Here is a 131,489-nt window from a genome sequence, read left to right as displayed (position 1 = left end):
GAAATATCACTCAATAATTCTATTGACGAAGCTACATTGGTTCAACCTCGACCAACTAGTGCCACATCAGCCCTAGAGCTTTTGCTTCAGTCATCTAAGTTTAAGGAAATGGTGGAAATGGCATCAATGACTTCCAATGTGTCAACAACGTTGGAGTCTGATCAGTTGTCACAATGTGCATTTCCTGATGACATTCAAACGTACTTTGAATATGAAAATTTCAATGATACCATGTTGGAAGACCTCAACTCCATTATGCCTACGTTCCATTATGACTTTGAAGGTGCTGAGGTTTTATAGCTCAATTCAAAAGAGAATTTGGAAATGTATGTTTTATTTATTATTTTTTTAATTTTTTCATTACGTTATTTATATAAAGACCGATACTCTTTATAAATTAGCTAATTAGGATTTAAGCTTTTAGAGGAAATAAGTTATTAATTTGACAAAAAACAAAGTTGAACCAATTGTATTGAATTTGACTGTATCATGAATATTAACCTTTACAATAGCTATATATATGATATTACCAAGATGAAAATTAACGAATTGTTGGAGAATTTAATTTCTAGTAGTATCAGAAAACGAACCACGCAGAAAACATAAATTAGTAAAAGAAATTTGTGCAAAAAAAATGAGAGAAAAATGAGAAATTTCTCTCTAAATTCATAACAAAAGAATAAGAGAATAATTTAATTTTGTTTAGTACGCCAATGCCTCTCTCAATGATGTGTAGAAAATGATGTCTCGACCCAAATCAATTAATTGGCAAGTAACCAAATTATATTGTTTTTTAGTGCAAGTTGGTCATTAGAGTTTTGTTGGTAGATTAGAGATATGATCCTTTCCTTCTCCTCACTCTCTTCTTCTCTCTCCTTCTACAAGTTGTTTTTATCTCTCTCAAAATTTTAGAGAGAAAAATCAAGAGAGAGAATAAAAAGATCAAGAGAGAGACAAAATCAAGAGATAGATAGACACATAATATGAAAGGAGGTAGGAGAGAGTGATTAGAAAGGAGAGGATCCAATTTAAATAGATTAGTCCCTCGAGTTTTGTTTGTTTAAGTTTTACAATATAATAAAACTTCCATTTTCTACACTAGAGCACAATTGAAACATCTCTCTACTTTGGACGCACAATTGAAACATCTCTCTACTTTGGACATTTACCATTTCACAACTACTTTAATCTAGGTTTTAGTCAAATTTGAAACACAAACAAATCGATGACATAACATCTACTCAACATAGTATATATTGAATTCGGATTAGGAGCTGTCACTATTGCACGCAGTCAACATCTTGGATGATCAAGTTCGGATAAAGTTCAAATTTTATGGAAGGCATTTTTTTAATATGGATTCTCGAGGTTGAAAATAGCACCGTTCGATCTTGATCGGATGGCTTTAAGCATGTTGCACAAATTGAATTCATATATTTTAGAGTGAAATTCTACCTTCAATTTTTTGTATTTTTAAATATAAGAGTATTGTACTCAAGTTACTTAAACAAATCGTTTTTAGTTAAATTTTAGTTATCTTAATGCCAAATTTTGTAATTAGTAGTGTTCATCCCCGAAAAATCAAAGAGTTAAAAATATTGGTCTTGTAACTAGAGGTTCAAGGTTCGAGCATCGTTAATGACATTTGAGAGAGATAAAAGGTTCGAGCATCAGTGACATTTGAGAGAGATAAAATATGTAAAAAAAAAAAATTGTAAATATTCTTTAAACTTTAAGGTCTTCATTGTTTTAAAATAGATCTTACTCTCACCCAAAAATGTTATCTCAAAAAAGGTTAAAACCACAAAATATGAGTATTATGGCCTTGTGGGTCATTGAGGTGCTTTAATTTCGCAGGCCACCTTTACACCTTACACTCTAGTTTTCTTCTCACATTACTTTCACCTTTATTTATGTGGTTATTTATGAGATAAAAGTTTCTCAACTAGAATCGTGTGATATGAGAGATTCCTGAAATGTATTCAAGCCCATCTTGGCTTAAGAGTTGTCCTACTTTTCTCTTTAGGGACTCCCTTTCAATTTCTTCACCCTTAGAAAAAGCCACTCCTTATTCAGCTTTTCTCATATCTGACTTTTCCTCATAAATTTTGTCTCTTGCTGTTCACTATCATCGTATCTTGATCTTATTTTACTATGAAGTTTCAATCCATAATTTTGATTTCAAGTGCATTCGTTACTTTGTCAAATTCCATCATGCTCATTCACTATCATATTCAACACCACGTTTCAAATATTTACAAAGGTTATAATTAAATATAATTTTTTTCTAAAAATATAACAGATTTTGAATTTTATCCCTTAAAAATAAAATGAAATGATTTCATCGTCACAAATTTATAAAGGCCAATCTATAATGTACAAGTAAGTTAAATTTTGTATATGCACAAAATAGTTTTTACCATTGGAATAATGTGAAATATGATAGATCTTATTGATCCAATAAGAGAAAACACACTCATACACAATGCAAAACTATTTTACTTGTACACATTTGACAATCATTTATTTGTATTAAACATCTTTAAAACAATGATGAATTTAACAAAATCATGATCCTATACTTCGTGTGATTTTGTTGAACTCTAAAGTTTAGTTTTTGCAAACTAATTCACACTATAATTTTATTAAACTCGTGGAAAATTCAAACATGCACCGCTATCCTAAAATATCAATAAAATATGGAAAATGTTAACGAGTGTTCTGAGGCACTCTTTAAGCACTTTAAATAGTATGTTTTAAATGAAAAGTTGTGTATTGAATGCATTGAAAATTGTAATAATTGACTTTTTAAAAGAATAATTACTATATTTAGGATGCTTAAAGAGTGTCCCGGGGACACTCGTTAACAAGACCCATAAAATATTTAATTACATTATTTATTTAAAAAAAAAACACGCAGCATAAGAAAATGTCACTTACCACAGCTCGTGGCACTACTTACTCAATCTCAGAAACAACAAACAAGTATTGTTTAAGAAAAGAAGAAAGATCAATAGATGCATTCACCATAGTACCTTTAAAACCTTTTGAGATTCCTTTGTCAAATAACAAATGCTGCAAATTGATACCACTATACACTCACATTTTCATATGAGGATATACAGTTATGAGTTAATCTCCTTGCAATGAAAGATCTCAAAGAATTAATATTAGAAGATCAAATAAAACATTCTTATAAGATCGGTGGAATAAGATGGAATGAAAGCCATTAATGTTATGTTTAGATTGGTGGAATAAGATGGAATGAAATGAAGCAGTAAGTAATTAGGATTCATTGTTGGGATTTAAAAAAATTGAAAGGAGTGGAATAGAACATAATTTAACTTATTTAAATAACTCCATACCATTCAATACTTGAAAGGAGTGGAAGTTATTGGAATTCGATTGGGAGGTCAAAATTTACCACTCCTATCGCGAAGCTAATCATTGTGTGTTGCCTTTGCTATGATGGTGATAATCATTGGCGACTCTTTGAGCCATGTCTTGCTCAAACCAGCCAATTGTTTTTTGTTTATGTAGCTGGAGATTCTACTCATCGATTAATTCCTTTTTTTTTTGGTTACAAAGATGAAGTCTTTTAACATTTTGTGAATTTCTAATCAAATAAACCTTACTAAGTTATAAATATGATAGCCAACCTAAAATGTGTGGAGTCGAGCTATGTTAAACCAAGTTTTTTAATAAATGAACTACTTTAATTTTTTCAACAATGCATAAAAATATGGTTAATTGAGTTAGTGTGAAATAACCAATTGTTTTGTTTTCATGATTGTAATTTGTAATTATGTGATTTTTTTTTTAACAAATCAAAATGAGATTTCAATATAACTACGATGATACATCCTGCACAAGGTGTGCAAAAGGAGTACCACAGCCAAATATTTATAGAGTCACAGTGTTGTTAGTGCAAAAGCACCAACAGAAACAGAAAACAAATTACAGCAAAATTCCCATACATAATAGCGGATGTCGCCACCAATCAGCATAGCTAAAACAAAAGGATGCCTGCTTTGCTTTAATCCAAAGGAACGAATTTAGTTTAACTTTTTCAATAAGAGTAACAGAAGTAGAGACCGTATTTTGGAACATACGGTTGTTCCTTTCCTTCCAAATTACCCAAACTGTAGCAAACCAAATTGTCCTGAAATATAAATGAGAAGCTCGAGGCATGCCCGCCATCAAAGTAAACTGCAAAAAAATGTTGTCGAAGATCAACGGGAGTAACGGAATAAATACCTAACCAGTTCCGAACTTTGGACCAAAGCTCATAGAAAGTATCGCATCTAAGAAACAAATGTGATGTTGTTTCGGAACTGTCACAACCAGCTACTCCACACATGATTTCATTAGCGATAAGAACACCCTGACGCGGTAAGTTATCTTTCGTCGGCAACCTGTTGCGAAGGAAACGCCAAACCAAGAGGGACACCTTTGACGGAATATGTATGTGCCATACGTCATCCACCAAAGACCTATCCACCATGTCGCCTGAATGAGTAACAAAACGATAGGCTTCCCGCACCGAGTAACCATGAATAGGGTCTAACAACCATCTCCACGAGTCACTGACATTATCCTGCAAAACAATGTTATTTTAAAGAATAGAGCACTCCCTCACACTCTCCTCCTCCCATGCTAACAGACGGCGTCTCCACACCCACGCCCCTCCACCTTCCATCCACCCTAAAGTCGACATCTCCTCCACCGAGCACTCCTTAAAAACCGCCAAACCAAATAATCGAAAGAACTTTAATTTCAAAGGCATTTCCCCCACCCAACAGTCGTACCAAAACAAAGTATTCCTCCCATTAACCACCACCATACGAATATTATCCTCAAACCACCTTCCCACACCTCCCCAGCCCCATCACGGACTCTACTGATCGTCCGCCACCACAACGAACCATGCCTATCCCCATCCTTTAACCGCCCCCCATCTCAACATACCGCACTTTCAGCACTCGATACACAACCCCTCCCTCTCACTCAATAGCCTCCAACACCATTTCCCCAATAAAGATATATTAAAAGCTCCCACCTTCCTAACCCTCAACCCACCATCCTCCTTAGGTACACAAATTGAGTCCCAATTTATCCATGCTATTTTCCTAGATTCCTCACCACCCCCCCAAAAAAATCTTTTAAAAAATGATTCTATAGAAGAAATTATACCTGCAGGGGCTTTGGAAATGTAAAGAAAGTAAACCGGAAGAGAGGACAGAACATACTTCAACAATACTAGTCGACCACCAAAAGAAAGAAATTTGTTATTCCAAGATGATATACGATCTTCTATGCGATCCAAAACAGGTTTCCAAAAAGACAATTTTCTCGAATCACCACCAATAGGCAAGCCCAAGTAGACAAAAAGAATGGTTCCTTTCCGACAATTCAACACCATAGCAGCCTCTTTCAACCACGATTTAGCCACATTGACGCCTGTTAACAAGCTTTTATGAAAGTTCACCTTCAACCCCGACACCTCCTCGAACAAAAGTAAGACCGCCCACATCGATCGTACATTCAACCATGTTTTTTCGCCAATAATAAGTGTGTCGTCCGCAAACTGCAAATGAGTTAGCCGCACCTCATTTGCGCACCCAACACCATAGCCAGTAAAAAGATGTGTGTCAACCACGACATTCATCAACACATTAAATCCCTCAACAGCCAGCAAAAAGAGAAACAACGACAAAGGATCCCCCTGACGAAGAACCCTCTCAATAGGAAACTCTTCCGTAGGACACCCATTCACAAGAACTGATGTCGTTGCCGTCCCAACACATTCATTTATCCACTTTCGCCAAATGGTTGGAAAGTTTATCTTAACCATCATCGCGTCAAGATATTTCAAATCCACAGAATCGCAAGCCTTTTCAAAATCAACTTTAAACAAAAGAAGTTCCTTTTTCAAACGTTTCGCTTCGTCGACAACTTCATTGGCTATAAGGATACCATCTAAAATTTGTAATTATGTGATTGTTTAATAAGTCCCTCAAATTCTTCGCAATTTCATAAAAATATCCATAAAAATATACAATCCTAACGAAGTTTACTCAAAAAAATATTCATAAAAAATTACAACTCAATTGATTGAACAATTTAAGGGTTTATTGATATATCACAAATTAACTAAAGAGTGAAATTTGAAAATTGCTCTTCTCTCAAAGAGTTTTGCTCATTTCCACTCCGGATTTTCATAAATAACTCTAACGTGAGTTAAGTCACGTTCAATATCAGCGTGAATTAACTCATGTTGAGTTCTAGTATGCTAACAAAACACCATTTAATGCTTCTGACCAAGCTATTAATGACCTGTAATATATACGCATTCATAATTGAGTCAAATTACATAAATTCAACGACTTAATTCACTCATAATATTCATCATAACATAATCACTCATAATTGATTCAAATTACACAAATTCGTCATTACATACACAATCCACAAAAGATTGAATTTCATTAAAAGTGTAACGTTACAGATTTTTTTCGAACATATTACACTATTACACGTCAATTTATATTACAATTCAATGAAGCAGACACAAAGATGTAAGATATTGTTTTCAACCATCAACCTAAACATATAATCTACATCACCATCATCATAATAACTTTTGGAAAATAAACGGTTTTCCAACTGTCTTCATCTTTATCCACCGCCAGATTCACGCAGGACACTTGTACAAATACATGAGATGTTCTTTGATTTTCACCAAGACGAACAAAATATCTGTTAAGTTGTGCCTTCAACTCATCCAACTTGGTGGTGGGGGTTAAAAAAAACCTCAATCGTCTTCTTGAAGGCAGAGTATATCGGACATGAGTTTCAACTTCAACGTGTGCATCTTGAGACATGTTTCACTTCACAAAAGTTTATGGAATAACAAGTATAAGAATAAAACCAATTGTAAGATAAAATAAATAGTTGAATAATTAGAGACATATTTTTATAAAATGTGAGCAATAATACTCCGGTCCTTTTTATAAGAAAAACCAAAAATTATCAAAACCAAGACAATCATTAGTTGTTGTAATTTTTTGAATGTTTATACAAATATACCCTCATAAAAATTTGTGAAGTATTAATTATACCCACTAATATTAAAAAGACAAACATTAAATGGGGGTTAGAAAAGTCTTTTTAACAATAAATGTACCTTAAAGTTGTGACTTTTTCTTATATATAGGACCAAAGTTTTTTTTGAAAATTTTCTTAAATAGGACCGGAGGGAGTAATAACGAATAAAATTGTCGTGGTTTTGTCCATCACGCAAAAATTGGCGCCAAAATTCAATTTTTGACCCCCTACGCAAGTTAAGTCACGTTGGCGTTCAGCGTGAGTTACCTCACGTTGGACACTCAACGTGAGTTAACTCACGCTACGTCTAGGGCACCAACATGACAAACACAACACAAAAACCAGCAAAATGTAAATAGTTAAGATGATGCATTATCATATTTTTTTTTACGTTTGATGAGCGTAGAAACTTGTTTTTTGATGTTTTCCAATGATTTGAGCTCAAGCTTTTTCACCAAATTTTCGCATTTTTGAGTGTTTTGGAGGCGAAGAGGAAAAGAAGTGTGTGTTTGAAGTGTGAAACTGTTAGTGTTAACCTAAAAACAGAAAATGAATGCAACATAAATTAACTCACGCCGACTTTTAACATAAGTTAACTCAAGTTCGATAGAACCGACGTGAGATAATTCACGTAGAAGTTATTTTAAAAAGTTTGGGGTGGAAATAAGCAAACCTGACAATGAATAAAACAATTTTCTTGCAATTTAGGCTAACTCAAAATACGAGTCTCTTGGATAGGCCCATTCGATAGGGCCAAAATTGATAGCTCTACAAACTAAAAGGCAAGAGATTAAGAAAAAACAAAAGAAATAAAAGAATAAAAAGGTACTCCATGAAGACAGGATTGGAATTATGTTGATTGACGAAGGCTAAGTGTGGAATGAAGAAAAGGACGACAGAGGTTGCTTGCGCAAATCTAGCTAATCTGGTCTTCCGGGGCTACCAAACCAATTAATAAGAGAAGAAAGAAAAAGAGATTAAAGCAGCATTGAAGTGTAGTATGTAGAAGCTTAACCCAACCCTAGCCAAATCCAAAGGTAGAAGAATTAAATAAACTCCCCAATGCCATACCCTAAACCGTACACACACAAAAAAGCATTCGCCAACCATTCATTTTTTCTCAATCTATTTTCTTCTTTACATTAAATTATTATTATTACTAGCTAGCAACCAAGACCACATTACATTACATTATAAACAACATTATGTTTGGACAGACAATCAAAGTGGGACAGCCATTATGCAGAGAGTTGCAGTAAGCTTCTTGAAAAAACAAACACCCTTTTCAATACATCCACATTTCTTGCCTTCTTCTCTTACGACAATTCTTCTTAGTTTCATTCATCCATTCAACTCCAATAGAAACAAACATGCACCCCCCTTCTTTTCTCATCTTTTCATTTTCACACCCTCCTTCACTTTAATACCATCAACTTGTGATGATGGTAGGGTACCGTTGGTTTTCTTCGAAGAAGTTGAAGCTTAAGCACCAGTACAAGATGGTCATGTCTTTGCCTGTGGCTGCAACAGCTTATGAGATCCAACAATGTTTCATATTTTACTGCAGATTTCTTCTATGGCAAATGGGTCTTCTTAGATTCTTCTTATGTCAAAGATGGGGTACTCAACTACCAAATGTTTACTTGGTCTTCTTCTTCATCTTCTTCTTATGTTGTTGTTTTGTTTTTTGATTATCATTATGATGTTGTTCTTGTTGGTGATATTGGCTACACGGCTCAATCTGTTAGCTTAGTGATACTGGAATTAATCAATCGTTGTTATTGTTAATTATTTATTATTTTTTGTTCAATTTATTTTCTTTGTTTGTTTGTTACCGTTGTTAATATGCAGTGAGTGATTATTGTTATAATTATTTTACTCAAAGTAGTGATTATTTTGATTATTTTATTTTATCAAGTAGTAGCATACTAGTAGATAGAGTTTCATCTTTAAAAGAATAAACGGCGAATTTAGGGTTCGAATTTTGGTTCCGCCCGGATGAAATAGTGATCATTATTGCGTTTGCTTGATGATTTTTGGATTTGGTGAAATTATTAGTATTTTAAATAATTATTCCATAATTCAGTGTGTTAAAAAAATTGTCAAAAAAATTAATTAATTAATATTGAAAAAATATAATATTATTTTAGTAAATACTTTTCACCTTTGTTCCTGGGGAGTCTTGAATTGAAGGCCAAATTTCTAGGGGGAAAAGAAAAGAAAAAGGGAAGAAGGAGACATTTCATTTTCTTTCTTGGTTGGAGAAGGGGCTTTGGGTTTCTACAATATTTTGCAGTAAATAGGGATGCACCTAATGGTGTAGGATTTGAGTCAGTAATGCTTTAAATTTGGAGGGTCCCTTTGAGGTACAGACTACACAGACACTTCAACATCCAAACACTGTTTTATTACCGTTTCATTTTTATTGTCAGCCTTTACATCTGTCTCCTTTACTCTATTTTATTGGGCAACGTGGGGCTTCGTCATCATATATTCATATTAGTAGTATAGTTAATTAATATCTAAAGGGCTTTAATGGAAACTCCCTTAATTATACTTCATCGGGTTCAGTTACTCTTCACTTTCAATTTTCAACTAAATCCATGGCTATAGTTTCATTTCATTCATTTAGGTCTATTTGGATGAGGGTTTTCAAAGGATTTTGGTGGAGAGTGTTTAAGTCTGTATTTTGAAATATAGTTAGGGTTTATCTATCATGTGCAAATTTGCACATGTTAAAAAGTTTTAAATAGAAATTTTGTATTGAAACTTGTACATTTAATATTAAATATAAAACTTTTGAATAAATAATTGTTGTTTTTCAAGAAAAAGTTACTACTCTTGGTTGTTTTAACATGTGCAATGTTGCACATGTTAGACAAACCCATATAGTTAATATTAAAAAAACAAAAATCAAAAAACATGATAATGATCATATAATATATCAATCATATTTAATTGATTTTAAAAAATGTTTTATAATCTTTGTAATTTATAATAGGGTTTTGCTTGAAGTCACCTATGAAGGTGTCTTTTAGTAAGCCACACATCAAGGTGTGATTTCCACTTTTTAGTTCTAACTTTGCTAAAAGACACCTTCATAAAAATTAGTTAGTGTCTTTTAGCAAATACTCATAGAATAACTTTGCTAAAAGACACCTTCATAAAAGGTGTCTTCTAGCAAAACCCTTTATAATATACATGTAATTTAAAAGATAAAACATACCTTGTTAATCTTGTCTTAGTAGTAGGTGCGGAAAATTGAATTGATTGAGAGTTTGGAAGATGAGAGCTTTGGAAAACAAGGGAAGAAGAGGCGTAGAGAATAGAGTTTTGAGATTCATTTGGTTTCTTCATAGGTGGCATTTAACACGGGAAAGGGTAAAACTTTCCCACCATGGGAAAGTCAATTTTAACCACTAGATCAAGTAAAGAACACTGTCTTATGGTAGACTCTCAACACTGAATTTTTTTCCACACCACCAACCATTCTCCCTCCTCCATGTCTCTCTCACCCACCACCACTACCAGCAACTCTCATGTCAACAAATTCGATTTGTGAAGCCACACACACAACTTCTAGTATTCACTTCAAACAGAACAAATAGATAATCCAAATGGTAGTGAAAACATGAAAAGAGAGACCTGTAACTTTATCCAAGCAAATAATTAAATGTCGAACTTGTTCTCTACCTTCTTTATCCTTAAGAACAACAATCATCTCCTTAAAAGTAAGATTATCAACAAAAGAACCCATAACCAAGCTCATATCAATAACCCCATCAACCTTCTCAGCAAGAGCACAAACCTTAATCGTAGCAATCACATGTTTTCCATATGAGAATAGGAACGAATGTTGCTTAATTCGTGGGAGGGGTTGTAGCTGTGAATGGGCTAATGGGCTTCTTCTTCTTTGAGTTTATTTTGTGGGATAGCAGTGGTGAGTAGAATAGGAACGAGGAAGAGTTGCTGGTAGTGGTGGTGTGGGTGAGAGAGACATGGAGGAGGGAGAATGGTCGGTGGTGTGGAAAAAAGTTCAATGTTGAGAGTCTACCATAAGACAGTGTTCTTCACTTGATCTAGTGGTTAAAATTGACTATCCCATGGTGGGAAAGTTTTACCCTTTCCCATGTTAAATGTCACCTTCTTGATAATACAAAGTCATCTCAACTTGGACACATAAAAAATGCATCGAAGTTGCATTTTAGAGGTCAATAAATTCTTCAAAACTTTATATCTATAATACCCACGAAATAAAAAACACATTAATCATAAACATTATCTTATCATTCTTTATATTACTCTCTCAAATAAGGTGGGAATTTTTTTTTGATCTTTTTCTCTCCCCCAAAACTCCCCCTTCCCTCCCCTTCAAACTCTCAAATCACTTATTTATTTTAAACAAATGATGAGGATCCTAACTCTATTTAATAAAGATTCAATATTCTCAGTCGAGTTATGCTATTTATCGCAAAGGAAAAGCTCGCAAAATCATCACGAAGCGTGTAACATAGTTAAAATGGTATTGCGGCAAAAAATGCAAAATTAGTGGAAATCAGAGGTAGCAATGATAATAGCCAATTGGTAACTGAAATATACATATCAATATATCATGGTGTACTCGTGATTTTCTTCCGTTGAACATAGCATTTTTTCCATCTCAATCACACCATTAATATTTTTATATTGTTATATTTTAACAAAGCTCATTTTTAAATATAATTTATTAAGTGGAGCCTGCGTTAATGTGAAGAGAGAGAAAATGTTTTCATAATCACGATTCTTTATAAGAACCTGAATTTTTCATTTAACAGTGGAGGTGTCTATTTAATTTAGTGTTAAATAGTATCAACCATTGTGAATGTTCTAACGGTTGTAAATATATATACTCTTTCATTGAATTTCTATGCATATATATTTTATTTTTTATTGCATAACATTCATTTTAAATTTGCTTGTTTAAGTTTAATAATATCTATTTTATATGAATTTATTTTAATTTCAGTTTCATTATCTATGTTGTATATTTGTAAGTTTAATTTTAGAAAATTGTTTTGTTAATATAAATTTGTACAAAAAATTATGAAATTAAAGTTTGTAGTTATTTTTAAGCTACTTTTATATTATATTATGTATACATTATTACAATGGTCGAATAAAAAAATTATATAAATTATAATTAGGGGTGTCACAAATGTATTATATAAATTATAATTAGGGGTGTCAAAATGTGTCGAGCATGTGAGGTCGACTCATTTAACCTACAATTTTAAGTGAATGAGTTGAAACACTCCTTTATTGTTGGAGAAACTTAAACTATCTTGAGATTATGTTGGATTTAATTCAACCTAGACTTTTTGCGGTTATTGTTGGAACACTACTTTATTTTTAAAAGGGTTTTTCTACCATGTTCAAATTTACACATGTTAAGAAGTTTAAAATAAAAATTCTGTATTGGAATTTGTACATTTAATATTAAATACTCTATAAAAATTTTGAATAAATAATTGTTGTTTTCCAAGAAAAAATTACCATTATTAGTTGTTTTAACATGTGCAATGTTGCACATGTTAGACAAACCGTTTTTAAAATATTGTTTTTAATTATTGAACGGAGAATAAACAATTTAGTCGATTATTTAATAGCTAATGTGAATAAATTCTGTGTTTTCTATGTCATTTTTTGTTGAAAATTCATGATGATTGATTAATAGTGTCATTATTTGTATGCGATGTGGACTACAATGTTTATTTTGACGGTGTATCATCCAAGTCATTGAGGGGAAGGGCGAGCATTTAAATTCAACAACGGTTGGCTCGCCTCGCCCCACTTTTGATGGGTTAATTGTAGGACTGACCAAAACGAGAAGTGCTGACAAGTTTTGCCACCCCTAATTAATACTCTAGTCTATGAATGATGACTATGAAAGTTGTTCATAATGTAAATCTATCTAATCTCCGCCAAATAAGCTCTTAGCATACTTTGGTCTTGAAATTTCTTTTAGTTTAAAATTTAATGATTATGGATAGGGTAGTTCCTACTTCGTCGTTGCTATGCTATTTCGGCGCTTAGTATGAATTTGTGCATTTTATAAGTATTGTCCAAATCAATGTTGTGGTCTTAAGTTGAAGGTGTGGGTAGGTGATGGTGGGTGAGGTGACATCCAACACCGCAAGTAGTGTATTATTGGGTTTCAAAATACTGAAACTGTCCCTCCAAAAGACCCTGTTTTGAGCACAATCACACAACATTATTTTTTGCTTGCATAGTGAAGTAACTGGGCAAGAAAAACAAAAAGACAAAGACAAAGACAAAGAAAGTTGAGCTACGAGTGACGAATGCCTCTTGGTTTATATGCAAGTGTCTTATCAATTGTGCTCCTCTATGCTCCTCTTTTCCCCCTTCCTTTTAATTTTAGTATGCATGTGAAAGTATAGATGTTCAGAGAACCATTAAAAGGTATAAAGGGAAAAAAAGAAGATCAAAGAAGGAAAGAATGTGATTCTTCCTCACGATGGAAGGATCCTATGAGTATTAGAATTGTGGGAGGTTTTAAGCTTATATGCACTCATTTTCGGAGAAAGTAGTATATATTGTTATGAGGAGAAAAAAGGAAAAATGATTAAATATATTATACCTTTAGTTATTAAGTTTATTATCTATATAAAGTTTGTTTGAGTGTAGTTTATGTTTTGCTCTTATATTGATATTGACCAACATTTTTGGAAAAATATATCAACTAAAATTGAACAAATTTAGGCTTAATTACACTTCTTTTTGTCTTCATTGTTTGAACTAAATGCAATTTTGATCCTCTAGATTATTTCTTTAGTAATGTTTATGTTTTGCTCTTATATTGATATTGACCAACATTTTTGGAAAAATATATCAACTAAAATTGAACAAATTTAGACTTAATTACACTTCTTTTAGTCTTTATTATTTGAACTAAATGCAATTTTGATCCTCTAGATTATTTCTTTAGTAATTTTAGTTCATCGATTTTTAAATTAATGAAATATGCTCCTACCGTAAACTTATTGCACATAAGTTCGTTAAATTTCATTTTATTAAAATATTTGGGGCTCGATGATGGATTTGGGATATATAATAAAAGTAAGAGTGAAAGAGTGAGAATTTTGTAAAATTAATTTGGATTTTTATTTTTAGTTAAATTTAACATCTTAATTGGTAAATTTGAAGTAAAAATAATGTTCAAAACAAGCTATCAAATCAAGTGAGGGTTTTAACTATATATATGAGAGTGAATCCCTCAAAAAACTATATGGAGTGAAGGAACACAGGTGAAACAATTAATTTAATTTTTTTTTTACAAAAGTGAAAGAATTAAAAACTCGAGGAACCAAAATCACTAAAAAAAAATAGAGACCAAAATAATAATAAAATAAAGTCTTAACACAATTCAGACTATTTATTGATAGGTTTGCTACAATAGACCCACTTCATTTTATGAAGGTCTAATTTAATAACCAACACCTTTTGAGTTGGAAAAAAAACTCAATTTTCACATTTTGAAAAAAATCAAAAGTCAAGGACAAAATTGTAATTACCGTTTAATGATTAATGTTTTCTTTATTTTTTTGACTGACTGTTTTCTTTATTGCTATTGTCTCTCTCTCTCTCTCTCTCGCCAACCTCTCTTTCTCATGGATGAGTTCTTCCATTTTCTTCAAATCAAGTGCAGCAAGTGGTTATGAAATCATCCAATTGCATTTTTTTATACGTCTCTCAATCTGATTTTCTTCAATTTAAGGAACACATGAATACTCACTACTACTTTTTATATTCATGATTTATAACATTCAAAACCAGTGTTATGATTAATCATCCATCTATTTCTAACTGTAACTTCATTAGACGACGGAGGTGTTCAGTTCAGCAGTTCTCGTTGGCCACAGAAGTTGGTAAATGCAGTGGTGAGGGAACCAAATCTCTTAATTAAAAAGTGTTGTTGTAATTGCGGGAACCCAAAAAAATTCATGAATCCAAAGGAAACTCAATCTAATAACCACATAATTGATGACAGCAGTTTAAGAAATAAGAAATTGGAAGAACAATGTTAAAAAGGAACTGGGGAAACATGAGAGAGAATGGAACAATAACCGAAAAAGAAAACCAAGAGAATGAGAAAATGGGACCCTTTAAAGATAATTTACTATTTTATCCATTAGATTTGATTGTTGCAGAAAAACAAAACGTTGGTTTTTTGAATATGTGTTGAGTGCTAAAATAGACCTTTACAAAAAAAAGTAGGTATATTGTAGCAAATCCCTTTATTGATATATATTGGTCTTCTTAATAGTGAAGCAATTTTTTTAAAAAGTCTTGAAACAAAATACGTTTTTAAATATATTAGCCCAAACTTTTCAAAAGGTCGTATCTGACTTAAGTTGAAAAATACAAAAATAAGAGACTTAAGTTTTTAAACAAGGTGGAGTTTAACATGGGAAAGGGTAATCTTTTCCCACCATGGGTCAATTGGGTTTTTACCATTTGATCAAAAGAAGACCACAATATAATCATGTTCCCTTAACACTATATTTTTTCCTAGTTTCTTCTTTCCCAACCACTATCTCTCCTTCATGTTTTTAAGATATATGTCCCCACGCCATTGCAACCCACCATCAGTCCACTGCCCAGAAATCAATTGAAGATAGATAAATAACTCCACATTAATTTCAATAAATAACTCATACTGAAATCTGGGCAAGATATTGACCGAAAATTTCATGCCATTAACTAACAACTCCATTCTTTCAAAAAAAAACTAACAACTCCATATCAATTTCAATAAAATATGAATTAATTTCTGTAAAAGAAAAATCATATATTAATTAATTTCAAATTATAGTTCAAACATCATGATTTTTGGAAGGGAAAATCTTGGCATGATATTGACCAAAAATTTCCTGAACGGGAATGGCAGTGGTATCACAAGATTGTTGATGAATAATTTAGTTTTAAGAAATTTGCAAAATTGACTTTCGATCAACTTGTTTTTTTGTTTTTGTTGAGGAAAAAGCTTTTCAACTTGTTAGATCTAGAACAACACCAATATAAAAAATTTGCATCTTTGAGTGAAATGTAGTTGTTATAAGTTTTATGACTTGGATATTTGAGTTTGATGATGATTAATGTTTACATTTATTTTTTTGGTTTTCAATTAGAAGCCATTGGTAAGTGACTAAATGATATTGTGATAGTGAGGTTGTTGGTGGTGGATGAGTTGCTGCAAGTGGTGGTGAGAGAGAGGAGAGAGAATGGTTGGGGAAGATGATGTGAAAAAAAATATAATGTTGAGAGAGCACAATAATATCATGGTCTTCTTTTGATCACATGGTAAAAACTCAATTGACCCATGGTGGGAAAGGATTACCCTTTCCCATGTTAAACTCCACCTTTAAACAAATCTACACACAGCCACGCGGTTGTAAGTTTGAACTCAAGTAAAATTGTTTAACTTAATAATATCGACATTATCATTCGAGATAGGTATTACAGATAAATTCATTTGATTTTTTATTTTTATTTTTATTTTTAAAGAAGACAAATTCTTGGAGATGCTCTAAAAATTTAATCAAACATTATTATTGTTTTTCTAATTTTGTATACTCCCTCCGATCATTATTATAAAAAACAATTTATTTTTTAGATTTATTGTGTAATTAATGTATTTAATCTATATTTTTAAACCAGATACATCATTCACTCTATAAACCTAAAAAGTTAACTCTTCTTTGAAATAAGGACCGGAGGGAGTATTATGGTTTACAAACTATTACATGACATTGCAAATGTAGATGACTTGAGCTCCAAGTAACAGGCTTTAGGGTTTTACTTAGACAATAAGCTACTGCCAGTCCATAGTATGTTATGGTGCTCTTGAAGATAGCAGTGTTTCAATTAATGCTTATGATGCAAGAAAGTCACAGGGGCGTGGTAAAGGTGGTAAACTAAAGATACTTTTTTTTTTCTTTTACTTTTGACAAATGATTTACGAAGCTTGGTCTTGATGAGTCCGACTAAACTAAAGTTCGGAAAGAAATGTGCAAGTAAACTTTACACCGTAGGCAAAAATGCACATTCTAATTTTATTCATCACTTATTATAAAGATACTTTTTTTTTTCTTTTTATAATTTGAGCATAAGGTGTACAAAGCCAACAGAAATAGAACAAACACCCAAACTCAAAGCGAACTAAGACATCCTAATGAGAAGTCCTCTAAAAAAACAAAAACATCCTAATGAGAAGCAAGATGAAATCCTAAATTTTGTGTATATTTAGAATCACGGTAAATTTGATGAAATCATTTTACCAACTCTTATATAAATCATGATGACACATGTAATTTCTTCAGCTTACCTTTAATCCAAACATCCAACTTGAAGGAGAAAAAGAAAATTTAAAGTAGATGGCTTTTCAAATTTAGTTATATCATGTGGAAGAAATTAAATAAGATGATTTTTTTTTTTTGTGACACGGTGAGATGATTTGTTATTACATGCGGACTAAAGCTTTTGTGAAACGAAGCACGAAATGGATTACTCATACTCTGTAGCTAGCTCAATACTTTAGCCTTTTTCTTTTTAATATGAAACTTACTTTAGGTTCTGTTTGGTGAAAATAGCGGATAGCTAATAGTTTATAGCTTATAGCTGATGACTGATAGCTGATAGCTTATAGCTGTTAGCTGATGACTGATGACTTATAGCTGATAAGCTAATTGAAGTGTTTGGTAAAATTAGCGGTTCAATTAACTGATTAGCGTAAAATGACATAAAAAGACATTCTTAATTTATAACAAAATTAGCATCCATTAGCATCCATTAATATTTAAGTATTTAAAATTTGCTAATTTAAATTGTTAATTTAATATATCTTTATTTTATATTTTAGTATTTATTTTCATTTCAGTATATTTTGTAAAAAAATAAATATAGTGATAAAATATAACAAAAAAGTAAATTATATAGACGTAAAAAATAACAATAAAACTATTTGTAAAAAAAAAAAACAATTAAACTAGACGTGAGTTTTTCTGAAAAAAAAATAAAACTAGATGAGAGCAAGTTTAATATAATGGGTACAGTCTATGTGCAAAGAATTTAACCGAACAAAAAAAAATTACGTCCTTCGAAAAAAATTAACGTAATTATATACAATTAAATGTCCTTAGAAAAATGTAAAATGAAATGTAATAGTAAAAACGAATATTTTTTTTTAAAAAAAAAAGATCTTTCATTTGTGAGCATTTAAAACATAGATATTTTATTTTAAACTATAGGGGTAGAATTGGTTTTTAGAGAAAATAGCAAGGGTAAAGATGGAAGAAAAAATGATAAGCTATAAGCTCAAACGCTACTTGAAATAGCTTCTGAAAAATAGCTTATAAGCTCATGAAATAAGCTATAAGCTCGTGGTAAAAGACCATTACCAAACAGAGTTTTTTTTTTGTCAAGCAAGCTTATAAGCTATAAATTATAAGTTATAAGCTCATTTAGTGGGCTTACCAAACAGACCCTAACCTTTTGTCTACATATACAGTAAAAAGAAATGATATTTGTACAACCATTTTGGTACAACTTTTGGACAACTTTCTCTCTCAAACTCACATTACATTCTTATTCTCTCTCTTACTTTTTCTCTCTCTATTGTTTTTGACCAATGAAAAGAGAGAATAACAATATTGTCCCAAAAGTTGTCTCAAAAGGGTTGTACAAATATCATTGCTCTATAGTAAAGTAGCATAGTATTTTTTTGGTTGAAATTTGCATAGTTTAATTGTAGAGTAATGATATTTTGACATCCATTTGATGACAATTTTGTTGACAAGCTTGTTTTTCTCACTTCTTATTGGTCAAAAACAATGGAGAGAGAAAAAGGAAGAGAGGGGATAACAACATCATGTGAGTATAAGAGAGAAAGTTGTCCAAAAATTATCAAAAAGTGGTTGTCAAAATATCATTTCTCTTAATCGTAAGCTGGAAACAATACATAAGGCAAGGTAGGGCCGGTTGCATGATCCCATCAATGACAAATTTAAACATTGTACTTTGTAGTTTGTACATTGTCTTCTCTTCATAACGAGCTCGTCAACTGTATTTCTTTTTGTTTCATTTTTTGGACCGGTAAAAACAAATATCTATGTTGTAATGTCTATCAAGTTTCAACTTTGCTGTCAGGTGAGCTCACGTGACTTTAAAGTAAATAAATTAAAGAAAAATCACCATGCTATAATTGGATTTGTGAGCTGTGGCAGAGTTTTCCTTTTTCTCCTTTTCTTCTCTCTGCTGAAAAGCAGTGGCAGTGTTCAAAGTTATTTAAATGTGTACCACCATTGTTTATATTAAATTAAATACTCCCTCCATCTCTAAATAATACTACATCCGTCCCGGTATAATTGACCTACTTTAGTTTTTCACACAGATTAAGAAAAGTGTATAAATAAAGGGGAAAGTGGAATATATTGTATTGGGAATGATAAAAGTAGTATTATTTAGTGTTATATTGTATTGGGAATGATGAAAGTTGTATTGAAAATTGAAATGGGTCAGTTATTTTGGGACACTTTTTTTTAGAAAATGGGTCAGTTATTCCGGGACGGAGGGAGTAGTCTCTAAATTAAAAAGAGGAGTTTGAGATGCAAACCGTGATGTAGGGTAGTTTATCTGTAGTGTAAATTATACCATTAAAGTTACTCCCTCCGTCCCGGTATATCTGAACCAGTTTGGTTTTTCACGTGTATTAAGAAAAATGTATAAATAAAGGGGAAAGTGGAATATATTAAATTGGGAATGATGAAAGTAGTATTAATTAGAGTTATATTGTATTGGAAATGATGAAAGTTGTATTGAAAATTGAAATGTCTTAGTTATTTTGAGACACTTTTTTTTAGTAAATGAGTCAGATATTCCGGGACGGAGAGAGTAGTAGATAACGATTTCCATTAGAAAATTTGCACAAAATCCGCATTAGGAGCTCATAAGCACGTTGTGGGAACTGGGAACACCGAAGTTCTCTTTTGATCAATGCGAATACAAACGATCCTTCAACTAACTATAACATTTTACGATAATATAAATATGATTTGCTATCACAATTGAACTGGAGCTTTTGTGAAACGAAGCACGAAATATATTATTAATATTGCGCAACTCCTTTACTTCCTTTTTCTTTTGGCTTAAATACATTTTGGTTCCCTTATTTTAAATATAATATATTTTTAGTCTCTTAATTTTCTAACTATTGCTGATTAGAAAATTAAAAAGTTATGATTATTGCAGACATTGGTGTTGGTTGGTGTTCATCAATAGTGCACATTTTTTTGGATAACAAGTGGATCAAAATATCAAACCAACCAGCTAAGTAAAAAGAGCTAACGTGGATAGACCATTGCCCGTATAAAATCAAAGAAAAACCTCATTTGCAAGCCAAATTTTCTAAAGCATCCACATAAAAGTTCTCTTCTACGTAAGATGTCCGATGTCTTGCTCTAGACTCCAACCTACCACAACTCCACCTTATCGGAAAGTGTATTAACGACTACTTCTAAATCAACGTGAAACTCGATCTTATAAAAACCAGGAGATTGAGCCAAATTCATAGGCTCGTCAAAGATCTGCCACATACGCCCTACACACCCTCAATCTCTTCGAAAAGCCACAAATCCACTCGACATTCTCCTCATGCGCTATGTTGAAATAGAAAAAGTGATTATCTACACATTGTCTTACTCATACTTTGCGGCATAAAACAAGTACTTCCTTTGTCTCTCTATTAAGTTACCCTCCCATTTTGCCCTCACATTAATTACTATTTTTCTTAATTACTTTTATTTCTCTCTTTTGTTTGTGATCGAGACTTAATTACGTACTCACATGAGAAGAATGAAATAAAAGAGCTTTTACGGTAAATTGACATATCATTAAACAGTTTCATTAAATGATAGTAATTCATTTACCTATTGGTTCAAAGAACAAGTGTACCATGATTTTTCCACATGTATGGTAGAATCAGGCATGAAATAATAATAAGTTCTAATAATTTCAAACAAGAGATTGAAAAGATCTATATATAGAGAGAAACTAGAAAGGAAAGATAGTCCAGTGTGCAGACCTTAATTTAACCAGGCTGGTCTTTTACAGCAAGCTGCAGGCTGCAGCCCGTATGAATGATGCACTTGCAATAATAGGCCACCCCACCCCCCTGTGCAGTATACTTACGTAGTACTACTCAATTTCTGTTGTGTTATGACTCAAAAATTGAAGATTTGGAAAAGTGAAGAAACGTGACACGATTTGGCAACCGTGTCACGATTTCTGAGGGTCGAATGCATGTTTGTCTTGGAGGCAAAACGTGACACGATTTTGGGAAAACGTGTCACGATTTTCGGCTTGCTGGGCACGTTTTCAGGATAAGGTTGGTCGTACCTTGGGTCGTACGTATCAATCGTGGCACGATTTGGACAGATCTGAAACACGTTTTAAGCATTCTTTGACCCATTTTGTTGGGGAAGCTTGGTGAATCTCATGGAAACCAAAGGAGGGAACTTTTAGGGTTTTAGATACTAAAGGTTGAGGGTCTTTGGGTGAGGTTCAAAGCTTCAAGATGTGAATCTTGGAGAACCAAAAGAGGGGGCTCTTGGGAAAAGGGTTGGTGCCTTTTGGGGAAGATTCATGGGGTTGGGAAACACATGAGTGAAGAGTCTTTTGTAAGCAACATGGGTGAGTCTTGTGAAACCAAAAGAGAAGATCCTTAGTGAAATCAAAGGTTAAGGGTTGGTTCTCTTTTGGGGGTTAGATTCTAGTGTTGGGAAACAATTGTAAACACCTTGGGAGAGTGAAAATTCATGAGTGTCTTGTTCATTGGTGAGATTGGGAAAATGGGTAGAAATTAGGGTTGTTCTTTGTGAGCTTGTTGAAGCTAATTTCTTGTAACCCATTTGTATCTCTTTGAAAGAACTCATTGATAGTGGATTGGAGAGATCAATCTCTCCCCCAGAGTAGGTCAAGTTGGACCGAACTGGGTGAACATTTCTTGGTGTTGTTATCTTTTTCTTTACTCTCTTTATCTTGTTTATTCCTTGGTTGGATTGTGGTTTTGCTATGCACTTGGTTTATAGTTGTTGCTTGTGGTTAATTTTGGTTGTTGGTTGCCATTGATACTTGCTCCACACATCATAGTTTGTATTGGTGTGAAATTTGAGTCCGGAATTCACAACAATTGGCGCCCACCGTGGGGCAAGGGGAGAAGTTTGTCAAGTGTGCACCATGGGTACCAAAGGTTACATCTTGGAGATGGAAGCAAGCATGGTTCAATGGAAGTGTATGGAAGCATTGAAGGTTGAGGTTTTGAAGCCGGTCATCCTAGCACAATCGAAGAAGGTAAAGTGTGAAGAGAGGAGGTCATGATGGTAGTGTCATGGCGGTGATGTGTGTGTTCTCAATGGGTAAGTTTAGCCTGGAGAGGCAGTGTGAAGAATACTCGCGATCAACCTTTGAGGTGGAGTGGCAAGGTGGAAGCATAGTGTGAGTACGCATTTGGAAGTTGAGGTAGAGAAAGCTCAACTTGAGGTGGAGTTGATGACACCGAGAATGGTACGACTATGGAGGCCTTGGGTGCTATGCTCTAGTTGTGAGCATGTGAATTCTTCAAGAGGACGGAAGGCATTCCGGGGTTTGAAGAATGTTTGGCATGGCTTGTGGAATTACCGGAAAAGGCCAATGGTAATTGGAGGCAAGTGAATCTTCGGGAGGACGGATTTGATCACTCCGGGGGCCGAAGAGGTTATGGTGTAGGCTTGTGGAACTACCTAAAAATCCTAGTGTAGTTGAATGCAAGGAACTTCAAGAGGGCGGAAGGCATTCCGAGGTTTGAAGAGGTAAAGGTGAAATCTTGTGGAACTACAAAGTGTAGTTGGATGCAAGGTGAAGAATCAGACTTGGAAGCTTGTGGAACTATCAAGGATGGTTGGATGCAAGTGGAGGTCGGTGTGTGGATCAAGGTTCAAGCGGGGATTTGGACTTGATTGGTGTTTTGTCTTGAGGAATAGTTCAAGGCATGGTTAAGGAGAATGGTGGTCGATGGTTAAAGTGGCATCATCATCATTTTAGAGTCAAGGTGGAGAATGTTGTGTTATGACTCAAAAATTGAAGATTTGGAAAAGTGAAGAAACGTGACACGATTTGGCAACCGTGTCACGATTTCTGAGGGTCGAATGCATGTTTGTCTTGGAGGCAAAACGTGACACGATTTTGGGAAAACGTGTCACGATTTTCGGCTTGCTGGGCACGTTTTCAGGATAAGGTTGGTCGTACCTTGGGTCGTACGTATCAATCGTGGCACGATTTGGACAGATCTGAAACACGTTTTAAGCATTCTTTGACCCATTTTGTTGGGGAAGCTTGGTGAATCTCATGGAAACCAAAGGAGGGAACTTTTAGGGTTTTAGATACTAAAGGTTGAGGGTCTTTGGGTGAGGTTCAAAGCTTCAAGATGTGAATCTTGGAGAACCAAAAGAGGGGGCTCTTGGGAAAAGGGTTGGTGCCTTTTGGGGAAGATTCATGGGGTTGGGAAACACATGAGTGAAGAGTCTTTTGTAAGCAACATGGGTGAGTCTTGTGAAACCAAAAGAGAAGATCCTTAGTGAAATCAAAGGTTAAGGGTTGGTTCTCTTTTGGGGGTTAGATTCTAGTGTTGGGAAACAATTGTAAACACCTTGGGAGAGTGAAAATTCATGAGTGTCTTGTTCATTGGTGAGATTGAGAAAATGGGTAGAAATTAGGGTTGTTCTTTGTGAGCTTGTTGAAGCTAATTTCTTGTAACCCATTTGTATCTCTTTGAAAGAACTCATTGATAGTGGATTGGAGAGATCAATCTCTCCCCCAGAGTAGGTCAAGTTGGACCGAACTGGGTGAACATTTCTTGGTGTTGTTATCTTTTTCTTTACTCTCTTTATCTTGTTTATTCCTTGGTTGGATTGTGGTTTTGCTATGCACTTGGTTTATAGTTGTTGCTTGTGGTTAATTTTGGTTGTTGGTTGCCATTGATACTTGCTCCACACATCATAGTTTGTATTGGTGTGAAATTTGAGTCCGGAATTCACAACAATTTCTTTTGACTAGAGTACATTATATCAAAATTAACAAAAGCGTTTCCATGAAATTAATGAGAAGTACCCCACCATAGATCTCCATATTTGGGAGTTTTGGCCTTTTAACACTCTGTGTCTAGACTTTAGACTGCAATACACAGAAGCTTAATTGGTAGGAGAGGAACCCACATGCAAGGTGCAATACAATCAAAAGACATGACTTCCTAATGATTTTTTTGCCATTTTCCCCTTCTTGGAGATGGAAAATGTTTTTTTTTTCTTTCAGGTTTCTAGTATTATAAATACAAATCCCATATATCAAAGGAAATAACATCATAAAAAATTCACAATAATATTACAATTACTCAGCATATTCTGGAGTTATATGAGATGAGTGGAATCCTCTCCATTTCTTAGAAATTAATGACACCGTTATGTAAGGAGGTTCCGATTCACCTTATATAAAATTGACTCACTATGTAATGCCTGATTTTTTTGTGAACCTTGTATTTTTAAAATGTGTTGTCAAAAAGTGTTTATCAAGCATTTTCTTAATCCTTATATTTTTGCATATGTGAGTTAAACCACGGGCACTTTATACATATACGTAGTATTTGGATAAACAATTGAACTCGTGAAATTCCTTAAAAAAAATATTTGAACTCGTCAAATTAAACGTTTGAATCAAATCAAATTAAATAGGTAACATATATTTATAAGAAAGAAAGGATGCACAATGCCAACAATCACTTATCACTAAAGATAGAGGATTCTTTTTCCACATAACTCCGTCCTAGGATTATTTTGGACTAAGGAAATAATATTTGTTTATGATGGAAATTAAGAACTACCACGTAGGTAGGAATAATGAAAATCGATATGTTTATCAGTGGTTGAGAGTTTGACACCATCAATTCCAAGTTTCGATCATTGACCTCCAGACTTCAAGTTTTGTTTTGGGATGAGAGTAAGAAAAAATAGATAAATAATTTTAAAAATATTGAGAGTGTTTCTATAGATAATGATAAAAAAAAAATTATGATAACATATTTTTACTCTAGAGAGTATTATAACAATATGCATTGGATTTGGCAAATTTTTCCTCGAATACATTTTTTGAATTCTTCAAATTAAAAAAAAATATCATGAAAAAAAAATAAACCCCGCAAGATTCTCTCTCCTAAAGTCTTTCATTCTTTCCGTTTTGTCTTTTTTTCTTGTCAAAATCCTCTCCTTTTAAACTCTCGAACATACCCTAAGGTTTGTTTGCTAGTTTGAAGGAAAAGGTAGGACTTTGGGAAAAAAGAATGAACATGTAGACGAAATAGAGTACTCGAGAAGAGAGAACTTCGAGGGTTTATTATTTTTTTCATGATGCAATCTCTTAGTTTGGGGGATGTCAAAAACTATTTTGGAGGAGGGTTTTGAAGGGTTTATAGAAATTCTTCAAATTCAATCTAAGTTGTTATAAAATTTTTAAATTTAAAAATATATTAATCATAAACATCAATTTATTCATTCGGTAACAAAAATACTCTTTCAAAAACATAAAAGATTCATCCATTCTTTTTCTAAATTTTCCACAATCCAAAGTCGTCTCATTCACTCCCTTCAATTGACCAACTTTCAACGATAAATATTTGAAATCTTTATTAAAAAAAATAAAAATTTGAAATGCTTTCACCCATAATAACAATTATTTGAACCAACTCTTGAGAGGACTTCTTTTTTTTGTCGTAACTCTTTGGAGAGCTAGTACCAAACAAAATAGACATGGGCTGAATATGCATTTAAGGCCCATAATTCAGTATATTCATTACAATGGCCCTATCAGTTGGTGAGCTCTTTATGCCCCCTCGTTGCTGTGAGGACCCCCCAGATTTATCCGAAAGACGAAGATATATTTCGATGATGTATTTTTTACTTTTTATGCTTATCGGAAGATATTTTCTAATGGTATATTTTGCCAATTTTTTGCAATACAGGTGTCACAAAGAGCAATCATATCCCGTTATATAGATCCAATGCGTAAAAGTACTCATTATCAGAGTATGTGAGATTATTAACTTACACTTGATAGTTGATACTAGGATGTCAATGGGTATACATGGGTACATGAAGTATGATATTTCTAAATCTCCTAATTGTGATATCATGTTTGTCTCAGATCTCATTCACCATGATATTCGATGTTGGAATGCTACTTTAATTAATGAAATTTTTCTCCCTTTTGAGGCTCAACAAATTCTTCAATTGCCAATTTCTTTCTCTCAATTGCAAGATGAATTTGTGTGGGGTGCTTCACGGTCAGCTATTTTTTCTGTGAAGAGTTCATACTATTTCTTAAAGGCAAGGCGTGAAGCAGTTGGCTCACGTAGCTCAATGCAGGATAATCACCAAGTGTGGAAAAAATTATGGAAGATAAAAAGTATTCCAAGACACATCCACTTTTCTTGGAGGATTCTACATGAAAAACTACCAGTAAAAAATGATCTTTTTAAAAAAGGAATAAGTAGTGATCCATTGTGTGTTTTTTGTGGGGAACATAATGAGACAATTTCACACCTCTTTATGGAGTGTCATTGGTCAAAGCAGATATGGTTTGCTTCCTCTTTAGGTATGCATGATTCCAGGTATGTTCCTTTTCATAAGTGGTTGGAGGAAAATATTATTGATGTCGATGAGGATATTATAGTCCATGTTTTGGCCTTGTGTTATGAGATATGGTGTGCTAGAAACAAGAAATGTTTTGAGGGGACTGATGTTGATGTGGCTGCCACTGTTCAAAAGGCACAAAGATCTATTGTGAATTTTAAGAGTGCTAGTACACTGTTGGTGGAGACACTAAGTGGAGGTCCAATTTTGCCAATATCTGATGTTCATTGGACACCTCCTTTTAGTGGTTTCTATAAGCTTAATGTTGATGCAGCAGGTTCGATAGAGGGTGATAAGTGGGGTATTGGTGCTGTGGTGAGAGATAATGAAGGTGTTGTCGTTGGTGCTAGTTGCTGGCAAGTCTTTTCATCACCAGATTCAGAGGTTGCAGAAGCTTTAGCTATGCGGAAGGGTTTGGAATTTGCAAAAGACATGTCTTTTTTGAATCTTATAGCATAATCAGATGCTTCTAATGTGGTTTTAGCGTTGAATGCTCACCAACAATCTCCAAACTATGTTGGATCAATTATTCAAGATTGTATTAGTTTTAAGGGTAGTTTTCGTAGTTTAAATTTTTCGCATGTTAGGCGTGAAGCCAACCAATGTGCTCATTATTTAACAAAATAGCTCTTAAGAATTTAGATTGCATATGGATTGAAGAAACTCCGCCTTGTATTTCTGCAGTCTCGGCATTTGATTTATTGTCAGACTTTCATTAATGAAATTGTCTTTAACGTCAAAAAAAATGTAGTATGATATCTGTCCCCACCCCGTTGGATAAATATAGCACACGTGCCCGTTCCCGTACCTCTGCAGGTATCTCTATACGGGTAATCCGTGGGTATTTATATACCCACGGATATTCGCATAGATTTTTTAATTATTTTTTTTGTACAAATAAAAATACTTTTTTAATTACCTACAAACTTCAACTTTTAAACAACCATGCATAATATATTTCATTCAAATTTCATAATCCATACTATAATCCAAACAAAATTAATTATTCTTACATAATCCCCATCCAAATTCAACAAACCACAATCCATACAAAATTCATGATTCTTACATAATCAATACAAATTCTTAAAGTAAAATAAAAGGATAAAAACATCCAAAATCCAAATAAACATCCAAGAAGCATTAAAACGTTCAAATAAATTTTTGAAAGGATCTTTGAGAGAAAGAACAGAGAAGAGCGTCGTACACATGAGTAAACTAGGTTTTTTAGAGACACCAAACTATAACACATACATGGATGTTTTAGTGATTTACTTAATTTATTAACGGGTATCATCAAATTCATATCCGTGTCCATAAAGTAACGGGTAGTTATATACCCGTTTATTATACCCGCAGGTATCCGTTTAGCTACCCGCTCATGTCCATGATGGATTTTATCCACGGATACACGCTGGCACAGTTTTTTTTCCACCCCTAGTTGATACATTAATATTGTCTCCATCAAATGTGAGACTTTCAACGTCATTAATCCAATATCACTACTGCTTCCCATGACTTCCGCCATTATTAAGACTGCCATTTTTAAGACTTCCGAAGAGCTTTAAAAGGTTGGGTGGATCATCACATTTGACTTTGTGCAACACATAAGTGACTTACACACCAAATTTTAACTCAAAACATGATTATGACATTGAGTATATGAGTGTTCTCACTTGTATATTATTGAACATTTACTCTTCTATCCAAAATGAGACTTGTAATTCACATTTGATACATCAACACCATCATATCATAAAACAATTTGAGTTTTATCATAATCATTTTAAAGTCACACATATGAACGATTGTGATTCGTTTATGGCGTAAAACTTTTTATAATTACAAAGTTAAACTAAAAAACTATAATGAATTGGGTTTTTTAGGTCAGTTGGGAAGAATTTTCATATTGTTCTGGACGACATGATCTTTATTTTTCTCTAATATGCAATGATATGACCTATTCATGCATTATAAGTATATACCTTTAAAATTGACATCCAGTTATTGGGATTAGACCGAGCACTACTAAGACAAATTGATGGTATATAATCAAAAGTGGGTAAACCACTTTGTAAGAAGTGGTGTTCTTTATGCTCTAATCAGTGATGTTGGGTTTATGTATGAGGAGGAAAGAATTCCACCACAAATGTAGAATCTAATTTTAATGCAACTGTGTTTCTTTTTTTGGTGAGCTAATGCTACGGTTGTGGAATCATAAAGGATATAAAATCCAAACCAATTATATATAATTGTTGCTGTTTTTGTGCAGTGAATGTAAAATCATGTTATCATTTAGAATAATGATACTATAAATGATATAACTTGTCGAGGAGGGGATGGGTCTCCCATTATTTCACCACTCCAGTTCATTCCACACCAGTCGTTCAAATAATACTGTGGTGGAATAATAAATTATTTGTGAAAGCTATATAATCTAAAATAAGCCAATAATCCTTTTAAAGAAAAAAACAATTACAGGCACGAAAACTTTCTCACCGGTAGTATTATGTTCTTCATCAAATCCAACGTTCCTATTATTTCCTTCCCTTCAAAATCAATTTTCTCGAAGAATCTTGCATTTGTGAAAAAAAGTTAATTAAATATGTTTTTATTTAAAAACCCATGGTTAGTTTAGTGGTGTAGTTTTGTGACCTCGAAATATGTGCTCTTCTTTAGGTCTCTCGTTCAAATCTTTCTAATGCTAACAATTTATATGTTGGGTCAGTTTATACAGAGTTTTGCTTTGACTTCAATTGAATCATCCGCTAATAGAGGATGAAATTAGTTCTCGGATCTCGGTGTTTAAATCATACATCGAATTTCATGAAAAAAGTGCCTTTAGTCTCTATAAAATCATGATATTTCAAATTTAGTTCACAAATAAATTTTATAATTCCTATTTAATTTTTTTATGACCTATTTAGAATTTTGCATAAATAGAATTTTGATCACAATATATGTTTGAGAATTTCTTTTCCCACCGTCATGACTGCTAGTTCGCCTTACAACATTTTGGATTAAGATTATAGAATTCATTGTGTTAAAACACATTAAAAACACCTTCTAACTAACACTCTAACCATTTTGGTTTGAAATCAGAAACCAGTAACTAGTAGGAGTCGAAGTTAAATGAAGTTAGGCCCATGAATAACTAGCCCAGCTCTTTACCGGCCCAGTACATGCATGCATTGATGCAATGCAAACTATACATGCAAAAAGCAATATGAAAGAAACATTTAGGGTGTGTTTGGTTTAGAAGAGAAATTGTGAAGAGAGAAATAGGTAAGAGAGAGTTTGTGAAGAGAGAAAAAGGTGAGAAATATAGTAGATTTAATGGGTTGTTTGATAGAAAAGAAAGAGATAAGAAATAGAGAAGAGAGAAGTGTAGCTTTTTTGTAAAAGTACAATATTGTCCCTATATTAAATAACATTTCTATCAACATAAATTTATTAGGTTGTTATAATAAATTTATTATTTTTAGTAATTGAATTATTTATCTTTTATAGTATGGTAACAAATTGATTAATGTAATTAATTTTTTTAAGGAATAATAAATGTAATTTTTATTTTAACAGATTAATTAATATATTTTAATTTTAATTAGTTAATCACTTAAATATTCAATTAAAAATCAAATATAATAAAATACTCCACCATTCACTACCCCCTCTCTTCTTGCTTTCCCAGCTTGGTAATTATTACTTCAACCGCTGCATTCATAAACTAATTTAGGCCAAGACCCATCATAAACAATAGACAAACTCATGAGTAAACGATACAAAAACCGCTGCATCAAATTCATTGAACATAATAACAACATCGGTAGCCATTTGTAATTCAACCATTATGTCGACAAGCTTACACATGAGTGGCCAAGGCATACACCTTTGAGAGCATACACAGTTGTTGTTGATGACAGGGGCAAAACTGGAAAATAACTCAAGTTGCACTGTATCCCTCCACTTTCTTCGCATAAGTGGGAAGATTGAGATTTTAGTGGGTCCCACCCAAAAGTTATCACTCTCTTCTATTTCTCTGCTAAACCAAACGAGAGAAGTGTGCCTTCTCTCTTCAACTTCTCTCTATTCAATTTCTCTCTTTCCTTTTTCACTTATACCAAACACAGTGTTAGTGTACCACCATAAGCCAGGGTGTTAAAGCTGAGAAAGGGGCATGGCATGTGTGTGGGTCGGGTCACCTTTTACTTTTCCCAATTCAAAGTACTTTGGTAGAGTCTTTTGAGTTTTGAACAAAAGAAAGAAAGAAAAATAAAAGCATATGGCATTGTGGTTTGTGGAATGAAGATAATTAAAGAATCAAATTCCAACACCAACGGCATGGAATGGAAGAAAGAAGAATAAACGCACTCCAATGAAGATTTTATGTCTGAAAGGAGAGGCGATTCCCACCTTGCCCTTTTCACACTATTCACTACGTACTGTTCCAAAAACATCAACAGAGACACCAACTTAGCAACCTCATATTCCAAACTAAATGCCTTCGGGTTAATTCCTTACTTACATTTTTTTCGTAGTGATCTCCTTACTTACTAATTAGCAGCACTTAGTGCATTTTTTTCTTCCTATTGGCATAAAGATTTGAGCCACATATGTATGGAAAAACGGAAAATCATGGATTCGAATCCAGACGTCATTTGTAGTGCCGTTTTAAACACTTTGGACGTTCAAATGTCTAATTTAGTCACGGTTGATCGTAATAAATATATAGGGTTCTAAAGTCTTTCTCCGCTATCAACTAACCTATACTTATATTTATTATTTTTTTTTTGAAAGAATATATATATATATATATATATATATATATGGGGCTGTTAACTTGCACCCACCTAAAAACACTAAGGTGCAAGTTAACAAGCTGCACCTACTTGTACTTTACTAAAACACCCTTTTGTCTCTATTAAACTTTATCAGGGCCGGCCCATAGGCCGTCGAGGCTGGGCTATGGCACTGGGCCTCAGTTTTTTTGGGGCCCAAGACAAATTTTTTTATTTGTAGGCCACTAAATTAATTGTTATATAGATGTTGAAAAGCGAAACTTTACAAACAGATCATGTTGTCTCAGTGGCGCGGCTGCTGGCTTATGTGTGCATGGTCTCTCTCTTCAAGTCCCACTGGAGTATGTTTTTTAATAAATTTTTATAGTGCCTTATTTAATTTTTTTTGGGGCCCAAAATTTAATTTTTTTTACATTCTTTAAAAGATTAAAACCGGGCCTACGATTTTGTTGAGACGGCCCTGAACTTTATTTTAATTAAAAGGACATTTTTGTAAATAGCATAAATAATATTTGTTTATAATAGAAAAACATGGGTGTTTTGGTAAATAACTGGTAGGTGCAAGTTAACAAGCTGCACCTACTTGTACTTTACTAAAACACCCCTTTGTCTTTATTAAACTTTATTTTAATTAAAAGGACATTTTTGTAAATAGCATAAATAATATTTGTTTATAATAGAAAAACATGGGTGTTTTGGTAAATAACTAATAGGTGCAGCTTGTTAACTTGCACCTTAGTGTTTTAAGGTGGGTGCAAGTTAGCAGCCCCATATATATATATATATATATATATATATATATATATATATATATATATATATATATATATATATATATATATATGGGATAGGATCAAATGACACCAAGGTGTCAAATTAAATTTGACACCAAATCCTAGCCATTAATACGGTTTTAATCTAACGGCTCCCATAAACTCATTAAGTGCTCACATGCTTGATCAAGTGACCCACCTTTTATTTTTAGAAATAATTTATTCTTTCTTCTTTTGGTTAATTCCTTTCCAAAAATTCTCTGATTCTATTTTTTTTTTAAGGATTCTACATGTTTATTCTTAGGGCTCTCTTGCACATGAGTTACCCCTATTTCATTACTCCAAAACCTAATTGCCTTTTTTTTTTGCTATACCACTATTTTATGCTTCACTTCCCAAGCTATTCGACATCACAACTTCCATCTTCTCTTTTCCTATACTAGTCGAAAACTTAATTTTGTGGCTGCTGTCCGAACTTAATTGTCGTTTTGCTCATCCTATAACAACCTCATTTCTTTAAGTTTATTTCTATTAACTATTTCTTCGAAGAGCCTTAAAGAAAATTGTTTTAGAGAAGGGCTAGGGATGCCGTAGGTCCGGTTAATATTGCAGTTAGAATTTAAGTTATTCCTACAATATGTATGCAGTTAGAATTTCATGCTTTCAAGCTAAAGATTAGACTTCATCGTGCTAATTATCACAACCATTAAAAGGGATTTTTGTTACTTATTATTATTAGGAAAACAAAAGTGAAAGATTTAATTAGTGAAACTGATATGGGATCAAACTAGAAGTCCCACATCGGTAAATAACGCTAGAAAGAGAGGAGCTTTAGTTATATAAATGAAGGATGTAGAGTGTAGCAAAATCGCGTGATTTAAGTTCTTTATGCAATGCTATGAGTAATTCGTAACGCAACATCTGTACCAACCGAAATCCACCAAATCCTACGGCGTAACCAAGTTTGGCCGAGACAAACCGTAGACAAAGATAATTAGGAACTCAATGGATCATTGGAGTCAAATGGCAATTGTTCACTTAAATCCACATATTTGACATAATCTTCTTTTTGCTGAGATACGATTCATTGATAACTCCAGACCGCTTTTGATTCTTCCAGGTTGAGAAACTTGAGCATTGTCCTTTTGTCTTCCTTTAGTTTGTGCCATTATCGGATCTCGAGTATTGAATTCAGCTTCTTCAGTTGTTGGATCGCACATGCTCTCATCTTCAAACGTTGTTTCTGAAACTCTAGTTTGTCTTTCAGAGTCCATCATTCTGGCCTTTTTGATGATCTTTTCAAGCTCTGGAGATATAAACTCATATATGTTCTCAGATATGTCTGCATAATATGCCCATAAATTCATAAAGTTGACAACCACATTTGGCAGCCCTTGTATCAAGGTCCACATAAACAGTATATGACTCTCGAGTATTATCACAATTAGTTACTTTATATGTATATTGAGACCCATTTTTCTCGATTTTGTCCTTGATGAAGTGGCTAACCTTTGCAAGCTCGTCCTGAAACTTCTTAAAGATGTTTCTAGTATAAATAGTTGCCGCTTGCTTTTCAATTTTTGATCTAACACTTAAGAGACGTGATCAATGTCGCGACTCAAAATCTTCTTTTTTTTCTTTCTCGTAGCGACTATCCACTCACTACAAGAAAAACATTGATTTGGGACGGAAATTTCCGTCGCACAGTAGTACAAATTTCCGTCCCAATTGAAATCTGGGACGGAATTTTGGAAAAAATACGTCTGTCGCAATACTTGCTGTCGCAATATTTCGGGACGGAATTTCATCTTCCGTCGCACGTTGGGGACGGAATCTGGGACGGATTGTAATTAATTATTTTACCCCAACTATTCAATTCCGTCCCAACATTGCGACAGAAATCTCAAATTCCGTCCCGATGTTTGTGACAAATTACTTGCATTCCGTCCCAGATTGGGTTAAAATATTTTTTTTTAAAAATTATTTGCTGGGATATATATATATATATATATATATATATATATAATTTTCAGTCACAAATAAATATGTGCGATAAATGTTATTTACAATATTCTTCTACGGTTTTAATATCTTTATATTATGCACATTAAATTGTGTCATAAAAATTTCAAAAGAATCATTCCAGAGTACAATTCAAATTGAAAACACCAATAGTTCCATCAAAAACATAAAATCTAACGAAATTTCAAAGTATTATCAATCATCCAATAGGATAACCTATAACTTGAAGGTCTACAAAATATAAAACCCAATTAATTCTTAAGTTTTAATAACTTCCTCGAGTCTTAGCAGTGCTGAAACACAAAAACCACGTACACCAGCAGTTGTTGATTTGCCTAAGAAATATCCAAGGTTTGATTTTGTACAAAAAAACACAAGGAAAAAATTAGTCTTAAACATGTGTACACCAAAGGCAATGTCAAGCTATCAAAACTCAAATGATTATAATGTATGTACCATTATACACAATCTTTAGAAGATGACAAATACTCTTCATTATTCGAGATCCATTGACGTAACACATGCCTTTTTTCTCTATCAAAGCAGATGATGCTTTCACCGTTAATGGCATAAAAATTGTTTAGTTAATGACATAAAATTAATTTCATAAAAAACTAAAGTCATTACCCTTAAGTTGGTCATTAGCTTCTTTCTCTCGATTTGAATGAGCTATTTCCTTTCTCTACTTCAACTCCTGTCGACAAAAGAACAACTAGAAAATTGAAAACCAAACTCACCCTGATGATATCATAGCCCTTTTTGAACTCTAATTTCAGCATTCATAGAAAACTTAAGTATAGTCCATTAACAAATTCGAAATAAAGTAAAACTAAAAAATAAGATGGATCTTACTTACTAATTTATTAACAATAACCACCAAACTAATGAAGTTACCTCTTGGGTTCCTAACACTATTTCAAGAGAGCTTTTTTAAACAAATTGAGAAATGAAAGTGATATTCAAAAACAGAATTTGTCAAAGATGTCTTAAAAGTTTATTTTTTAACAATATTATATTTTGGCATGTCTAATACTTTCAAAATTACCAATACGTATATATATGCTTTGTTTTGACAGGACATATCAGACGAAACAGTTAGAAAATTAAAAGAAGAAAATGCTATGCTCATTCAGATAGAGGTAACATTTTACTGAAGAAATTCAGGTGCTTTGTTTTAGAACCTACGCTTCAATGGTTTTGCAACTTATACTGCATATTGCTCCGCAGAACATATCAGAAAAGCCCATCCAGATATTGACAGAAGAAATTGACACACATTCGTAAAGAGGTAATATTTTATCTAACAAATATCTGTCTTTTGTTTTATCATGTCTCAATGTTTTTATAATACATACTCTGTGTCGGTACAAAGGTCCTGTCGCTAAAGATAATCAGAGAGCTGAACGAAGAAAATCATATGCACATTCAGAAAGAGGTAATATTTTATCTTTGAAATACCTATGACTTGCGTTTTGGCAGTAATGTTCCATCACTCGACAGGCTAAATCTGAAGAGACAGTCAGAAAATTGAATGAACAGACGGACATGCATGTGCAAAAGGAAATGATATATTTTTCATTTTATCAGTGACATTCTTCTTTTTCGTCCTTATAGTTTATAGCTTGCAACTTTCTTTCAACACATATATCTTTCCTCAGGTTGCATTAGAAGGAATATCAGAAAATTGAAGAAAGAACTTGATATGCATGTTAAGAACGAGGTAGTATTTTATATAAAATATACGTCCTTTCTTTTAGCCCTTATGTCTCATTTTTTTATAACATGTACATCCCTTCATTTCACAAATCATATTAGAAGATACAATTAGAAAATTGAATAAGGAAAATGATATTCAGTATTCACATGCAAATAAACTATGATTTTTCAAAATTTGTAAATATATTCTACCAATAAAATATTATTTTAAAGTGACTGTCTATCTCAATATGCTTGTTTCTCTCATGAAAAAACAGACCAGAGGTAATATGCAATGCCGCTTGATTATTCACATATTAGTGCCATTTGTGTTGTCTTTTTAAGACTTAAACTCTAAGTAATTGTTTCAACCAAATGAGCTCACAGGTCACCAATGCCACGACCTTGTATTCAACTATAGTAACACATGTAAAGAGAAGGGTTTACCTTGAGATGTGATGTAAGACAGTTGAAGAAGTGTGGACAACGACAACACTCGACGGCAAATCCCAAATGTACCAACTAAGAAATATCACAACAAGTAGTTATTAAATTCATATCACAACAATTAGTTATTAAATTCATATCACAACAAAACAAATTACTAAGAACTTAAGCTAACTATTATATTCTACAAATATTTGAAGCAACTATTAATACTCCTAAAAGTTCACAAACATGAGACAGTATAGACATTGGTTAGACACATGGGAAAAACACCTATTTTTACAAAGTTTAAGTTTGCCTAACAGTACCCTGGAAACAAATTTTATGCATACTAAACATAAACTTAACTCGCTAAATTTTGATTATAAACTATTTTTCAACTAAAAATTGGAAACAAATCATCATCATAATCAAAAGAACTAGATTAATTACACAAAATTGCAAATAGAAACTACCTTAAGCCTATAATTAACAGCAGGATGGCATTGGCATCACCAGACTCCTTATCATGTTCTCTTCTCACATACTTCTCATGATCAGAAAGCGCAACATTGAAATCAAAAGCTTCACTCCTCTCCGTTAACCCTAATCCAATAAACACATGCTTCCCTTGTCCATCTTCAATCTTAAGCAGAAAGTATCTCGATGAATCGACAACCAGTTCAACTGAACCCTCACACTGACAGGGAAAAACAAAACACGCAGCGAAGAGATCGCCGAAGTTGGGATCTTCTAACCGTATCTCACACCGGTCACGGCGGGACACAACGCGGAGACGGCCGGACCAGATCTTGTCTGATTGGAACCATTAGCCGCATTTGTAACCGCCGGAGGTTGTTCGTGGCGGGATCTTGTAGATCTTGTCCTATATATATGTTTTGGAAGAAAAGGAACTGAGCAACTGTAGAAAAGAAATGGGTCGAAAAGGATTTGAAGAACAACAAAGAGTGAAGAACTGTGGAGAAACGGAATGGGTTAAAATTATGGGTGAGAGCTTAAATGAAACTGGATAAAGGAACATAATCCTTCGATTGAACAAGGGTGGTAGAGATTTAGGTTTCAATTTGAGGGAAAGTGAGATTGAGGAATAAAATGGGGTTTCATGGTTTTGGAGTTGTGGGAACGAGACTGAAATTGGAAAAGTTTAATTGACAATATTTGCCCAAAAGCATTAATGTGAAGAGTACTTAAAAAAAAAAATCACTATAAAACCTGCGACCCTTATGTCTAACCGTCGTAGCAACTGTTGCAAAAGTGCAATCTGCAACTGTTCTAAGCTAAGGGTCGCAAGGTAATGTCGTAAAATGACAAATTTCTTGTAGTTTGGGACGGAAATAAAAATTCCGTCCCAATTTTGAGACAGAATTGCAATTCCGTCCCAAAACAATAAAGATATATTTAATAAAATATTTGTGCCATAATTGCGTCGCAAATTCCGTCCCAATTTAATTATTTTGGGACGGAATATATTTCCGTCCCGAAATTCCGTCTCAGTTTGATGTTTTTCTTGTAGTGACTGCTTTGTCAAACTTTACTACGAAATCTCGCAGTGTGGTTGAAGAATCAACAAAAGAATCAAAAAATGCATTTATACTCTCACTCCTTTGTGTTGTATTCATCCCAGCAAAAAAGGTCTTCATATTATAAATAGGAATCCATGACTCTCTAATTTCATACAAACCCTGGAGCCATTCATTTTTTTCCAAATCATATTTAACCATTATTTGGTGCCAATCTTCCTCAAAATCTTCAATGCATAATGATTCACGTATACACTTTTTCAGCTCACTCTTGAAATTTGAACTTTTATGGTATATGTGTGAAAGCTTCTCAGCAAACTTTTTTCTAATGTGCCACAAACATAAACGATGTCGAGTATTAGGAAATACCTTAGATATTGCTCCGCACATCGCCTTATCTTGATCTGTAATTATTGAAACAGGACTCTTTCCACCCATTGCCATTAGCCAAGTTTCAAACAACCATGTAAAAGACTTCTCTGTTTCATCTTGCAACAAAGCACAACCGAATAAAATGGACTGCTGATGATGATTCAATCCAGTAAATGGCGCAAATGGCATAAGATACTTGTTCTTCTTATATGTTGTATTAAATGTAACAACATCTCCAAAATAATTATAGGCCAACCTCGACCTTGCATCAACCCAAAAAAAATTAATCATTCTATCATGATTATCAACTTGTATTGCATAAAAGAAATTTGGGTTCTTTGCTTGTTTTTGCTTACAAAAGTTTAACACTGCTTGAGCATCTCCAACATCCAGATTTTTAGATCGGAGATCTCTAAGATGATTCCAACAATCTCTATCAGAGAAAGCCGAACCTTTGTAGCGACTTTTCCGGTAGGCAAGCCCTCTTGATCAAACTGTTCAACTAGATTCTTTGCTGCCCCACCCATTTTTTTATGGCACCTAGGATAGTTTATACTCTTGGGGCTAACCATTGCATGATTATGAGTATTGTTAAATGTAATGATAGTCCATTTGGGCCTCATTTTTGCTTTTGAAACTACAAGTGTTGCCTTACAATCAGTTCTTGATGTTGAACATCTTTTTTTTCCTTTTTACTGTGATTGTATTGCTTTCTTCTTTGTCATTACTATCAACATGTTGGCCAACATTAGAGCAAACAAATATGCACAAATTTGTCTTAGTTGAACGTGTACGAATTCCAAAACCTTCTTTTTTAGCAAATGATGTGTATAAATTTTTAACATCATCAAGAGAGTCAAATTCCATATCAATACAAGGATCAATATTTTGATGCTCATGAACATCTAAGTCATGCTCAGGGTTTCTTCTTTCTTGAGAATTTTGATTGCACTATATATTAAAATAAAAAACATCGTAAAGTCTTAAAAATTAAAATTCTATGAAATACATATGATTTTGTTAAGAGATATATAAAAGACATAAAGCAAATGTAATTGAAGAATTAATTCATAATACCTCTATGTCCTCCATGTTATGACTATCTTCTTCGGCATTTGATTTTGGACTTTCCATTGTTATGTGACTTTTCTTCTTAAAAAAAGTGGCATGGAAGTGGTGTAGGGGAAGATAGAGTCAACTGGTATAGGAAAAGAGGAGATCGAAGTTGTGATGGTGAATAGCTTGGGAAGTGAAGCATAAAATACTGGTAAAGAAAAAAAAATTAGGGCAATTAGGTTTTGGAGTGAAATAGGGGTAACTCATGTGCAAGAGAGCCCTAAGAATAAACATGTAGAATCCTTAAAAAAAAAAAATAGAATCAGAGAATTTTTGGAAAGGGATTAACCAAAAGAAGAAAGAATAAATTATTTATAAAAATAAAAGGTGGGTCACTTGATCAAGCATGTGAGTACTTAATGAGTTTATGGGAGCCGTTAGATTAAAACCGTATTAATGGCTAGGATTTGATGTCAAATTTAATTTGACACCTTGGTGTCATTATATATATATATATATATATATATATATATATATATATATATATATATATATATATATATATATATAGAGTAATGCTAGCATCAGGCGCTTTGACACTCTCTTTATGCACTCCCTCATTTAGTGGTCCACGTCATACTATTCTTTTAACTTCTGACTTGGTTACCGGTTCACCAAAATCAACACATTTAATTGTTTTTATTTTTTTTTAATGGATATCCCAAACGACAAGCATTTTCCCGCGCCTAAGAATTCCTCTTTCCTTATCTCACACATCGCTGTTTCAACTATCAGAAGCTCTGCCATTCAGCCTTTGTTTCATGCAGAAAGTCCCCAAAGGATAAACACCACCACTCTGTCACTTCTTGGTGTTTTTTTTCTCACAATTCCAACAAAAGAGTAAGAGTATTTCACTTTTTAAGGTATGCTTTTGTTCTCCTCATTGTCCATGCATGTGACTCCCCTGTTTGTTCAACATGAATTTGGTACTATCACTTTATCATTCTAAAATATTTTATTGAGTTTTTTATGTTTGTTCAACATGTATTGATAATTAGTTGTAACGATTTGAATACATATTTTAGGAATTAATGGAACCCATTGATGAAAATGAAGAACATGTTATAAATGAGACCGTCAATAATGAATCATATGTTGGCGATTTAGAGGCTAACAATGTTCAACAACCTTCTCTTGGAATGAAATTTGAGTCACAAGAAGATGCTTATTCTTTCTATGTTCAATATGCTAAAAGTGTCGGATTTGGTGTATCCATTAAAAGTAGTCGCCGTTCAAAAATTTCTAGAGAATTTATTGATGTGAAATATGCTTGCACACGATATGGGAAAAAGCGAGAGTCGACCGCACAAAATCCACGTCCTTGTTTGAAGGTGGAATGTGAGGCTGGCTTACATATTAAAAGAAGATGTGATGGAAAATGGGTGGTCCATGGCTTCATCAAAGATCACAATCATGAACTTTTCCCAACATATGCACATTATTTTCCTTGCCATAGAACCATCAATAAAGCTCAGCAGAATTGTATTGAAACTTTGCAACATGTTGGAGTGAGAACAAGCAAAATTTATGCCACAATGGCCAAACAACACGGAGGATATGAGAAAGTTGGTTGCTTGGAGAAAGATGTTAGAAATTATTTAGATAAGGACCGTCGTTTGAATTTAGAATCTGGAGATGCAAATGCAATGCTGGAGTATTTTATGCGTATGCAAGAAGAAAATTCGAGATTCTTTTATGCATTTGATTTGGATGATGATGGTCGTGTAAAAAATGTATTTTGGGTGGATGGAAAGGGTAGAGATGATTATCAAGTGTTTGGAGATGTGATTTCCTTTGATACTACATATATCACAAACAAATATAAAATGCCATTTGCTCCATTCATTGGTGTGAATAATCACTTCCAGTCAAGATTACTCGGTTGTGCATTACTAGCAAATGAGACCTCTGAGACTTTCAAATGGTTGATGAAAACATGGCTTAAGGCAATGGGTGGGAAACCTCCAAATGCAATGATAACTGACCAAGACAGATCAATGAAAGTGGCTATTGAAGAGGTATTTCCAAATACCCGACATCGTTTTTGTCTTTGGCATATACTTAGAAAGGTGCCTGAGAAGCTTGGTCATGTAATAAGAAATAATGAAGATTTCATGGGATATTTTGACGCATGCATATACAAGTCTCTGTCAATAGAACAGTTTGAAGTTAAATGGGCAGAAATGGTAGAGAAATTTCAACTATCAGACTTAGAGGATGGGTGGATTCAGTCTTTATATGAAGAACGTTAACATTGGGTTCCTGTTTACATGAAAGATACTTTTTTCGGTGGCATGTCAACAACTCAAAGATCAGAGAGCATCAACTCTTTTTTTGACAAATATGTAGGCAAGAAAACTACATTGAAAGAATTTGTTGAAAAATATGAAGTTGCTTTGGAAGATAGGGAAGAAGCAGAAATGCATGCTGATTTTAATACATGGCATAAACAACCAGTCCTTAAAACTCCATCACCTTTTGAGAAGCAAATGTCAATGATTTATACACATGAAGTATTCAAAAAGTTCCAAGTTGAAATTACAGGATTATCTGGATGTCATCTCAGGAAAAGGAACGAAGATAGTCAGCTCACCTCTTTTACAATATTCGACTTCGGAAATAGGGAAGAATTTGTTGTAGAGTGGGATGCATCGAAAGAGGAAATTTCTTGCATATGTCGTTTGTTTGAGTATAATGGGTATCTTTGTAGACATTCGTTGATGGCCCTCCAATATAGTGGTATCTTTGTTGTCCCATCACACTACATATTGAAAAGATGGACAAAGGATATCAGAAGTCGGCATCATAAAAGAAATATTAATGAAGATATTTGTTCGAAGAAGGAGAGATATGATCGTTTGTATCCGAAGGTCTCTCAATTGTTGGAGGAAGGATCATTAACTAATGAGAGTTATAACTTTGCATGTCATGCACTGGAAGAGGCCTTGAAACAATGTGCATTCCTTAACCGATCCTTAAAAAATAGCCCAGAAAATAGCAGGAAGAGCACTTTGCTTGACAAGAAACTACTTGATCCTCAAGTTTCGAAAACAAAAGGGGCACCGAAAAGAATAAAGAGCGGCATTGAAAGAGGTCGAAAGAGAACATCTGCTGGTAGCGTGAAAAAGGTTGGAATTTAATATTTTATCAAACTTTCTTAACATATTATTATTTAACATGATTTCTTATTGTTGTGATTTTTGTTATGTGATTATGTGAAAATGAAGGCTGCAATCGTTGAAAAAGAAGCAATGTCTGTCACTGATGAAGTTGTGGCTGCATCAACATCAATGGTATAAAAGTTCATATCATGTAGGTGACTTTATATATTTCATTTCTCAGGCAAATTATCTCCCATTTTCACATTTGGGTACTGATGAAGCAATGTTATGTGATTATGTAGGTGACTTTATCAACATCAGTGGCTGCACTTTGAGTACCCTGCTAATTATCTCCCATTTTCTGCTCATTTGTCAGCCAAAACAGTAGAGTTCAAGGAGTTGAAGAATCTTCAAGATATTTATTTTTAAATTTTTAGTTTTACTCAGCAGTACTCTCCTAAGTTTATATGAGCCTGTTTATGTTTCATTTAAGACTAAAAGATGTTTTCATTGGTTTAACTTTATAGTTTTGTTGTGTTAAAGGATTGGATCCTAAGTTACATTTGTTATCCTATTATGATTTATGAGTATTTTTGCTGTTCATATTTATCTCCTTAAAAATTAATTGAAAGCATGTTTATCCTCCTTTGAACTCTTGTTGGATTTTTTAATTCTGCTGTAGTAGATGATGGTCAATCAAAATATACTAGAGTGGCTCCAATTTTTGTTTCGTGAGGTATACTGTTATATGCATGTAATATGTGTATGTTAAGAGGTGAGAAAATAAAAAAAAAAGTGGTTGGTTTCAATTTTTTTTGGGTACTGATTGTGAGTGTGGAGAAGGAATGTTTTGTCTTACATGAGATGAGATGAAATAAAATGGTAGCTAAGTGTTTCATATTTTTCATCGAGAGAAGGTGGGAAAGAATTAAAATGATTCTTTTGTCTTTATATGAGGTGAGAGGTGGTGTTGAATTCTTCAACGGAAAAAAAAAACAAAAAAGATAAGTGAAATAAAATAAAAAATAAATGCAATTGAAGCAGTCAGCAACTCAACCGTTTCATCCGGTAGCAAGTAAAGGCATTGAAAAATAAGGTGACGTGGCGATTTGTACGGGAAAGTGTTGAAAAGCAATTGAGGAAGCGACTGATGCTATATATATATATATATATATATATATATATATATATATATATATATAAGCCACCCTTTGGTGGTGTCTTTTATCAAGTCACACCTTAAGGTGTGATTTTCACTTTTTAGTTATAACTTTGATAAAAGACACCTTCCTAAAAGTAAGTTGGTGTCTTTTCGCAAATGCTCATAGAGTAACTTGATAAAAGACACCTTCATAAAAGGTGTCTTCTATCATAACCCATATATATAATGTCATTTCTTTTTATCAGTATAATATAATATAATATAACATTTATTAAATTAGAACTCCCTCTATTGTCCTCTCACTCAATGGTCACTCATCACCCGAAACCAGAGATCTTAGGTTTGACGAGGATTAGATAACTAGATAAATCTTTTAATTTTTTGGAGTTACGCCTTTGCTTGCCATTTATACTTGAAATAAACTTAGCATTTAAATGTGATGGCTCTTGAAATGAGGTTTTCCAATGTATTGTTTTGGTGTTATGATTGACATATTGTCAGGTCCAACCTTGCTATTCTAATTCTAATTCTAATTAAAAACATTTGGAACATAAAAACTGCATCTAAAAGCAGATGTTTACACTCCTCCTCATTCTCACTTGCTAGATATAATAACCTGATCGATATCAGTTTAAACAAAACAAGAGAAAACAAATACTTGTGCATCAAAACTCAACTCATATTCATCTGTGAAGCCCCGATACTTCAAAATGGATGACGTATCGTATTCCTGCGTATTCTACACCGATACCTGCCCGATACTTTCCGGTACGTATCAAGAGAGTATCCGAAGATTAAATTTTAATTTTTTAAGTAATAATTATCTGATACTTCCCGATACGTATCAGGAGAGTATCTGATAATTATCATGCACCGATACCTGCCCCAATACTTCTCAATTAATGTTAACTAAAATAACTTAACTCTTGAGTATAGTGCTTCTTTTTTGGATCGATATAGTATAACGCTAACAATGTTCATTTTGGATATAGTATAGCACTGATGGTGCTCTTTTTGGAATATATTGTGTATGTAATTGACTAATCATCACTCTTTTTGGGATATTTATGTTGATATACTACGAGCCTATGACTGGTTTCTTTTGTTTGTTAATATATTTGCATATTAAAAAAATGGTTAAAATTATATTGTACATTTAATTATATAATTTTTTTATTAACGTATCCCAGCCGTATCGTATCTTGATTTTTGAAATTTTCCCGTATCAGTACAATATCGTATCCGTATCGTATCTCGTATCCAGGCTTCAGAGATATTCATCTTTGCTTGCTTTTATTGAATTGACACATACTAGACCACCATCTCAACTGTAAGAATGAAGAAATCATTAAACTTTTATTTTTGAGATATATATCGTTGGTAGCAGACTTACTATAAATGGAAAATCGTAACCCTAAGCAAAGTAAACAACTAAACTTTTTTTTTAGGGAGCAAACAACTAAACATTGTTTGTGTTAAAATGCATTAACATTTGGGTGGCAATGGCTTTTCATAAAGAAGATTTCATCATGATTCAGGACCCATATTTAGTTGAAATTGGGTTTTTGGGCCCTTTGTGGTGACGTCCCTAACTAATTTTTGTTTTGTATAGTTATTTATGCCCGATTAAGGCCAAATACCATTTTTTATCCTTTTAGTTTGACAGAATTCCGAAATTAGTTCTTTAAGTTTCGAAAGTTTCAATTAAGTCTTTTTAGTTCGACAAAATTCCCAAGTTAGTCCTATAAGTTTCAAATAGGTTCTTTTAGTTTGACTGAATTCTCAAGTTAGTCATTTAGGTTTCAAATTAAAAGGACCTATTTGAAACTTTTGAAACGGTGACAGTGAAATAGTTTATCAACTAAAAGGACATATTTGAAACTTTTCAAATTTAAAGGACTAACTTGAGAATTCTGTCAAACTAAAGGGACCTAATTGAAACTTTCGAAATTTAAAGGATTAACTTGAAAATTTTGTCAAACTAAAAGGACTAAACGTAATATTTAACCCCGATAAAAGTAGTATAATTTTGTGTAAAGAAAAGGTAGTTTAGTTTAATTTATCTTTCTCTTAATCACAACTATATGGGATTAGGCAAGGCAATGGGGCGGGGTGGGGACGGGTTTTACCTTCCCCGTCCCCATACCTGATTCGCATATACTTACCCGTTACCCTACTCATACCCAACGGGGATGAGAAATTGAACCTCATCCCCGTCCTCGACGGGTTCGAGTATTCCCGAACCATCCCCGTCCCCGCATTGAATAATTTTTTTTAATAAAAAATAGAAGTTTTTTTGCATCCCCAAGAGCAACGTTGTAATATATTATCAAACAATACACTCACTTTAACATTTGTTAGACGAAATGATTTTTTTGATCCTTTAAATATCAATGGTAGTTTTATTAACATGACAATTATCAAACAAAATAACATGACATATCAACATAAAATATTTTTTTACATTTGGGACGGGTTCGGGTATGGGTTCGGGGTGGGTACCTATATACCCGTTACCCGTCCCATACCCGTGTTTTGAAATCGGGGAAAATCCATACCCATACCCAAACCTAGTCAAAACTGAGAAAACCAGTCAAATTGGGTTTGGTTCGGACGGATAACCACAGGTATGGGTTTTGTTGCCATGCCTATAAGAGATAGTTTGATACACTCTGTCGTTATTATTTTGGAGGGGTACACTCTGCGATTATTTTTTTTTTTTGAAAGAAGTACACTCTGCGATTATGTTTAGTTTACATAGCAGATTTTTAATAACATGATAATTTATGAAAGTGGACAGATTTTCAGGCTATGAAAAATGAACGCGTACAAAATTTACACCAGTTTCAATTAGACGCATTTTTATATGTAAAAAATTATGGATTTTCTTCTGTGTGTGACAAACTTAGATCCATCTTCTAATAACCGTTGCATTTATAAAGAAAACGGTACAAATATAGACCTAGGGAATTTTTTTAGATAAATAAAATGACAATAAAATAAATGGAGAAGTTAGATTTGAACTAGATCACGAAATTAAATTTATTAATTTTGATATTTTATTAAATAAGTCGGGACTTGTGAACTAGGAAAAAGAAAGTTATTCGGTTGATATGATAAATAATGTGAAATAAAATATTGTGTGTACCAAAAACAAAGACAATAAAAAAAGGTTTTTTTACCCTCTCAAAAAGAATATTTGGACTAAAAACTCAAGTAGTAACAAATACCCCGATTAACTCAACAACACTTAGATAATAATAGATCTCTTTTAACTTAATTAAATGTCATGAGTACATATAACCTTTTGAATACATTAATGTTAATCTTTTGAGAGTGTGTTTTGATATTTACTGTGATCCTATTCGGGTATCGAGAAATTGGTTTTTACTTTTTAGGGTTATGCATGTAGAATGCTTTGTTTATGGGCAAAATAATGCACTACTTTATTTTTTATTTATCTCCCAATCAAATGTTTTTTTTACGAAAATGTTTTTAACAATATGTTTTTAACAATGATATGAAAAACATAAACAGAAAGATTTAAAAAATAAAATAATAAATAATTAAAGACAAAATAGAAAAATATACATTGATAATTTATTAATATTATAAAATGATATATATTTTTTGAAAAATTATAAAATAAAATGTAATACTCCCTCCGTTTCACAATACTTATCGCTTTTAGAGAATAATTTTTTTCATTTTATTTGTCACTTTCAAGTTTCAATCAATATTTATTATTGATTTGTCAATAATATCTTTATCTATTTATTGTAGAAAGAGAAATGATAAAATGAACTAATAAATGATTAAGGGTGTTATAGAAAAAACAAAAAAAAAATCATCAAAATTAACAATATTTATTTGATTTTTTGATATGTGTAAATTTCTCAAAAGCAACCGGTATTATGAAACGCAGCCAGTATTATGAAACGGAAAGAGTAATGAATAAACAAAATTTGATAGGATGATGTATAAATAGGAAAGGAGGAAGTCATGTAGTAGCAAAATAGTTTTGGAAAACAAAATAAAAAGGGTTAAATATGTTTTTGGTCCCTATAAATATACCAACTTTTTGTTCTAGTCCCTAAAAAATTTTGCATCTTCGCTTTTGGTCCCTCCTTTAAAGTAAACTCATATGTAGAATTCATATTTTTGAATAAAAATTTTCAGAAAAATTCATAATATTATAAGAATCTCTCCCAGAAAAATTTAGAATTTTTTAACAAAACATGAATTTAATATGAATTTTTATGGTTAAAAATTCATATTAAATTTATGTTTTGTTAAAAAATTCTAATTTTTTTGGGAAATATTTTTACAATATTCTACACATTTATGCACAATTTCATAAAAAATACTAAAATTAACTTAAAATAAGGGATTAAAAGTAGTGATTGAAAATTTTATAAGGACTAAAAATTGAAGAAAAATTTTAAAGAAACTAAAACGAAAAGTTGATATATTTATAAGGATCAAAAACATATTTAACCCAAATAAAAACAAGTAAAATGGGAGAAGAAGGAAGACCTCGTAAAAGGGAACTAAAGCAAAAGGTTGAATGATGAGGATGTGAAACGGAAAGATACGAAAAGAGGGGACCCAGCCACTAATGTTGGTTTAGTTTTGTCCATCGGACGGAACAATTGGCTGCGAGGAACAGGGAGGAAGTGAGGAGTCTATGTCAAATCAAACTGCCTTGCTTCCATCACCATCAATGTCTAATGCCTCTCTCCCCCACCTCAAACACAAATGCTTCAACACACTAATCATTATCATAACCAAATATTTCTTTCAAAAAAATAATAATTATAATTAAAATTTGACGTATTTAACACCGTATAAAGTATGTCTCCGTGAACATAGTTCAGTTGGCAGGGACATGTATTATTATATGCAGGAGCTGGGGTTTGAACCTCAGAGCAGACACCCCACTTATTCACCTTAAAAAAAAAAAAAGTGAATTTTAGCTACTTGACAAAAAAAAAAACACCATATAAAGTATAAACATACATTATTCACTAACTATAAGTACTTTTGGTAGCTCAAAGCCACCAAAGCCAAGCCTTTCTATTCTGGCTCTGCACTCGTGGACTAATCCATTAGAATGTGGTTGTTTTTTATTGGGATAATAGTCATTTTAATCTTTAAATATGTGTGAAGTAATCATAATAATTTTTTAATGTATTGAAATTTTAAAATATTTCGTAATTGTGTATAATGTTATTCAAAATAGTCTTTTATGTTAAAATATTTCGTTAATATTATTATATTAGTCTCTCAATATACTTATTTATTATCATATCAATCCTTATAAGTGTTTTCTCACTATCATATTAATCCTTATATAAAAATTGTTAATATCAGCATTGAAAAATTATTTTGATGTCAGAGATCATTTTGACTAACGAAGTGCATAATCAAATACTATTTTGTAATTTTGATACATTAAGGGGTTATTGTGACTACTCATTGCATATTCAAGGACTAAAATAACTATTATCCTATTTTTATTACTCAATTTTTTTAACAATTTTATTACTCAAGGTTAAACCAAAACAAATTTAGCTCGTTTGATAGCTTTATGCTATCAGGTTGTTAATCTATCAAAAGTTAATAAAAATAACAAAGGTTGAGTGTAATAAGATTAAAAATGAGTTTAAGTTTTTCTTTTTTATTGTTGTACAAAACGGCAGATTAAATCAGGATATAATAGTTTTGTCATATCATGTTTTCTTATGATGCACAATGTACATCAAACAGACTCTAAAGTATGAATATGCAGGTTATTTAACATTAATGAATCTCTAATGATTTTTTTTAGACACAATGTGAACTTTTTCTTCGGATTGAGTTTTTCCCATTACAAAGTAGTGAAGATTCAAATCTAATATTTTGTTTAAGACATACCATTTATCACACACACGAACAAAGTTGGGTATAGCATAGTAGTATGTTAGATTTTAATAAAACCATGGAAGAATTATGAAAGAATTTTATGTATTTACATCCGGAGTTGTCAACCGTGTAAATGATGCCTTGCAAGCATTTCGTATCAGGATCCCTAAGCATATACCTACGATATCTCTCATGACAACTTGATCAAAGTTACAGTAAATCAACATCAATATGGTTGATAATAGTGATCTCATACAAAGGAAGCATAAAAAAATAAAAAATAAGTAACACATACAATTATTTTATTAACAAATATCTCCAATCCTCCTTAAAAAAATAATCTCTCCAATCAAATTAACACATCTCAACGATCAACATATTTGATTTCTAATATATTTTCACAACATTACTAGCATTGAAAATGAAAAGTATTACTACCTCCGTCCTGGTATAATTGACCTACTTTGGTTTTTCACACAGATTAAGAAAAGCGTATAAATAAAGGGGAAAATGGAATATATTGTATTAGGAATGATAAAAGTAGTATTATTCAGTGTTATATTGTATTGGGAATGATGAAAGTTGTATTGAAAATTGAAATAGGTCAGTTATTTTGGGATACTTTTTTTTAGAAAATGGGTCAGTTATTCCGGGACGGAGGGAGTAAGTTAAAATGAAAAAGAAAATACAAATAGAATGAATTATAAATTAAAAGTTATTACTATTAATTACTACTACTAGTAAAAAAGAAAGAAAAAGAGAAATACTGTAGTAGAAAGCAAGGTAGTGTAGTAGTGCAGAGTAGAGTACTGTCCAATTGGAATTAGAAATCCCATGCGTGTTTGGTTTGTAAGAGTGAGTGAGTGATGGACGTTTTGATTCTTGGGGGGTAGTAGTATAGTACTAGTACTAGTAGGGGGCTTATTATTCACTCACATGTTCGCTCGCTCGCTCGCTCTCTCGCACCATCTTCGCTTGTAGTATTTGTTCTGCCTTCACCAGAGAGACACAGACACAGACACAGCACAGCAGTGTGAGTGAAAGGAAAGGGGTCGGTCATGTTATACTTCTCCTTTACCTTTACCGCACTTCTCTCGTTTTATTAACTCTCTTTTTCTTTCTCTTCCTTTTGCTTTTTAGTACTATACTCTTTTCTTTTCTTCTCATTTTCTCTCTGAATCAACTAACCCAACCCAACCCAACACAACCGTCGTTGTTCCATTATCATTATGCCTCTCAACTTCCTTCTTCTCCTTTTCTTCTTATCATTCCTCTCCCACCAACCCTTCTCTTCCGCTTCAGAGCCTCGCAACCCCGAAGGTACTTACCTTACTTTATTATTATTTTCATAAAACTTTAATTAATTAATTTCAAACTAATAATAATAATATATGGAGTATTATTAAATTGCAGTGGTTGCTTTGATGAGTATTAAAGAAGCACTAAATGATCCACACAATGTATTAAGCAACTGGGATGAATTCTCTGTTGACCCTTGTAGTTGGGCTATGATTACTTGTTCTTCTGATTCCTCCTTTGTTATTGGCCTGTAAGTCTAATCCCTTCCATTATTAATTATTACCTTTTCACTTTCACTCCTTTTTTTAATTAATATTTTTTTTTTATTTTATTTGCAGGGGAGCTCCTAGTCAATCTCTCTCTGGAACTTTATCTTCATCAATTGCTAATTTAACAAATCTTAAACAAGTGTTAGTCACATCTTCCTATTCCAATCTCGTTTGTCCTTTCCCAATTTTCACTTTTTTTTTATTAATGTTTCTTACAACGTTGTTCTTGTCGTTTTCTTTATTGTTGTTTTTTGAAATGTGTTTGGTTTGCTCTTCATTTTTTTGTTTGTAACTGTTGTTTTGGTATGAAACTGGTTAGGGACTATTTTTGAGTCTCTATCAACTCTCAGAATGTTTGTTTACTTCAAATAATTGCTACTATGAAACAAACAACCTTTGCAACATTTTTTTTTTTTTTTATGTGAAATTGTTGGAGTGTTTTCTGATTTGGGTTTGTTGGTTGAAATGTAGGTTACTGCAGAATAACAATATCTCAGGCAAAATACCACCGGAACTTGGAAACCTTCCAAAGCTTCAAACTTTAGATCTTTCAAATAACAGATTCTCTGGCTTCATTCCATCTTCACTCAATCAATTGAATAGTCTTCAGTATTTGTGAGTATTTACTGTTTCAATGTTTTGTTCTACCTCTTTTTGTGCATCAAATCTTCATAGATAATAGATAATAATATTACTATATGATTATTATATTATATTTATATTTATTTTGTTTTGTTTGCACGCAATGAGAGCAGGAGGCTGAACAACAATAGCTTGTCTGGACCCTTTCCTGTTTCACTGTCAAATATCACACAACTTGCTTTCTTGTGAGTATGGTTAAAACTATTTGTCAACATTTTTATCATGAAACTCAGATATGCTAATGCTAACTCTGTACATTCAGGGACTTGTCTTTTAACAATCTCACTGGACCGTTGCCCAAGTTTCCAGCTAGATCATTCAAGTATGCTTTCTTTCTCTTTCTTTCAAATGTGGACAAGATAGTGTTCCATTATTTTAAACTTATAATAATACTTCAGTGTTTCAGTTGTGCCTTTGTCTTGATTCTTCACTGTTACTTTTGTAGTATTGTGGGGAACCCATTAATTTGTGTAAGCACCTCTATTGAAGGCTGCTCTGGATCAGTGACCCTTATGCCTGTTCCTTTCTCTCAAGCTACATTACAAGGTATACCCTTCCACCTCCATTCCTCAACCTGGTTCCTTATCTTTTCTTCTTAAAAATTGTTTCTTAACCATGTTATATTTTCGTTTGCAGGTAAACACAAGTCCAAGAAACTAGCAATTGCTCTTGGGGTTAGCTTTAGTTGTGTTTCTCTATTAGTCCTGTTTTTGGGGCTCTTTTGGTATAGAAAGAAAAGACAGCATGGAGCCATCTTGTATATTGGTGGTATGTAGCACTGCAACAATGGTTCTCATTATAGATTATCTAGTTACAAAGTGGTAGTGTTAGAAATTAATTAGCATTTATGATGTTGGCATTGTTGCAGATTATAAAGAAGAGGCTGTTGTTAGCTTAGGAAATCTCAAACATTTTGGTTTCAGAGAGCTCCAACACGCAACAGATAGTTTCAGCTCCAAAAATATACTCGGTGCTGGAGGTTTTGGCAATGTTTATAGGGGGAAGCTTGGAGATGGCACGTTGGTGGCTGTGAAAAGGCTGAAAGATGTAAATGGTAGTGCTGGCGAGTTACAGTTCCAAACAGAATTGGAGATGATTAGCTTGGCAGTTCACCGCAATTTGCTTCGCTTAATTGGATATTGTGCTACTCCTAATGACAAAATTCTGGTTTACCCTTACATGTCTAATGGCAGTGTGGCCTCCAGGCTTAGAGGTAGTTAATCCATCTACTAGCTGCTGTTGAGCTTTCTCATAAAGCATTCAATCATATAATGTGATATAGTTTTTTACTGTTTAAAGATTAATCAGGGCTCTCGGACTTTCTAATTTTAAACATGCAGTCATTATTTGTAAGTAGCAATTGAATTCTTTGTGAACTCTTTTGGGAAATAATTTGACTAATCGCTAAGAATTCAAGTGAGAGGCTAGAAATGGTCTGAGTATTCCGATAATTATGGTAGTTGATTTGCTATTGTTTACTTGTCTCTGGCTACTGTAAAGAGAAGTGATAAAGCTAGTCAATTTTCTATTTTCTTAACTGTTTATTACAAGGCACCTTAATTAGCCATTGAATCTTAATACCTTCACTTTCCTGTTGTTTAATATCATGCATGTGATGTAATAGGAAAACTGGCTTTAGATTGAAACACGGTCATAATCAAGATTTATAAGTAGCAATTGAACTTCGATCTCTTTTGGGAAATAATTTGACTAATCGCTAAGAATTCAAGTGATGGGCTATAAATGGTCTGAGTATTCCGATAATTATGGTTGTTGATTTGCTATTATTTACTTGTCTCTGTGGCTACTGTAAAGAGAAGTGATAAAGCCAGTTGATTTTTACCTTCACTTTGAAACTTATTACCTTGACTTTCCTGATTTTTCATATCATGTCTGTGATGTAATAGGAAAACCCGCTTTAGATTGGAACACAAGAAAGAGGATAGCAATTGGAGCTGCTCGGGGCCTTCTGTATCTTCATGAGCAATGTGATCCAAAGATCATACACAGAGATGTAAAAGCTGCTAATGTGCTTCTGGATGATGATTATGAGGCTATCGTTGGTGATTTTGGCCTTGCAAAGCTCCTTGATCATGCTGATTCCCATGTCACCACTGCTGTACGTGGCACTGTTGGACACATTGCACCGGAGTACCTCTCGACTGGCCAATCATCTGAGAAAACTGATGTGTTTGGATTCGGAATTCTCTTATTAGAGCTTATAACTGGAATGACAGCCCTTGAGTTTGGGAAAACCTTGAATCAAAAGGGTGCTATGCTAGAGTGGGTAAGTCCATACTCTACAATTCAAACATTCTTGTGCATTTAATTCATTGATATTAAACACGATTCTTTGGTAATTAATCTAATATCTTAGCTATATGAATATATGATGTTTAACTCTTCATTAATAGTTTCTCGTGCTTAGCTTTTGCTTGATCTTTTCAATACGTATTGATCTACACTTGACACAGGGCTACGAATTCTTCTACCAAAATGTCTTAATATTATTGTATATTTGATGTTTGTGTGTATTGAATTAAAACGCTACACTATACTTCACTATAATACTATTATTGAAAAGTTGGAAAGGAAAATTATAGCCTAATGTGGTAGGTATGTTTTCTGATGTCAAATCTGAAGTGTACTTCTAGTAAAATACTCCTGACTTGCGATGCACTGCACTATAGGGACTTTTTTTTAATATGCATGTACTGTTATGGTAGGGTAATTTAAATTTAAATATGTAATATATGTAAATATAATGTGATATTATTAAGATACCCAAAAGAAAATATGACCGAGAACTGTGTAGTTGTTGACACTAGGCTGACACCTGCTCCCTGGTACATGTCCTTGAAATGAAATAGGTATCTGTATGTTAGGTAAAATAATTGTATATACCTCAGAGTGACTAGTGATAAATTTTTGTTGGTGTCCTCACAGGTTAAAAAAATACAGCAAGAAAAGAAGGTTGAAGTTTTGGTGGACAAGGAACTAGGGAGCAACTATGATAGAATAGAGGTTGGGGAAATGCTTCAAGTAGCTTTGCTTTGCACCCAATATTTGACAGCTCACCGGCCGAAAATGTCCGAAGTGGTCCGGATGCTTGAAGGAGATGGACTTGCTGAGAAGTGGGCATCGACCCATAATTATGGAAGTAACTGCTGGAGCCATAGTCACAGCAACAACAGTAGTAGCAACAGCTCATCTCGTCCGACCACTACTTCAAAACATGATGAAAATTTTCATGATCGTTCAAGCATGTTTGGCATGACCATGGATGATGATGATGATCAGTCTTTGGATTCCTATGCCATGGAACTCTCTGGCCCTAGATAAATTAGAATAATAATGAAGAAAATAGTAGGAAGATACAAAAAGGATGAGAAGCTCTTTTAGCCATATAAATCTTTTAAGAGCAAATTTTATTATTATATTAACTTTGTTTCATCCGTGATATAACCATTGTATATATTCTAAAATACAATTTTGTTATTTGGGGTTGTTGTAGATATCAGTAAACTAGTTAAGTAGTACTGGTATAGTTGTGCATATTATTATGCTACTGTGCATTTGATTTGGATGCACCATTATTTCATGGTAGAAGGTAAACATCATGAGATTCTTTGCTATTTAGTATATGAAACAGAAACAAAAAGAGTGTCTTTGGCAGAATGATGTATTCTTAGGTTTTGAGTTGACTGAAGATGAACATGGCAATAAGCAATGTGAAATTATCTTCAGTGTTGTTTTGGTTACATTGATGTTCAAACATGTGAAAGGTATGAGTGAAGGTCACGGTCTAAGGTGTTTCATGCTTCAGCTGTTAAGGGTCATTTTCAACCTGATGGTTTTGCAGGGTCACGCGCCTATTCTTTTTCTTTATTTGGTGTCTTTTTCTATGCTCCTTTGCCTTTCTGTCTTGATTATTATCTTCACTGGTCACTGCTTTAGTCGGTATTGTCTTGTTTCCTTTTAGTACCCAGACCTCAGTAGCTGTTTTTCTTTGACTCATTGCAGCTTCCTAAAGTGTATTTTTCGTTGCACCTATGTCGCTACATATATACTACACTACACACATGTTTAGTAATCTTTGATTTATAGTTTTAATTTAGAATAACACTGGCATTTTGGTACGATGTGTTTAGATAGATTTAAATATTAAGGATATAATTATAAAATATTTTAAATAAATTATTTGTAATCACATATTGAGCTGAGCTGATCTCAAACTACAACTGGTGTTGGTTTATTGGGATAGAAGGATGATGACGCTAACCCTTCATTGGGAGCTGTTTAACTTGCAAGCACTTAGGGTGTGTTTGGTTGAGAGAAGAAAATAAGAAGAGAGAAATAGGTGAGAGAGAGTAAGAGAAGAGAGAAAGAAGTGAGAAATAGGAGGTATTGTTTGGTCGAAGAGAAAGAAAGAAGAAACAGGAATGAAAGAAGTGTGTAATTATTTATGAAAAGACAATAGTATCCTTCAATTGAAAAACCCATGCATAATATTTTGTTATTCCTCTTCTAAATAAAATATTTGAAAAATGCAATGTAATTAATTAAATGTATTATTCTGTGTACTTATTAATAATTTAACTTATTTTATACTTAAAAAAAAAATTATTTTATGTTACATACGTGTTTTTTTTTTGAGGGAATTATGTTACATACGTGTTGAATTCACTATCATTATACTTTTGTATTTTTTACGACATAAAAATTTTGTATTGTGTACAATAATAGCTCACTTTTTTATCAATAAAAATGTTACGTTTGTAAAAAAAACTCATTTTTTTTATCAATTAAAATGTTATGTTTCGTTGGAGTTATGTGCTGCTGATACTTCTTTTTATTTTCATACGGCAATCATGTGTGTTGGCATAATCAGTTTTAAGATAAAAATAAAAGGGGAAATTAGTCACTTTAATCCCTGAATGGGAAATGAGTAGTCATTTTAGTCCCTGAATGCAGAGAAATTGCAAAACAGTCCCTAAATGTAAACTCTGTTGGTCAATTTTAGGGACTAAAGTGACTAACGGAGTCTACATTCATGGACTAAATTGACTAACGGAGTCTGCATTTAGTGGCTAAATTGATTAACAGAGTCTACATTCAGGGACTATTTTGCAATCTATCTGTATTCAGGGACTAAAGTGACGACTCCTTTCCTATTCAGGCACTATAGTGACTAATCTCCCAAACAAAAACTAAACAAGTATGAATATCTGCATTCAGGGACTAAAGTGACGACTCCTTTCCTATTCAGGCACTAAAGTGACTAATCTCCCAAACAAAAAACTAAACAAGTATGAAAGAAGAAAAATAAAAGGGTAATTGTGGAATATGACAATATAAGTTAGTCTTTCTTCCCCTTTCTCTCCAGATTTGCGAAGACTCCAAAAAGCAGTAGGTCCCACGTCTGTCTGTCTCTCTTCTCTAATTCTCTGCTGAACCAAACTGAAGAAATGTTACATTTCTCTTGTATCTCTCTCAACAATTCTCTCTCTCTCTCTCTCTCTCTCTCTCTCTCATAAATCACCTCTACCAAACACAGTGTTAAGGGGGGCTCGTTTGGTGCGTAATGACAAGTGTAGACCAATGATAGTAACTGGCACAACCCTCTAATTTGTTTACTCAAAAACCTAGTGTCTTATCATTTCGAGATAATTGACAAAAAATCAAGTGTAGACCAATGATAGTAATCCTTCCGTTTTAAAATGAGTGTCGTTTTAACAAAAAAATAATTGTTTTAAAATGACTGTCACTTTCAGTTTTTAATGCAATAATTACTTTTTCTTTTCAATTTTACTCTTCAATTAATACTATATACACTACTCCCAAAGTATTATTTTTTCTTTAATGAAAAATAAACCAATAGTTGATTAGAATAATTTGGTAAATTAACATCTCTCTTCCTTTTAATTAATCCATTTCTTAATATGTGTGCAATTGGCTAAAACGACACTCATTTTAAAACGGAGGGAGTAATAGGCATATCCCTCTAATTTGCATTTGGGTACGATATGTTTAAATAGAATATTAAGGATAAAATTAAAGAATATTTTTAACAAATTATTTGCTATCACATATTGACCTCAGGCGATCTCAAACTTTAATTACGACTGGTGTTGGTTTATTGGGTTGGAGGATGATGGAGCTAACCCTTCAGCGGAAGCTATCTAACTTGTAAGCATTAAAGGGCTTGTTTGGTGCGTAATGACAAGTGTAGACAAATGATAGTAAAAGGCATAGCCCTATAGTTTGTTTAATAAAAAACCCTATCTTTTTTTTTACATTAAAGGGAAACTAATGCTAACCAAAAATTAGATTCTTTTTTCCTTAAAAAAAAAGAGATTCTTTTTGGAATAATATAAAAACAAATTCATATTTGCAATAATTTCAATCATGTATATCTTAGAGTAAATAGGATGCACATGGACATCATTCAATAACAATCATGTATTCGGCTACTTCAAAAAAAAAAAAAAAATCATGTATTCGGCCAAATCACCCTACTATATTTCACTTTAATAGTATGATATGAAGGAATTATTAATTTTATTGGATGTCAGTGTAAAATTGATTTACATTATCGGAGCATATTCATTAAACTTGTATTTTTCTATGTTTGACAAAAGATATTCTTTAGATATTTATTTTTAACGTACATGCCCCCATATCATTAATAGTATGATATGAAGGAATTATTAATTTTATTGGATGTCAGTGTAAAATTGATTTACATTATCGGAGCATATTCATTAAACTTGTATTTTTCTATGTTTGACAAAAGATATTCTTTAGATATTTATTTTTAACGTACATGCCCCCATATCATTATTTGTTCATTTCTTTATTTAATCTCTAACACATTTCTTTATTCAAGGACAATGAATCAAAAAAGGCCGACATATATTTTAGTTTTTATTTAATTTTAATTTTAATGCTTTTAATTAGACCTAGGCTCAAGCAGTTTTTTTTTATATTCGTTTATAAATTTTTTGCACAGATATTTGTTTATAATTTATGATCCTCTTCTAATTTATTCGAATTTTAAACATTTAATACATAAAAAAAGTTTATTGATTATTTATTTATTTGCTGAGTTTTTTTTTTTTTTTTGAGGGGTTGTTTATTTGCTGAGTTGTTCCGCTGATTCAGTGCTTGTTGATTATTTTTGGGCCAAATTACCCTACTATACAAATACAACACGCAGTATAATGAATGGTTTAGTGTGTATTTTACTTTTATTCCTAACAAAAGGCACCTGCAATTTCTCCTAGACTTATGCATGCCTGATGAATGCTACAACTCCGATATACAGATTGGACAAATTATAATACAGCTCATGAACTAATCGGATAAATTATAATACAGCTCATGAACTAATTAAATAGTAATAACTATCAAGGGATAATGTATCAATTTTTTGCCTAATAAAGAGTTACCAAGTATAGCCTAATATTATAAAAGAAAGAAAATAAAACTGAGTTTGTAGCCTCTGACGTACTGGAACACTCGTGGTGCCCTAATACCGCCGTTTCAATTGCATATTTATCAGTTGAGTTATCATAAACACGTATGTTTTTGTTTTTTCTTTTCTTTTTGTATTGTTTCGATTCACTGTGTTATGATCGCCTTAACAGCGCTCTTGTTAATGATGTTTTGCTTGCTTAGTTTCTTAGCTTATTTCTGTATTGTTTTCCACCAAATATTTCGGTTGTCGCATTCAAATAAATCTTTATTTTTTTGTTGCATTTATCAGACATTTGTTTGAGTTTGGAAGTGGTAGTAAATAGTAATCTGATAGACATTGCTTCTGCACAATTTTTTTTTTTTTTTTTATAGATGCTTTTATTTATGTTGATATATATATATATATATGTGAAGTTCACAACACAAGTATATCAATTTGTTTGTTGGTAGAGTGGTGGTAGGTTAGGGTTTAGAGATTAGCAATGATAATCTGAAATTAGCAACAGTTAATAAATACACCAATAAGTTGTGTGGTTGATCATTTGCAATGAGCATCTGTTGATATAGTTCCAGTAATTTTTCCATACGGTTTCATTCATCCCATCAGCCTCAAATCGCAGTCACCCAACATGTGACCATCTGCTTTGCTCCAGATCCGACAGTCCAAAAAATACGTATTTTTATTTCTAAAGAAAATCAAAATTGTCCGCTTTGAACTAACCGTTTGATCTTAATTGATCGATGAAGAATATCGTTGATTGCGTGACTGCACAGAAACCCATATATCAACCTCCTTGTTTGCATAGTTCTATTATACTTTTGATTTGTCTCAAATTCACAATATTAATACATTTTTTATTTTGAGCAGGCTAGCATAGATCATGGTTGGTGCAATCTCATCAACAGATGTGCAAAGACATAACGCGGGTAACATGAATGATATGATCAGTGACTTACCTGAGGACGTTCTTCTTGATATTCTTTCTTTAGTCCCTACCAAAGATGCCGTAAAAACATCCATATTGGCAAAAAAGTGGAGGCACTTGTGGACTCATCTACGCTTCTTTGATTTTCAAATTCCTCATTTTTGTGATGGGTTACATCACCAAAATTTGAAGTTAGCAGATTGCCTCTTCGATCTAGTTGGAAGACTATTGCACAAATCTGATCGGATAGAAAGGCTCTGCATTAAGGTGCAAGGAATTGATATGTATGATGCATGGAAAGTTAATCTTTTGTTATCTTATGCACTGAAGCACAAAGTCCTTGATCTTAAACTTTCCCTAGAATTTATAGATTCTAGGTTTGAGTTACCCCATAATTTCTCATCTTCTCACTCATTGAATAAGTTGTGTTTAGAATCTGGCGTTCATATGTTTATACCTGATGGTATTTGCTTCCCAAATCTGAAGACATTATATCTTTCACGTCTTTCCTTCAATAATGAGATGTCGGCCCAACGACTTCTCTCTGGGTGCCCTATCCTTGAAGAGTTGACCTTATATAAATGCATATGGGTTAACATAAATCAAATATGTGTTGCAATTTCCACATTAAGGAAGTTAACCCTCCATTTTAAATCGTCTTTTCTAGATTATGGCCATTTTCCAAGTTGTATAGTCATAATTGATGCTGTGAATCTTTTGTCTTTAAGTTGCACGAGCAATCCAGCTATAAAATATATTCTTGTTAAACCAACCTCCATAGTTGATGCATGTATTGATCTTAAGTTTTCCTATCCTGAAAATCCACTATATGTTTCTCATTGTGCAATGGAGCTATTGAGTGAACTTGGTAGTGTCAAGTCTCTCAAACTAACACATAATACTATTCAGGTATGTTTGAATATTTACTTATCATCTTCTTTTTTTTTTTTTTAAATATGTATAAGAAAATGACTATTCACAATGTTGTCTCAGTTATGTGCTTCTTTATTCGTTGCATGTTTTTTATATGTCACAATAATGAATCTATTTTTGTTTCCTTAATTAACCAGCGTTTTTCTTATCCAAGGAACTGTGGTCATCTTTTGCCTTCATTCAACAATTTGACGAACCTTGACATGATTTTAGGGTATTGTTATGTTAGCTGTGAACTATTAGTAGACATTCTATGTAAGACTCCTAAACTGGAAGTTCTTCACATTTCCAAGGTATATCTTACATCATTTCTTCTATTTTGTTATGTCCTGTCTCACAACTAATATTATTATTTCTTTCCATTGACTTGTATATTGATTCTTGTTTTAGGGAGATTGCATAGACTTGGACAATGAAGACGTACTTGACATCAGATTCTTTGCCTTGTTGTATCAAATCTTCTCTCAAATTATGTTCTTTTTCAGATTTTGATGGAGATAAAATTGAAATCCAATTGCTAAAATGTTTGATAGAAAATGCCACAGTCCTAGAGGAGATCAACATATTTTGTTCTGGAGGTCTATCATCAAATTTGAAGAAGCTGACTGATGTGAGGAACCATGTGCAATCTTTAGGCCTGGGAAGTTGCGTCATCAAATTTCACTGAATTTTCTTTCTTATATTTTGTTATTTATGAGAGGGAATTCAAATTACTCATCTAACTTTACTCTCAAACTATAGTATGATTGCATGCTAATAGCTTCAACTGTTTTTTATGGAACTACATGTTGCATCTCAAACACAGGAGTGCAAACTACTTTGAGATGCACAAGACAAAGTTTTTCTTCTATGCAAGAATATAATTCTATGATTAATCAAAGTTTCCTTGTCGCATATTGATGAGTGTTTTACCCCACAATTGTTCTCTCCTTGGTTGCTACAATGTTCGGTGGTGTTATTTCCTACATAGTTTGTTGTGGAATTAACATATCCGTTTGTCGAACCCATAAACACATTAAATATGGGTTATATTTTTGACCAACTTGAATTCCAAGTAAATTCAAAATGACCTCGACCTGCTATACAATGTCATTTTCCTTCGTGACAAGCTCCACTCACCTTCGGTGAACGAGCCTAATTTGGTTGTCGTCTAAGGCACGACACGAGTGAGCTATGATGACGACGAATTGTCATGCACAAGTCGCATTGCCTCGTAATAAGATTTTGGTTTGGATGTGATACTCCTTTTTAATACTTGTTCACATTGTTTTCTTCAGAGAAAAGTGATATATATTATACACTGATGAGAGATCATTCTTTACCGTTATTTTTAAATTTCGATTACGAAATATGTTTGTGACCAAATGATGAATTCTCATTGGACATCAATCTAATTTTTTAATAAATTTTTAAAATTATTTTATATCAAACGGTAAATTTTTTTTATTTTGGAAAGATACATAAAGAAGCCAGTACATGTTGATTAAACTCCTTTGATAATAATATTACATCATACCCCACTTCTAAAAATAAAATGATACTCCCATGTGCTAAATTTTAAGTTGTTTTGAAAAAAAATATTGCTCGTTGTTTTACAATATCATATTAACGTTGTTTTTCTATTATACCATTAACCATTTATTGGTATATTTTTTATTGAAGAATAAATTTGTCAAATAACTCGGTTTTTCTTTTCAATATATACATTTCTTAATTTCCAACAAAGGATCAAAATGAACTATAATTTAGAACTAATAGTTGTGCATTCTAAAAGTGAAATGTGAAATTATATTATATTAGGAATGAATGTTTGACTGTCATATCGAAATATTCAAAATTGTTACATCAATTAATGTTTTTAATTTAAACGATAGTCGTGAATATTTTTAATTTGAGTGCGTAAAATTGTTTTTTACGGTCGACCATCATCATTAAACTCGTTCTTTCAAAAAACAATAGAGACATAAAGAGAGTAAATAAAAACAAATAAAAATATAAGAGAGTTGTCATAAAATAATTGGAAGCTGGAGTATAATTTATTTTATCCAACGAAAAAAGTTAACTTATGAGCGGTTTGATTGAGATTAATTAATGAATGAATTAAATATGTATGTCCAGTCCTGGATATGATATCACACCCTATAGATAAAATGACGATGACTCAGAGAGGAGCTTCCGTATTGATGATTCATTGTTACGCTACACAAACACAAACACAAACACAATAAAGGTGGTGAAATTATTCTACAAAACAAGCATTGAATTCAAACAAACTCTTTATATTCCAATGTCGTCGTCATCATCATCTTCGTCGTCGCCGTCGTCGTCGTGTCCCATTCTTTGCGCTTCTTTCAACCAAGACAATAGGTCAATTATATTATTGATAATTAATTTCCCTAATCATTCATCATTTTCCTTAATTCGTTTTTCATTTCTTGCTGCTGCAGTTGCTTTGCTATTGGCACCAAAGATGGTTTCAAAATATTTGATACCAATACAGGAAAACTCTGTTATCAAAGAGGTACTAATTCATTCATTTCTTCAATTCCATTCTCATCATAATTAATCACCTCCTAATTATTATTATTATTATTATTTCTTCACCTAGATGTTGGAGCTTTCTCTATTGTTGAGATGTTGTTTACTTCAAGTCTTCTTGCAATAGTCGGTGCTGGTGATCAGGTATACTCACTACTAAACAATCATGATTGGATTATTGACTTATTCTACGCAACTTATCAAAACAGCTTATCACATCTTCATAACCTCTTTTCACCTTATGTTCATTATCAAAACAACTTATACTAAAACAATTTTACATTATTTTAATATTTTCTTAAAAAACTCATGATAAACAAGTATGATATAAGCTGCAAATTAAGTTGTTTATCCAAACAGGGTCTTCAATTTGATTTAAGGCTTTCTCTTCTCTCTCTGATTTGGTTGTGTATTGTTGTAACTTATGCAGCCATCTTTGTCCCCTCGCCGACTCTGTTTGTTCAATACTACAACTGGTGCTCCTCTTAGAGAATTGAACTTTCTTACTTCAATACTAGCTATTCGCATGAATCGAAAAAGGTCACACATACATGCACCCCATAATAATTAATATTGCACTACCAAATGTTTTTTTTTTTTTTTTGTAATTAAGTAAATAACATTGTTTCCAGCTATACAAGTTGATATGCTTATTTTCTTACTCAATTTGATTTGGAGCTTACGTTGTGAGTTAGTTTACTTTTAGCTTTGAAATTTCTTCTGTTACTAAAATCCATGAAGTGGGAATACGAAGGGTTAGGAAGAAAATTTGAAACATGTCAATTAGTTTTTGAGTTCGAAGATGTTTCTGTTGATCAAGGGTCTTAGATAATTTTGAGTTTGAAGATGTTTTCGTTGAACAAGGGTCTTAGATAAGAGTGTTAACTAAACTGATATTTCCTCTTTCTGGTTTTTTACTGAGTTCCAAACTATGGCCACATTATTTAATTTATTATATTTGGGCAAATTGAACTTGACAAAAACATTCTAGATTACAATTTTTGTATTCAGCTAAGCTTCCTATAAGTTTTTGATTTCTTGGTTTACAGTTTTTTTCCTTTCTTAAGTAAGCCAAGTTCATTGCATTCATTTTGACTATTAAGAATCATCTTGGCTGACATTGTTTCTCTCTAATGCAGACTTATTGTCATTTTACAAGACAAAGCATACGTATATGAAATAAATAGTCTTTCAATCTTGGACACTTTCGACACGGTGCCAAATATTAAAGGTGAGGTTGGAAATAACACGTGATAAGATTTCACTCAGTCAGGAATTAATCTTGGACATAAGTTTGTTATAAGCATTGTTTTTCCTCCAAATTACTTGAAAAGTTTTTATAGGTTTCTTATTTCCATAAACATATTATCCTCTGATAGACTGGCACCTTTCATTTTGACTTTTGGATGAGTGTGTCTCTTGTGTGCCTGTGATAAAAGAAAGAGCACGTGCTCATGCCTAACTAGGGCACCCATCTTACTGAGATAGAATCATATCAAGCTTCTACCATTATGTTCTATGACGTTATCCTCCAGTTTAAATTAGGGATGAACACTCAAGATCAGAAACATCTAGTGAAACATCATTGTTAAACGAGTTTAATTATTTATTTTATTTTTAAAGTAGTACTTTTTTAAAGATTTTGACTTGTTTATTTATTTTGCAAGCTATAGCTGTTAGATTATTATGCTATAGTCAACTGGATTGTGACCACAATGAATTTGATATTTAATTATGCCAAGCTGATTGTTATATTATGTATAATTGCATAAACTTATCCAAAACATATTTCTCTACAGGACTTTGTGCCCTTTCCCCTTGTTTGGATGCTTGCTACATGGCTCTTCCTGCTAGCACCACGAAAGGATCTGCATTGTTGTACAATGTCATGGATTGTAATTTACACTGTGAGGTTATGCCCAATTTTCCTTTATAAATTTATTTGCATGATAAGATAAAATGGCTTTGTCACTTTATTATTCATGAATTCCATTGCTATTGTGCCTTCACTGTCTGGTAACTTCAATAGTAAGTGAGATGATGAAAACCTTGAAAATATAAGTGTTCATGTTTTTATATCTTTTGCTGTTACTCTTTATTCATCCCTGCCTTCTTGATTCGGCATTTCTTGTTTATTTGAATAAAAAATCTCTTTTTTTCTTTGGAATTTCAAGAACTAACATATTTAATCAGTTACATAAACTGTATGCGTTAATTGCTCTGTGTGAGATTTCTTTATTTTGGGAGCATAGTAGGAAAAAGGTTTGGTTTGAAGTACACACGAAAAATTGACTTGTTCCATTATTTTATCACAAAGTGATATTTTCGTTTTAAGGATATAATTGACACTGTTTTGTTTGCTTGTCTTCTAGAAAAAACTGATGTTCATTATTATTGAATCTGAAATACAGATCGAGGCTCATCGTTCACCACTGGCTGCAATGGTCTTTTCTTCTAATGGAATGTATATAGCTACAGCATCCGAGCAAGGAACCTTAGTCAGAGTTCATTTGGTATCAGATGCAACAAAGGTGATGAAATTTATGTATTGGATACTGATAAGAGATATTAATGGTATTATTAGCCATTACTGTTTGTGTCTTTCTGTGTTTTTCTCTCTTCGAAGCTGCAAACAATACGATCTTGGTTAAAATTTTGTATTGAATCAAATAAGGGTGCAATCACCACTTTAAATTGAAGTCATAGCAAACACACATAGAGGCCCTTTACTAATAGTATTGACCTTGAGCTTATATGGGACAATACTTTCTTGATTTATCATGCTCATTTTTTTGGTTTCCATTCTTTGCCTTCAAGGTCATTCATACATGAGACATTCACAGTTGTTTATGCTTTTGATATTATATCTGTTGCAATTTTACTTCACGTGTAGAATCTGACAAATGTTTTTATTGCAGTCATATAGCTTCCGAAGGGGTTCATATTCATCTACTATATTTTCTCTGTCCTTTGGGCCATCAAAGCAGCTTCCAGATATTCTTGCGGCCACTAGTTCTTCTGGTTCTATTCATCTTTTCACTCTTGGATTTGCTTCACATCCACGGTGAGAATTCAATTTAAAATATTCTCGCCTCGCCAACTTTCCTAAGTGTCAGACTACTTTATTGATGTACACAAGTCAACATGTCACATAGGTTTGGATTGTTTCACCTCATTAAAACTTGAGCTAGCCTGATTCAAATTTAAATGTAAAACAACCTCTAACAACTGTGTTTGGCTTGGTCAAATACTCAAATGGACTTGTAAATAGCACTTGGAAAAGCCAAATAGTGAAAAAAATTAACTTAATGTCTTGAATATTGGGGGACAACTAACTATTAAGGGCCAAATAAGAAATGCCACTCTGAATTGAATATTTCCTTCTTGTATACTTAAAGAAGTGGATGACATACTAGTTATTGCACGTTCAGATGTACACAACCCTTTGTGTAACTGGTTTTACCTGTCCATATAATTTGGGGAAGCTTTGATTACTTTCAAAAGTTTTTGTTTTTTTTTTTAATTTTTTTTATTTTCTTCCTCTGAAATGGATTTGGAAATATGTCCTGTTTATGTTTGATGATTTTACTAGGAGCAAGAGATCAAGCGGTTTTCTTGGATCAATAATTCCTGATGCAGTGAATGATGTGCTGGATCCAGCTTATCATCATGTGCTTCATAATGCTGTTCCTGCAGGAGTCAAAAGGTTAAGTATTTTTATGTTGCTAGATTCATGTCTTGGGAAGATATTTTATATGGGCCTTTCTAGACATCGGAACTATCTTATAGGAATATGATCCTTACTTTTACAATCAAGATCGATCGCATTATCTTTTTGGGGATTTATTTTGTCAGCCAAACAAGGATTTCTGATTATATAGTAGCAAGAAGAGTATTTGTATACACTTATTTTATAACATCTTCTGCTTGTCATACAGCTCTGCAGTAATTCGCAAGGTTGAAAATGTTACGGACACCTCATCATCTGAACTTTTAGCTTGTAGGTGAGTGCCTCATTACTGGCCACCACCTGGCAAATCTTTATTTGATGTCCCTTTCTCTCCATTCTTGCAGTGTTTGATTTTAGCTTTTGTCAGTAGTTACTAGTTACTGCTAACAGACTAAAAATGAAATCTTGCATATTGCATGGCTTCTTCTGAATGAACGAATAAGTTTCTCTTTCACGTGGAACTATGGTTTACTGCACCACTTTATATGACCTCTTTGGTTTTACATTTTGATTACGAAAATATGATTCTTTTTTTGTGTTGCATGCGTTTTTCCAATTCTAACATTGTTCGGACCATAAACGTTGACAATTAATTTAGCAACCAAGGCAAATATGTGATGATGCATTTAGGAGATTTATGAACATAAAATGTGATGTGGTGAACATAAGTGATTGTACTATAAGTGGCTTTCTGTTCCCAGAATCATTCATATTGGCTTATTGATATTGCTTATTGGTTGGGTTTTGGAATTTCCTGTCTGCTGATATCAGCTTCATAGTGTGATAGTAATATTGTAGAGTTTCATTGTTGCCTTTGTGCGACACATGTAGTCCACAAATCAATGCTTTCTTGTGCATTGAATGTTTTTTGTTTAATTTAATAAAAAAATGTCACCTCCCTCTGGTTGTATACCAATAGTGATTGGTCCAAGTCATTGTATCTAATTTCGTGTGCCGTGTATTTCAGTTTTCCACTTAGACTGTTTGTTCTAGTTTCCCTAAAAATTGACGTGTATGCATGTCTAACAATGTTAAGGTCTTTAGGTTGTTATGGTTTAATGGAAAACTCTTAATCCAACCAACAATAGGTCATATATAAATGTACAGCACAGAGGTGTAGGATTATCTAAACAGGTATAAGTTGTAACCAGAGAAGTAGATGGTCTCAAGATATGCTTATTGAAGTGTGGTACTTCTTTTTGGGTTATAAAGTACAAAGGTCTATGACTAGCTCCATATGGTCATACCTAATTGTTTCAATAAATCATGTCCTTTCTCCCAATGTTTCATTAAATATCTGATGTCGATTTGTTTGCTAAAAGTTTGTGTTTCAATTTTCCAGGGCCAACATGTGTACAATAACTTACAATGGCTACTTTCAAGAATATAACTTGAGCATTGATGCTCATCAGAAATTGTCTTGGTCTTTAGAGCGTGAAACCAATCTTTTGACTGTGACCTTGGATAAAGTTCCATGAGTAGCAAAATAGTTATTTTTACTGCCCCATCTATAACTAACTACAAAGCTTGGCAAATTATATGCTACACGTGGTGAAACTTTCCAGAGCAGCCATTGCTGCCAACATCAAGTGCCTACTCAGGGAAATGCCCAAATTCACTCCAAAGCCATAGCTGCTTCCGACATGAATGTGTTATGTGGAGGAAATCATGATCCTAAATTTCCTATGGATATGTATAGAAAGGTAACAATGTAAAATTGTTTCAAATTACTCTCCCAGAATGTCGTGGGAATGACGGAACTAGTCATTGCATCGAAAATATGTCTAATGTAGATCTTGTAAGGAATTTAACAGTACAACTACAATGAACTGATTAAACCAATAGTTTACTAGTCAATAATCGACTTCTTACGTTCAAATTTGTTGATAACCGAGTAAAATATTAAATTAATATGCAAGGTTCAATTTCTTGAACAACCCAAATTAGTTACAGTATATACGCTTACGATTTTGCTCAACTTAAAAAATGTAATTACCTATCCATTAGTACACGGTTTTGGCAAATGATATAGTAATGTAATTATCAAGCTTGAATAAATTATAAGAAGGAATTTTATTTAGTCGAAAAAATAAGAAGGAATTTGATATCACATTTTTTCTCAAATTTGAAGTATTGTATTTGTTATAACTTATAATCAAAATCTATATAGAGTACAAAATGAATCGATCCTCTTAGTTCCAACGAATTAAATCATAGTAGGTCCTTTGGTAAACAGACCCATTGTCTCATATGTATCCATTTTGGTCTTTGATGCGTGGTAATTGCTTTATAGGTCTTGCATTTCTCAAAGGTTTCTCGAATTATACTCCGATCGCACAAAATCTATTGGGAGTTACGATCTGATCGTTGTTTTTTTGGATCAGAGCGTAACTCCAATTAGTTTGAATTATACATTTTTAAAATAACACTGATTTTGTATCATCCCAGGTACACTTCCGAATAATTGATGTGTAGAAATATGCTCCCAAAAATATCTGAAAATTGTTAGAAGTTGAGGGGGTGAAAAGTTGCTCCATCTTGTTTATCTATTCTGTCAGGTCCTGATTTAACACATTTGATGTTTGATGTTGTCTAATTGCGTTTGTTAATGGAGATCATAACAAGGGTTATTGAATTTGATCATGATCAGTCGAACAAGAAACGAAGATATCATATTGAAGATCTCAATGAGAGACATTTTGATCTGATAAATTTATTTCACTCGATATATAATTTAGGAGCATAGGGTACAGGCGAATGTATTCCTTGTACTTTTTATTTTTAGCCCTGTTTTTGAGCCAGCTTTTGGAAAGGTGCATTGAATATTCAGATGAACACAAACCCTCTAAAAAAACACACTTGTGAGATTTATACCGCCAAGGTTAAATCCATTTACACAATTCCACACCATTAACTCTTGAAATGTTTCAAGTAATTTGATGTAATGCATCTTTGCGAACTTGACAACTCATAGTCCAAGTATCCCAGAGGCTAGTCCTTACAAGAACTTTTATAAATTGTGTAAAGGATACATGTTCTTGTTTTCTTTCCCTAAAAAGAGGAGCACAAGAAAAGGAAATTGTTGTACATGAAAAACTAATGTAATGCATCTTTGCGAACTTGACAACTCATAGTCCAAGTATCCCAGAGGCTAGTCCTTACAAGAACTTTTATAAATTGTGTAAAGGATACATGTTCTTGTTTTCTTTCCCTAAATAGAGGAGCACAAGAAAAGGAAATTGTTGTACATGAAAAACTAACTCAGGCTAAAATGAAACTTGTAATGATTTTAAGTTACAGTAAAACCCTCCATCAATCTTGGATAATTGGGTGATATTGTGCAACTGGGCTTCAATTCCAGCAAACTATCTAGTTCGTGTCTTGACAAACTTAGGTCTGGATGCCTTCTTCTCCATCTTTTCCCTTTTCTTGCGGGTCTTTTCATCTTCAACCGATTCCTAATCACAAAATGCATACACAATTGAAGTTACTATGAACCTTTCTGTGGCCTGAAAGTGAAAATTTACCAAGATGTTGACCATACCTCTGAACCTTGTGGCAAAAACCCTTTAATCAAGCCAAAGGATTGGTATGCTCCAAATGCTGGTATCTGACAAATGTCATGAAGGGAGCAACCGTGTCAGTGAAGGATGTTGCAATCTCTTGTAATGATTAACAAAGGGTTTTACCATTTTATATATGTCCCAATATTGATTGCAACTTTAACTTCAATTAGTAAATAAATATAAATATAAGTCATAATTCAAGCAGCTCCCAACCACAGTTGATTGTACAGATTACAGAACACCTGATATAATTCATAAATAAATAAATACTACGCCATTTTGAGATTAGTCACTGGGGGCTAAATGATAAAGCGCACAATGTTTTGTGCACCTCCTCCTGTTTAGCGATCCAATCCCCTTTCCTTCAAGTTTGTTGCTTTATGGCACATAAAAGTTCTCAGTATGTACTTTCTTCCAGACATGCACTAATAAGCAAATCTAATGAACCTATAGGCTTTGTTTGGGAGTTTGGAGGGGAGGAGAGGGCTTTGGGGGGTGGGAAATATAGGGAAAATAGAGAAATGATTCACATTTTTTGAAAGAGTATTTTTTTAGAGAGGGATAGACTAATGTTTATGATTGATGTATTTTTAATTTTCAGAATATTATACCAACATGGATTAAATTTGAAGTTTTTATATAAACCCCTGATATAATTCATAAATAAATAAATACTAGGCCATTTTGAGATTAGTCACTAGGAGCTAAATGATAAAGCGCACAATGTTTTGTGCACCTCCTCCTGTTTAGCGATCCAATCCCCTTTCCTTCAAGTTTGTTGCTTTATGGCACATAAAAGTTCTCAGTATGTACTTTCTTCCAGACATGCACTAATAAGCAAATCTAATGAACCTATAGGCTTTGTTTGGGAGTTTGGAGGGGAGGAGAGGGCTTTGGGGGGTGGGAAATATAGGGAAAATAGAGAAATGATTCACATTTTTTGAAAGAGTATTTTTTTAGAGAAGGATAGACTAATGTTTATGATTGATGTATTTTTAATTTTCAGAATATTATAACAACATGGATTAAATTTGAAGTTTTTATATAAACCCCCCAAAACCCTAAAAAATCCTCCTCCAATACAATTTTCGAGTTCCCCCAAATGAAAAGGATTTTGTATAATACAGAAAAATGAACCCCGTGAAGCCCTCACCTCTCAAATTCCTCTATTTCTTCCACTTGCGCCTTCCCTTTTTCCAAAGTCCTCTATTTCTTCCACTTGCTCCTTCCTTTTTACCAGAGCCCTAGATAACTCCTCTTTACGGCAAATTATTATTTTTACTACAGAACAACTGTGTACACACTCACACACTGCCAAACCTTGTAGATGACATATCTTTGTAGCTAAGCCTACATTCTTTGAAGTGGTATCAGTCGGAGTGTGCGACTACAACACTAACAATTACAGTCCTACATTCTAAAAGTAAACCACAGTTTTGTGCTAATAAAGCCAACCATTAAGGTTAATTAGGAGCAGATTGGAACTTACCACAAGATATATGTACCAGAACTTTCCAGAGATGATGGAAGCGACTTGCACAAAGCATGTTATGTAGATAACATCATGTAAATAGCTGCAAAATATAACCAAGAGTAAGTGAAGAATTATCATACAATCAGAAGATAGCAAAACATTCAATGTATCTGAACTTCATTTATCTATATAGTTTGGTTTCAAATAAGAGTGTTCCCTAGACCTACGGGATTATCTGACTATGAAAAAGTTTTAGGCTCATCCCGGGAGAAAATTCCATAGGCTACAGCCTACAATATATACACAATACTTTTGCATGATGGCAGAAATTGCTAATTTTATTTATTTTCATTTTAGTTTCAGTAAAATGTAGTACAGTTCATACGAATTTAAGAGCTTCAAAAACATTCAACACCGAGTACCATGTTATTCACAAAAATACCCCGACAGAAAAACTACAGAAGATTAAGTTAAAAAACCATTGGCACAGATAAACTACCATTTTTTAAATCAAGATACAGTGATCCCAAAAGACCCAATTTGGATTAGCTTCAAACTTATAGGAGTTTCCCTATTAAGATAAGTTTATGGAGACCCATCAAAAAGTCCTTATAAGCTTAATGAAAAAGCCCTTATAAGCTTATAGGTCTAAAGGGATGAGTTAAACGGGCGAGCTTATCAAAATAATGAGATTAATAAACTATTTTAACTTGTATAAGAAGCTATCATTTAAACAACTCAGTTACTGTGATATCTTTTAAAATCTCATTTTCCATAAGTGCTTATGAAGATCTGTACAAAAACCAGAAGAGAAGACAAGGCAGAGTCGTACCCGCAAACTCCACCAGTAGTCATATCAAAACCACCATCTAAAAGCTCACCGTCTTGGGTATAACTAGGTTTTGCCATCTTAGCAAGTTGTTGATAGGGAAAATAATAAGCTAGAGAGGTCACAACCAAGCCAATCCAATGCTTCCAGGTGAAGCTAGAATGGAAGATTAACATCCTAATTATTACATAAATAACCTGTTCAATAATAAATCAGGTAATCAATATCAATAATCAATAGCTTAATTTGAACGACAGTAACTTAATTATATTCACATGCATCGATAATTTCATGGATAGGAAACCCTAGCAAGGTGATTTGAAATTGAAATCAGAGAGAGAGAAAGAGAGTACGTTGCAGGCGATGATGATGTGGCGGAGCTTGGTGATGTGACGAGAGTTCTCTTCCTTGCGTTTCTTAGCACCTTGATTCGCCATTTCTCTCACCAAACAACGTTACCGGTGGCGATGAAGTCGCTGCTATGCTTCTTCTTCCGATTCTGATTCTGATTCGTAGAAAGGAACACCGGAAGAATTCTGCTCTTTACCCAAACGGTTCTGCTCATTCCCAAAGTAAATGTCCATATTGCCCCTGCGTGACTTAACTTGTGCTAGGTGTGTTAAGTCACGTTGCGTGAGTTAACGCTACGTGTTGTTCTTAGCCTAGACAGAGCCTCATTCTGCCTCATTTTCAAACAACACTCTCAAATCTCTCTCAATTCTCTCTCAAATTACCCAACTCCAAAATTCCTTCAAATTCAAATCAAACAACATTCCAATAACAAGAACAAGTAAGCTGTCACTTAAATTATGTTGGTATGATAGATTTTTTCACTTAATCTAGAATTTTTTAGGTTTAGTGTTTTGTTAAAATTTTATTTATTTTTGCAAGAAATGATAGAATGTTACATGCAAATGACTTATAGTGCTTAATTGTTATGATGTTTAGATGTTTGGATGATTATGTTAGATTTTTTAAACTTAGTTTAGATTTTTTTTAGATTTAGGGTTTGAATACCTCAAGAGGGTAAAAAGATATTAAGTAGATTAGTGAATTCAAATAAAATATATGTATTGCTTATTGTAATGTTTGAATGATATTAATAAAACGAGAGTTATATTTATTAATTTTGTTTTTTATTTGTATTTATATTTGCATTTATTTTATGTTTATGATTATGTATTGAATAAATAAATATTGAATAAATAAAATAAAATTTATTTTCTAATTTTGTATTTAATGAATAAATAAATTAGAATAAAATCGAATTTATTTTCTAATTTTGAATTTATTTCAATTGCATAAATAAATTAGAATATAGCAAATAAATAATTTAGAGTAAAGTGAACAAAAATTTTATAATAAAGTAAATAAAATAATTTAGAATAAAGTAAATAAAATAATTTGAATATAGTAAATAAATTTAAAAAAAGTAGCCACTATGCGCCACTCAACACAAGTGTGACTTAACTATGCGCCACTTAACACAAGCGTGATTTAAGTCACGCTGAGCTATAACGTGCGTGAGTTAAGTCACGCTGCGAGACTTAACTCATGTAAAGTATACACTAGCGTGACTTAAGTCACGTAAGGGCATTTTGGACATTTATTTTGAGAATGAGCAAAACAATTTAGGTAAAGAGCAGAATTCACACCGGAACATTCACAATGGGCTCAACTCGTTCAGTATTTTCGAGCCCAATAGATCTTAGTTGGGCCCAATTCATTTTTAAATTAGAATTCTGCTCTTTACCCAAATGGTTTTGCTCATTCCCAAAGTAAAAGACCAAATTGCCCCTACGCATGTTAAGTCACGCTAGTGCAACTGTTAACGTATGTTAACTCACGTTACTTAGGTTAACATGCACTAGTGTTATTTGTAGAAAACTTAGCGTATGCTAACATGTGTTAGTGTAATGTGTAACGTGAGTTAACGCATGTTGCCATTTGCACTAGCGTGGGTTAACTCACGTTCATAGCAGAAACAGAAACTGCATTAAATGCAGTGCAGTAACAGAACAGACTTTTGAAAAGTCTAGAAAGACCCATAATCACACCACATTCATAACTTAACCAAATTACGCCAGTTTAAGAAGTTTATCGGATAATACGACATAATCGATCAAAATTACTTAAAAACATAGTTTTTCTCACAATCATGTAATCACACATAAACGATCCAAACGGTCCAAATTTCACAAATTCACCGGTAATGACCCGTAATAATTTAAACACACTTAATGACACGTAAACGATCCAAAATAATTCATTTCATATATTTATATAATATTAGTTACATATTGGCCATAAATATCAAAATTACACAATCGGTCACCAAAAAATATGTCGGGGTGTAATACCACAAAAAAATAGGACGAACACCGACCGACCCAAAAGTATCATAACCTATCTAACCAGACTAGTGATAGTGCATAATCTTCATCTTCATCTATGACTTCGATCTCTTGCTTTGGCTTTTCCGGAGTGTCCAAAGTAATAGGATTGTGCTCATTTGTTGGTTTCTTTGGCGGCTTCGGCTCCTTAGACATGAGCTCATCGAGGCGGCGTTTCTATCCAAAAACTCAAAAATTCATTGCTCCGCCTCACCAATCTTGTGAGTCATCCACTCCTTAGGAGGAGGTGGTAGCGGACAATTTTCTTTCAACTTCACATGAAGAAACTGGTCGAGAATCAAGCAAAGGCACATTATGTTGGAATGTGGCTTAAGTGGTGGAGCACTCCAGATTGGAAAATATGTCTCACATGAACCACCCATTTCGGGCAAAGTCAATAGAACAACCGCTCTATTGTAGCAACTAGCAATAACGTGACCTATATCCAGAGTGGTCAACCACTTCTCTGGAGGCTTTGTTTTTGCCCGGTTTTGGCTCAACGCCATCCTCCGCCACATTTTCAACCATGCCACTCAATGTCTACTCAATAAAAAAAACAAAGAAAAAAAAATAAATAAATGACTTGTGCGACAAGCAAAGCAAGTAAAAAAAGTGGCGCAAAATTTCAAAATCTGGGCAAACACAGTAGCGTGAGTTAACTCACGCTAGTGTTATCTTCCTGCGCAAGTTAACTCACGCAGCCCATACAACTAGCGTGAGTTAACTCACGCTGAGCCCTACGCATACTGACAAAAAAACGCAGCTACCAGAAAAACCAGCCAAAATGGAAGAGTTTTGACGGTACATTACATGTTCTTTGATGGTTGATGAGCGTCGAAACTTGTTTCCTGACGATTTACAATGATTTGGAATGAAGATTTTGACCCAAAAATTCGCACTTTTTGGGTTTTTGGAGGTGGAGGGAAAGAAAAAATGGAGCTTTGTGGTTGCCTGTTGTGTTTTGAACGAAAAATAGTACCCAACGTGAGTTAACTCACGTTGCGTATGTTAACATGCGTAGGGGCAATTTGATCTTTTACTTTGGGAATGAGTGAAACCATTTGGGTAAAGAGCAAAATTCTTTAAATTATAGGTGAAATGAGAAAATTAAATACACTATCATGTAATAAACTCATAATTTATTTTTTAGGGGAAAAGTTTATATCATTTCAGTGACGAGAGTGCGAATACATGACATTACATCAACTAGTAATTAGATCCTAAAAAAAATCAAATAGTAATTAGTGGTTAATTATCGATTGAGTTGTCTTTGTTAATTTGTGAGAAACCTTATTGACTTCCCTCGACATGAGACACCTAAACTAAAGCATAATAAATTATGGTTTATTTATAAAATTCATACTTATTTGATTATGGTTGATAAACCCTTTACATTAGAAAGATCAGATCCAAAACTAACCAACGACCAAACATTTAAAAAATTAAAACATGACCATAATCCAAATGAAACGACAACAATAAAATAATCCAAGTAACATGACGATTGCGATTTTTATAATTTTAATTAGGTTAGGAATCAAGGAGAATATAACCCATGATTCCAACTCATTATACATAGGTGGACTTTTATGGTTGGAATCAAATCACCGGCTCCAACATTTGCTTTTGCTTGTCTTAATGGGATGAGAAATGATAAGTTGACAACCAAAAAGTTGTACCACACCATATTTTTATACTGTTTTGAGTACAAATTTAATTTTTTAATATTCCTTTCCATCTTGAAATTTGTGCATGCTTGGAATTGCTTGGTGGGATATATACAGTGTAAGCAAGGTTGTAGATTTTTGCATGTCAACATATCATTGCCCTAATGGGAATGCTCATTTGTCATTCTTTATAAAAACACGTTATCCACACACATTATATAACGGGAAATGCAGTTTAAAGTGGAAATCCCACAATAGAACACATAATATAAATCCCATAATAAAACCAATTATATAATTTTTTTTCAAATAAACTAGTGGCTGGAATTCATGAATGAGTGGGATGTCGAAGTTGAACTCCGACCCAATATATAACAATACATTATCTTTGTCAATTAAGTTATGCTAACATAGACTAAGACAACATATTATATAATATTACTTCCTCCATCTCAAATTACTATATGTCATTTTATTAATTTCACGTATATTAAAAATGTTTTAGTTGAAATACGGTTGAGAAACAGACACCAAGAGACTAACATAAGAGAAACCACTTTAATCCAAAAAAATGTTAAAATTAATGGAGCTGTTACTGTTCACACACACACATATATTCATAAAAAAAGGTGATAGGTATATTATTGTACTTAAAAATTCCTCCATATTAGGTGGGTGGCCAAATAAAAATTCCTCCATGTTCACAAAAAATACTAGTATAATTTATACGTAAAATACTTTTGATATCACCAATGTTATTAGCGTGATCAGCATCTTCCCTCTATCTGGATGTTTTATTTTTGTAATTGTAACGTGGAAGCAAACGTGTGATTTTCCGAGTCAAATGTCCAACTCAAAAAAAAAAAAAACATCAAAACCCAAAACCAACATGACATGACACAATATCGATTAGATTAACTACTTTAATTTAATTTAAACATAATAAACAAATACTAAAAAAATTGTTCTTCTCTTTCGCCAATATCAATATTGCTGTTTTGTTCTGTTCCAATTACAATACATGCAAAAATCTCTTCCCTCTTTTCACTCCCAAAAAACTCAACCTTTCATTTCCTCATTTCTGGGATTCTCTTCTTGATTCCTGTTCTTATCTTATCATCCATCATTCCAGGTTCGTTTTCTCATCATTATTATTCTTTCAATCTTTCTTTTTGTCAATTTTTTTCATTGTTTTCTTGAAGAAGAAAAAAATACGCTACCCTTTTTCAGCAATCTTCCTAACATATTGGAATGAATTGGGATTTGAAAATGGCGATTCAATCTAATTCTTTTTACGAATCTTTTTATTAAATTCTGTATTTATTCTTGTATTTAGTTGAACTCAAAGATCAAGCCTTTTTATTATTTAATTTTCGGTTCTTTGTTGATAAGATGTTTTTCTAATTCAAAATAGATAAATACGTGTTTTTTTTTTATTGCAGGGATTCTTGAAAAATTTTGTGGGTTGTTCTTGTTGAAGTTTGAAGAAGTTGAATATTGAAGATGAGAATCAGTGTTCGTTCTCTACGCCAATTGAGACGTGTTTATCAGAGACAAAGTTGTGTTATGATCAATAATCTTGTTGCAGAAAAACCTTGTTACTTTGAAAAGTGTTGTCAAATTCATAATTCAGCTTATAGAGTTCTTGATCAAGCTGAGTTAAACATATTCAAGAACCGTCCATTTATTACCACATCCACAAGATCTATCTCAGCTGATGCTGTGAAGATCACAAATGGAGGTTTAGCTCTTTTTGAATTTCAATTTTCTAATTGTATTTATGCAAGTGTGAGTTTAAACTTCTGTTTTTTTTCTTATCTGATTTGTATTGGATTTTTTTGAGTCTGTTACAGTAACTAACAGAAGTGGACCTCTTGTCGAGTATGAACGAAGAATTGCTAATGGTGAATTGGTAGATGGTGATAGTTGTCAGGTAATGTCTGCATTTCAATGATGCTTAATTGAACTGATAAAATTATTTTCCCTACTTTGGTTTATCGGGAAAATGTTGCTGGAAGTTGTTGTATCATGCATGCATTTGTTCATGGAATTTTATTAGCAAATAGTAATTACTTCATTTAACTATTTATTTTTTTGCTTTCTTTTGTTGAGGTAGGTTGAAACACTGACTGAACTTCAGAGACTCTATGATGAGCTTGTTGAGCATGCCGATGAATGCCAATTGGATCGCAATTCTGAAAAACCTGTAAGGTATATAGGATATTTATCTTGCTTCCTGCTGATATGTCTGTTCAAATCTTGAACTTTATGGTTTCTGTTTTCACATCATGTTGAGGCTCTGGATTTAATTGATCTCCTTTTTTTTTTTTTACAGACATGGGTGGCTTTGGTCTCGTCTCTTGTCACATCCTTCGCATTCACCTGTAAAAGGTTTATATCTTTATGGAGGAGTAGGCACTGGCAAAACTATGCTGATGGACTTGTTTTATGATCAATTGTGAGTTTGGTGTGAATTTTTTCCGTCTTGATTTCTTAATTTTGTATTACATGCTATTGAGGCAAATTTTGAGGCATTTTCAAGTCTCAGTGTAAGGGGAATATTTTGAGGCATTTTCAGAATATTTATGCCATGTGTTCTTATGAGGTTAAACATTATAGTCTGACCAGCTCTATTGCATGCTTGATTTTTTTCATCCCCAGGCCCTCAAATTGGAAGAAAAAGAGGATTCATTTTCACGATTTCATGTTGAATGTACATAGCCTATTACAAGTAAGTTTACATAAACTGCTCACTACCTTTTAGATGTATCCTTTTTTTCTATTCCCTACTTGACTTAGGGAAGAATTCCAATAATTATGTATTCTTTTGGAGTAAGAAATTATGCTCACTACCTTTTAGATGTATCCTTTTTTTCTATTCCCTACTTGACTTAGGGAAGAATTCCAATAATTATGTATTCTTTTGGAGTAAGAAATTATTTGAGAATATTTAAATGATATGCTTTGAACATTAATTAATTTTGGTTTTGAAGTCTTTAGAATAATGTTATCTTTGTATGCATAATTGACAAACAGAGTATGAGGAAGCTTATCTTCAATTTTTCTGTTTTGTGTCCTTGTAGAAGCACAAGGGCCTGTCAGATCCACTGGATGTTGTTGCAGGAGAGATTTCTGATGAAGCAGTTTTATTATGCCTTGATGAATTCATGGTAAATTTTCATATAATATTTTTTTTCTTTTAGCAATAGATCACAGATACTTTGTTGTCACAGCTTGAGATTTGTTGGTCTTCTGTAGGTAACAGATGTTGCCGATGCATTGATACTTAATCGCTTGTTCAGACATCTATTCAGCAAAGGAATTGTAAGTAATATATAACTATGTCTCAGCCTCTATACAACATGATTTTATGGAATCATTACATAATTAATTTCAAAACTTCATTTCTTCAATGTGTTTGGACACAAGTGTAGATTCTAGTATCCACTTCAAATCGTGCTCCAGATAATCTATATGAGGGTGGACTGCAGAGGGATCTCTTTCTACCCTTCATTGCAACATTGAAGGTACGCTTTAAATATTTTTATAGTTGGAAGTGGTGTCAGATAAGCTATTGTTTTCGTAATAATTTCCTAGTATGTGTATACTGATGTAGGAAAGATGCATAGCTCATGAGATTGGTTCATCAACTGACTACCGCAAAATGACTTCGGTATGACATATGTACACTCTTATATCTGTTAATGTAACTGAGTTTTTCTTGTGTCGATCTTAAATTATTTGTTTTTATGCTAATTTGGACTGTAGGGTGGCCAAGGATTCTATTTGGTTGGCAGTGATTCATCTGGCTTTCTTAAGAAAAAGTTTCAGCAGTTGATTGGAGAAGGCACACCTACTCCCCAAGAAGTGGAAGTAGTAATGGGAAGAAAACTTCATGTATGTGTTAAATTTTATATCGTAGATACACATACAGAGAGCACATCACTATTATCATTGTTGTTGTTGTTGTTGTTATCATCAAACTTTAGCTATTGCTCGTTTTCTTCATCAGGTCCCGTTGGGAGCTAATGGATGTGCCTATTTTCCTTTTGAAGAGCTTTGTGACAAACCTCTTGGAGCTGCAGATTATTTTGGATTATTCAGTAAGTCGTATGTTTCAATGAATTTTCTCATGCAAAATGCAAACGAGGGTTTCCATTTTGGAACATTAAATTAATAGTCAGATAATGATTTCATTGTTGTGGAAACTCTGTATTCTTTCATTGTGATAATTTCGGTTTACTCTGCAAGTATTTGTTGTCCTTCATAATTTTACAGATTTCCATTATATGAGAGATCCATAAATCAATGTTACACAATGTCTTGTTTTTGTTTTTCAGAGAAATTTCATACTTTAGCACTTGATGGCATCCCGATTTTTGGGCTTAGTAATAAAGCAGCTGCACATAGGTTTGTCACTTTGGTGGATGTAAGTCCTTTTAAATGGTTTGCCCACATTTAAACTTTGTCTTCTCTTCTGTGAGTGTGATTAAATTTTCCCAAGCACTTCATATTTTAATAGTTTGTTCTACTTAAGTTAAACCTAGCTATGAATGAGATTATGTAAGCTAAGAAGTAAGAATTGTTATAAATCAAAGTTGTATACCTGAAATTCTAATTTTAAAGATTTTCTAAGAATATGAAGCTTATTCCACTTCAATAAGGCATCATTGGGACGGATAATCCTATGCATTTTAGTTACCCTCTATATTTCTATTTCCTGCGGTGAGAGTAAAATTAATGCCATGCTTTGTTTGTTTGTAACAGGTGATATATGAGAACAAAGCCAGATTATTGTGTTCAGCTGATGGTAGCCCTCTTGATCTCTTTCAAAAAATAGTAACAATATCCGAGGCTAAACAAAGGGCACCCAGGACCTCTTCGAGATCGAGAAAAAATGATGAGGCTGATCTTTGTGTTGACAATGAACTAGGGTTTGCAAAAGACCGCACCATTAGTAGGTATGATATATATCTATTAAAAAAATTGTATCATTAGTTTTGGTTATGTTAAATTGTCTAAGATCATGAACAAACTCTAGAGGTTGAGGTGCTACAAGTGCAATGTAAATTGCCCCATTGTTTGGTTTTTATTCATAAAATAGGGCGAAAAATGGATGTTTAGTGACAAATTTGAAATGACCATGATTAATGATTACTGATCATGTGACAAATTGAATACAGACTGACAGAGATCAACAGCAGAGAATACTTGGAGCATCATGCATTAGCAGAAAAGAAAGAAAGAGAGGATCAGAATGTCCTTGAAGCTTGAAGATAGGATTCAAGAATCTGTATCAGTTTGATTTCTACTATTGTTGTTGTAGCATACATAGGGAGTGAAAATGGGGTCAAGTGGTGAATAATGATTGTAACACAAACAACAATATTGGTGAAAAGAAAAAACACAAACAATAATTTCAAATAAAAGAAAAGAAAGGTCCATCTGCAGACCGTTAGATTTGGCACTTGCACAAAAAGCGGAGTGTGTTATAGACTAGTTAGTATCATATTTATTGGAGTGTTGTATAAAAATTCAATTCAGAGTTAAAGTCTTGCTAAGTGCTTATTGTTGGTTAATATTATTATTTAGCAAAACAAAACATATTTGATCCTCATGGATCATGATTGCATATCTTGTCTACATAATGCTCCCAGATAAATGCAAGTGGAGGTGACTAGATCAGCAGTCAGCACTCAGCAGCATACACTTTGTTTTATATTGACACACGCGCATGCACCTGTGTCATGGGTCTCTGATTAGACAACTTCCACATTTCTTTATTACTAAAAGATGTAATACTACGTAAGATACCAATGGATTTTGATTTTTGGTATTGAGTTTAATTCATATTTCTAATTGACGTGATTTCTAGAATCCGCTTTTAACATGAAGAACTCGTTGATGGATAACCTGCAAGTACTTTCGTCAACAAACTTAAGTCTTGATTCGAGTCACTAATGACATTTGTTACACGTCTCTCACTTTAATTTTTTTTTTCTTCTTTCACTTTAAATTTTATTTGGATTGATAAAATATAATAGAAGGAAGCATTATGAAATTAGATTCTATTGTTATGCTAGCTATTCATTTATCATTCTAACAATATTCTTGCGTCAGCCTTATACAACTTGTATTTGGCTTATTGCTTTTTTAATAAAATTTTGCATAACAAATATTAGATTATATACGAGTTTTATGAATGAGTCGTGATTGATTCATTTGGTTGCACAACGTGTTGGAATGTCTCGTGTGCTATTTTGCTCGGTAGTTCAGTATCATAGTCGATATGTGGATATTCATGTGTGGGTTATTTTCATGAAAAAAAAGTTTTAATTTTACATCAAGGTTAGTGGTAACTAATCGAAATCTTCGTCGAACAAAAATGATAACTTGCATTGTTGATTGTTACGACATTGGATGCATGAGAGCTCATTTTTAAAAAGCCCCGTGATTTTTAAAAATCGCACATTTGATAAGGTTGTGGTTTTTAAAATCGTCAAAAAAACGTAAAAGAAGAAAATACGAACAAATCACAACACTCAAGTTAATATACAATGGTAAAATGCCTACAAATAATATGATAAAATCTAAATTAATAAAATACTTATGTTTCTGGATCTACAACATTAACGTTCAAATTATTGATTGAATCTATTATCGATTAAAGTTGGTCTTTCAACCAAATTAACATCTTTAATAATCATAAAACCAAAAACTAGGGCCGGCTAGCAGCTTATTAAGTTACTCTATTGATGTTTTGACATTCAATAATATAGTATTTTAATATTCAATACAATAATGTTGTCTGAAAAAAATCTCTAAATTATTTTTTGAAGGGGGAATAGTAAAATTGATGTAAGGGTATTGTTGTCTTAAAAATATCTATAATTTGACATTTATTTTCTCTCTCATTTAAAAATAATTTATTTTTGAAAAGTTACTCATAACAGTTTTCCATTTGAAGCATTTTTTTTAGATTTAGATTTCTTTTTGAAAAACTTTAAAAACAAATGCAATTCTCTTGAAAGTTATTTTTTTAAAAGAAAAAGATGTAACAAACGGACTCAAAATAAGAGAGAGTGTGAAAATATAAGAGAGGGTAATAAATTTTTCTAAACCTGAGACATAAACATTTTTTTTAAGGGGAGACATAAACATAATCATGTATCTTTTTTTTTTGTTGAAAGAATAATCATGTATCTTATTGTTCAGTTCAGTTCCTCCCTCAAATAAGTCACACCACGTTCCGTGGTATTGTCCGCTTTGGATGTAAGTCTTTCACACTTTTTTCCTTTATAAAAGGCGTCTCATTTGATTGAAGAGTGTGTATTATATATAAACCACTCTTGGCCTCAATTCTCAAACAATATGAAACTTTAAGGTGTATCTAAACACTTGCAAATCACTCAAATTTTGTTTCTGAAGACATAGACAAAGAAACATTTTTTAAGGAGATAGACAAAGATACATGGATACTTTAAATATTAAATTTGCATGACCGATATTTTCTTTATATAAACACCAACGTTAAAACATACACTTAGTGTTTGTCTTCAAAAAATTTATTGCGATAATGTGTATAAATTATGAATGGTATTTTTTTTTTTAATGAAATTTTTGTTTTTATTGAATTATAAGTATAAATAAATGTTTTGTGGACTTCAAATTTATATAGAAAACCATGTTTATCTTTTTCGATCACACACAATATAGAAAATATAATATAATTTTTGTGTAAAATTCTTATTTTTTTATAGACAATAATTTTTGTGTAAAATTCTTATTTTTTTATAGATAAATTTGTTTAAGGGTATTTTTTTGTCCCTAAAAAAATATTAATTTTGATACACCGTCAATATAAGAAGTTTATATTATATAGGAGTACAAATTATAATCAATCATGTGTACGACTTTGTACTTATGATTAAAGTCAACCGATTTTAATGATTTTTTTGATAGAAAAATCACTTTTAATGATCAAATTATTATTCCCTAAAAAAAATGATCAAATTATTAAGGTTGATTGATAGTGTAGAAATTATGTAATAATAATCTATATAATTTATGGGTAGTGTTAACTTGTGCCCTTAGGGCACATGTTAAGAAACCTAAAAGAAGAAATGTTTTTTAAAATTTTGTGCATTTATTTCATTAAAAAGTTAAATATTAAATGTAGTGCACACATTTCAATGAATAGTTTCTATCTTTGATTCATTAACTTGTGCCCTGCCTTAAGGGCACAAGTTAACATTTCCCATTAAAAAATGCAATTTGTATACACCGTGAATATAATTTTTTTAAACATGCTTGAATCATATAGCATCGTATAGTTTTGTAAAAAAAATGAATATCATCGTATAGTTTTTTTTAGAGGATTTCATCGAATAGTTATGTTTGCTGCATCTATTTTCTAATACCATTTTTGGTAATACATTTAATTAGGAAAGAAGTTGATCCCAATACTTATTTCTTCTTTTTCTTTTGAGAAATTTTTTCTCTTTATTTGAAACACCCCACATTTATTTATATATGTGATTTTCATTTTTATACAATCTTGTCATGTTAATTAAAAGTTTTTTTTTTTTGAGGAAATGTTAATTAAAAGTTATTATTTTTATATTTGTATACTAACATATTCGCAATATAAAAAAAAAAATCATATATCCATATATCCATGTATGCATGCACTCATGTTCGTGTCAATGCAAATGCAATCGTTTTAAGTATCCACTAGTATGGACACCCGTGCCAAGCACGGGCTAGAATTTCTTCATATTTGAGGGAGATAATATTGTGATGTATCAAGTGTAGGTTATAGTGTAACATTGAGTAGAAGATTGAAGGTTGAACAACATATAAGTGACAAAATTCATACACTTAGTGCCTTAAAATATTGGGTGAAAATGTGGTATCGTTCTCATTTGTGTAGTTCCTCTCTATCCGATTCAACTTTGTGGGGAAAGCTGGAGTGGTTCAAGGTGGTAGATCACAGATGCAAAGAGTCTCATACTTGAGGAAGAAATGTTAATATGTCAAGTGTGAGTTAAAGTTTTGCATGAACACATGAGTAAATTTTAAAGAACATTTAAATGTAGATGTTTTATGAGTTTACAAAATACATGCTTATTAAACATTTTAAAATGATATTGAATTTTTTTAATTAAGTCTAATTTGTTGGTAAAATAATTACTCAAGATTCCTCGACTTCTTCAACAAATCTATAAAATTAATGACAACTCGTATTATTCACTATTCTCTTATGGACAAAACACACTACATATGTTTTTCTCTTATCATTTCTCTCATATCCAATGTTCTTTTTCGTATTCATTTTGTTTCTTATAATTTTTTTATCTCTTCTCGTGAAAGAAATGAACATAAACATACATCCATGAAATCATCATCAACCCAAATTTTTGAACATGTTGTGTTTCTATTTTACTTTCCATAATTGTGTCACATAATTAAGAACGCATGTAATCATAGAGTTAACATTCTACGTATTAGATGAAAGAGTAGATTTTGATCAAGATAGAAATGAGATGACCCATCAACCTAGTGTCTTAAGGTTTTTTGGTGAAGATGTAGTGTCAATCTAACTTGTTTGGTTGCTACTGGCAGAACATGATTATTCAACCTAATGTAGGCTCTACTGGAGGGCCTAACATTATGATAAACTGATTTGTTTGTTTTTGAAAGTCATTTGTTTGATTTTTTTTATCTTAAATTTTAGTTATTAGATGTCATTCGCTTTAATGCTATATTTTTTATTCAACCTTAATTTTTTTCAAATTCATTTACTTTTGGCATTTGATGGGATTTTACAATAGACAAATGAATATGTATTATGCTAAGTTGATAAAATACATGCATATTAAAAAAATTAAAATGATGTGACACTTTTTTGGTTTAGTCTAATTTTTCTTCTGGAAAATATTAAATTTAAGTTTTTCCATGTTGTTCTCTTTCATACCATTTATTTCATTCAACTTGTATTATTTCAAATTCTTTTATTTTTGTATTTGGTAGGATTTAACCTTGAAAAAGCACTTTTATGTTATGCTAAGTTGACAACATACATGTTTATTATGTTTTTAAATGATGTGGTGTGTTTTTAATTGAGTCTAATGTTTTGGTAAATTAATTATCGAGAAATTCTCAACCCTTTCAACAAACTCATTAAATTACCAACAACTTTTGAAAATGTGTTTGATCGTGTCATTCCAATAATCAAGAACAACTAAACCAATAATTTTTTTTAGTAAAAACCCAAGATGAGAGGTGGTTCATGTATAATGAATATGCTATTTATCATGATTAATTTGAATTACAAATGCATTTTCTAGTTCATTGTGATTTTCCGACTCTAAGGGTTTAATCTGGTGGTAAAAAGACAAACTTTGGATTTAGAGGTTTCAAAGTCTATTCTCATGACAGAAAACACAATACATATCTTTTTCTCTTATCATTTCTCTCATATTCAATGCCCTTTTTCGTATTCATTTTGCTTCTAATTTCATTTATCCCTTCTCATGAAAGAAAGGAACATAAACCTACATACATAAAATCACCACCAACCCACATTTTTGAACATGTTTGTGTCTCTATTTTACTTTTTATGACTACGTGACACAATTATGAACGCATAAAATCATACACTTGATTAAAATATGTTAATGTATGAAGTGTGAGTTAACGTTCTACATATTGGAAGAAAGAGTAGAATTTGATCAACATATAAATGAGATGACCATATGTCTAGGGCTTTAAGCTTCTGTGTGAAGATGTAGTGTCAAATTAACTTGTGTGATTTCTATTGGCTTAACATGATTATACAATCCAATGTAGGCTCCGCTGGAAGTCCCGAGTTATGATAAACTCCTAGGATTTAGTATAGTTAATTGTGATTTTCCAACTCTTAGGGTTTAGTCTAGTAGTAAAAAGACAAACTTTAGATTTAGAGTTTCTGAATTTTGAGCACTGCTAGTATCAATGGAGATAGATGAAATCAAATTCCACACCTTTCACAAAATCAACATTCGTCGACATATTTTTTTTATTAAAAATAAATTCATTGTGTTTTTTGTTTTCTATAACTTCGTTAAATATTATACCTAAAAAATCGTCATAGTGCAATGATCATTAAAGAGTTATCCCATGTACATTTTTCTTTATAAAATTAGACATAAATGCATTAAAAAAATTGTTATTAAAAGACATTTACATGCATTATGCTATTAAAAGGATACAACATACTTTAAAAAATAAAATTCAATACAAACTTTACAAAAAATTAGTAAAATTGAAATTTAAAGAATCATCGGTTGTTGCTCAAATTTAATTTTGGGGAACATTCGGTTCTTCCTCAAAGCTTTGTTATTATTATTTCTATAATTATATCATTTTTCAATTTTATTGAATAATCTTTCCTAAAAAATGTTTTCGAATAATATTTTTTTTTTTAGAATATGCTAAAATTTAGGCTTTCATTTTAAATCAAAAAGTTGAGGCTTTACAATTTTATTTTTATTTTCTAAACTTACAATTAAAAAAAAAATTATGACAAAATGTTTAGATGAGTTAGGCTTTGGAAGCTCATCGCAGTCAGAACAAATCTCATGGCTTAAAGTTGTAAATCATTCACTAAAGAAGTCCTCGCGCAAGCACGATAAGTTGAATCAATTACCTTCCAGTTAAGTCAATTACTTAACAATTGGGTCTGCCTTCATCGGTAATGCTACTATTAGTAATTTAGTATTAACTTATAAAAAAAAAAAATCAAAGACATGTTACCATATTTAAAAAAAAAAATGATAGCAAATATTAATACTAATAATATCATTCAATTCTCCTTTTAAATGTTGTTGTTATTACTATTTCTATAATTATATGATTTTTCCATATTGTTAATTTTTTTTCTTTGGCTTAAATGTCACTTTGGCTCTGTAACTAATTTTAAAATTCAATTTAGTCCCAAAACTTTAAAATTGGTCAATTTGATCCATGAACTTATTTTAAAATTTCAGTTTGGTCCCTTAATTTTAATATAAGTCAAATTGATCTCTTAACTTTCTAAGTTAGTGCAACTTGATCCTTTATCGTATAACAAAATCGAACTTTGTTAGTAGCATGAACAAAAAAAAATCATTAAATAGAATCAAATTTGTATGTAGTACAAACCGATGCAATATCATTTTTTTTAAAAAGGAATAGGTGTAAAAATATGATGACATATTCAATCTCATTATTCTTAGAAAAGTAATAAATGACGTTTAGTGGAAATTATATTGTTCTATATTGTATGATTATTTTTAGGAAAAATGATAATGAGCATTTATTCCCTAAAATAATAATAATGGGTATTTATGTGTCTTTATATTTTTTGTTTTTTAACTCTATGGCTCCTAAGACCATCCACAACAGAGCACCCGATTTAAGTGCTTAAATGAGACCCTTTTGTCCACATCACTCATTTTACAATAGTACTTAATAAGCACCAATTTTCTCCAACCCAGCACCACAAAAGAAATTACTAAATAGGTTTCACAAATAATTTTATATCATTACATTTCAACAAAAATTTATTTAATTCATTATGATTGATTAAATAGGGTCCACAAAAAGTGAAGAGATACAGGGTGCTTCCATAGTCACCCTTCTCCATAGGCATCCAAATATTATACTCCACAATGAGGGTGCCTATTTAATATGGTGCTAAATAAGTGAAGCACCCACCATTGTGGATTGTCTAAGAGAAGAGTTCAACAACGAAGTGACTAAAATTCGGGTTCTCCTAGAAAAAAAATTATTTGATGGAGTTCATAAACAACTTGAGCCAAAATACATGGTTTTCATATTTATTTTTTAAATTACTATGATTATAATTTCAAAATCAATCAATTTTAATTTTTTAAGTTTGTAGAAGTGTTTTGAAAGAAATGTTTTTCCGTAGAAGTAAGGATGGAACGAATATTGTGGAAAGAATTAAATATGGAATCGATTTTAAAGCATCTGTGATTATAAGTTTTAATAATAGAATGAATGCTCCTTAAAGAAAGAATGAATACAAAGATATGGTGTTGTAATATTTTTTCCTTAAAAAAAATATAATAATTTAATAATCTTTAATTAGAATATTGTTTTTAATAATAGTATAAATTCATTTAAATATTTCATAAGGATGAAGGAAATAAAACTAAAAAAAATCAAAAACACTATATACTAATGCAAGGTCTTGTTTTTATTTTTTATTTATACGTGTTATACCCTAATTTTGGACCTAAAAATACTAATCAATCTTTCCTTTATTGCATTTCAAGTTATTTGAACTATCTCTGATCAATTGCATCTTTCTCTGCACTTCATTTCAATTTCATTTGCAAAATTCGCATGCAAGGGTATTTTAGTCATTTCCTGTGTTAAAATTTCTTTCAGTCTTTTAAAATTTGGGTTGAGTCCTTTCAAATAGTTTGAATAAGTTTTCATTTCAATTCTATGTCAAAATCCATTTTTAAATTGCATTTGAAGTCATTTCGAGTCAATTTTGCCCCTAGGGGCATTTTAGTCTTTTCATGTGTTAAAACCCTGTTTAAATTCTAAAAATTGTCTCTGAGTCTTTTAATTCGTTTGTATGAATTCTTGCTTTAATTTCCTGTTAAAAATCCATTTTAAAATTTCATCTGAGTCATTTTTAGTCGTTTTAGCCCCAAGGGCGTTTTGGTCATTTCACATAAAGTCTCGTATCTGCTTTGTTGTTTTTAATCGTCTCGCTTTACGTTAATTTTCATTTTTTACTTTTTCAATTCAATTTTAGTTTAATTTTCATTTTTAGTCCTCGTACTTTTGTTATTTGCATTTTAATCCCTTTTTAAGTCAAAGTCAAGGTTTGTTACAAGTCAAGTGCCACATGTCCCACTCCCATTGGTCCAAGCATTTCCACATCACCTATAAATAGGTCAAAGTTGGTCAAGGTTCATTAACTAATCATTTTCACAAATCCACAAAAGATCACAAAATTCATATTTATTTTTTCTCTCATTTTTTCCCTCCCTTCTAACAAACTATAACCACTTCTCTCCACCACTTCCACCACCATAACAACTTTCTCTCTCCACCCTAACAACCTCTTTCTCCACCACTCCTCCTCCCCTAACTAACTCTTCTCACCTTCAACCACCACCCTAACAAACTTTCCTCCACCACTTCCTCCACCATAACAACCTTCTCTCTCACCTCTAACTAACTCAAATCACCATAACCAATTCAACAACCTTCTTCCACCACCCTAACTACCTCAATCACCACCATTCAACACTCTCTTTTCTCCTCCTTCTTTCTTTCCCCACCGTAACCTCAAGAACAATCCAAATCCTTCAACCTCCATGTTTCAATCGCATATCAATCCAAATCCATCACCGTCGCAAGAAAAAGCTTCACGATGTACCAAATCGCAGATTCCATTGATAGCTCTAATGAATCAGCATGACTCAATTCGATTTCACAAGAAATTGATCCTCACGCAAACGGAACCAACGGCAACAACTCCGATACGCTTCTGCAATTGATTTCAGCAAACGATCGTTTCGGACTCGAATTTGAGTCACACGCCAAGTTCCAAACGCCATTCACCATCACCACAACACGTTTTGAAATCGGTCGAAGAGTGAATTGCAAAGCTGAAGCGGTTCCCGATCAAGCAAGAACGCAATCGCAAGCACAGAGAAGAAGTGGATCCGAAGCTTTTCGCCGCGTTTCGTCCGTCTCCGATCTAACTCCAAGGTACGGTTCCCGTCAATCTTTTGCTCGGAATTGGTTCGAATTTGCCTGTAAGATGTGAATTACATTGTGTTGTTTGAATAATTTGCCTGAGAACGTTTCTTTAAGTCCAGAGCGATACCGTCTTCGTATTTGAGTTCGTCCTTCTCCATTGTTACGTTGAAGTCGAATTGAGTGCTGCTTTGTATGCCTATATTCATCGTTCTTCTTCTCCATTTTTTTTACCTGCGAATTGAGTTCGTTTGAGAGCAGTATGTATGTATTCGATTTGCTGAATCCAGCCATGTTTGCCTGTGCCTATGAATGAAGTTTTGAGAACAGGATGAGGAACGGTGGGTAGAATTTTAGAGGAGGATAATTGGAGGAATGATTAAGCCTCATGCGAGGCTGTTTGTGTGTTGTTGTAAAGAGGGAGAGTTTGTTTTGCTAGGGATTGAAAAGGAATGAGTGGAAATGTTGGAGAGAATGGAGAGATCCTGTGTTGCAGCGTGTGTTTTAGGAAGAAGAAAGGGTCCAAGTCTTCGACCCATGGGTCTTACCCATTGACCGACCCATTACAAGTCTGCAGGCCCAACTGCTGATTGTTTTTACCTTCTCCATGCAGTTTCGCTTTTCGTACCCCCCTCCCCTGCGTGTTGTACTGATTTTTTTTGCTAATTGCACCCCAAGTGTTCAAAAGGTCTTGTAAAAATTCTATAAAAATGCCTGTGTGTTTCTTTATTTTTTTGTGACTCTTTTATGATAGTAGTTGTGTTGGAAAATTGATAGAAAATAGTGTGGATTTTTCTTGCTTTAATTGTAAGATTTTATGTTAAAAACTTGTGGTTTTCTTGCCTAGTTTCAATTCCATTTCTTGATAGATGCTAGTAATTCATGATATGAGATGTTGTGAGGATTTTTGCCACTGTGAGTATGTCTTTTGTTGAATGTGTGTCTTGTGCCTAGTTGCTTGCTTTGCAAGATTCGTTCGTGAATAAATAATGTAAAATATGCTTAAATTCACTATTAAAATGCATGGTCTATCACACCCCTTTGATCCCCATTTTACAATCTGAGTTCATGTCTTCAAAATGTGTTAAAATGTGAGGATTATAAGTCATGTGAACCTTGCATTTGTAGTAGGATTTTAGCTCTATTTTGCATCATTTTTGTTATGTTTTTTGTGATAATTTCTTTGCTTTTATTATAGTAATTTTTACTTGATTTTACTTCTTGATATTGTCATGTGCTACTAACCCTTTTGTTTCTTGTTTCATGTATCCCATAAGCTCATCTCATTTCATATTCTAGTTTAACTTTCTTTCAATATGATTTGTACCAAAGTTAGAATGTAAACACTTAGGAATTCTTGTAATATTTTTACTTTCATGCTTTTAATTTTCTTGGCAAAGAGGCCATAGAATGTATCTAGGGTATGATGTAAAGGACAATGGACTCTAATCATGTACACCGACACAAGCACCGACACATGCACACACATCACTATATAGCTAGAATATGCATGTTTAGATGTATGTTTAGGATTGTATGTTTAGATGAATGCCTAGGACTCATACTTAAGAAAAACCCAATTTTCCAAACAAATGTGAACAACTTCACTCAAACCTTTTCCAAATAAACCTTGGGATCCAACGTCCCATTGTATTTTCTTTTCCATTTTCTTAATCAAATTTTCAATGAAAATAATCAAACTTTGACCATATTTTGCAATTCACTAATTCCACCTCACTATTTCCTAATCTCATGCCCTTGAGGCCTCTTTCTATTCTTCAAAATCCATTTTCAAACTTAAAATCAACCAACAAAAACAAAAACATTTTTTGAGAGAGAACTACGGTGGATTTGATCCCTTAATCGGGTACGTAGGCAAGGAACAAAATTCCTTCAATTCAACTAAAATAAAAATCCAAAAACATTCTTCTCCCTCCAATTCTTCATTTAGTAACTTTTAGGTGTAAATAACATTTTCAAATAGCATTTAAAAATAAAGCGCGCGCGTAGAAATTAAAGACGGTTCCTATAGGTTACTATAGTCGTTATGGGTGCCTAACACCTTCCCGTAGCGAAAACAACTCCCGGACCTCGATTCTCAAGGGTTTTGCTTACTTTTTCCCTTCCCAAGAAAAAATAAGATATCACCGGTTTAAAAAGTTCAAACGTAATCAATGTTTGACACCCGAAAACCAAGATAAAACAGCTGGCGACTTCACTGGGGACCTTCGAGAGTTACGCCTAGTCTTTATTTCCACGCTTGCGCTTGTATTTTTTTACTTGCTTCTTTTACTTGCTTTCCTACGTGAATAAATGTTTAATTTCTTGCAAACGTGTGGGGTGAGAATATCAAAAGTCCTGCACCCGGGCTGAGTGAACTTAGGATTTAGGAGGGATATAATCGACAATTCATTCCGGGGGTTGCCTCTTGTTTTGGATTATGCGATCAATCCCACATAGCTGAGGCATTTTGGAGGTGATGTTGTCGGCGCGGGTTGTCGCGTTTAGGCACTTTACTTCTAATTGTTCTATGACGCTATGAACCGTAGATAACCAAACCCATCCATGGCCATTTTCTAGGACGTAGTGCGGAGGCTAAACCGAGTGTCGTCTCGAGTTTTAGTCGTCACGCGATACTACACTCAAGTTAGACCTTCCACGTATAATCATGGAGCGAGAGTTGTCTCGTGACACCATGAGATACGTCGGAGAGGTTGCAACTTGGGAACCTTCTTAGAACCCGGCTACTATTATCCTAAAACCCTAGTTTCACCGGACACCGTGTCCACCCATGACTCCTCGACTTTGAACTTCAAACCCACCATGTTTTCTCCGAACTTGAACATAATCATGCATTCATGCATACATGCATACATGCATAAACTTTTTTCCATGCATTTATCGGAGGACTTAGACAAGTCATCTTTTGAACATCACAGATGTGAATACCAAGTGATACCATTTCAACTAAACTTCTAGTTTTGCTTAAGATCTTCAAATAAAACCGTGTTTCTCCGTGATGTTCACAACCACTTTGACAAGTCTTCTGACAAAAAAAAAGAGTCTTTTTGCATTTGCATATCATGCATCATATGCATCATTCATCGGTCACAAAAAACTTCTCTCGTGCTCATTGCCTCCTGGTTTTGTCCGCCGCAGTCTGAAAAGTGGCTCGTGTTCGCAAAGTCTACCAACCAGATAGAATTCATCAGACAAGATTTCACAAGAGAAGGATAATGGCTAACTTTGAAGAAGAAAATGCTCAGCTCCGTGCCGAATTGGCCGCTATGAAAGAAGACTTGGCCAAGGCTCATGACGCTATGTCCGCTATGATGGCTGCACAAGAACAGCCAGCCACTTCTATTCCAGTCACTACTGAGGTGGTTCCCTCTATCCCACTATCTACTGTGGCTACTGATGCTCGTTTTGTTATGCCCAACGGCCGTCCTTATGGCCTCTCAGCTTACTACTCTCCTAATACTGCTGCTGGTGTCTCTGGTTTTGCTGGTCAAGGACAGATTCCTGTGTCTACTGCTATGCCTCAAGTAACTACTGTTGTTACCGACCCTATTGTACACACTGTGCAACAGGTGATTGATGTTGACACTCCGCGTGGACAAGATCCCGCAATGGAAGCTATGAAGAGACAGTTAAGGGAGTTGGCTGGAGAACTCCGTGAGGTCAAGGCTAGCCGGGGAAACAATGGTGCTCCTGCTAAAGCTCGTGATCTATGCTTGGTATCCCGATTTGAGGTTCCTAAGAAATTCAAAGAGCCAGAATTTGACAAGTACAATGGGACTTCTTGCCCACATAACCATGTTATCCGGTATGTCAGAAAGATGGCTAACTATGCCGACAATGACGCACTGATGATCCACTGCTTCCAGAGTAGCTTGACAGATGATGCAGCAGATTGGTACACTAGTCTGAGCAAAGATAACATCCATACCTTTGAGGAACTCGCTGCCGCTTTCGAAGGTCAATATGAATTCAATACCCGCCTAAGGCCAAACAGGGACTCTCTTAAAGCCCTATCTCAGAAATCAGATGAAACCTTCCGAGAATACGCCCAAAGGTGGAGAGGGGCAGCTGCCCGTGTTTCTCCTCGACTTGATGAGGAAGAGTTGACACAGACATTCCTGAAGACTCTGAAGAAGGAATACAAGGAGAGAATGATAGTCTCTGCCCCAAACAACTTCTCTGATATGGTTACAATGGGCACTCGATTAGAGGAGGCCGTCCGAGATGGTATTATTGTCCTTGAGAAAGGTGAATCATCAAACAGTGCACCAAAGAAGTACGGTAACGGTCATCACAAGAGAAAAGAATCTGATATAGGGATGGTGTCTGGTAACCCGTCTGCAGCAGCCATGCAACTACCTTTGCCCTATCAATACATGCAATACTCTCAACATCCTTTCTTCCCACCATTCTATCAGCAATATCCTCTACCACCGGGTCAACCACCAATGCCCGTCAATGCCATCCCCCAGCAAGTCCAACAACAGCCTCCTGCTCAACAGCAACGGCAGCAACAACAGGGTCCCCGACCCAAACCTTCTTTTCCAACAATACCAATGCTTTATGGTGAGCTGCTCCCAACTCTACTTGCTAAGGGGCACTGTGTCACCAGACCAGGCAAGCCTCCGCCTAATCCATTGCCTCCCAGGTTCCGTCAGGACCTAACATGTGAATTCCATCAGGGTGCTCAAGGCCATGATGTCGAAGGTTGCTTTGCTCTGAAATATATTGTGAAAGATCTGATAGAAAAGGGACGGTTGACTTTTGAGAATAGCGTTCCTCACGTCCTTGACAACCCGCTTCCAAACCATGCTGCTGTCAATATGATTGAGGCCTTTGAAAGGATTCCCGTTCCTCAAGAGGATCCCATGTTGGATGTCCGCAATGTTGTTACTCCCTTGGTACCTCTACATATCAAGCTCTGCCAGGCTTATCTGTTCAAACATGATCATGATTCTTGTTCGGAATGTCTGCAGAATCCTATGGGCTGTTGTGCTGTGCAGAATGATATTCAGAGTCTGATGGATGACAAGTACTTGATTGTCAGTGATGTATGTGTGATCGTGCCAGTGTTCCATGATTCTCCTGTTGAAAGTGCAAAGAATGTTGAGCCTTTGGTGATCAGGCTACCTGGTCCGGTACCTTATACCTCTACCAAAGCAATTCCCTACAAATACAACGCAACCATGGTTGAAAATGGGGTGGAAGTACCTCTGGTATCCCCAGCCACAGTTGATAATGTTGCCGGTGAAATTACAACTCTGAGAAGTGGAAAAGTCCGTCCACCCTTGTTCCAAAGGCAGGTGGTCACACCCATTGCTACGGTGATTCCACCGGTCGCTCCTCCTGTTGACAAGAACACCGGCCCAGCAGGCCAATCTATTGAAGAGTCCAATCTGGACGAAATCCTGAGGCTTATCAAGAAAAGTGACTATAAGATTGTTGACCAGCTGCTACAAACCCCATCAAAGATATCCATTTTGTCTCTGCTCATGAGCTCAGAAGCTCATAGGAAAGTGTTAATAAAGATACTGGAGCAAGCTTATGTCGACCACGAAGTCTCTGTGGATCAATTTGATGGGATAGTGAGCAATATTACTGCCTGCAACAACTTGGGGTTTGGTGATGATGAACTCCCCGAAGCAGGGAAACGCCACAACTTGGCTCTACATATCTCGGTGCACTGTGGGTCTGACCTGATATCCAACGTATTGGTAGACACTGGATCGTCTCTGAATGTAATGCCTGAATCCACACTAAGGCAATTGAGCCATCATGGAATTTCTCTGAGGGGTAGCAGCTATCTGGTTAAAGCTTTCGATGGATCCCGCAAGGATGTTCTCGGGGAAGTAGACTTGCCAATCACCGTCGGTCCCGAGACATTTCAAATAACTTTCCAAGTCATGGATATCAATGCCTCTTACAGCTGTCTCCTCGGAAGACCATGGATCCATGACGCTGGAGCAGTAACTTCCACTTTGCATCAGAAGCTCAAGTTCATGAAGAATGGTAAGGTTGTCACTGTATATGGTGAGGAGGCATTTCTGGTTAGCCAAATATCATCATTCTCTTGTGTTGAAGCAGGGTCCGCGGAAGGAACGTCGTTTCAAGGCTTGACTGTCGAGGGTGCAGAACCCCGAAGGGCTGGTGCTAGCATGGCCTCACTGAAAGATGCCCAGAAGGCTGTTCAAGCAGGGCAAGCTGCCGGCTGGGGCAAGGTGATTCAGATCTTGGAAAACAAACGTAAAGAAGGCCTTGGATTCTCCCCGACATCTGCTGTTTCAAAGGGAACTTTTTACAGTGCTGGGTTCATCAACGCTATTGCTGAAGATGCTGCTGAAAGTGGTCACGTGCCTACATTTGTTATACCAGGAGGCACTGTGAGAAATTGGGAAGCCATTGATGTTCCTTTAGTCATGCATGCTTCCATGTAATGTATTTTGTTGCTCATGTTTCTTGTTTTCAAAATAACAATCCTTTCGCTCTGCCCAAGGCGAAAGTGATATCTTTGTAAGGGCGTGTTTGTTTCGGCATTGCCGTTAATCAATAAAAAGTTGTCGTCTTTCTCACGACTCTTTGTTTTTTTACTTTTTTAGTGCCTTTTTCTTGGAAATAATGGTAATGCCAGAAAAAACCAAAACATCTGTATTTTTCTTATTAATTTCAAAAATCTGCATGAAAAACATTTTTCTAAAATCATCCCAATCATATTATGCAGATTGAACCATAATAAACCCGTTGAACACAGTGACCCTATGGTTCCTCCAAATTTTGAATTCCCTGTATATGAAGCTGAAGATGAGGATGATGATGATGAAGAGATACCGTATGAGATCACTCGACTGCTTGAGCAAGAAAGAAGAGCCATTCAGCCTCACCAGGAAGAGATTGAGCTTATCAACCTGGGTACTGAAGAAAACAAGCGAGAGATCAAGATTGGTGCTGCACTTGAGCCAGAAGCGAAAAGGAAGATCATTCAGCTTCTCCATGATTATCCAGATGTCTTTGCATGGTCCTATGAAGATATGCCGGGTCTAGATCCCAAGATTGTGGAACATCGGATACCGACAAGACCTGAATGTCCTCCTGTCAAACAGAAATTGAGAAGGTCTCGTCCAGACATGGCTCTTAAGATCAAGGCTGAGGTACAGAAGCAAATTGATGCGGGTTCCCTCATGACAGCTGAATATCCTGAGTGGATTGCCAACGTCGTACCAGTACCTAAGAAAGATGGGAAAGTTCGAATGTGTGTTGATTACAGAGATCTGAATAAAGCCAGTCCGAAAGATAACTTCCCATTGCCTCATATTGATGTGCTTGTTGACAGTACTGCTCAATCCAAAGTGTTCTCCTTCATGGATGGTTTCTCTGGTTATAATCAGATACGAATGTCTCCTGAGGATAGAGAAAAGACGTCCTTCATCACTCCGTGGGGAACGTTCTGTTATAAAGTAATGCCGTTTGGCTTGATAAATGCTGGTGCCACCTATCAAAGAGGCATGACAACTCTGTTTCATGATATGATTCACAAAGAAATTGAAGTATATGTTGATGATATGATTGTAAAGTCAAGTGATGAAGAGCAACATGTTGTGTATTTGAAAAAGATGTTTGAAAGATTGAGAAAGTACAAGCTGCGATTGAATCCTAATAAATGTACATTCGGTGTAAGATCAGGGAAGTTGCTAGGCTTCATTGTCAGTCAAAGAGGCATTGAAGTTGATCCTGACAAAGTCCGAGCCATCAGAGAGATGCCGGTCCCTCAAACCGAGAAGCAAGTCAGAGGTTTCCTCGGACGTCTGAATTATATTTCAAGATTCATATCTCACATGACTACTACTTGTGGACCAATTTTCAAATTGCTCAGAAAGAATCAGCCTGTTGTATGGAATGATGAATGTCAAGCAGCTTTTGATAGCATTAAAGAATACCTGTTGGAGCCACCTATCCTTGTCCCGCCAGTGGAAGGAAGGCCTTTGATTATGTATCTGTCAGTGTTAGATGATTCAGTGGGCTGTGTTCTCGGTCAGCAAGATGAGACTGGTAAGAAAGAGCATGCTATCTACTATCTGAGCAAGAAGTTCACCGACTGCGAGACTCGGTATACGATGCTTGAAAAAACTTGTTGTGCTTTAGCTTGGGCTGCCAAACGCCTGCGTCATTATATGGTGAATCATACAACTTGGTTGATATCCCGAATGGATCCAATCAAGTACATCTTTGAAAAGCCTGCTGTTACTGGAAAGATCGCACGTTGGCAGATGTTGTTGTCTGAATATGATATTGTATACAAAGCTCAGAAAGACATCAAAGGAAGCGTCCTTGCTGAGCATCTTGCTTGCCAGCCTCTTGATGATTACCAGCCAATTAAGTTTGATTTCCCTGATGAAGAAATTATGTATCTGAAAGCAAAAGACTGTGAAGAGCCACTGATCAATGAAGGGCCAGATCCCAATAGCAAGTGGGGATTGGTGTTTGATGGTGCTGTTAATGCTTATGGTAAAGGAATTGGAGCCATCATTGTAACTCCGCAGGGGCACCACATTCCTTTCACCGCTCGAATAACCTTTGACTGCACGAATAACATAGCTGAGTATGAAGCATGCATCTTGGGCATTGAAGAAGCCCTTGACCTGAGAATTAAACACCTTGACATCTATGGAGATTCTGCACTTGTTATCAATCAGATAAAGGGTGAATGGGAAACTCATCATGAGAAGCTGATCCCATACCGTGACTATGCAAGACGTCTGTTGACGTATTTCACCAAGGTTGAACTGCACCACATCCCTCGGGATGAAAACCAGATGGCTGATGCTCTCGCTACTTTGTCTTCTATGTTTCGTGTCAATCACTGGAATGATGTGCCTGTAATCAAAGTGCAGCGTCTTGATAGACCCGCTCATGTGTTTACTATTGAAAATATGCCAGATCAAGCGGATAGAGATGTGAATGATAAAAAGCCTTGGTATTACAACATCAAGCGATTCTTGCAGAACCGTGAATATCCACCTGGTGCTTCCAACAGGGATAAAAAGACTCTGAGACGATGGGCTAGCAAATTCCTTCTGGACGGAGAAATCCTATACAAGAGGAACTATGATATGGTCTTGTTGAGATGTGTTGACAAACAAGAAGCTGAGAAGTTGATGCATGATGTACATGATGGTACCTTTGGTACCTTTGGGACCCATGCTTCGGGTCACACCATGTCAAGAAAGCTGTTAAGAGCCGGCTATTACTGGATCACTATGGAACGTGACTGCAACAGACATGCCAAAAGATGCCACAAATGTCAAGTTTATGCTGACAAGATTCATGTGCCTCCACATGCTCTCAATGTTATATCTTCCCCATGGCCTTTTTCTATGTGGGGCATTGACATGATCGGAAGAATTGAACCGAAAGCTTCCAATGGACATCGTTTCATTCTAGTGGCAATTGACTATTTCACCAAGTGGGTTGAAGCTGCTTCCTATGCAAATGTGACCAAGCAAGTGGTTGTCAAGTTTATCAAGAATAACATCATCTGCCGATATGGTGTTCCCAACAAAATTATCACTGACAATGGTTCCAATCTGAACAATAGCATGATGCAAGCCTTATGTGAAGAATTCAAAATTGAACATCACAACTCTTCTCCTTATAGACCTCAGATGAATGGCGCAATTGAGGCCGCTAACAAGAACATCAAGAAGATTGTTCAGAAGATGGTCACTACTTACAAAGACTGGCATGAAATGCTACCTTTTGCCCTGCATGGTTACCGTACTACAGTGCGCAGTTCAACCGGGGCAACTCCTTTCTCTCTTGTATATGGTATGGAAGCAGTTCTCCCTCTGGAAGTGGAGATTCCATCTCTTCGAGTAATCATGGAAGCAAAGTTAACTGAGGCTGAATGGTGTCAAAGTCGGTATGATCAATTGAATCTGATTGAAGAGAAACGTATGGATGCTATGGCTCATGGACAGTTGTATCAAGTACGAATGAAGAATGCTTTTGACAAGAAGGTCCGACCTCGAGAATTCAAGGAAGGAGAACTTGTATTGAAAAGAAGAATAAGTCAGCAACCCGACCCAAGGGGCAAGTGGACACCTAACTATGAAGGTCCTTATGTCGTCAAGAAGGCTTTCTCTGGTGGTGCTTTGATTCTTACACACATGGATGGTGTTGAGCTTCCAAATCCTGTCAATGCCGATATAGTCAAGAAATACTTTGTCTAGAAAGAAAAGAACAGCGTGGTAGGTCGAAAACCCGAAAGGGCGGCCTAGGCAAAAATGCGCTTCCCGGTGGATCGAAAACCCGAAAGGGCGATCCAGGCAAAAGTTAGGGACAAAAAAAATGAATATGAAAAAGCTCGCTGAGATTGTACGCAACTCAGGCAAGAATGAGCGCCTCGATGAGCCGAAAACCCGAAAGGGCGGTTCATGCAAAAATGAGGTTGACAATAAAAGACAAGTAACTATATCTGGCAAATCACCATCACCCCTTGGGGCATCTACAACTGTCAATGATCATTCTTCATCAGAGGCTTCTGTACCTGTGAATTCAAAATTTCTATGAAATGTAGCGGTCATCGTGTTCAATGTATCACCAACCAATAAAATTACCATGTTCCAAGCTTTGTAAATTCGTGAAGTCATGCCTTTGGCTGACTTTCACTCTTCTACATCAATTTGAGCCTTTCTATTGTTTGAAACTCTATTTTTCTTTCCACTTTCAATGCTATATACAAAATATTTTCCTTCTATTTGATAATGACAATGTCTGATACGAACATTTTTGAAAATTGAAAATCTTTTTCTGTCTATTTTGAAAGCAAACCTGAGCAACAGGGTACATTTCAATGAAACATGCATGAATGAATGAGTATCAATGTCTATTTCAATACATGTTACAAACAGGTTACTCCCCAGGATGATCTGTGGTCAATGGCAAGAATGAAAAAACAGAATGAAAATGAAAGTGAAAAAATGAAAAATGAAAATGAAAAGCTCGCTAAGTTGAAAACCCGAAAGGGCGGCTTAGGCAAAATGAGCACCCCGCTGATTGACAACCTATGAAGGCAATTCAGGCAAAAATGGGGCAATGAAAAGAAGTTATTCCCCGGTGAATCGAAAACCCGAAAGGGCGGTTCAGGCAAAAGTGGGGTTCGAAAAATGAAAAATGGAAAAATGAAAAGAATATAAAAGCATTGACCACAGATGCGAACATCCGATGTTTACCCAGCACTGACACGCCTAGCAACGGCGACCTGTATCCAAGAACCTTCCAAGGGTCCCTCCTTTACAAGTTTTATTGCCCTCAGCCATGGTTTTGATACGTCTCTCAACGACGGTCTCTCCAAAGAGGTTTTTCCCCTGTGAATATGTCGCAGCACGAGCCACTACGTGCCCAATCTTCCAATGTCTCATCTGCCTTTGTGAAACTTTTCTGTCAAACTGCCAATCAATCATGCATTCCAAGCATTCATACATGCATAATCATGCATTTTATGTGCTCATACATCCAATAATCTTGCTATACCATACATACATGTTGCATATCCAACTGTCAATCCCCAAATTCAAACCAATTTCAATTCCAAATTCCAATGACAACTTCAATTCCAATCATGTTAAACTGCCAAATTCAATGCAAGTTTCCAATCTCCAATGTCAATTCCAATCTCAATTTCAATGTCAAACTGTCAAATTCAACTCAATTTCAATTGTCAAATTCGATGCAATCTCAACTTCCCAATCTCAATTTCAAACCATGTCAAATGTCAAATTCGAAGCAATCTCAACTCCAATTCCAATATTGACATCCAATGACAATGTCAATGTCAATCTCAAATTCCAATATTGACATCCAATGCAATGTCAATATCAATCTCCAATTCCAATGTTGACATCCAGTGACAGTGTCAATGTCAATCTCCAATTCCAATTCCAATGCTAATCTCTAATTCCAATTCCAATGCCAATCTCCAATTCCAATGTCAATTTCCATGTCAAATTCCAATTTCAATCCAATTTCAATGTCGAATTCCAATTTCAATCCAATTTCAATGTCGAATTCCAATTTCAATCCAATTTCAATGTCAAAATTCCAATTTCAATCCAATTCCAATGTCAATTTCCAATTTCAATTCCAATTTCAATGACAATGTCAATATCCAATGTCAATGCCAAATGTCAATGTCAAATGTCAATCTCCAATTTCAATTCCAATTTCAATGTCAATGTCAATATCCAATGTCAATGCCAAATGTCAATGTCAAATGTCAATTCCAATGCCAAAATTCCAATTTCAATGTCAATGACAATATCCAATGTCAATGTCAATTTTCAATCCAATTTCAATCCAATTTCAATGTCAATTGCAACTCTCCAATCCAATGTCAATGTCTATGTCTCAATCCAATTCCAATTTCCAATGTCTATGTCTATATCTCTGGTCAATCTCAACTTTCAATCTCGACTTTCAATGTCAATTTTCAACTCAAACCAATGTCAATTTACTCTTGGGCCAACAAAAATGGTCATGTCTACTTTCAAATCAAGTCAATAACAATTTACCCTCAATTGGTATCTTGTTAAGCCAGACTTTCAATTTGTATCTTGTTACTGATCAAGCGCCAGGTTCGATCCAAAAAAGAACCACTTGTACCTGTTTGTATACCTATGCTTCCGGACAAACTGCAAGTTCGATAGAACAGTTTGTACCCAGCTCATGCTTTATTACCGGACAAACGGCAAGTTCGATAGAACAGTTTGTACCCAGCTTATGCTTTGTTACCAGTCAGATGGCAAGTTCAATCTGAAGAACAGTTTGTACCCAGCTTATGCTTTGTTATCAGGTCAAACGACAAGTTCGATCTAAGAGAACAGTCTGCACTCCCCCACATGATGTGGTGATAATCCAACAAGCAAGTTCGATCCAAAGAAACAGCTTGTATCAACCCTTTTGTCTAGGTCTCCAGCCAAACGGCCAGTTCAATCCAAAAGAACAGTTTGTGTCTGCCTATCTGTTTGTATTTTCAACCAAGTGTCAAGTTCGATCCAAAGAACAACTGGTATCTGCCTATATGTCTATGTCTTCCGGTCAAGTGCCAAGTTCAAATCCAAGAACAGCTTGCACCTATCTCTTGTTTTGTATTCCTTGGTCAAGTGACTAGTTCGACCCAAAGAACAGCTTGTACCTTACTTTCTACTCCCTGGTTTGTCTACCCTGTCAATGTCCACCTGAATCCCCAGTGACATCGCAGGTTCCATAGACTCCAGTTGTTTGTCTTGCATTCATAACTAAAGTATTGCATAGCATTCATATCTTTGAAACTCTGAAAGCGTATTTTTATGTCCAAAAGCAGTGCAAATGTTAATATTTAAGTATCTTCGTCCCGTCAACTCTAAGACTTCGTCTCTTGACTCTCCGGACAAAGAAACTTAAATAGGGGCAGCTGTTATACCCTAATTTTGGACCTAAAAATACTAATCAATCTTTCCTTTATTGCATTTCAAGTTATTTGAACTATCTCTGATCAATTGCATCTTTCTCTGCACTTCATTTCAATTTCATTTGCAAAATTCGCATGCAAGGGTATTTTAGTCATTTCCTGTGTTAAAATTTCTTTCAGTCTTTTAAAATTTGGGTTGAGTCCTTTCAAATAGTTTGAATAAGTTTTCATTTCAATTCTATGTCAAAATCCATTTTTAAATTGCATTTGAAGTCATTTCGAGTCAATTTTGCCCCTAGGGGCATTTTAGTCTTTTCATGTGTTAAAACCCTGTTTAAATTCTAAAAATTGTCTCTGAGTCTTTTAATTCGTTTGTATGAATTCTTGCTTTAATTTCCTGTTAAAAATCCATTTTAAAATTTCATCTGAGTCATTTTTAGTCGTTTTAGCCCCAAGGGCGTTTTGGTCATTTCACATAAAGTCTCGTATCTGCTTTGTTGTTTTTAATCGTCTCGCTTTACGTTAATTTTCATTTTTTACTTTTTCAATTCAATTTTAGTTTAATTTTCATTTTTAGTCCTCGTACTTTTGTTATTTGCATTTTAATCCCTTTTTAAGTCAAAGTCAAGGTTTGTTACAAGTCAAGTGCCACATGTCCCACTCCCATTGGTCCAAGCATTTCCACATCACCTATAAATAGGTCAAAGTTGGTCAAGGTTCATTAACTAATCATTTTCACAAATCCACAAAAGATCACAAAATTCATATTTATTTTTTCTCTCATTTTTTCCCTCCCTTCTAACAAACTATAACCACTTCTCTCCACCACTTCCACCACCATAACAACTTTCTCTCTCCACCCTAACAACCTCTTTCTCCACCACTCCTCCTCCCCTAACTAACTCTTCTCACCTTCAACCACCACCCTAACAAACTTTCCTCCACCACTTCCTCCACCATAACAACCTTCTCTCTCACCTCTAACTAACTCAAATCACCATAACCAATTCAACAACCTTCTTCCACCACCCTAACTACCTCAATCACCACCATTCAACACTCTCTTTTCTCCTCCTTCTTTCTTTCCCCACCGTAACCTCAAGAACAATCCAAATCCTTCAACCTCCATGTTTCAATCGCATATCAATCCAAATCCATCACCGTCGCAAGAAAAAGCTTCACGATGTACCAAATCGCAGATTCCATTGATAGCTCTAATGAATCAGCATGACTCAATTCGATTTCACAAGAAATTGATCCTCACGCAAACGGAACCAACGGCAACAACTCCGATACGCTTCTGCAATTGATTTCAGCAAACGATCGTTTCGGACTCGAATTTGAGTCACACGCCAAGTTCCAAACGCCATTCACCATCACCACAACACGTTTTGAAATCGGTCGAAGAGTGAATTGCAAAGCTGAAGCGGTTCCCGATCAAGCAAGAACGCAATCGCAAGCACAGAGAAGAAGTGGATCCGAAGCTTTTCGCCGCGTTTCGTCCGTCTCCGATCTAACTCCAAGGTACGGTTCCCGTCAATCTTTTGCTCGGAATTGGTTCGAATTTGCCTGTAAGATGTGAATTACATTGTGTTGTTTGAATAATTTTCCTGAGAACGTTTCTTTAAGTCCAGAGCGATACCGTCTTCGTATTTGAGTTCGTCCTTCTCCATTGTTACGTTGAAGTCGAATTGAGTGCTGCTTTGTATGCCTATATTCATCGTTCTTCTTCTCCATTTTTTTTACCTGCGAATTGAGTTCGTTTGAGAGCAGTATGTATGTATTCGATTTGCTGAATCCAGCCATGTTTGCCTGTGCCTATGAATGAAGTTTTGAGAACAGGATGAGGAACGGTGGGTAGAATTTTAGAGGAGGATAATTGGAGGAATGATTAAGCCTCATGCGAGGCTGTTTGTGTGTTGTTGTAAAGAGGGAGAGTTTGTTTTGCTAGGGATTGAAAAGGAATGAGTGGAAATGTTGGAGAGAATGGAGAGATCCTGTGTTGCAGCGTGTGTTTTAGGAAGAAGAAAGGGTCCAAGTCTTCGACCCATGGGTCTTACCCATTGACCGACCCATTACAAGTCTGCAGGCCCAACTGCTGATTGTTTTTACCTTCTCCATGCAGTTTCGCTTTTCGTACCCCCCTCCCCTGCGTGTTGTACTGATTTTTTTTGCTAATTGCACCCCAAGTGTTCAAAAGGTCTTGTAAAAATTCTATAAAAATGCCTGTGTGTTTCTTTATTTTTTTGTGACTCTTTTATGATAGTAGTTGTGTTGGAAAATTGATAGAAAATAGTGTGGATTTTTCTTGCTTTAATTGTAAGATTTTATGTTAAAAACTTGTGGTTTTCTTGCCTAGTTTCAATTCCATTTCTTGATAGATGCTAGTAATTCATGATATGAGATGTTGTGAGGATTTTTGCCACTGTGAGTATGTCTTTTGTTGAATGTGTGTCTTGTGCCTAGTTGCTTGCTTTGCAAGATTCGTTCGTGAATAAATAATGTAAAATATGCTTAAATTCACTATTAAAATGCATGGTCTATCACACCCCTTTGATCCCCATTTTACAATCTGAGTTCATGTCTTCAAAATGTGTTAAAATGTGAGGATTATAAGTCATGTGAACCTTGCATTTGTAGTAGGATTTTAGCTCTATTTTGCATCATTTTTGTTATGTTTTTTGTGATAATTTCTTTGCTTTTATTATAGTAATTTTTACTTGATTTTACTTCTTGATATTGTCATGTGCTACTAACCCTTTTGTTTCTTGTTTCATGTATCCCATAAGCTCATCTCATTTCATATTCTAGTTTAACTTTCTTGCAATATGATTTGTACCAAAGTTAGAATGTAAACACTTAGGAATTCTTGTAATATTTTTACTTTCATGCTTTTAATTTTCTTGGCAAAGAGGCCATAGAATGTATCTAGGGTATGATGTAAAGGACAATGGACTCTAATCATGTACACCGACACAAGCACCGACACATGCACACACATCACTATATAGCTAGAATATGCATGTTTAGATGTATGTTTAGGATTGTATGTTTAGATGAATGCCTAGGACTCATACTTAAGAAAAACCCAATTTTCCAAACAAATGTGAACAACTTCACTCAAACCTTTTCCAAATAAACCTTGGGATCCAACGTCCCATTGTATTTTCTTTTCCATTTTCTTAATCAAATTTTCAATGAAAATAATCAAACTTTGACCATATTTTGCAATTCACTAATTCCACCTCACTATTTCCTAATCTCATGCCCTTGAGGCCTCTTTCTATTCTTCAAAATCCATTTTCAAACTTAAAATCAACCAACAAAAACAAAAACATTTTTTGAGAGAGAACTACGGTGGATTTGATCCCTTAATCGGGTACGTAGGCAAGGAACAAAATTCCTTCAATTCAACTAAAATAAAAATCCAAAAACATTCTTCTCCCTCCAATTCTTCATTTAGTAACTTTTAGGTGTAAATAACATTTTCAAATAGCATTTAAAAATAAAGCGCGCGCGTAGAAATTAAAGACGGTTCCTATAGGTTACTATAGTCGTTATGGGTGCCTAACACCTTCCCGTAGCGAAAACAACTCCCGGACCTCGATTCTCAAGGGTTTTGCTTACTTTTTCCCTTCCCAAGAAAAAATAAGATATCACCGGTTTAAAAGGTTCAAACGTAATCAATGTTTGACACCCGAAAACCAAGATAAAACAATACGCACATCAATTAATTAACTTTGTCCACTCAAATATCTATTTTTTTAATTATAAAATATTAGTTTTGTTGTTGTCTGTTTTAAATAAATCAAAGGAGCCATAAAAACTATTTTTTTTGGTATATAAAAAAGAAAATAGAAACATAAATAGAGATTCGATGAAAAACAAATAATATAGAAACAAACACCAAAAGAAAAATTTAAAAGAGAACATGCATATGCATAGAAAATAACAACATAAGATATCACAATAAAAAATAACATAAGAATAATAAATCTTAAACAAACAATAAAAATTAAGAAATAAACAAATAAAAGAAAGGGGGACGCGATTGAAAACAATGATTTTTTATGGGAGGAAGATGTAGATGAAAACAATGAAAAACAAATTGTCTCTATATATAGGGAAAAAAATCATGTCATAATCAATTTTGATTGGCTCATTAAAAATAAATGAGTCATCCTCCATTTTGATTGGCTAATAAAAAATAAATGATTCAATATCCATTTTGATTGGTTGATAGAAAAGCATTAAATAAGATGAAGAGCAAGAAGATGCCACATGTACTATCACTTATAGATGCATGCTTTTGTATTATATAAAGATTCCATTCAAAGACTTTTGACTTTTCAGGACTGAAGACAACTGCACTAAGGTAATGGAGATCATGAGTAAATAAATGGAGATTACATGAGTCAGTAATTTTGAGCCTTTAATTACATTAATATGGAACCAAAGAATTTGGTATCAATTGATACTATCTCTTTATTATTTTGATTTACTCATTAAACATTCTTATAAGAATGTTAACAGTCCGTTTTTACTTCCTTGTATTTCCTTTTTTTTACTTGTATTTCTAATTCCCTTTACTGATATCATCAATGAATTCTTATTCTCTCTTCCTTTTATTCATTAATATATTTTAAAGGCAATAATATCTGTTTTTATATATTTCCTTTAATGAAATCCCCATTTAACACTCAAGTTTTTTTTTTTCTCATACAATAACCCATCTACCTCCCCTCTTGTATTCCAAAATCATCATAGGAAAAAAACAAAAAAAAAAATATTCAATCTGAATAGGCAAAAAGAAGATGGACATATCAATCTTGAGGAAGTACTTGTTTCAAATCCGGTTTGTGTTTCTAATCACATTCTCTATTGTTTGTGTGTCACTACTTTTTCTAAATTATTCTTATTTGGCTAGCAATGATAGTGAAATCACATTCTTATTTCCTAACATGAATAATGCAAAGCGTCATGAAGAAATAACTATACCCTCAAATTTTTCTTCACATCTTGATGAAACTATTTGTTGTAACACTACTACTAATCAAAACAATGTTACCAATATTGGAGCCAAATATGCACCCATAGTTTCCCCTCCTTTGATTGAAGAGAATGTTGATGAAGTATTTACCAAGTTGTCACCAACAATTTTGGATCCTTGTTTAGGCCGATATATTTATGTTTATGATCTTCCTAGTAGATTCAATAAGGATTTGCTGAAAAGATGTCACACTCTCTTGAAGTGGGAAGATTTGTGTCTTTACATTTCAAACTTAGGTTTAGGACCTAAGATTATTGAGGAATCAAAAAAGAAGGTGCTATCAAAGAAGAATTGGTATGCAACAAATCAATTTTCCCTTGAAGTGATTTTCCACAACATAATGAAACATTACAAGTGTTTAACCAATGATTCATCATTGGCTTCAGCAATTTATGTACCATACTATGCTGGTCTTGATATAAGTCAATATCTTTGGGGATTTAATGTTTCAATAAGAGATGAATCGCCAAAAAAATTAGTGAAATGGGTAGCAGAACAACCTGAATGGAAAAGAGTATATGGTAAGGATCATTTCATGGTTGGTGGAAGAATATGTTATGATTTTAGAAGAAGAAGTGATAAAAATGAAGATTGGGGAACAAAGTTGATGTTTTTACCGGAAGCAAGTAACATGTCGATGTTATCAATAGAATCATGTGGTTATGATAATGAATTTTCAATTCCATATCCAACTTATTTTCATCCTACTAACGATGCTCAAATTTTTGGGTGGCAAAGAAAAATGAGGAAAATGAGAAGGAAATATTTGTTTTCATTTGTTGGTGCTCCAAGGCCTAATTTAACATCTTCTATTAGGAATGAGTTAATAGAACATTGTGAATCTTCCAAGAGTTGCAAACTTGTTGGATGCTATTATGGTTATAACAAAGATCGTTGTGGCGATCCTGTTCATGTTATGGATGCTTTTCGGAATTCAGTTTTTTGTTTACAACCGCCGGGGGATTCTTATACAAGGAGATCAACTTTTGACTCGATTTTGGCGGGTTGCATTCCTGTTTTCTTTCATCCACTATCAACATACAAGCAATATGTGTGGCATTTTCCTACAAATGGATCCAACTACTCTGTGTTCATACCTGAAATTGATGTCAAAGAGAAGAAAGTAATGATCAATGAGACATTGCTTAAGTTTTCAAAAAGGGAAGTGTTGGCTATGAGAAATGAGGTTATAAGTCTAATTCCAAGAATTGTGTATCGTTATCCAAGTTCTAGATTAGAAACACTTGAAGATGCGTTTGATGTAGCTGTTAAGGGAATCCTTGGAAGAATTGAAGCAATGAGAAGAGATTACAAATGGTAACTATTCTTAGCATGCAGAAATTGTTGCTCATTAACAATTGCATTTGTTTTTGTGTAATTTGATCTTGAGATTAGGCACATTCTTTTTGTATTTCCTCCCACAAAAACAACAAAAAATTCATTTCTTCGATTGAGATTTCTACCTCTTTCATTTTTATTTGAGTTTTGATTTTATGATTTACTTTGTTGGAATTCTAGTGAGTGATAATAGATCAAATGAAGGAAATATAAGAAAAATAACTCATACTTGAGATTAGTTCCCTTATAATGATTAATATGGTTTATTAATAATATTTTTACGGCATTTGTTGATGGTTAATAAGTACATTTTATCTACCTGATTCAAGGTTTCGATGTTTCAATTTTTCTTCGTATTGAGATAGATTTGTACTACTCTCATCCTTTATTTCATAATAGCATTTGTTACACCAATGATTTTCAAATTTGAAATTTTCTTTATATATTCCTCACTTGCATTGGTCTGAGACGATTTTCCTTGTTAGACCACTTGACGATGTGTGTAATTCTTGCATTGCAGCTAGTTTATTTCAATTTATTCTCGTACAAACTGGTTTATTTTTATTTGTTTCCACGTTCATAATTTCTCAAAAATAAGTGTATATATTTATCTTTCTAATATTTTATAGTACTAGATTTAGACCCTCGTATTGCATGGTTATTGGCGAAGTACATAACAAAAGGATGCATATTTGTTCGCACATATTACAACTCTCTAAATTGATAACGAAGTAAGTTAGTGATGGGTGTTGAAGATTGCTATGATCGTTGTTGCACATACATCAATAATCAATTTTAGTAGAAGCATGTTAAAGGTTGTGAATATGTTTGAGGTAGTAGATATCAATTCGATAAAAAAAAAGTTGTTATATAGGAAAATGATATAATGCACGGCATATTTTTCGTGCTTGTTGCACGACAGAATTTTTCTCTCTTATTTGATGAGAAATTACAAACGTATATCTTCTAGGGGTGTTGTGTGCTACAACATATGAATCCTATAATATAATATATTTAAATAAACTTTTAAATGGGTTACATTTTAATCTTTATTCCATTGGAGAAGACGCTGCTTTGGACTGTAGTGATATCAACTGTGACGGTGATTGTAGCATCATAATTTTTTCTAAAATGTTTACAGTAAGGTGTAACTTTTGATTTTGAATATGTACTATAATCATAGTCAATTGTATTCAACGACAGGGAAATGGATGAATCTGTACATTAATTTGATTTTAACACTTACGTATTTAAAATATTTACATTCAAAAAAAAAATTCTTTAACCCTGTTTGTTGTTATAATGAGATATTTCTCTATAATCCATTATATGTAAAGCAACACCTTATGCTGGAGCAAAACTTTGAATTTGTGTAATAATTAGAGATATGTATTAGCTAGCATATCAACAATGATGGATGAGAGATGTATTAATTATTGTGTGGAAAATGGTTATAATTGTTTTTCAAGGAAAAAAAACTAAGAAAGAATGAATGAAATAAAAAAAAACTCAACCTCAAAGCAATGTAGCGAAATGCGATACTTGGTGTAAATTGCAGAATCCCGTGAACCATCGAATCTTTGAACGCAAGTTGCATCCGATGCCATTAGGTTGAGGGCACATCTGTCTGGGTGTCACATATTGAAAAGAAAGTAAAAAGAAAGAAATAAAGTAATGTAAAAAGGCAAAGTAACATTTAGAATAGGAGTCAATTGAGGTCATCCTAATTGTTTTAAGTGTGAAATTTGATTATTTTTTATAAAAAAAAACAGGAACATATATTTAACATTTTAAAAATTTGAGCCATGAGACTTACTCCAAGAGATCTTGTTTGCCTTGCAGGAATCCCTCTTCCAACAGCCTAACCTCCATAAACCATGGCGGGAAAGAAATAATTTTTGGGTTTCCAGTGGAATTGGCTATGTGACCAAAATTGATGATCTCACACTTACTTAAAAGAAGTGAATGGATTTTGGATCTCAAAAAGGTGTTGGCGACTAACTTGTTTGAATTTTTTCGTGCTTTTATTTCTAATGACTTTATTGGCATATGCTACTTGTATTTCGTTGCCTAGAGATGTTTATTTTTGTTTGTTTGGAGCTCACCAAAAAAATAGAGAGGAGGAAAGACAAATAATAGATGATGAGAATATTTTGTGACCGTTTAGATTATAAGTGAGGTGGCACAAATAGAATTACATGGTATGCAAAAAAATGACAATATCCCTAACTTAAGATCAATGCACCAATGTAGAGCCAAACCTCTACTTACTCAACAGACAAGTAAATAATGCTCCACTCAATCCTTTGCTTGAATAAACTGACCAAGATCATTTCTCAGACACAACTACATCTTGACGTTGATAACCAGCATGCCTTTGCTGGATTAATGGTCATTACAAAATTAATAACATAGATTTGAATCTCTAATAAAGTACTTTCTAAATCTCTTATACATTCAAAATCTCAATAACAAATTCTTTATTTCTTCTGAAAAATGGAATCTTTCTGTAATCTCAAAAAAGAAGTGCTTAAACTTCTGAGTAGTTCATAATATGAAGAAATATATACTTTTCTATGTATAGGGGTTTCACTTTTCTGATTTCATGTGAAACATATGAGACTATATGTTAGGCTAGCAACAACAAGATGAAATGGGGTAATCAAGAAAAATTGAAAATTGAATGAATGTTACTGCGGCAACAAGTGTCTTCCAGTTGCACCTCACACAATGAAATGCACATTTGAATCGCCGGCATCATTGTCCCATTATAAGTTTTTTTGACTGGTTGTTCCATTAGAAGTTAGAACCGCAGAATGACACTAAAAGTTTGAAGCAATTTATAGTGGTATTCATCCAGTTTTGAACAAACTTGATGGAATCTGAAAGAAAAGAAAAAGTGGATAATCAGCCAATGATATAAACAAAGAAAACACATGAGGAAGGAGGAAATAAGTAACATTTTTCATGTACAGCATACAAAAGAAAAATACCCTGCAAACTGTCAAACCAGAGGTATCAATCAAACTTTCTAAAATTATAGGATTCCCTCTCGCACACGAGTGACTAACAAATCCTTTTGTCTTCAGAAGACAATAACTTTCACCCTACTGCAAAATGGCAGCTAGTATTTGTAAACCTTGAAACCGAATCAAGAAGTTGGCAGAGCTCAGTCGCCAAGTGGTACATAGTTTGTCTTGAAAGAAGTTAAAATACGTGGTGTGAATTGTGAAAGTTAATTAAATTTAAATTAATTGAAATAACTTGGCAATATATGTTCTTTTACAACATTCATAACTATATCAAGTCAATACTAAATCAGAGGGAATGTAATGTATTCTGTCAATATACAAAGTTAAGAGACACTTCTATACACCACCAATTCATGATTCTCAAGAAGGGAAGCTGAATTTTACAAACAGTAAACTCAAAATCAGGAAGCATGGGATAACAAGTGGATTTTCATTCAGTTATTGAAGAAAAAAACATGCGTGATTTAATAACATAAATAACATTCATAAAGAAGAAATGCACTACCTTCACATGATGAGGCATAATCTTGACATCATATGGAACATGAAGCCACGCTTCAGGTGAATGAAGAAGAAAATTCTCCGGCTTACTGGTATAAACATCTGCATACTGATGAATGTTATAAGCAAAAGCAGATTCTTGTCCTGTGCTAGTGAGGAATGTTGCTCCAAAAGATTCGTTAAACATCATCTTCATCTTGATCCGTGCTTTTTGTCTTTCCTCATTAAGTTCTTCCAGAAGTGATTTGCAAGCTACAGTTCTCACACTATTAGCTGCAGTTGCATGCAACTTACCAAGTAGCTCCTGTATTATATGAAACTTTGCCTGCATTGTTCAACAGGATATAAGTCATAAAATGTGACGGCTTCAAGATATCTCTCCAAAAGTAATTACACTGCTAAAGTGATAGTTATAAGCCTAAAATAAAGAATAAGGAACTTTCTATCTATAATAACTATATAAATTGTTCATTTATACCATTTTTTAACAACGTTAAATCCAATTTTTTTATGACAAAACTGTAAATTATATATATATAGACACACACACACCCATTTACAACTCACATGTCAACTTTTCAATATATATTACCCATGTATAACATTAAGTAAGGTTTAAAACGGGATTATAAATCGTAACATATCACTATTCACGCCATAACTTGTACAAGAAAAACAATAACTTATGTCTCGGTTCTCTAAGAAAAGGCATTAAACAACTAGATGCTCATTTTACTCCGAGAAAATAATAGTGTCCTCTGCTAATTAATAAATCTCTTATGCAAGATAAATAACATCAATTCCCATAAACTATTGTTACCAAAAGTAACAAAAAATCATCAAAGTAAATGTGCAAGTATGGAATTGCAAGGAAATAATTTTAGCAAGGACAATCTATAAGGATACCTGCTCAGTGCGGTACGTATCTTCATTTTGCTTCTGTATTTCAGTCTGCATTGTTGAAGAAATAATGCATATAAATATGTCAATGTTTCAGGTGTTGACAATGACAACAGTTCTACACGCATCAGTACCTCAATAAAACATTAAAAAGGGCAGCCCGGTGAACTAAAGCTCCTGCATATGCAGGGTGCGGGGAAGGGGTCCCATCATTTTGGTGTATTGTACGCAGCCTTACCCTGTTTTTACACAAGAGGCTGTTTTCTAGAACTTGAACCCGTGACCTTTTAGTCACATGACAACAACTTATCATTGAGCCAAGGCCCCCCCTTTAACTTCAAGAAAACATTCATTAAGTAAAATTTAACTTCTTAAATGAAATTCCCAAACATAACTATCTTACCATTGCATAACCTTTAAGATTCCTACTGACATTTTAACAATTACGTGTGTCTAGGACATCAAAACTTCAAGTCATGCGATTACGTTCTAGCAAATGAAAGATAAAGTTGCCTATAACATACCATGAATGAGTTCACCCTTCTACGGGTTGACGATGTAAAATGTCTAAATATATGCATATACTTGCAGACAGGAAACAAGTTATAGTAGAGTATTAGCATGTTTACCAGAGTTATATGAAACTCGTGAAGAAGGAATGCTAACTCATGATACACATCAATATGTAGAAGACCCAGACTCATGATAGATAATGATTAGCAATGTAAAAAATCTACATATAAATGGATTAAATAGCATGCATACCTCTAATTCATGAATGATTGCGGCTGTGCGCCAGCCTGCCTTTGAGGGCCCTCTCAAGTCGCTAAAAAGGTGATCTCCAAAATATATCACCTAATAAAAAATGTGAATTTTAGCATTCTGTGGCCTCTGTATGAAATAAACTTAATGCCATAATATGCATTTGCTTTGCAATTAACGTATATTGTCAAATTGAAGTAAATGGAAGAAATATTGTGAAGTATGGCTTATAAAACATTAAATAAAGCATACCTCTGGGCCTTTCCACTTGGTTATTTGGAGAAAGGATTTGAGGCATCCATGATAATAAATTTTATTTGGAAGAAATTCATCAACCTTGGTAAAAGTTAAGTTGTCCTTCTCTGTATCATATAAACTGCACAGAATAGCCAATGATGTCGGAACCATTCCAAATAATTTAAGATTTATGCTAAAAGATACGAGTAAAGAACGATGTGATCTGAATTATAGAAGAACTATGTTAGAAAATATAAACAAGCATCATATCACATGGAATGCATTGGCCACAAACCGGAATGGATGCTCGGATGTATAAAACTGCGGTTTATTGGCCTGGGCAATCACAACATCAAACAGATCCGTCCAGGAGTCACTACTGTCCAGAGAATCCTAATAAAAAAAAAAAAAAAACATTGAAGAGTAAACTGAAGGAAATAATGACCTGATACAAAAGGGGAAAAACAAAAACAAAATATTAAAAGTTACATTTAAAACCAAGTGCAGAACTTCCAACCAAACAATTAAAAGAGACATGACCTTTGAAGCATGAAGATTGACACGGACACTGGACACGACACATCGACACTGCTTACGTCCTAAATATGACATAAAATAACACACACACACACACATTACATAAAATGAGTATCAATTATAAAATATCTAAATCGAGAATCATGATGACCACCAAGACAGAATGAAGATGAAGACCGTAACAAATGAAATAGGAGGGAAATTGGAAAGAAAAATGAAGACAGTAGAAAATTAAATCGTTTCGAAGGTAGACATGAAAACTTTTCAAATGCCTAACTACATATTATTGCATTTCTGTGGAAAAGCTTTTTGCTTCTTTCCTTTTTTTATCAAAATATAGATGTGTTCATCTCTCTAGTTTTTTGGGGGAGTGTCCAATTAGTGCTGGACGTGTGTCGAAAGGAAGAACAAAGTTTTTTGGGGGATACTTGAGTGAGGCATCTGACAAGTGTCGTCCGGATGTCGTACAGGTAAAGGTGTCAGATGTGTGTCGGAAATGTTGACACACCTAAACTTAGGAGTGTCGGTGCTTCATAGGTCCTGACAACCAAGTGTCGTTGTTAACCATCTGAGTGAAGTGCAGTTCACATAACTCAAGAATGTAGCTGTCCCACCCTTTTAAAATATTTTTTCAGGCTATGTTTTGATGAAATTTAATCTCCTCATTGATCAAAAACGATAGGGAAAAATACTAAGAAAGCACAAATTCACTCCAAAATCAGATAACAATTATAAGTGAAACAATTTAAGTCAAGTCATATAAAGAAACTAGGCATGCCTGCACGAGTTTAAGGTCTATAGATACATGTCTTACAATAAAGAACAAGACCATGAAGTCTGTAATCTCCAGAATTTTCTGATAATGTTGGATATGCATCTCTACTAGACACTAGTTGCTAAGATGAAATAGTCCACACCAAGTAATCAGCTAGAAAAATGAAAGCAATGTCTAATAGAATCTCTAGTTAAAGTCTGCCATCATCTGGATGTAAATTTCCTCATTATTTATAATTGATTGCATTCACTATTCCATATATACTCTATAGCACTCTTTTGAAGAACAATGCAAGTTAAAACAGGATACAAGCTAAAGTAGAGTTGGAGCTCTGTCTGGCTCAAAATTGATTTACATGCCACAAATACAAAGACTGTGGAAGACTGCTTCCCAAGTTAAGAAAAAGTTATTAAACTCTAACAGATGCAGTGAAGGATAAAGAAAACATTCCATGATACATACAAAAGTGTGGATATGATTCCATGCAATCAAATACCTCTAACATAAAACGCATCCCACCATCAACAAAGTAATAAGGAGAATTTGTCAACAAAAAAAGCTTTTTTCCCTTCTCCTTTAGCATCTTGAGAAAACATAAAATCTTTCCCTGAAATATTCACAGACAAGTAAATAACAAATACAAACTCTCAACCAGAGGATAAAATAACACAATTTTACACAACAAAACAATGTCTACCTTGATAATAGATAGATACAAAAATATAATATTCAAACTGAATTAAGATACTAGATCCTGAAATAGATTGTCTGAACATGTTGTATACCACTTATTGCAGAATATGTTGAACACGTTCATTTACAGATAATCAAAATATGTAAAATGTTTTGAACTTACATTTTTCACCAAGTACCTATGTGGATCAGAGAGAATTCCTCTATGAACCAGGCCACTTCGGTGGACATGGTCAATTGCACGAATAACATCTTCATAAATGTAGGAAGCATCAAATTCTAGCTTAGCATCCACGAAGTACTGCACTATATCTGCAAGGAGGCATGCCTACAAAGTAAAACCGTAAACAATTGGCTCTCGATCTAAGATTTTATGGCAGAAAGAGAATTCATAAGTTGATAGGCAATAATGGAGTTGGAAAATGAAATTGGCAGCATAGTTTTAACTGAGATTAACGCTAAGTTCCTCTAATATAGGCTTGATCAAAATATGGATCCTTAGTTTAATCAGTTGTAACTAGTTTTTAGGATCATTTAAGTTTTTCTTTTCTTTCCTTCAAAATAAGCACATACATATGGGCCTTAAAAGAACAAGTTTTATCCAATTCTAGTTAACTTTATGTTCATTTTACATTCGATATATAAGCACTGCTCTTCATTAACTAAGATGGTATAATCACGATTCCCGGTGCTATACCCTATCTCTTACAAGAAAGTAGTAAACAGATATCTAATTGTGCTCCACATCTTATGCCCATTTCTTCTGATGTATTGGGATTAGGCGAGGCCTTTTTGGTTGAAATTTGAAGATGCTATGTTAATGGAAGTCAATCATTTGTCTATATAGTTTTGTGATGCACGTACTCAGTAGAATGATAATCTTTTAGGACTGGTATCTAATGTAGTATAATCAAGAGATAGGAAAAATAGGATAGAATGAAAACAAACTCCCTGTGACAGTATGCCAAACAGGGAGCTGCACATTTATTTCAACAATCACATGCAAATACATCATGGAAGTTTCAGGGAAACGGATTCCACACAGTTACTGCATCAACACAGTAACCGCTGCCGACCCTCCGATCAAAAAATAACGGTTGAGATTGAAACTTTGTGAAATTGTTCAAACTGCAAGGAACAAATCAGAATCGTAAGATCAGTTTTTAACGGCCAAGATCGCGTTCTGTGTGAAGCAGTTACAGCAGGCGAACCCGGTCCAAGTTTCAGAGAATAAGGATAATGTAGATACAAGGATGTTTTCCTTCTAAGATTCGAGAGCCCTCCGCCATCCCCCACGCCTTTCATAATTTCCATAATTATTACAATACATAAAACACACGACTGTTACACATAATCTAATATAACTATAATTAAAGAAAAGGAGACCAGCCTAGCATGCTTAATTTTCCTCTGATACTTGGTTATCTAACATAAGCTTCTGTGACATGTGAAGATAAGTACAAGACTCGTTGCTGCCGAGGCAAAGCTTCAATACTCAACACTACCAAAAGTGCTCTAGTCATGTACTAGACAATTATTATCAGACTAATTATTAGAATGACAAGGAACATACCTCACTAAAGCAGAAGAAATCCATCAAACCAACCAGTGATCGAGCTTGATCACGACCAATGTGTCTCGTACCATATGCCTCAATTATTTCACTTTGGCTCAGCTGTAAAATTTGGAAGAAATGAATTTTAGCAAAAACTATTTGACATACTTCATTTTTGCTGCAAAATATAAACTATGCTTATGGAAGCTTGTGAAATAAATTATCCTAACCATGCAATGTTTAAGAGTCCAATACAGGACACAATACATAAAAAGGTTAAAAAAAAAAAATCAAGGTGACAACATAAACCAAAATAATGCTGCAAATAAATAAAGGAAAAAATGTCCAATACCCTGCGTCTACCAAAGTAGCATCCATCAGGCTCAATTGAACCAAAGAAATCAAGCTTCATGAGGCACCCTCTTGACTTATCATAGTATAGACCTCTAATAGGGAAAGATGGATCATATTTAAAACTCATGCAAATGTCCGGATACCTAAGCTGAAAGAAGCAACAAGAAGAGTAAGGAAAGAAACGAAAACTGAAAGAAAAAGAAACCGCAATAGGGAGTACCTCATTAACCATATACTCCTTGGCAAGGTCATATATCAAAGTCTGCAAATGATCGGAGTAATGTGCTAATGTGTAATCGTAATCGAAACCATAGACTTGCAATCTGTCTAATCTCAAGTTCTTATTCACATAAATGCCTAATTCAATACATAGAAAGAAGAAAATACATCAACATTTCAGAAACAATAAAACAAAGCATGCACACAAACACTCATTGAATTGAATTGAGTAACCTTTAGGATTCATTTTAGGCATTTCTTTGAGTGCATCAGGAATGTTGAGAAAACTGTGTTTAGCAGTTTCGAATTGGCGACGAAGTCTTGATATCTCTTCATCCTCCAAGATACATTTGTCAGAAGATTCATAACTTCGAGAGCTTCCAGAAAACCCTAAAATCAAACATTGTTAAGTCCAGTGATTCCCCGCACAATCTAGAAAGGAATTATAATTCACAGAAGAAAATAAACAAACAGGTAGAATGCAATAAAATAAAATAAAATAAAAAAATAAATGAAGAATAGAAAAAAGACCTTGTTGAAGTGCAGAAGATGAAGAGAAAAGAATGGCCTGCGATAGAGGAGAATGAAGAAGGGAGCGAGAAATAGTATTACGAAGGAATGCCATTTTGGGAATGAGGCGGGTATTATTTATTTATACATGTAATGAGATTGAAACTGCGGTGGTTATTTACTTTACATTACATTACGCGCGTGCCCAATCGATGCTTTTAGTGTACACAAAAGTTGGAACTGTAGATGTGAAAGATAGATAGATAGAACCTCTCACTGGATCTTTCTTTCTTTATTGCGTCATGTTGTGTTGTGTTGTGTTGTGCCCTCTCATTTATGCAACTTTCCCTTTCCTTTTTTGTGTTCCGTGTCCCTCTGTCACCCCACCATACATTAGGCCTTTTACTATCACAACAAAAAATGCTCTTTATACTAAAACAGTCAATTTTGTATTAAAAAATTACCTTTACACTTTTTTTTTTTTTTTTAAGAACTACCTTAACTAGATTACACACGTTATAAAATAATTTCGCTATATTTGATTTTTTAACAAATACATCAAATGTATCCACTTGTTAACATCTTCATTACAGTAATTTACAGTAAATAAGTTGAGTTAGTATAATTGTTTTTTGGGAAATGCTCTTTTGAGGAATTGGTTAAAGTACTAAAATAAGTAAGTTTGCATCGAAAAGTGGTATATGTATATTTTGATATACCACTTTTCGATTACACACGTTACAAAATAATTTTTATATATTTGATTTTTTAACAAATACATCAAATGTAATGTATTTGTTAGCATTTTCATTCTAATAATTTACGATAAATTTGAGTTAGTATAATTGTTTTTTTTTAGTAGAGAAGATATTACATTTTCTCACTCTTTCATTACAAACATGGATAGTGTCTTACCGTGAACATAACTGGTAGGAATATTATACTGTATTATATTATATAGGTGGATATTGAAGTTCGAAACTTGAATTTTAAATTTTTCATTTATTCATTTTAAGAGTGTGTTCAAATGTATGGTTTAGAAGATGAGTGTTTACTTTTCATTTTTAAATTACAAACCTTATGAAATGTTTTTAAAAAAATTCAAATGACCATAAGATAAATAATCGCACTTTCTTTATTTATTCTCTCTTTCAATCACACTTTCTTTAGTTATTCTCTCTTTTCCTCTTGAACCCTTTATCCAAACACACTCTAAAAGATGAAATTCTAGCCACAATATTAATGGGTAGTGTTGCGCATATGAGGTGTCATAGTTCAGAAGCAGTCACATGTCTTATACAATCCATGTCAATATGAACATAACGTCATTCACGATGGTGGACATTTCTCCATTTTAGCGTAATATTAAATATACACTTTCATTTTGATGTAGAGAACTTGGGTACCTATGGAGAGAATGGAGATTTGAATTCTCTCCGTTGAAACTTTTCTTAATTTTTCTTCATTTTCAATCTCCACTATTAAAACAAATCAATAGCTTTTCTTTATAATTTAACTCTTATTTTCTCTCTCATATTTGATGGTTGAGATTCCAGTTGATAATAAAATTTAAAAAGAAATTCGATAGAGAAAATCCAAATCCGTAGAATGATGGCTACGGAAGTACCCCTTTCTTCATTTTTTGTGAACTCCATTTAATAAATCATAGTAGAATAAATAAATTTTGTTAAAATATAATAATATAAAATTATTAATTGAATATGTTTAGTAATTTTTTTTTACGAGTTGGGATGGAGAAAATTGATGTTTATTTAGTACTACAATAAAATAGGTGATGTGGACATAGAAGACCCATTTAAACACTTAAATCAGGGTGCTATGTTGTGGATGCTCTATCAGTTTATATATTAGCAAGTTAATTTTTGTAAATAAAACAAATATTAGCAAGTTAATTTATTTAGACTAAATTATATATTTGGTCTCTTAACTTATTTCCTAATTTTATTTTGGTCACATAATTAATATTTGTTACGTTTTGGTCCCTTAATGTTACTTCTTTCTGTCAATTTCGATCACATTATTAATATTTGTTACGTTTTGGTCCCTTAATGTTACTTCTTTCGGTCAAATTTGTCCATCTCGTTAGTTTTTGTCGAAGAACGTTAACTGATGTATGTGTGTCATCTATGATTGGTGATTAAGGGTTGCCTAACAAAACTCTTTTCTTTTGTAAGATTTTGGTGTTTCTCTTTAATACTTCTTGTAGAAATACTTTGTATTGTTAATATAATTCATTTGGTGTTAAAAATGAAAGGGTTGGATTTTAGAAACACAGTAATTTGCAATCATAAAAAAATAGACAAACTATTAGCCGACATAGACTAGCTCTATCAAATATATTTTTTTTCAATAAGCATATCATTACAAAAATTTGAATCCTAGCTTCCGGTTCAATACATCAGTGCATTTTTTTTTTTTGACAACAATACATTAGTGCAATTATTAATTTTTTTTAAAGCTTTTAAAGCGTTTTTTTTTTTACAAGTTTGAAAGAGTTATTAAAAAAAATATATATTTTGTTGATAATATTTGCATAAAATTCTCAAAACCGAAAACAAAAGCTATTTCTTATTCTAAGAAACAAAAACTGTTTATTTAAGACACACTTGGTTAGGGTTCAGGTTTATATTCATATTCATACTATATATACTTTACTCGGGGAGTGGATCCTCTCCAGTGGAGATCCCTCCTGTTTTCTACAGTGTCCCACTATCCACCTTTATACTCTCTCTCCTTTTTTGATATTACAAACACATTATCTCACTTATTTAATGAAGGGTCTGGATCACACATGAGAGAAAACCACAGGAGACAATCTCCTCCCCTTTACTCGTTCTCATAACTCGGACGTAATTCTGTCCAACATAGTCTCCTTTGATATTGCGCTTTTGCTGTATCGATGGCAACTGTTTCCCCATATGTCCTTTTTGGAATTCGTATTGTTGTTGCCGGAGACGAAGGAACTTGGCAAGTCCAGTCTAATTGCTACTTTCGCTGCCGGAAACCCTGTCAAGGATGTGCCGGTGGTACTGACTCCCACTATCCTGCCTAAAAATATGTCTCCCGATGGCGTCCCATTCACAATCATCGACACCTCTTCCCGGTATCAAAACATCTGTGTTTTATGTTTAGGTTTTTGTCAAAATATGAGTAGTTTTGTACCAAAATTGTGTGTTGCTTGAGGATCAAGAAACTTTTTATAATCTATTTGTATTGATATTTCTGTTGTTTCTGTAGTCCTGAGGACAGTTTTAAAGTTGATGAAGAACTATTGGCAGCTGATGCAATTGTTCTCACGTATGCATGTGATCGGAAAGACACACTTAAAAGACTGAGTTCATTTTGGCTCCCGCGTCTTCGCGATTTAGAGGTTCTGTTCTCTCCTCTTTTTTCCATCTACACTGCATTTGTATTGGGAGCATGTTTGCATAGTTATATAATGAACAGGTAAACGTTCCTGTTATAGTTGCTGCTTGTAAGCTACAACATGAAAATCAGAAGGAGAGCATAGAAGAGGCAATGCCACCAGCAATGCAACAGTTCCCAGAGATTGAAATTAGCATTGGGTGTTCAGCATCTATGAATCTGAAGGTATCTTTCATTCCTATTGTTTCAATTTGGTTCCTCATTGTTTTCAAATATATCTCGATTTATTTCATACAATATTAATTTAGTTTTCTTGTTGAAGGTTCTTGATGTTTTCAGCTTTGCCCAAAAGTCGGTTCTTTATCCACTGGAGCCTTTATACTTTCGAGATTCTAAGATTCTCAAACCTCGATTTGCCCGGGCTTTAAAGCGGATTTTTCATCCTAAGCGACCGTGACAGAGATGGCTCCCTTAATAATGCCGAATTGAATGATTTTCAGGTTTTACTTTTTCCTTCTCATATTAAACATAGCTTGATTATTAGCTTATTTCATTGCAGGTTAACTTGTATTTGGTTTGTGAAACATCTAACAGAGTTATCTACAGGATAAATATTTTATAGGTCCAGTGCCACGATCTGCAATTCAGCATCTAGTGAATTATTTGCGGAATAAATATCCTGAAGGTGTCGATGAACGTGGACTTACTTTAGGTGGATTTCAATCTTTACACGCTGATTTCATAAAACTATGGCACCGTGAGGTGCCGTGGGCTATGCTAAGAAAATTTGGGTATAATGATGATGTTGAACTTGCTGATCATCTAATTCCGCCTCTGACACGTGCTCCTGATCAGGTGTTTTTTTATACGAAATGTAGCCGTGTGTGTATTGTGTTCTTTATTTAGATATTAAACTTGTTTGAGATCAGTTTTTTTTTTTCGCAACATGGGACTTTTATTTTACTCTAATCAAGATTGGATTTAATGTGTACAGAGTGTCGAACGGACAAATGAAGCTTTGGCTTTTTTGAAGAAAGTATTTGCCACATTTGATGTAGATTGTGTAGGTCATTCGCTCACAAGATCTTGAATATTTTCACTCTTTTATGCTTCTCATTAGCGATTTTCAGACTTTTTCCGGCTTTATTGTGATATACAAGTTGAAATTTCATTGTATGTTTTCATTCCTCCAGGATGGGATTTTGCAACCTGAAGAACTTGCAGAATTGTTTTTCACTGCCCCGGAAAGGTAGATTGCTTTCTCACATTTTTTACTGCACTTTTTGTTTACTTTATTATCCTCCATTTTATGGTGGAGATTAGTTTGAATTCTTAATTTGATGTGGAATATTTCCTACCTTGTGTAATTTTTCAAAGATACACATGCTAAAGGATTTGGTATTTACTTTTAACTTTGCTTCTTAAATGTTTTTAGAAGGTCTAACTATGGAATTTTTTTACATTTATGCCTTTCCTGAATCTGGATGTCTGTGAGGACCCTAGGCATATTAATATTTTATGATTTTTAATTTCAGTCCCTGGACCGGAACTCCCTACAAGGATGCTGCGGATGAGAATGCAATTACAGGACTATCACTTGATGCATTTTTGTCAAAGGTGCTCAAGTCTTTTACCTTGGTCTCTATTCCCTCTTTCTTGTATTTTACTGAACAATGTTTGTGGGAGAGTGATGGACTTCTCGAGGGTTTTATCATTCCCTTAATTTGAGAAGTCTTTTATGAACCAAAGTTGCCTCAATTTTATATCATGTGTTACTGATTTGTGCATAAGTGTACTTGACATTTTATCTGCAATAAAGCAATGGATTAACATTAGTTCTCAAACACATACTTTATGTTTTATGTACAGTGGGCACTCATGACACTTCTAGACCCAACTTTTAGTGTGAAGAATCTGCTTTACATTGGTTACACTGGTGATCCATCATCTGCTATCCGCGTGACTAGGAGGCGAAGTTTAGATCGCAAATTGCAACTCTCGGAACGAGATGTAATTCAGTGTTTTGTTTTTGGGCCCAGGGGTGCTGGAAAATCTTCATTGTTGAAATCTTTTATTCGATGGTATTTTCATTATACGTTACCTCTAAGCTTTCTGGTACAACGGCACTATAATTTCAATTATTAAGGATGACATCTTATTGTTGTTGAATTCATATTGCAGGCCATATTCTGAAATTTACAATCCAACCAACGAGGATCGTTATGCTGTGAATGTGGTTGATGATTCTATGGTAAATGATACATGACTGACATATGACCCGTGTCTTCATTTGATATATTCATTTTTTAATATCTTGCATTTCTTTCTTCATATTTATGTTTTATCATTTTGTTTGCAGGGAAAGAAGAAATATCTTGTGCTGAGAGAGATTCCTGAAGATGGAGTTAAAAAGCTTCTGGCGAATAAGGAGTCTTTGGCCTCTTGTGACATTGCAATTATTGTTCATGACAGGTGAATGATGATATTTAAGTGTTCATTATGCCAATATACCATAGAAATTATGGACTACCTTTGTTACATAGGGATTTTGTTAAATACTTGGGTTGTATATTTGTTTGTGTTAAAATTGGTTTTATGTTCCCCAAATGACCCAAAATGAGATAAAAAAGCATAAAACAAAATCTTTTCTTCAAGAGAACGTCTAACATCCATCTTCTTTTCTTTATTTTTGTTAAAATTCTAATATTTGAATCAGTATAAGGGTATGTTTTACCATTAAATTACTTGGTGGTGTTTATACTTATAGGACTGGAAGAAATTACAACTTGTTTCATTGGATTCAAGAATTGATTAATTCTGTGTAGCCTGTTTGGGTATTTTAGCTCATAGGCAACATGTCAACATCTTTATTCAAAAGCACTTCAAAAAATTCTGGTGTGCAGTGTGCACTGAATAAGATGTACAAGTCACTGTTAGTTTACAAACGCGTCAACCTCATCTATGAGCTTCCAAGTTATATTTAATTTCATGTTCGTTTGGTATCGATTGTCTATAACTCATACTAAGTACATGGGGCAATATTGGTTGTATATGTCTTACTAAAATATTCATTGCAGGTCTGACGAGTCCTCATGGAGGGCATCATCTAAACTTCTCACAGAAATTGCTGGTCATGGAGAAGATTCTGGCTTTGAGGTGCCTTGCCTTATAGTTGCTGCTAAAGATGACCAGGTTTCATTTAAAATGGCTGCACAAGAATCTACTAGGGTAATTTTCATTAACTTATGAATATTCATAATTGAGCGTGCATATTGTCGTAGATAATTGTTGGATGGTTAAATAAATATCTATTTAATGTGGTGAATGACACGTCTTGTTGTTAGAATACATGTATGCTTTGATCTTCAAATTGAAATTTGATTAAGCAGATTGAAGCCAGTTTAATTGTCATTGTTTCACTTTTTTATATATAGTGATGTGTTAGACTCTTGTCATTTTCTTGCACACATTTACCTTTTACTGGTATTTTATTTAATCATCTTTGAATGGAAAAATTTAGAGATTGTGGAGTTGGGTTTTTCGCTCCTTTTCTATAGCCATTGCACTAGAATCTAGATAGTAGATACTGTACAGCCTGATGTTCGGCATAGCTGAGTGTTTTAGCAGATTGCCAGGAAAAAATATTGTAAAAAACATTGTTTTCTGTTGTTTTCGTTAGCATATATAATCATAACATATGTGCGTGATCCGTGATGCTTAGAATTTTCAAGCAACTGCATCAATGCTTCTGACGTGCCAATGCATATTTCAGGTTAGTCGAGATATGGGAGTAGAGGCTCCTATTCCAATCAGTCTGTTGTTAGGTAATCTCAATGATCTATTCCTCCGAATTGTAACTGCTGCTACTCAGCACCCTCATTTAAGCATTCCTGAAACTGATGTCGGAAAAAGCCGCAAGTTGTACACAAGGCTCATGAACAATACTGTTCTGCTTGTTTCAGGTATATAGGTGTTTGACTGTGATCTATTCTGCATTATGTATTTTTAAATATTCAGTATACTGCTTGAAAGAGAATTATAATTGGCTTATTTAGGCTTTGATTCGGTAAACAAATTGACATGTTATTTTATATGTCTATGATATTTGTTTTGATATTTAATGATTTATTAATTCATAATATTGCAGTTGGAGCTGCAATGGCATTCGTTGGAGTAACTCTATTTTCTGCCGGGAAAAATGCGCAGGTTTTGCGAATGAGTAGAGGGTGAAGTATTGTACAGTATTTAATTAATGCACACTGTGTTATAAAAGAATGACCATCATTAACACGTGTGCTTTTTTTTTGAGAAAATTAACATGTGTGCTATGAAGCTTACAGTTACATAGTCTATATTATTAGTTAGCCTTATTTGATCCAGGAAACCGAACCATCTTTCAAATTTCTGTTCAATTCTTATTTACATTTTCATATCTTAATGAAAATAATAATATCTAAAATAATTCGACCAGTTATTATAAATTAAATATTTAAAAGTGCACGCAATCAATAAAAAAATAAATCACGTTTTATAACAACTAGATAGTCAAATATTTATAAATCAGTATTTTAGTCTTTCAAAAAAAAATTATAAATCAGTATTTTAAATATTCAAAACAAAACAGAATTGAGAAAGATATTGCATTTCAATGCGCACAAGGAATCCAGGCAACTTGATCACTAGATAATTCAAAGCTAAATATTTTCCTAAGTGTACATGTGGCTAAACATTTGGAGTGCGAGATTTGTTGTTAGAGGAGGGTACAAATGGAACATTGACTCTAGAGAGAACATCTCAGTTTAAAATCAAAATATTGATTTAGTGCAAGCTCTGTTGGAAATGCTGAAGCTTTAAAAGTTCTGCAAACTCCCCTCATTGATTCGGTTCAAGAAGATAAAGTTATTTGGAGATTTGCGAAACAAGGTACGTGTTCGTTAGAAGTACTTATCGTTTTTGTGTTAATGAGGCCAGTGATACGGAGCATCTTCGTGTTAATGGTCATTGGCATTTAATTTGGAGTGCTAAAATTCCGCCAAAAGTGAAAATTTTGCTGTGGTGTATTTGTCGCAATGTTTTTCCCTCTCGTTTGAAACAAAGGTGTTAATTGTCCAACAAACTATGCTATGTGTGATGGTGGCACTGAAGATGCCTTCCATATTCTGTTTCAATGTCATAAAAGTGTATTATGTTGGCAAAATGTTGGCTTGTGGTGTGCTATAGAGTCAATTAATTTATCATATTGCTGTAGCAGGAAATGTCTTTGCCATTATGCAGGTTTTGCAACCCGAGAAGCAGGCCAGACTGTCATGATATGGAGCTTATGGAAGTCTAGAAATAACAGAATTTGGAACAACACCGCAGAACCAGCTCTGTGATTTGCTCACAGGTTGCACAACAGTTGCGTGTTACGCATACAAATCAGCTGTAAAATCAGCCCACTACTACATGGTCAAAACCGGTTGTGTGTCGATACAAATGTAACGCTGATTCCTCGTTTTCAAGGTCACACACCAAGGTGGGCATTGGTGTTTGTAACATGGATGATCATGGCCGTTTTGTTCTTGCTAAGACGCCTATTCTTGAAGTGGATACGGATGAAGCTTTAGGATTTTTAACTGATCTAAATTGGGTTTACCATTCACAACTTGACACAATGGATTTTGAGCTTGATTTCAACGTGTGGTGGATATTATTTACAATAGTCGGTCTGACATCTCAATTATCGATGACATTATTTCAGATTGTATTCAAGATATTATCATGAATGAAATGTATTTTTTTTTTAAATAAAAAAAAAGGTGTATAATGGAAAGAATTATACTGTACACCAATCAATGAAATAATTAACAAAATTCTAATATGCAATTTTTTACATT

General features: G+C 33.7%; 9 protein-coding genes, 1 long non-coding RNA gene and 4 pseudogenes across 13 annotated transcripts in view; 9 read left to right on the top strand and 5 right to left on the bottom strand.

Annotated features, from left to right (window-relative positions):
* Positions 1–513, top strand: part of LOC146903268 (AP2-like ethylene-responsive transcription factor At1g16060) — a 5,286-nt gene extending 4,773 nt beyond the window's left edge. The window contains exon 8 of the mRNA XM_085733818.1: positions 1–513. This exon is cut by the window's left edge and continues 230 nt beyond it. Within this exon, the coding sequence (XP_085589944.1) occupies positions 1–300 (300 nt within the window). The 3' untranslated portion in view covers positions 301–513.
* Positions 514–33,780: 33,267 nt separating this feature from the next.
* On the bottom strand, positions 33,781–39,638 carry LOC146903266 (protein FAR1-RELATED SEQUENCE 5 pseudogene; annotated as a pseudogene).
* On the bottom strand, positions 34,520–37,875 carry LOC146903267 (uncharacterized). Its single transcript, XR_015022977.1, has 6 exons — positions 37,068–37,875; positions 36,613–36,687; positions 35,929–35,977; positions 35,098–35,164; positions 34,927–35,004; positions 34,520–34,805 (listed from the first exon to the last, which is right to left on the bottom strand). It is a non-coding gene; the product is annotated as an uncharacterized LOC146903267 (long non-coding RNA).
* Positions 39,639–40,521: 883 nt separating the features above from the next.
* On the top strand, positions 40,522–43,281 carry LOC146903265 (protein FAR-RED IMPAIRED RESPONSE 1-like; annotated as a pseudogene). Its single transcript, XR_015023659.1, has 3 exons — positions 40,522–42,748; positions 42,848–42,913; positions 43,024–43,281. The product of XR_015023659.1 is annotated as a protein FAR-RED IMPAIRED RESPONSE 1-like (transcript).
* A 7,520-nt stretch (positions 43,282–50,801) lies between these two features.
* On the top strand, positions 50,802–55,675 carry SARK (Leucine-rich repeat protein kinase family protein). The gene is made up of 11 exons (XM_085737976.1): positions 50,802–51,107; positions 51,201–51,336; positions 51,425–51,496; positions 51,827–51,970; positions 52,111–52,182; positions 52,260–52,319; positions 52,443–52,543; positions 52,634–52,765; positions 52,866–53,210; positions 53,905–54,284; positions 54,944–55,675. The coding sequence occupies exons 1-11, from the start codon at positions 51,017–51,019 to the stop codon at positions 55,337–55,339; spliced, it is 1,929 nt and encodes a 642-aa protein (XP_085594102.1). The 5' UTR covers positions 50,802–51,016; the 3' UTR covers positions 55,340–55,675.
* A 4,682-nt stretch (positions 55,676–60,357) lies between these two features.
* LOC146903263 (F-box/LRR-repeat protein At3g26922-like) lies at positions 60,358–62,174 on the top strand. Its single transcript, XM_085737222.1, has 3 exons — positions 60,358–61,311; positions 61,473–61,661; positions 61,754–62,174. The coding sequence occupies exons 1-3, from the start codon at positions 60,358–60,360 to the stop codon at positions 62,000–62,002; spliced, it is 1,392 nt and encodes a 463-aa protein (XP_085593348.1). The 3' UTR covers positions 62,003–62,174.
* Positions 62,175–63,466: 1,292 nt separating this feature from the next.
* ATG18B (autophagy 18 B-like protein) lies at positions 63,467–69,482 on the top strand. The gene is made up of 11 exons (XM_085737974.1): positions 63,467–63,702; positions 63,783–63,856; positions 63,944–64,017; positions 64,304–64,413; positions 65,013–65,104; positions 65,673–65,785; positions 66,285–66,404; positions 66,792–66,937; positions 67,466–67,579; positions 67,812–67,877; positions 68,946–69,482. Exons 1-11 carry the CDS (start codon positions 63,623–63,625, stop codon positions 69,079–69,081), a joined length of 1,125 nt encoding a protein of 374 aa, XP_085594100.1. The 5' UTR covers positions 63,467–63,622; the 3' UTR covers positions 69,082–69,482.
* Positions 69,483–70,583: 1,101 nt separating this feature from the next.
* Positions 70,584–73,986, bottom strand: LOC146903261 (transmembrane protein (DUF788)). Its single transcript, XM_085737975.1, has 5 exons — positions 73,826–73,986; positions 73,476–73,669; positions 72,659–72,743; positions 71,148–71,213; positions 70,584–71,061 (listed from the first exon to the last, which is right to left on the bottom strand). The coding sequence occupies exons 1-5, from the start codon at positions 73,907–73,909 to the stop codon at positions 70,969–70,971; spliced, it is 522 nt and encodes a 173-aa protein (XP_085594101.1). The 5' UTR covers positions 73,910–73,986; the 3' UTR covers positions 70,584–70,968.
* Positions 73,987–76,062: 2,076 nt separating this feature from the next.
* LOC146903260 (uncharacterized) lies at positions 76,063–76,371 on the bottom strand. The gene has a single exon (XM_085737221.1). It carries the CDS (start codon positions 76,369–76,371, stop codon positions 76,063–76,065), a length of 309 nt encoding a protein of 102 aa, XP_085593347.1.
* Positions 76,372–78,542: 2,171 nt separating this feature from the next.
* Positions 78,543–83,111, top strand: LOC146903259 (uncharacterized). Its single transcript, XM_085738426.1, has 15 exons — positions 78,543–78,664; positions 78,975–79,273; positions 79,386–79,465; positions 79,649–79,743; positions 79,868–79,990; positions 80,194–80,263; positions 80,616–80,702; positions 80,791–80,856; positions 80,967–81,059; positions 81,149–81,205; positions 81,301–81,429; positions 81,545–81,635; positions 81,873–81,961; positions 82,300–82,493; positions 82,716–83,111. Exons 2-15 carry the CDS (start codon positions 79,036–79,038, stop codon positions 82,804–82,806), a joined length of 1,503 nt encoding a protein of 500 aa, XP_085594552.1. The 5' UTR covers positions 78,543–78,664; positions 78,975–79,035; the 3' UTR covers positions 82,807–83,111.
* A 27,466-nt stretch (positions 83,112–110,577) lies between these two features.
* Positions 110,578–112,134, top strand: LOC146903258 (putative xyloglucan galactosyltransferase GT13). Its single transcript, XM_085738832.1, has one exon. The coding sequence runs from the start codon at positions 110,578–110,580 to the stop codon at positions 112,132–112,134; it is 1,557 nt and encodes a 518-aa protein (XP_085594958.1).
* Positions 112,135–113,669: 1,535 nt separating this feature from the next.
* Positions 113,670–113,788, top strand: LOC146903257 (5.8S ribosomal RNA; annotated as a pseudogene; the record flags this gene model as incomplete).
* A 668-nt stretch (positions 113,789–114,456) lies between these two features.
* LOC146903256 (HAD-superfamily hydrolase, subfamily IG, 5'-nucleotidase) lies at positions 114,457–122,621 on the bottom strand. Of its 2 annotated transcripts, XM_085738831.1 has the most exons (13): positions 122,248–122,621; positions 121,951–122,106; positions 121,718–121,854; positions 121,496–121,645; positions 121,162–121,263; positions 119,752–119,916; positions 119,392–119,502; positions 117,879–117,976; positions 117,599–117,722; positions 117,350–117,439; positions 116,591–116,635; positions 115,689–116,009; positions 114,457–115,033 (listed from the first exon to the last, which is right to left on the bottom strand). In XM_085738831.1, exons 1-13 carry the CDS (start codon positions 122,339–122,341, stop codon positions 115,004–115,006), a joined length of 1,623 nt encoding a protein of 540 aa, XP_085594957.1. In that variant the 5' UTR covers positions 122,342–122,621; the 3' UTR covers positions 114,457–115,003. The 2 variants fall into 2 exon arrangements, with proteins under 2 accessions (XP_085594957.1, XP_085594956.1); XM_085738830.1 differs by having other exon boundaries at positions 121,496–121,854; positions 122,248–122,549.
* A 2,525-nt stretch (positions 122,622–125,146) lies between these two features.
* Positions 125,147–129,992, top strand: LOC146903255 (mitochondrial Rho GTPase 1-like; annotated as a pseudogene). The gene is made up of 14 exons (XR_015023982.1): positions 125,147–125,350; positions 125,485–125,617; positions 125,695–125,838; positions 125,936–126,113; positions 126,220–126,468; positions 126,608–126,676; positions 126,807–126,862; positions 127,149–127,230; positions 127,483–127,694; positions 127,795–127,864; positions 127,973–128,085; positions 128,691–128,841; positions 129,386–129,575; positions 129,761–129,992. The product of XR_015023982.1 is annotated as a mitochondrial Rho GTPase 1-like (transcript).
* The last annotated feature ends 1,497 nt before the right edge of the window (positions 129,993–131,489 follow it).

This window comes from Medicago sativa, chromosome 8 (genome assembly GCF_051527215.1).
Source record: "Medicago sativa cultivar Bolivia chromosome 8, Bolivia_mono, whole genome shotgun sequence".
NCBI classification, from domain to species: domain Eukaryota; kingdom Viridiplantae; phylum Streptophyta; class Magnoliopsida; order Fabales; family Fabaceae; genus Medicago; species Medicago sativa.
The sequence above is the reverse complement of the archived record's forward strand: the minus strand, read 5'-3'. Positions and strand labels throughout refer to the sequence as shown.

Coding starts and splice junctions, on each gene's coding strand:
- SARK (XM_085737976.1), top strand. CDS start 51,017: ATGCCTCTCAACTTCCTTCTTCTCCTTTTCTTCTTATCATTCCTCTCC. Junction 52,183..52,259: donor ATCACACAACTTGCTTTCTT/GTGAGTATGGTT, acceptor CTGTACATTCAG/GGACTTGTCTTTTAACAATC. Junction 52,766..52,865: donor AGCCATCTTGTATATTGGTG/GTATGTAGCACT, acceptor GCATTGTTGCAG/ATTATAAAGAAGAGGCTGTT.
- LOC146903263 (XM_085737222.1), top strand. CDS start 60,358: ATGGTTGGTGCAATCTCATCAACAGATGTGCAAAGACATAACGCGGGT. Junction 61,312..61,472: donor TAACACATAATACTATTCAG/GTATGTTTGAAT, acceptor TTAATTAACCAG/CGTTTTTCTTATCCAAGGAA. Junction 61,662..61,753: donor CATTTCTTCTATTTTGTTAT/GTCCTGTCTCAC, acceptor TGGACAATGAAG/ACGTACTTGACATCAGATTC.
- ATG18B (XM_085737974.1), top strand. CDS start 63,623: ATGTCGTCGTCATCATCATCTTCGTCGTCGCCGTCGTCGTCGTGTCCC. Junction 66,405..66,791: donor TGGTATCAGATGCAACAAAG/GTGATGAAATTT, acceptor TTTTTATTGCAG/TCATATAGCTTCCGAAGGGG. Junction 67,580..67,811: donor GTTCCTGCAGGAGTCAAAAG/GTTAAGTATTTT, acceptor CTTGTCATACAG/CTCTGCAGTAATTCGCAAGG.
- LOC146903261 (XM_085737975.1), bottom strand. CDS start 73,909: ATGGCGAATCAAGGTGCTAAGAAACGCAAGGAAGAGAACTCTCGTCAC. Junction 73,670..73,825: donor ACATCATCATCGCCTGCAAC/GTACTCTCTTTC, acceptor ATTATTGAACAG/GTTATTTATGTAATAATTAG. Junction 72,744..73,475: donor ACTACTGGTGGAGTTTGCGG/GTACGACTCTGC, acceptor TATATTTTGCAG/CTATTTACATGATGTTATCT.
- LOC146903260 (XM_085737221.1), bottom strand. CDS start 76,371: ATGGCGTTGAGCCAAAACCGGGCAAAAACAAAGCCTCCAGAGAAGTGG.
- LOC146903259 (XM_085738426.1), top strand. CDS start 79,036: ATGAGAATCAGTGTTCGTTCTCTACGCCAATTGAGACGTGTTTATCAG. Junction 80,857..80,966: donor ATCTATTCAGCAAAGGAATT/GTAAGTAATATA, acceptor ACACAAGTGTAG/ATTCTAGTATCCACTTCAAA. Junction 82,494..82,715: donor AAAGACCGCACCATTAGTAG/GTATGATATATA, acceptor AATTGAATACAG/ACTGACAGAGATCAACAGCA.
- LOC146903258 (XM_085738832.1), top strand. CDS start 110,578: ATGGACATATCAATCTTGAGGAAGTACTTGTTTCAAATCCGGTTTGTG.
- LOC146903256 (XM_085738830.1), bottom strand. CDS start 122,341: ATGGCATTCCTTCGTAATACTATTTCTCGCTCCCTTCTTCATTCTCCT. Junction 121,264..121,495: donor GCTACTTTGGTAGACGCAGG/GTATTGGACATT, acceptor CAAATTTTACAG/CTGAGCCAAAGTGAAATAAT. Junction 117,440..117,598: donor CCAAGTGGAAAGGCCCAGAG/GTATGCTTTATT, acceptor ATTTTTTATTAG/GTGATATATTTTGGAGATCA.